Source organism: Nicotiana tabacum, chromosome 8 (genome assembly GCF_000715075.1).
Source record: "Nicotiana tabacum cultivar K326 chromosome 8, ASM71507v2, whole genome shotgun sequence".
Lineage (NCBI taxonomy): Eukaryota > Viridiplantae > Streptophyta > Magnoliopsida > Solanales > Solanaceae > Nicotiana > Nicotiana tabacum.
Window position 1 is genome coordinate 114,697,343 of NC_134087.1, and position 144,179 is coordinate 114,841,521.

The window sequence follows — 144,179 nt, forward strand, 5'->3', positions numbered from 1 at the left end:
TATCCTTTATTGAGGTTTTGATTACCTTTTGCTATTTACCCTTATTTGAATTGTTGTATCTCTTTCATAATTGTTCAACCTTAAAAGAAGTTTAGATATCCTATATCTTAGTTAACTTGTCCTTATTTGGAATTATTTGATTCGTGTACATTGTGTGATCGTTGTTACATATTATTTCTCCTTTGTTGAGATTTTCTTATCATGACCAGTATTATCTATTGTGTTTATTCTTTGCGAATTAGTTCTGCCATTTTGTTGTGATCAAAAGCTCTTGATTTGATTTACTTGCCATACTCTTGTGTTATTTTCATTATTGTTGTTGTTGTACTTGTTATTGTGATACACGAGGTTTATGCCATGCGGTTGTTATTTTGATGGACGAGGTTTCTACCGTGCAGTTGTGGTTGTGTTGCATGATGTTTCTGCCGTGCTATTATTACTTTTGATATATGCACATACGGCGTGACAAGGCGGTCTATATATATGTGGGTTGCGCATATGGCAAGACAAGGTGGAATATTATTATGCACGTGTGGCGAGACAAGGCGTGCATTTACTTTATTATTGCGCACGTAGCGAGACAAGGTGGGCTATGGCAAAGATTGATTTGTGATGACTTGTGATGGCTTGGGGGCATTCTTGTTGTTGATATTTGTGTATTGGCATACCTACCTATGTGAGTTTTATCTGGTGAAACATTGTGGGAAAAACATTCTTACGTGTTGTCCATTTTCTCTATACTTGTTAGCTGGTATGAACTATGTTAGAACACTTGCACAATCATACATGTAGTTAATCACCCCTATCGGCTTAAGAGGATGAGTCCTGATATTGTTGAGTATTGATGCACACCCTTGCTCACTTTCCTTCTATGTCAGAATGGTCTTATTGGCACGAGCGTCGTTCGTGTGGTGAGGGCTCAAGAGGCCAAGTGTTTATGGTTCATAAAGTATGACCCATGACTTGTGGCTATTCTAAGGTTTGGTACCTCGTGATGATTATTGGATAAAACCTGATATAAAAGTGGTTACCCTCATCTAGTTGCTACCTTTTCTTCTTTTAATTGTGATCACCGGATTTAGACTGTGTTCAGCTTACTTTACCGTGTTATTACTTGTTGGGTTCCACTGCTTGTTGTTATTTCTACTTGTCATTTCAAGTATTATATTAGCGTCGTCATTATGCATAGTTTCTTAGAGATATCATATTCTGTTAGTACTACACTTATATTTTGTTCAGGATATTTAGTCTAGTAGGTGTCTTGACTGCTCCTCGTCACTAATCCACTGAGGTTAGTCTTGATATTTATTGGGTACCGCTATTGTGTACTCATACTACGCTTCTACACAATATTTGTGCAGATCCAGGTATTTCAGAGTTAGTCAATCGTTAGCTGGATGTACGGATCATGCTGTGGAGACTCAAGGTAAACCTGTTGTTGCGTTCGCAGTCTTCAGAGTCACCTTCTGATTTTGTATTAGACTGTTTTTCTTATTTCAAAATAGTTGTATTTAGAAGTTCTAGCAAACTTTGTAGAGCTTATGACTTGTACTACCAGTTTTGGGATTGTAAATTTGTATAGAGACTTCAAATTTGAAATTGTTAGATGTTGATTATATATTGTTGTTATTTCAGTTAAATGTTAGGCTTACCTAGTCCCTAAGACTAGGTGCCATCAAGATACCCAACGGAGGGAAATTTGGGCAGTGACAAAAACCATGTAGGCTTTTTTTATATCTCATTATTATATAAATTTTCTGAAATAAGTTTAAGCGTCATTTAATATATTATGGTTTTAGGTCACTTGTTCCACTGAGAGCAGTGCCCCACAAATATTATATTCAACCAGCTTTATTCACATTTGGTAACTGAAGGACACATTCATTACCTATAATATTCTTTGTCATTGTTGTCTTCTCTTAATAGACTCTATAAAATTTGATAGAGAACATCACGAGTGGACAGATATATCAAGGGGGAGGCTAGTAACACCATGATTTGAGCCCTCAAAATTTTGAGACCCTAATTTTTATAGTGAATTTTACAATTTTATTTTAATTTATGTATATGGTGAAATCGGAGGGTCCAATTTCTCGTCATCGAGGTGCCTCAGAAGACCATCTCGAGGTGTCGAGGCTACAAGGTTATGGTCGAGTTTCCTCCCTCGAGGTTTGTCGATGCCCGATCTTGGGACAACGTTGACCGCGGCCACGGTAGAAATGGGGAGTTCCCAAGGCTCGTGGCTAGGACTGACAGGGCCTAGTGAGCTACTCTAAACCCGCATCAGGGTGTCATCTACTGGCTGATCTCCACTTCTTTGTCATTAATGTATTTTGTACTATGTTGGGATTTCCCTCCTATATAAAGGGGATCCTTGTCTTTTGTAACCTCCTGTTGCTTCAGTTGCTCCACACGAAATATACAAGAACATTGTCTTTGCTTTCTAACATATTCTCTTGATATTATTGCTTACATTTATTATCTTCATTGTTGTTAATCATTTATTGCTTATCATTGGCCATAAAGAAACTTCGTTGATTTATCTATAACTGTTAGTCATACTTCGACCCCCCTCGGTAGCTCCTAGTCGAGTTTCGGAATCGACCTCAAGGCCCCTAAATCGACAAGCTCGAGACCCCGATTATTGACCTATTAGTTCGATTATCCCCCTATCTTTAACTCTTATTTCATTCTTAAGTCTCACATACATATCATCAACTACTTAACAACTAGCATAAAAATAAACCACATTTCTTTAGAGTCGTATAATCAAATTTAATTGTTATTACCATTTTTATGGTAAACAATTTACACAATACTAAAGTTTACAGAAAGAATTTAAAAGTATAAAATTTGTGTAAAAAGAAACGAAAGAAAGAATGTCTTTTTTTTGAGCAAACATGAAATATATATATTAATAACTAAGTATCGTTTAGTACATGACTTTCATACTTGGTGTCACTAAGGACACTTTGATTGCCTAAGCTTGCTAGGGTATTGCCATCATCATAAGATAAAATTTCACAAAAACATAGTGTTCTTCTAGTTTACTTTCCACAAGACTTTTTACATAAGATGGTGGTTCAACAAAAAGTTTTTTTTCCTTTGTTATATCAACAACCTTCTTTTCCATTTGATGAGCTATATTATTCCATTGCCTGAATGCGTACTGGAGGGTTATCTCCTTATGCTGATGCATTAACAACTTGCATTCATTAACAATGTCATCATATAATCTGTTGCCTTGTTGGATTGACTGGATTACCTCAGTGGAGTTTGTCCATATTTCAAGAGGGAACATTCCCCATGCTTGTGCTGTTTTGAGTCCCTCTAGGAGTGCCTCGATTTCTGCTTGTATTGATCCGCTAGCATGAGATGATTTTGCAAAACCAACTACCCAATTTCCATTGGCATTTCTGAATACACCTCCCAGGCCATATTTTTGGTTATTACTATTAAAGCTAGCATCTATATTTAGCTTGAACCATCTTTTTGGTGGTTTATGCCATCTAATTTTAATGGGAATTTTTTGAGGAGTGTTTATACTTTTTTCAGTGAGAAGTTTGAATTTAGTAGCCCTTTCAATAATATGGTCACCATTAATAGGATTTTCAGTGTTTTTTTGATTGTTGTTATTCCTATTTAACCAAATGTACCATATAGCAAATGGAAAGAAAGAAATCCAATTTATAAAATTGTTCTTTATTGGGTAGTCAAAAGCTTTTAGTTGAATAAGCCAGTGTTTATCTTGAGCTTTATAGAAATTTTGCCACCCAAGACTGTCCCAAAATGGTTTAGTGGCTTTGCAGTTAAAGAAAATATGGGTTATGGATTCCTCTTTTTTACATTTGCCTATAGGGCAATTTGGATAAATGTTTAAACCAATTCTTGCCAGGTATTTCCTACATGGTATCATATTATGGAGACATTATCATAAAAAAAATTAATTTTATTTGGATAGGTGTTGACGCCCCCTTTTTCTCTAACCGCGAGGTCAGAAATCGGGTATACGACATTCGGAGGACAACTCTATTCCCTTTCGAGAATTGGTTTTAGAAGTTGAAGAGTCGTCACCTAATGATTATAGTGCATTAGGACACTTTAAGAAAGGTTTGAGATGAAGGGACCAGAGATTAGGGTAAGGTCTAGAAATTATCCTGAGGGGAAGGTGTTAGGCACCCCTCAAGATCCACTAGTGTAGTTCCTGGCCATGTTGCAATTGTGACTTTACAAGTAAACAATCAAGGCTCAAATAAGGATTCACACATAACATTGTGAACAAGTTGAAAATTTTCAAAGGTAAGTAGAGAGGGCAGAAATTTATGAAAAAGAGATTCGAATAGTTTTACAAGAAGAGAGGAAAGCAAATAAAGGGAGGGGAGTCCTAAGTTTATAATTAATATGGATCACTTCAATGCAATACCCAGCGATCACTCCTCAGAAGAGGGGTCGCACGTGATATTAGCGCATCGGTCATCATATCCATATTATACCCTTCCCACCCCGTTAAGGTATTTAAATGCGATCAGTCTCGTTTACTTATTGCATGCTAGTACCCGTCCCAACCTATCAGTCCCAGGGTATCAGGACTTCTAATCCTAAAGGAGAAGGAAGGGGATATAGGCATATATGGAGTTCAAAGGTTAAAATTATAATTGCGACATACAAAACAAGTGACAAATATAATGATGAACAAAACAAATAGGTAAGGCTCAAGTAAACCCCTTAATCAAACAAACACTTAGTTTAGCATGTCTTGACACATACTGATTTGGTCTTTAAATTAAACTTAAACAACGAACGGACTGGTTCAACTCATATGGTTAGATAGAAAGTCTTCATTAGGAAACTTGGATCCAATTGTCAGAAATTAAGGTATTTCAAGCGAGTGATTTAAAACGTACTGGTTTCAGGAAAAGTAGTCTAATGCAGAGGAATTTTGAAAATAATGTATAGACTGCAGTAAAAATAAAACACAGAAATGGTTGTGAAAGAGTTTTAGAGATAGAAATATCTAAGGAAAGGGTAAGTGGCAACTGTTTTGAAAGACAATTTCAGGGTCTGAGTAAAACGTTTAAGCAAAATGTTTAGAAAGAAACTATTTTAGAAAAGATGCCGATTTGAGGGATTCAAAAGCATACTGAGTCAAGAGAGTTTTGTCAAAGAATTAAGACATCTGAAATCGTTGTTGTATTAAGACGTTAAGGACCAGTTAATAGATCTTTATTACTTTAAGCGAATCAGACGAGTTTGATGCAAATCCTATAGGCATGATATCTACTTTGATTTTTAAAACCTGTTATTGAACTTGTAAAAGATGATTGTGTTAATTAAACCTACAGTTTGCCTAATGCATATGCATTCCTTATAGGCATGATCTCTATATGCATTGATTATATGAACGTTAAGTCCTATAGGCATGATTTCTATGTGATTTGTAAAACAATGAAGCGTTGACCCTATAAGCATAGTCTCTAGGTGATGTGGAACCAGAAACATTGAAAAACCCTATAGGCAGGATTTCTAAAAAATTAAAATTCTAAAGCATGGTTTCTACCCCTACTGATGCAAGAATGTAAAACCCCTCCCACACCCTTTTACTATATTCCCCAAATCCTTTATACAAATTATTACAGACCAAAAGAAAGAAAATAAATACATTAAAAACTAACAGCTAGATCCGAGCAGCCTAATTCAATCTTAATGTCCAATAACATGTGATTAACCAATTCCGAATTTCCAAAGCCTTCTCTTTATCCAAAGTGTTTTAAAGTTCCAAGGAATCTCAAGGATTCCCGACATTGCTTACACTCAGGATACCATTAAGAATTAGAATAGTGCTGTGCGGAATAGCCAGCCCTCAGGCATCCAAGTTTAGTGGGAGCTCAAGGGTCCCAAAGCATGGCTTGCAAGAGAGGGGCAGAACTTAGAGCTAGGAGTAAGTGCAAAGTGAAAAGGAATTGGGGAGCCATAACAAATGGTGGTCATACCCAGCCACAAGTGCAGACTGGTACACCCCTGACCATTTGTTTGGTCAAACAAGTTAAGAGCAGACCCTTGAGGGTCAAACATAGGTTTGGATGGTGATTAGGACACCACCAGCCACAGGTCCAGGCTCAAGCACATAAAGGGGAGAAGGGAGTGGGGATTGATTGAGTTAGGAGGTTCAAAGAACACGGTGCAGAGTCATATACAGCAATATCAAAGTGTTGTTATGGCTAGAACTATACTCACATACGAAGGGGAAAAGGGAAAGGGAATTCCCATAAGAAAAGCACAACAGGGTTGCAGAAACATAATAAAGAAGAACATAACAGACTAGGAAGTAAACACATAATGAAGAAGCATTATTCAACTAAGAATAACGTACCAGTTGCAAAGTAAGAACAAGCAGAACAACAGAGCAATCACGGCAAGCAAACACAGCAGGAGTAGACTTAAGTTCAGCAGAACAAAGCCTGTGTTTTTGTGCAGAAAATTCTGTGAAAGTATGGGTCAAAACCCTTTTTTTAGTGCAAAAGAGCAGTCCCTTTTATAGTGCATAAGGTAAGTAAAAAAAAGGTAAGAGAATAGTTTTGAAATCAATCACAAGCTGTTTCCCTTTGGTTAAGGGATTTGATTCAAACGGGCAAAATAAATAAGGAAAGGATTTGTTTTAAACAACCTTTTTTAAGGCAGTATAACAGGGGCAAATACACAGAAACCTATTTAAGGAAACAGTTTAGTAGTACACGGTTTAGGTCAAACAAGGAAAGACAATCAATCAACCAACCAGTAAAATCAGGATTCGAATCTTAGTGTGAATGAATCCAACCAGAAAAAGGTGAGAAGGGTTTAATTTAAAGAAGATCAACAACACACAATCAAACCCTTTTAAAAAGGAACTCGGAATCAATCACAAGCTAGCCAAAGGTCTTTTGAAAGAAGAGAATTTGTCATATATAAAAAGCATACAGACATGTGAGACAAGAGAGAGTTGTTGTAAAACTAGCAAGAAATCAGAGTACCCAAGAAGGTTAGGTTCATAGACTCAGAATGAGTCTGAAAGAGAGTCAGGGTTCTGAATGGAACCCTAGTCCAAACACAAAGTCAAGCTTGCCAAAAACCCCCAAATACTAGGGTTTCTGACTCGAATCAGATGCATAGATGAGAAAACAACAAATAGAACAAGCTCAGTAGTCTCTTTCAGAGACTTATGAGAAAAAACAGAGAGAGCAACAAGTTTGAAACACAGAGAATACATTTAGGCAAAGCTTGTCACTCAAACAAGTTCAGAAAAGAAAAAGCAATACAGGTTTAGGAAAATAGTAGATGAAACATGCTTAGGGTTCAAACAAAGTCCAGTAAAGGTAAGCAAGGATCAAAAGCTCAGTAAAAAAAATACAGTAGAGGAACATACGAGATAGACATGTAAAGCATGCTTATAGAACCCAGTAGAGGGAAGAACAGAACACAAAAATAGAAGAACATGCACCGTGTGGCAAACATAAGAACACAAGAGAAAACTTATAAGAACGTGGTACAGACAGATTCACACAAAGAAAAGAAGAAGAAGAGTCAGAAGTTATTTTGAGATTTTTTCGAAAACCCTAAATTGAAAGCGAACTAATTTTGAAAAGAAAATTGGGGAAAAGCTTTAAAACGTTGAATATAGCACGGATTCACCACAGATCTAAGTAAATAAAAGAGGAAGGAACCTCGAATAGCTTTAGGGTTTCTCTGAAACCCTAGAAATGAGAAGGCTTGGAAGAGGTCTGGTCTTGAGTTAGAGATGGCCATGGCTAGGCTTCTAAAGCTCGAATATGTCAGAGCGAGGCCAGGGAGGCCATATAACCACAGATCTGAGAAGATCTGAACGAACGCCGTTGAGGTCAAACCTCGAAATCTCGAACACCCATGGCTTAGGAGTGAAGGAAGGTGAGCACAGGTCGTCCATGGCCTGAAAAGCCATGGACTCCGGCGAGGTAATCGTCGGAGAAGATGAGGGAGGCGATTAGGGTTTCGGGTGCTTGAAAGCGTTTTGAGGGAGAAGAGGTTTCAGAGGCGGTTGTCTAAGAGAAATGAGGGTTAGGGTTGGGGGGTTGGTGGAATAAAAAAGGAAAGGGTCGTTTGTGGCTGTTGATCAAGGGGCTGGGTTTGAATGAATTGGGCTGGTCCAATTGAGTTCGAAATTGGGCCGATTTCAGGCTGAAATTGAAATGGAATTTGGGTTATAATTGAAATGAATTGAGGCTACGATTGATATAGCCAATTTTTCCTTTTATTATTTTATAAAAATAGTAAAAAATGTTTTAAAAGTAAATTAAAGGCACTGAGTAAACTAATAATATATAAATATTAATTCAAAAATATTGGTATCAATTTTGTAATTATAAAATGCTATTAAATCTTAAAGATGCTAGTATTGCAATTATATGCAATTTGGCTTAAAAAATACCAAACGAATTTGTAAAAATGTTCAAAAATAATGCTGAATATATTTTGGTGTAAATATGAGAATAAAATAAATTATTCTCCAAAATGGAAAGCTTTGGGAATAATTATTGGATTTTATGGTGTAAAAATAGGCCATAAATTGGTTTAAAAATCATTAAAATGCCAAAATCTTTTGGTGTGCTTATATATGCACATATGTGTTATTTTGGAAGTGTTTTGGGTATAAAAATACATAGGGAAAAATTGGATATCAACAGCTGCCCCTCTTTACCCGAGGAGGATGAAAGAGTTGTCGGGTAAAGACAGGATGGCCAATTTTGACCGGATCGGCGATTGAAAAGCGTTTTGACCAAGATCTGGATTCGGAGCCGCCTACATATCCCTAGTTTTATCGGAATCAGTCCATATGTAGTTCAGGAACCATTGACGGAGTGTGTCGAATGGGGGTTCAAAAAGAACGGACGTGATGATTAGATTTGGAGTCGGACAGACTGTGGAGAACCGGAGCGGGATCGCTCCTGCTGAGATGGCCGTTTGCTAGCCGGTGTACCTGCAAGTGAGCAATGTATCGTGTATTGTGCATAATTTAAACATGATGCAAGTTCCCATTGGACCATGAATGCTGTCTTTGGACGGTTACGATGACGTCCTCAGACTATGATGTCCTGGGCCGTGAAGAACATAAAAAATAAAAATTCGCAGGCCATGAAATGGTGTTCTCGGGCTATGCAGATGGAGCCTCCAAACTATGACGCCTTTGAATAAGTTGGCAATCTTTCAGCCCATGAAAAGGTGGTAATCTTTCAGCCAAATGAAAGCAAAGGGTGGCGGTCTTTCAGCCAGAGCGAAAATTTAAATGCAGATGGTGATATTGCACCATTCAAAATAAAGTGGCAATATTTCAGCCATGCAGGATGGAGACAGAGGTTAGTCTCGAAAGGCAGATATGTAGCCTTATGCATGATGGAGGTAGAGCTTAACCTCGGAAGGCAGATAGGTAGCCTTATGCAAAATGTAGATGGAGACAGTGCTTAGTCTCGAAAGGCAGATAAGTAGCCTTATGCAGGATGGAGGTAGAGTTTAACCTCGGAAGGCAGATAGGTAGCCTTATGCAAAATGTAGATGGAGACAGTGCTTAGTCTCGAAAGGCAGATAAGTAGCCTTATGCAGGATGGAGGTAGAGTTTAACCTCGGAAGGCAGATAGGTAGCCTTATGCAAAATGTAGATGGAGACAGTGCTTAGTCTCGAAAGGCAGATAAGTAGCCTTATGCAGGATGGAGGTAGAGTTTAACCTCGGAAGGCAAATAGGTAGCCTTATGCAAAATGCAGGTGGAGACAATGCTTAGTCTCGAAAGGCAGATAAGTAGCCTTATGCAGGATGGAGGTAGAGTTTAACCTCGGAAGAAAGATAGGTAGCCTTATGCAAAATGCAGGTGGAGGTAGAGCTTAACCTCGGAAGGCAGAAAAGTAGCCTTATGCATAATGGATGAAATGCGGATGGAGACAGAGCTTAGTCTTGGAAGGCAGAAAAGTAGCCTTATGCAGTGCAAGAATATAAAAGGATGATCAGTAGTAAGATCTCTTAGCTGATAGCTGATTACGACAATATGACTGCTGGGGAGATTGGGTACGGATAACAATTGCGGACAAGTGATGATTCTGAGAAGTTGCATTCTTGGGAAAGTATGTGTACATAAATATATCGGACGATATTGCAAGTCGAGTGCCTACATCCAAAGAAAATAGTGAGTTCTGTGAGGGGAAAGGTTAGTTCGTCTTCCCCGAGCTCTTGATGTTGTGTGTCATTGGGGTAACGTCGCTAAACAACAGCAATTCGGATAATAGTTATGCATGATTTAGTAAATATAACGTATATAATCGGAAATAGTTTTCTTTAGATGAACCAACAACTGCGACGTGGTTCAGGACATTACAACCTCTTTTCTCCGGAATTTTGAGGGTCCTCCTCAAAATTCTGCCCCAGTTTGCTGAGCGGACGTTTCTGACGGCTGTGCTAAATGACTAGAAAACATCTTTGGAATTTTGAGGGTTCTCCTCAAAATTCTGCCCCAGTTTGCTGGGCTGGCGCTTCTGGCGATGAAGAGACTGAAGAACTGACTTCAAAATTTTGAGGGTCCTCCTCAAAATTCTGCCCCAGTTCCAATAGCGGGGAAAATGGAATTTTTATTAAAATGTGAACGAACCCATAGGGCTGCCTACGTATCCCCTCTTAAATGGGAATCAGGTCAGGCGTAGTTCAAATCACATCATGAAGGAACATGCGATCAAATATAATATCGGTTCACTGCGTCTGAGTTGATTGGCTTCGGCCAGACTTCTCCATCCATTTCCGCAAGAATAAGGGCTCCTCCGGTTAGAACCCGGTGAACCATGTACGGACCCTGCCAGTTGGGAGAGAATTTCCCCTTGGCTTCATCTTGATGTGGAAATATTTTCTTCAACACCAGCTGCCCTGGTGCAAACTTCCTCGGCATGACTCTTTTGTTGAAGGCTCTAGACATTCCGTACTGATATAACTGACCGTGGCAAACCGCATTCATCCTATTCCCATCTATAAGGGCTAACTGCTCGTAGCGACCTTTTACCCATTCTGCATCATCCAATTCTACTTCTTGTATGATCCTTAAGGAGGGGATTTTTACCTCGGCGGGGATGACTGCCTCTGTACCATAAACCAGCATGTAGGGAGTTGCTCCGGTCAACGTGCGGATTGTAGTGCGGTATCCTAATAAGGCGAATGATAACTTCTCATGCCATTGTTTGTGCCTTTCGACCATCTTCCTTAGTATCTTCTTGATATTCTTGTTGGCTGCTTCCACAACTCCATTCATCTGAGGCCTGTAGGCTATAGAGTTCTTGTGTTTGATCTTGAAAGTTTCACACATTGCTTTCATCAAGTCGTTGTTGAGATTGGAACCATTATCGGTGATGATTGATTCCGGAACCCCGAACTGACAAACAATGCGGTCGCGAACAAAACCCGCCACAACCTTCTTAGTGACCGCCTTGTATGATGCTGCTTCGACCCATTTGGTAAAATAATCGATTGCCACTAGGATGAACCTGTACCCATTTGATGCGACAGGCTCGATAGGTCCGATAACATCCATTCCCCAAGCGGAGAATGGCCATGGTGAGCTTGTCGCAGTAAGCTCGTTTGGAGGTGCCTTTATCATATCTGCATGTATCTGACAGTGATGGCATTTGTGAAAATACTGGATACAGTCTATTTCCATAGTCATCCAAAAATACCCTGCTTGGAGTATCTTCTTTGCCAAAACAAAACCATTCATGTGCAGTCCGCAGGTCCCTGCGTGCATCTCATCCAATAGTTTGGTTGCTTCTTTTGCATCGACACACCGTAACAAGACCAAATCGGGAGTCCTCCTTTACAGGATTCCTCCGCTGTGAAAGAAGTTGTTGGATAACCTCCGAAGCGTGCACTTCTGAATAGTATTGGCAAGTCCCGGATATTCCCCTATTGTCAAGTACTCCTTAATGTCATGGAACCATGGTTTCCCATCCGCTTCTTCCTCAACGTGGGCACAATAAGATGGCTGATCATGAATCTTTACTGGGAATGGATTAATGAAATTTGTATCTGGATGCTGGATCATGGACGATAAAGTAGCTAATGCATCAGCAAACTCGTTCTGGACTCGGGGGACGTGCAAAAATTCTATCTGTGTGAACCTTTTCCTCAATTCCTGTATGTGATGCAGATAGGGAAGTATCTTAGAGTTCTTGGTTGCCCACTCTCCTCGAACCTGATGTATGAGCAAGTCTGGGTCTCCGATAACCAGTAACTCCTGAATGTTCATATCGATGGCCAATTTGAGCCCTAAGATGCAGGCTTCGTACTAGGCCATATTGTTGGTGCATGGGAATCTGAGCTTGGCGGATACCGGGTAGTGCTGGCCGGTTTCTGATACTAAGACTGCTCCTATGCCAACTCATTTGAAATTTGCAGCTCCGTCGAAAAACAACCTCCAACCAGCATAGGATTCTGCAATATCTTCTCCTATGAAAGATACCTCTTCATCGGGAAAATATGTTTTTAGGGGCTCGTATTCTCCGTCTACGGGATTCTCGGCGAGATGGTCCACCAAGGCTTGCCCTTTGATCACTTTCTGGGTCACGTAAACAATGTCGAATTCACTTAGCACGATCTACCACTTGGCGAGCTTGCCAGCAGGCATGGGCATCTGGAAGATATACTTCAGAGGGTCCATTCTGGATATGAGATAAGCAGTGTAAGCACAGAAGTAATGCCTCAACTTCTGCGTGACCCAAGTCAGAGCACAACAAGTGCGTTTTAAAAGAGAATACTGGGCCTCATACAGTGTGAACTTCTTACTGAGATAGTAAATGGCTTGCTCCCTTCTCCCTGTTTCATCATGTTGTCCTAAAACACAACCGAATGCTCTATCCGATACCGCAAGGTAAAGCAATAAGGGTCTTCCTGTCTCAGGCGAAACCAAGACCGACGGCATTGATAGGTATTCCTTGATTATATCAAAAGATTTCTGACAATCATCAGTCCATTTGGTAGCAGCGTCCTTCTTCAACATTTGGAAGATAGGTTCACAAATGACCGTGGATTGAGCTATGAACCGGCTGATATAGTTGAGTCTTCCCAGGAAACTCATCACGTCCTTCTTGTTCTTTGGCAGTGGCAATTCTTGGATAGCTTTGACCTTTGATGGATCCAATTCTATTCCTCGACGGCTCACGATGAAACTCAATAATTTTCCAGCAGGAACCCCGAATGCACACTTGGCAGGATTCAGTTTCAGATTGTACCTCCTCAGTCTGTTAAAGAACTTTCTTAGATCTGCCATGTGATCCCTGGCTTTCTTGGATTTGATGATGACGTCATCCACATATACCTCAATCTCCTTATGTATCATATCATGAAAGATGGTAGTCATGGCTCTCATGTAGGTGGCACCAGCGTTCTTCAAACCGAATGACATCATCTTGTAACAGTACATTCCCCACGGCGTGATGAAAGCCGTTTTCTCTGCATCTTCCTCATCCATCCATATCTGATGATACCCAGCGAAACAATAAACAAAAGACTGCAACTCATGCTTGGCGCAATTGTTGATAAGAATGTGTATGTTAGGCAAGGGGAAGTCGTCTTTGGGGCTGGCCCGATTAAAATACCGGTAGCCAACACAAACTCTAACTTTCCCATCCTTTTTTGGCACTAGCACGATGTTGGCTAACCATGTCGGATACTCTACTACCCTGAGAACCTTGTCTTTGACTTGCTTGGTAACCTCTTCTTTGATTTTTAAACTCATGTCGGGTTTGAATTTCCTGAGTTTCTGCTTTACCGGTGGGCATGTTGGATCTGTTGGCAGTTTGTGAGCTACAATGGATGTGCTGAGACTAGTCATATCATCATATGACTAGGCGAATATGTCTTCATATTGCTTTAGGAACTCCTTGTGCTCTTTCTTTTCTGATGGTGACAGGTGAACACTGATGCGAGTTTCTTTGACATTCTCTGCATCTCCCAGATTAACGACCTCAGTTTCTTCCAAGTTAGACTTAGGCCTATTTTCAAAATTCTCAACTCCTCTAAAGACCTCTTCTGGTATATCATCCTCTTCTGAGTCCGTATCCGTTTGTTGCGTTGTCTCGTTGCAAGTCACAATCGTTGGTTCATCATCAAGGCAAGTAATAGTAATGCTGTGTAAAACAAAGTGAATGATAGGGAAATAATAAGAGCGAGATATATAATAAACTGAAATACTTCCATTAGATTCATAATTGTTTTGAATATCAGAGCTTTTTTCAAAATTAAAGACAATGCGGAAATAAAATCAGCTAGTAAAAAGTACAAATGTGATGCATGGTGCTTTTGTTTAGCCTTGCTACCCCGAAGCTTTCCGGGCCCTGGTGGTTCTGATTGACCAATTACTGACTGAGCATTGGATCTATTACTGTATGATGATGGTGCCAGAATGCACGAACTAACCTTTGGGGAGGGGAATAAAAATAAAGAAAAACAAAAAGGTAACAAGTTAGTGCAGTTTATGAGAAGAAAATTGTTGCAATATTTAAACACATTGTGCAAGAATATAAATCACATCCTAATTTGGGTGCCTCGTTGTGCTTGAGGTAGGCCTAGCGACAAATTATCTTGGAGAACTTATAATGCTAAGAGCCTCATTTTATTGATAAAAATAAAACGAATCCCAAAACGACACTAAAATAGCAGAAAGTAAAAATGTCACTAATGGCTATTGGCCTTATTACATTAAAAGCGAAAAGAAAGACTCCTAACTACTTGGTCCCAGAAGGACCTTCTTCAGGTTGAATGTTCTCGTTGATCAAGTCCTCCAGCTCGCACAGATTTTCCAGTAAAAATGCTATCGCCAGACGTTCTCCTTTGCCTTCCTCAACATTTTGACAGTCGATGACTCTTTTCCTCACTTTCCCTTCCAATTCCAGCAAGCTGTACTCCAGGTATTCTAGCTTCTCACTAGCCTTGGTGACTCTCTCTTTCCATTCGTTGATTTGGTTGCTCGATGGAAGGTTTCTCCACCAAGTCTGCAAGAGTGAAGGTACATTTACCATACCGAAGTCAGGAACTTTGTCATTCATTTTCTGCAAAACAAAAGGGTTAAGACCTCACCCCCACCGGACTCGACTATTTAATACCAATAATCAGCATAAAAATCATTTAGTTCTCCAAATAAATGCACAGAACCTGTAGGTGTCCGTTTGGGTTTCAGGGAAACCCGATGGACTTTGGACAAGGCTATCTTAATGAGTCATTATGTGGACAACATGACTTATTCGGCTATGTTTGACCATGATGCATGCACAATTTGACAGAGTAAGGTTTCTATTTGGGTTTTAGACAGGTACCCTTGAGCGGACAACTCAAGAGGGAAAGGCACAGAACCGTCAACTGCACCGCTGATCGACCGGTTTTACCGCAAATACGCCTTTGCCTAATTTAAAGGGTGATAATATTGGAAGAGTGCAACCACTCATTATAAGCGTTGCTATGGTGTTTGTTTGGCACGGGTGGAATATGATGTTGAAGATGCAGTTTACAAGAATGAAACAAATTGACATGTATTTTCACGTTCATAAGATAAATGATTACAATAATTGCAGTAATTACAACAACATTGAAATAAAGTACTAAAGGAAAGCAGCTAAAGGAAAGAAAATACATGAAGAGCCAAGTCAGTTTCGTAGTGAAAGAATAAAAGATAGTAAATAAAGCAATTAATGAGATAATAAAGTCACAAACAACATGCAATGGTAAAAGCCTAAAGAAACTCCCCAGTAGAGTCGCCATGCTGTCAACGCCCCCTTTTTCTCTAACCGTGGGGTCAGAAATCGGGTATACGACATTGGGAGGACAACTCTATTCCCTTTCGAGAATTGGGTTTAGAAGTTGAAGAGTCGCCACCTAATGATTATAGTGCATTAGGACACTTTAAGAAGGGTTTGAGATGAAGGGACCAGAGATTAGGGTAAGGGCTAGAAATTATCCCGAGCGGAAGGTGTTAGGAACCCCTCAAGATCCACTAGTGTGGTTCCCGGCCATGTTGCAATTGTGACTTTACAAGTAAACAATCAAGGCTCAAATAAGGATTCGCACATAACATTGCGACCAAGTTGAAAATTTTCAAAAGTAAGTAGAGAGGGCAGAAATTTATGAAAAAGAGATTCGAACAGTTTTACAAGAAGAGATGAAAGCAAATAAAGGGAGGGGAGTCTTAAGTTTATAATTAATATGGATCACTTCAATGCAATACCCAGCGATCACTCCTCAGAAGAGGGGTCGCACGTGATATTAGCGCATCGGTCATCATATCCATATTCTACCCTTCCCACCCTGTTATGGTATTTAAACGCGATCAGTCTCGTTTACTTATTGCATGCTAGTACCCGTCCCAACCTATCAGTCCCGGGGTATCAGGACTTCTAATCTTAAAGGGGAAGGAAAGGGATATAGGCATATATGGAGTTCAAAGTTTAAAATTCTAATTGCGACATGCAAAATAAGTGACAAATATAAGGATGAACAAAACAAATAGGTAAGGCTCAAGTAAACCCCTTAATCAAACAAACACTTAGTTTAGCATGTCATGACACATACTGATTTGGTCTTTAAATTAAACTTAAACAGCGAACGGACTGGTTCAACCCATATGTTTAGATAGAAAGTCTGCATTAGGAAACTTGGATCCAATTGTCAGAAATTAAGGTATTTCAAGCGAGTGATTTAAAAGGTACTGGTTTCAGGAAAAGTAGTCTAATGCAGAGGAGTTTTGAAAAGAAAGTATAGACTGCAGTAAAAATAAAACACAGAAATGGTTGTGAAAGAGTTTTAGAGATAGAAATATCCAAGGAAAGGGTAAGTGGCAACTGTTTTGAAAGACAATTTCAGGGTCTGAGTCAAACGTTTAAGCAGAATGTTTAGAAAGAAACAGTTTCAGAAAAGATGCCGATTTGAGGGATTCAAAAGCATACTGAGTCAAGAGAGTTTTGCCAAAGAATTAAGACTTCTGAAATCGTTGTTGTACTAAGACGTTAAGGAACAGTTAATAGATCTTTATTACTTTAAGCGAATCAGACGAGTTTGATGCAAATCCTATAGGCATGATATCTACTTTGATTTTTAAAACCTGTTATTGAACTTGTAAAAGATGATTGTGTTAATTAACCCTACAGTTTGCCTAATGCATATGCATTCCTTATAGGCATGATCTCTATATGCATTGATTACATGAACGTTAAGTCCTATAGGCATGATTTCTATGTGATTTGTAAAACAATAAAGCGTTGACCCTATAGGCATGGTCTCTAAGTGATGTGGAACCAGAAACATTGAACAACCCTATAGGCAGGATTTCTAAAAAATTAAAATTCTAAAGCATGGTTTCTACCCCTACTGATGCAAGAATGTAAAACCTCTCCCACACCCTTTTACTATATTCCCCAAATCCTTTATACAAATTATTACAGACCAAAAGAAAGAAAATAAATATATTAAAAACTAACAGCTAGATCCGAGCAGCCTAATTCAATCTTAATGTCCAATAACATGTGATTAATCAATTTCGAATTTCCAAAGCCTTCTCTTTATCCAAAGTGTTTCAAAGTTCCAAGGAATCTCAAGGATTCCCGGCATTACTTACACTCAGGATACCATTTAGAATTAGAATAGTGCTATGCGGAATAGCCAGCCCTCAGGCATCCAAGTTCAGTGGGAGCTCAAGGGTCCCAAAGCATGGCTTGCAAGAGAGGGCAGAACTTAGAGCTAGGAGTAAGTGCAAAGTGAAAAGGAATTGGGGAGCCATAACAAATGGTGGTCATACCCAGCCACAGCTGCAGACTGGCACACCCCTGACCATTTGTTTGGTCAAACAAGTTAGGAGCAGACCCTTGAGGGTCAAACCTAGGTCTGGATGGTGATTAGGACACCACCAGCCACAGGTCCAGGCTCAAGCACATAAAGAGGAGAAGGGAGTGGGGATTGATTGAGTTAGGAGGTTCAAAGAACCCGGTTCAGAGTCATAGACAGCAATATCAAAGTGTTGTTATGGCTAGAACTATACTCACATACAAAGGGGAAAAGGGAAAGGGAGTTCCCATAAAAAAAGCACAACAGAGTTGCAGAAACATAGTAAAGAAGAACATAACAGACTAGGAAGTAAACACATAATAAAGAAGCATTATTCAACTAAGAGTAACGTACCAGTTGCAAAGTAAGAACAAGCAGAACAACAGAGCAATCACGGCAAACAAACACAGCAGGAGAAGACTTAAGTTCAGCAGAACAAAGCCTGTGTTTTTGTGCAGAAAAGTCTGTGAAAGCATGGGTCAAAACCCCCTTTTTTAGTGCAAAAGAGTAGTCCCTTTTATAGTGTAGAAGGTGAGTAAAACAAAAGGTAAGAGAATAGTTTTGAAATCAATCACAAGCTGTTTCCCTTTGGTTAAGGGATTTGATTCAAACGGGCAAAATAAATAAGGAAAGGATTTGTTTTAAACAACCTTTTCTAAGGCAGTATAACAAGGGAAAATACACAGAAACCTATTTAAGGAAACAGTTTAGTAGTACACGGTTTAGGTCAAACAAGGAAAGACAATCAATCAACCAGCCAGTAAAATCAGGATTCGAATCTTAGTGTGAATGAATCCAACCAGAAAAAGGTGAGAAGAGTTTAATTTAAAGAAGATCAATAACACACAATCAAACCCTTTTAAAAAGGAACTCGGAATCAATCACAAGCTGGCCAAAGGTCTTTTGAAAGAAGAGAATTTGTCATATACAAAAAGCATACAGACATGTGAGACAAGAGAGAGTTGTTGTAAAACTAGTAAGAAATCAGAGTACCCAAGAAGGTTAGGTTCATAGATTCAGAATGAGTCTGAAAGAGAGTTAGGGTTCTGAATGGAACCCTAGTCCAAACACAAAGTCAAGCTTGCCAAAACCCCCCAAATATTAGGGTTTCTGACTCGAATCAGATGCATAGATGAGAAAACAATAAATAGAATAGGCTCAGTAGTCTCTTTCAGAGACTTATGAGAAAAAAATAGAAAGAGCAACAAGTTTGAAACACAGGGAATACATTTAGGCAAAGCTTGTCACTCAAACAAGTTCAGAAAAGAAAAAGCGATACATGTTTAGGAAAATAGTAGATGAAACATGCTTAGGGTTCAAAAAAAAGTCCAGTAAAGGTAAGCAAGGATCAAAAGCTCAGTAAAAAAAATACAGTAGATGAACATACGAGATAGATATGTAAAGCATGCTTATAGAACCCAGTAGAGGGAAGAACAAAACACAAAATAGAAGAACATGCATCGTATGGCAAACATAAGAACACAAGAAAAAACTCATAAGAACGTGGTACAAACAGATTCACACAATGAAACGAAGAAGAAGAGTCAGAAGTTATTTTGAGATTTTTTCGAAAAACCTAAATTGAAAGCGAACTAATTTTGAAAAGAAAATTGGGGAAAAGCTTTAAAACATTGAATATAGCACGGATTCACCACAGATCTAAGTAAATAAAAGAGGAAGGAACCTCGAATAGCTTTAGGGTTTCTCTGAAACCCTAGAAATGAGAAGGCTTGGAAGAGGTCTGGTCTTGAGTTAGAGATGGCCATGGCTAGACTTCTAAAGCTCGAATACGTCGGAGCGAGGCCGGAGAGGCCATAGAACCACATATCTGAGAAGATCTGAACGAACGCCGTTGAGGTCAAACCTCGAAATCTCGAACACCCATGGCTTAGGAGTGAAAGAAGGTGAGCACAGGTCGTCCATGGCCTGAAAAGCCATGGACTCCGGCGAGGTAATGGTCGGAGAAGACGAGGGAGGCGATTAGGGTTTCGGGTGCTTGAGAGCGTTTTGAGAGAGAAGAGGGTTCAGAGGCGGCTGTCTAAGAGAAATGAGGGTTAGGGTTGGGGGGTTGGTGGAATAAAAAAGGAAAGGGTCGTTTGTGGCTGTTGATCAAAATGATCAACGGCCTGGATTAAAAGGATTTCCGGGTGAGTTCAATTAAATGGATCAAGGGGCTGGGTTTGAATGAATTGGGATGGTCCAATTGAGTTCGAAATTGGGTCGATTTCAGGATGAAATTGAAATGGAATTTGGGTTATAATTGAAATGAATTGAGGTTACGATTGAAATAGCCAATTTTTCCTTTTATTATTTTATAAAAATAGTAAAAAATGTTTTAAAAGTAAATTAAAGGCACTTAGTCAACTAATAATGTATAAATATTAATTCAAAAATATTGGGATCAATTTTGTAATTATAAAATGCTATTAAATCTTAAAGAGGCTAGTATTGCAATTATATGCAATTTGGCTTAAAAAATACCAAACGAATTTGTAAAAATGTGCAAAACTCATGCTAAATATATATTGGTGTAAATATAAGAATAAAATAAATTATTATTCCAAAATGGCAAGCTTTGGGAATAATTATTGGATTTTATGGTGTAAAAATAGGTCATAAATTGGTTTAAAAATCATTAAAATGCCAAAATCTTTTGGTGTGCTTATATATGCACATATGTGTTATTTTGGAAGTGTTTTGGGTATAAAAATACATAGGAAAAAGTTGGATATCAACAATAGGCTAGATACTAGTTTTATACAACTATATCAAAGGTAATATATTATAAGTACATGCCTAATATCTTAGTTATTTAAATTTCCCTTAGTAATATAAATAGTAATACTATGTGAAACTAAAGGCTTTATGTCATTTAAGAATATTATATGTGCTTTCTAACAAAAAGAAGTATAAGGCCTCTTATTAAAATTTGGATTTAGGACAAATATAAGTGTGAATTTTAACCACTTATTAGTATCTTCTTGCTTTAGATTTAGTCCGAAAGTAGTGATTTTTTCTCCAAATCTAATGAAATTATATGAATTGCAGAAATGTTTGAGGATTGGAGCTTAACGAAGAAATATAACTCAAAAAGGAGTATTCCAGCTCAACAAGGCAAAAAGAAGAAGTGCAAGCAGAAGTACGATCCACAGAAGCAATTATGTGGCCGCAGATGATCATGCGGACCGCACAAATAGAAGCGTGGCCGCAGATGAAGCCCTGAACCCTTGGAGGAGTTTTCAAGAAGCGCGGTTTGCACATCAAATTGTGCAGCTGCAAAAGATAGTCGCACTAACAATGTTTGACAAAGTTAAGAGAAGATGCAAGAGATTAAGTGTGAAGCCTTTTGAAAATGCGGTTCGCAACCAAATTGTGCGGCCACATAACCTGACGTGTAGCCACAGAGATAATTACACGGCCACAGATTTCCTCCTCATGCAAGAGTAGAAGAAGAGTGTGGTCCGCACATGGAATTGCGCTATTGTAGAAGCCCCCGAAGGGCATTTTGTAAGTGAATTTCTGGACACTATAAATAGGCGGGAAACACTTTTTAGGGCAAGTTTTGTACTGTAGCAGAAACTAGCGGTTATGTTTAGCTATTTTGGGATATTTGGAGAAACAATTAGAGAAGACCCATTAATATACACTTTAATACTAGTTTTTTATCATCAATTACTTCTTCTCATTATTCTTCTATGTCAATTAGTATCAGTAGCTAGATTTTATCTAGGATTGTGATCCAACCCTAGTGAGTAAAACTTACGGGTTGTTAAAACTAATGCTTGTTTATGATTGATTGTTTATTATTTAGCCTTGTTTATGCATTATATCTAGAATAATGGTTGCAAACATTGATTCATGCCTATTTGACTTAGTTCTTACTTGAGAAATAGGAACCCAATCTAGGAAAACATAGCTAATAAGAAATTGAGCTAGTTAAGGTTTTGACTAGTTTTGTTTACCGTGAAAATAGTAACAACAATTAAATTTATTGATGGGACTCTAAAAATATGTGATCTATTTTTATGCTAGTTATTAGGGCAGTTGATGCTAGATATGTGAAGTTTAATGACAAAATATGAATTAAAACAGAGTTATAATCAAACCGAGGGGCTTGCTATCTAGGCCTTGGACTGGCCGATGAAAGGCCTCGAGGTCGATGACGGGGTTCGAGCTCGAGATATCGGGGGTAACTGGTAAGGGAATAACAGTTAGGATATAATTAAAGAAGGCTCTTTATGGTCAATATCAAGCAATAAATGAAGAACAAGTATGAAGGCAATAAATGGAAGAGGTAGTCTCGAGCATATGAGCTAGAGAGAAGAGAGAAAATTGTTATTGATTATGTGTAGAGTGGTTGGCGCAACAACAGCCGATGGTTACAAAGTGATAAGGATCCTTTTATATAGGAGGGGAGTCCTGTTATAGTACAAAATGCATTAGACTTAAAGGTAGGGAGATGGGACGGCTAGACGTGATACCTTGATATAAGCTCCGGGTAGGTCAGTTTTGTTAGATTTAGCCGTAGGCCTTGGGAATTCCTCCGTCTCATACTATAGCCGTTAGTACGCAATGCCCCTCGGGACCGGTACCCGATGGTTCCCGTGGGTGGGTCCAGACCTTGGCTTCGAGCCTCGAGGAGTATAGCCGCAAGGCGACCTAATGAAGAGGAAATCGGGCCCCGGTTTTACCGCATACAGATAGCCTTCCCATTTCTTAGTGAAAGCGATAAGAAACGACCCTGAATTTCTTCTTTCTTCTTCCTTCGATGATCTTGCAATCGACGATGGCTATGAGGTACAAAGATGCAACACGCACGCTGCTCCTGCAGGTTTCCGCATTGACTGCGGCAGTTGGCTGCCTTTTGGCTTCCTTCATTGTGCACACAGTGCTTTTATAAATACTCCCCTTATTTCTTTATGTACCCCATTGCATGCCCAAACTCCTGATAAGGTTCGTTCTTCCTTTGCTCTTGTTCTCTTTCAGGAACGCAACTCTTTTTCTTCCTTCAGAATCTTCTAAAGATGGCAAAAATTTCCACTTCTACTTCCCTGGAGGTTGCGGGCTCATCCTCTTTGCTTCTATCTCAAGGAGAGGTGGCTACGCCTCCTCATGTTGAGGAATGTGTCCCAGGATCCTTTGGGATGACCAACAATTTCAAGGTTGAGAGACCTTCCTCTAAGCCAGAGCGCCGCGAGCCTGTAACTCGATATATCAGCTCGATAACAGACGTCGGGAGAGTGAGTACTGATTATCGCTGGGGGGATACCGTGCTTGTGGATATTCCTGCTCGGGAGGAAGATATTACGGCTCATAAAACCAACTTTCTAAGTGTATACACCTATCCATTTACCTTGGGGCTGGTGGGGCTATTCTCGCCCCCGATCGACTCCGTGATCCTCGACTTCTACCGATGTTATCAGGTTACTCTAGGCCAAATTCATCCTTCGTTCTGACACATTATTTATATGATCAACAATTAATCTAACATGATAAAGGAGGTTCCCTTCACCATCAACCACTTGATCCGGATGTATAGTCCTTGTCTCCTCCGAGGGGGTTTCATCAAGCTTTGCTGTTGAGCGGCACAATAATAAAAGAAGAGCAACTTGATGAAATGCCTCAAGCTCCATAAAAAAATCACCGAGGCCGTATTCAACTAGACAATGTGCCTCCACCCCCCTCCTCCACCACCACCACAACCAAAAGAGGCACGATATCAGATTTCTTCCAATGAAGGTTGTATACGGCTAAAATCAGAGAGCCCGATTTTATGATTATTATGATATCCCGCAGTCTGTTTTCAAAAGGCTCGAGTCCAGTTTGAGGTTCAAACCCAAGGGTCCCATTTTCTTGACCCCAGGGCAGAGTAAATCGATGGCTTTGATGAACAAGTGAAAGATTTTCAAGGCACATGATTAAAGCTGACCAAGTCTATTAGGCTAGTTCAAGCCCATACTGTGGAATTAAATGATTGTACCAGCCATATATCTCTATAATAAATGCACTTGTACTAGGTTAGGATTCCCCTTGATATATAAAGGGCATCCTTATCATTTTTGTAACTGGACATACTACTCACAACATCTAATACAAGAACATTCTCTACTCTCTAACTGAAACATATTCTCTTGGTTTCATTACTTATATTTATTGTTTATATTCATTGTGTTCTATTTATTGTTCTTTATTTGTTGCTCATTATTGGTCATAAAGAGCCTTTATCAAAGAACTCAAAACTGTTAGTCCTTTATCGGTCGTTCATAACTTAGCATCGAGCTCGACCTAGAGGCTCCCATAGTCAGGCTCGAGGCCCCGATTCTCAGCCGCTCAATTTGCCTAAATGCACCATTTTCAAGTTCTTATCTTATTTTCTAGTCTTACACTCGGCATCTACTGCCAAACAACTAGCATAAAAATAGATCACGTATTTTTAGAACCACAAAATCAAATTTAATTGTAATTATCATTTTCAAGGTAAACAGTTTGGCGCCCACCGTAGGGCTAAAAATAATAGTGATTGTTTTCTTGCTGGTTTACTACATAACGCAAGGTATCTTTCACGCTTTTCTTGTCCAAGAATATTTGATTTCAGGTCAAAATGTCTAACTCAGTGAATGCATATGAAAACAACGGTCTTGAGGACCATGGAGAGAATGGTATAGCTGTTCCAGGTATTGGTGCACCACCACTAAACCTTGAGTATGCGCCAGAGTCAATCCCCAAGGATGTGGTCTCACGCGATGCCCAATACGTCGATATAAGCTCCCACACTAATAGGAGCGTACGACAAGGAAACTAACAAGAAGCGCAGAAAACCCCAGCTCGGGGAGAACAAGAGGTTAGCCTTCACGTTATTTTTGAGATGTTGTAGGCACAACAGCTCGCATTTGCGCAACTGCAAAGTCACCAAAAAACCCCAATTACATCGGCCTCGAAAACGGCCCCTCGAACCAAACAGGTACCTGAAAGGTCGAGCAGCAACGGGTTAGAAGCCGACCCCGCTAGCATGAAGATGCTCGAGGACCTCACAAAGAGGATTGAGTCGGGCAAAAAGATGATAGAAGCCAATGACAAAAAGGTAGAGACCTACAACACGAGGATCGACCAGATCCCGGGCGCACCCCCGATTCTGAATGGTGTTGATTCAAAGAAGTTCGTACAAAAACCATTCCTGTCTGAAGCCACTCTAAAGACCATCTTGAAGAAATTTAGAATGCTCGATCTACAAAAGTACATCGGAGCCTCGGATCCTAACGAGCACGTCATAACTTAAACTTGTGCCGTAAAGGGAAACGTCCTGAAGGACGACGAGATCGAATCCGTCCTGTTGAAGAAGTTTAGAGAAACACTTTCAAAAGGGTCCATGATGTGGTATGAGAACCTAGCTCTGAATTCAATAGACTCATTTGCCATGCTGGCAGATTCTTCCATAAAGGCACATGTCGGTGCCATCAAGGTGGCTACAAGGAAATCCGATGTCTTCAAAATCAAAAAAGGGAAAACGAGATGCTGCGGGAGTTCGTATCTTGCTTTCAAATGGAATTACCACCAGTCTCCAATGATTGGGCAGTGTAGGCATTCACCCAAGGCTTGAATGAGCAAAGCTCGGTGGCGTCGAAGAAGCTCAAGTAGAATTTGGTTGAATATCCCGTCGTAACCTGGTCGGATGTCCATAACTGATACCAATCAAAGATCAGGGTCAAATATGACCAACTGGGAGCCCTCTTGGGCTCATTATATCCAAGAAAACTCCTAGCAAATGATCTAAAGACAAACAAGGAAAGATACCAACCGTACACCGAAGATAGGAGAAATGCCCCAAGGCGTAACATACCCCAAAATGATCGAAGAACAGACCGAGGTCAGAACCCTCAGAGACTCGTGAGCAGAGTCGAATTTAATAGGCACACAGGACCGACGGAGTCACCCCACCTGTTGGAATACAACTTTAACGTTGACGTTTCAGACATCGTATTTGCCATCAATATAATTAGAGATACCAGGTAGCCAAGACCTGTACTATCGGATCCGTTGTTGGGGAACCCCAAATTAGTGTGTGAATTTCATGGCACACACGGTTACAAGAACGAAAATTGCAGACAACTCCAAGAAGAAGTAGCACGGCTACTCAACAAAGGGCACCTCCAGGAGTTCCTTAGCGACCGGGCCAAAAATCAGTTCCGGGAAAAAGAGGCTAACAGGAAAAATGAAGCAGATGAGCCGCAACATGTCATCCACATGATCATGGGAGGAGTTGACATCCCACAGGAACCCGCTATCAGAAGAACAAAAATATCCATCACCAAGGAAAATCGAACTCGAGATTACATACCCGAGGACACTCTCACATTCAACAACGCGGACATCGAGACCTTGTCTCAGTCTTATAGCGACATATTGGTATTTTCTTTTCTTGTAAATGTATTTTAAATTAAAAGAGTACTTGTGGATCCAAGTAGCTCGGCCAATATTATCAGGTCAAGGGTCTTGGAGTAGCTTCAACCCTTCTTCATGGCCAATATTCGCCCGACCAAATTGTGCCTACCTCTCGAGTCCTCAATGGATTCAACATGGTGAATTAAATAGCGAAAGGGGAAATCACTCTCCTAGTCAACGTGGCCGGCACGACCCGAAATGTCATATTCCATGTCATCGAAGGAGACATGAGGTACAATGCCTTGTTCGGAAGGTCATGGATACATGACATGAGAGAAGTACCATCAACCCTTCATCAAATGATGAAGTTTCTGACAAAGGATGGAGTAAAAACCATGTACGGAGAACATCACGCAGCAAGAGAGATGTTTGTAGTACATGATATAACACCAGCATCGACGCCTTCAATATCGAATGAGCTACAGGATAAGCAAATAGTGAAATAGCACTAACATGACACATTCTCGGCTATACCCAAATAAAACAAGCAAATAACCGTGCCGCATCCCCCTAGCAAACATTAAAGGCATATCGAGGCTCAAAGCGCCATCGCTACTAAGGTATGACCATCTCCCTTTTAATTTTCATCTCATACTAACCTTTGCACATATGTCTGATCAAAACAGTCGAAGCACCCTCCAGCTCGAAGACCTTAAGGTTTCAAAAGCATACGTTGCACTCTTTTCCTTCGATCGGGTTTTATCCCAAGAAGGGTTTTACTGACAAAGTTTTTAACGAGGCAACACCTACATGCTACCTTAGGAGAACCTAACAAGTATTCAAGGCTTCTCTTCAATCAACCTCGAACAATGATGGGGCCTCATCCCCTTGGAAGATCGCCTTCTCGGAGAATTAAAGATGAGCCAAAAAAATGTATCAATAGGAAAACGATCTACCGAATGGTCAAATGAACCGTGTCCGCATAGAATAATTGAGCCCTTGAAGGCAAAAACATGTATACGTGTTCCAAGTAATAAAATAATATTTCCTCCCCCATCAAAATGCTTTATGCTTCAAAGAAGTCTGATGCTTTCAAATGGCTCCAAAGCCAAAAATTTCCCTAACACTCGGGGGCTGGCGTCAGGAACTCGACCTCCGGGTCAAGAAACTCGAATTCATAAGCCCTCAATGAGGCAACACCAAGTTTATAATAACCTGCTCCAGAGCCGGAAAACACTCAATATCTCGGGGACTGTCGCCCCTTCGATTTTAAAGTTGAGGCTATAAGACCCCATGCAGGCAACCCCGAGCTCATAAGGCCTTCATAAGGCAAAAGAAAATCTGTAATACCTCAAGAAAGGCATGAATCATACTTGTATTAAGTAACCAAATCTATAAGACCTCGAGAAAAGCATGAATCATACTTATACCAAGTAATCAAATCTGTAAGACCTCAAGCAAGGCATGTTAAAATTTATAAGACCGTACAAAAGACATAAATCCCGATCTTAAAGTTAAGGCTATATATCCGAACTTATAAGACCCTTAAAAAGGCATACCCTCGATATAGACATCGAAACTACTTCACTCGGGGACTGAAAGGCTCCGGCCAAACATAATGACTACGGTCACAAGGATGTACCAGCCAAACTAACGCGACTCAGGGACGATCGACCATCGCTATAAAATCACAAGCCTTCAATTACTTCAAGAAAACTTCGAAAAGAACTGGTTAATCAGGATACCCTCGACATAAGCGAAAGAGCTTCGATCATATCAACTCCAAACAACAAGTTTTGAAACAATTCAGCCGTTGAGCGAATCTTCCCGAGGTGCTCAATTACCTCTACCTAACGGCTCACAATCGAGGTTCTTATCGAACCGTTGTAGAGTCGGGCAAACACAAATACTTCAAAAAGTCTTTAGCGAGGGAAAATAAAGCCTATAGAAGAGGTCGTACCGACCTAACACGTAAGAGCCACTATCGCCATCTTAAAATTAAAGGTCGTATCGACCCAATGCGTAAGAGTCACTATTGCCAGCCTATACTAAGAGGTCGTACCGCCCCAACGCATAAGAGCCTAAAGGCCAGCTTAAAAACTTATTGGCCAATAAGCTCGAGTCGAAATCCGACTAGGAGACTGAGCCCGTACCAATTAAACTAAAAACGCCAAAGGGCAAATGTGTAAGAGCCACTACCGCCAGCCCACACTAAGATGTCGTACCGACCCGATGCGTAAAAGCCACTGTCATCAGCCTATATTAAGAGGTCATACTGACCCAACACATGAGAGCCTACGAGCCATCCCGACAAGCCTCGAGGCCGAGTTACAAACCCAAGAGTTTTTTCGCAAAAGCCAATTCATCTGGCCAATCATTGACAAAAAACGTCAAAACTCGAGACAAAGAAAGACATACACGAGCAAATAGAGATCCATGAAAGGACAAAACTGAAAGATTTCGTTACATATATGCATGTATAAAACAATGCAAGGCCACTTTTAAAAAGTTCTCAAAGAACACACTACAAAGAATCGAATAGAAAAAAGCCTAGTCTATTTTCCCCTCAGGGATTGCGGCCTCATCAGCCTCTTCTCCACTATCTTCGGCATCATAGAAGAGGAATTTGGCATCATATTCATTCGCCTTGGCCTGCAATATCTCTTCCGAGATATCGATCCCCTAGCGTGAATCTCTTCAAGGGTTTCCCTCCAAGATTTGCACCGGGAATACTCATTGCTTTTGCTCTCTCGATCGGAAGCATCTCTCAACTTTGCTCAAACATCAGTAGCGTCTTTTAAGTAAATGGCCACTTTCTTGTTGGCCTTAGCCCGAATCCCTTCAGCTTCAGCCTGAGCATCCACGACCTCGGCCATCATCTCCAAAAGGTCGGACTCGAGCCTTGCAATCCTACTCGTCTGAACCGAGTTGTTCTCACGAGCATTGTAGAGCTGCACCTCGAGTGCATAAACCTTGGTTAGAGCATTCTTCTTGGCTGCACCATAGGCATCTATCTGAGTCTTAGATTGCTACACTCGTGCTTGGCCTGGCCAACCTCCCCCCAAAGGCATTCCAAATCCTTTGTCTTGCTCTGCAACTGAGGGATCAAAACATAAATCCTTGAGGTTAGAAGAAAAAACATGCATTCCCTTGGAACAAAGGTTACCTGCTGCTCAAGGTGGCTTTCGTAGTTCAGGTTCTAGTTCGCCTCATACCGCAGACATACCAACTTATCTCCCCTTTTATCACAAAGAAGCTTGAGGGATTTCTCCCCATCCAAGGCTTTCCTCAACCTGGCTTAACGATAGAGCTTCTCGGACTTGAGCTTTTCAAAGGCCTACAAAAAAAAGGGAGCTCAATAAGAGAATGGGAGTGCAAAATTGAAAAACCAATACAATCGGCCAAACCTCACCACAGAACAAAGCCGTGGAGCCTCTTCAAAGGTCGAACGCGCATCTACCGTCCTGGTTTCATCGGCCCCAGCAGAACTGCTCCCAATCAGAATGTGATCATTAGAGACATTGCTTGAGCTATGCGCCCCCTGACCTCGAACACCCCTCGAAGTACCTTCGACGGGAAGAGAAGATGGCAGCAAAGAGTCCTTCTCCCTTGAAGTACCTTCGACGGGAAAAGAAGATGATGGCAAAGAAGGGACCTTTTTTCCAAGGCCGGACACTTAGGGTTTTGCAGGCTCGGCCGAGACATCTTCTCTGGGCCTCCGGGAAGGACTTGTCTCGCTATGAGGACCTTCGCCCTGTGAGGGTTCCTTCCGTTTGCTATTATTCCTCAGTACTGAAGCTGACGACCTCTCCGAGAGAGAACGATCTCACCTCAGGAAATTCTTCGATACCTGTGGTGACAAGGTTAGTACATACAAAGTGCCCTACAAAGAAAGCCAATCACACAGCACGTACCGTGGTGTTTTCGCTCCCATCTACTCTTTGATAGGTCTCACCATTTGCTCTCGTCATAGGTCGAATGGGCTGCCAGCTTCCAAGCCCAATCTGCCAAGTCGAGAACCTCGTATGGAATCCACGGTGCTGCTGCAAAAGGGAAAAAAGAAAGCGTCTTTACAGAATCCATCTCCATCACAAGAAGAAAACGACAAAACACAAGTGTACCACTTACGTGTGACATTCCATTCCTCAGGAAACGGCAGGAACTCCATAGGGATAACATCGACAGTCCTTACTCGGATGAATCGATTCATCCATCCTCCGTTCCCATTTTCTTATTCATCAACAATGAAGGGTCTGGTAGATCGGCATCGCAAAGCTATCAGGCACCGACAATGAAAGGGTCGGTACAATCTGATAAGATGGCTAAGGGTGAACTCGAGCCCGACTTCTTCTGCAAAGAACCTCATCATCAACACTATCCTCTAGAATGACGGGTGAACCTGTGCCAAGGTAGCCCGATATATTTGACAAAATTCAAGCACGACTCTGTCTATAGGACCTAATGTGAAGGGGTACATGTATACGTGTAGAAACCCCTCTGTGTAAGTCGTAATGTTCTTTTCCGGGGAGGGTACCTGCAGTACCACCTTTTCTCCCTATCCGCAGTCTCTCCTCACTGCCTCAAGGTGTTCCTCTCCTATTGATGAAGTAAACCTTGATGCATGATCCCAATGGCCCTCGACATTAGGAGGCCTCTTTAGCAAAAGGTTCCTACTTAAGACAAAACGTCTTGAGATTGGCTCACCAGACGCCGACGGTATACCATCGATGGAGTGGGAAGAAGAAGCGGACCCCTCATTTTCTTGGTGAATGGATTTAGTCATGGTAGCCATAGCTATAATAAAACAAGGGAAGGAAAATGAAAACTCAGGCGAAAAACTTTGAATTAAAATGATGGAAAAGCTGATGGGAGGGAGAAGAACTCTATGAAAAGGGATAATAGATCAAAATAGTGAAATCCTCAGAAACGTAGGAAATAAACTCATATATAGGGCAAGCGGCGACTGTCCGTCTACCCTACAAGGCCAATTAATTCCAACTAGGGCATTATCACTTTAGGGGAGATGTACCGGCAGGATCATCTCGGTCATTTCATACAATAAGCACTGATGTACAGCGTTCGAGGGATCAAAAATCCCCCACATCATTCTAAACCTCGAGATGGTGCCCGGTTTCGAGAATTTCTATAAAAATCCCCTACATCATTTTAAACCTCGAGATAGTGCCCGATCTCGAGGATTTTTGTCAGAATGAAAGTAGGCTCAAAGGAGCCATCAAAATCATTCTAAGCCTCGAGATGGTGCCCGAACTTGAGGATCTCTATCAAAATGAAAAATAAGATCTAAGGAGCTATCGGTATAAACCTAACCTCGAGGTGGTACCCTATCTCGAGGGTTTCTACTATTATAAGTGCGGGTCATTCACCCGATCCTTTGCCCCTTGAGCTACCTGAGCCCGATCCAGTTCTCACTCGATAATTACTAGTAAATCCTTAGAAATATTTTCGCCTTAAGATCAAGTTAAACACTCTCTCAATTACTTTAGTCCGGGGGCCACCCGATTCCAGGCATATCCTCGTCTGGGGTCTGTCAATAACTCCTTAGGGCTATCTTTACTCTAATTGCAAATCAAGTTTTTTAGGCCGCCCAAGCTCGAGCTAACTCTCACTCGGGGACTGTCCGTGACAGTCTTAGGACTGTCTTTATTCTCAGGCATTTGAGCAATTTCCCCTTCAAGGACTATCAACAAGGCCCAAAAGGCTATGTTTTGTTCTAAAATTCAAAGCCCCATTCTTACTCAATCCCAATTTGGGGGTCCCGGAGGCCTATGTTTGCATCAATTCAATCCGGGCTCAGTCTGTGGAACGGTAAAGGGTTTCAGGGAATATCATACTAATCAATCCAGAACCAAGGGAATACATTCGCCCAGGCCTGGTGTTCGGGCCGATTGGTGGAGTCATGTACTCAGATTCTTCACAAATGTAAATAAAGGGAAATTCATCACAAATTAGAGAAAAATTGAAGAAGCATTTTGTATTAATAAACGATGATTACAAAACCCCACAAAGGGTCCTCTTTACCGTGAAAATGGTAATAACAATTAAATTTGATTATGTGATTCTAAATATACGTGATCTATTTTTATGCTAGTTGTTAAGTAGTTGATGCTATGTATGTGAGACTTAGAACGAAATGAGAGTTAAGGATAGGGAGATAATCAACCCGATCGGCTAATTATCGGGGCCTTGAGCTTGTCGATTCGGGGGCCTCGAGGTCGATTCCAGAGCTTGGCTGGGAGCTATCGAGGGGGGCCAAAGTATGGCTAACAGTTATACTAAAATCAACGAAGGTTCTTTATGGCCAATGATAAGCAATAAATTATGAACAACAATGAATATAATAAATAAAAGCAATAATATCAAGAGAATATGTTAGAAAGCAAAAAGAATGTTCTTGTATATTTTGTGTGGAGCAACTGGAGCAACAAGATCTTACAAAATGATATGGATCCCCTTTTATATATGAGGGGAATCCCAACATAGTACAAAATGTATTAATTACAAAGATAAAGGGATGGGACAATAATACGACATCTTGATTCAGGGCTAGGGTACCACTAGGCTCTGTCAGTTCTTGCCGTGTACCTTGGGAACTCCCCATTTCTATCACAGTTGTGGTCAACATTGTCCTTAGGTCGAGCATCAACGAACCTCGAGGGAGGAAACTCGACCATAGCCTCGTAGCCTCGAGCCTTCGAGATGATCATACGAGGTGCCTCGATGATAAGGAATTGGACCCTCCGATTTCACTGTATACAGATAGTCCCCGCGTTTCTTAGAGATGAGCGATTAGAAATGATTTTGACATCCAACTCTTCGGACTTCTTGCAGTGATGTCACATTGATGATATCATACTTATGACGTAAGCCTTCACGATAACTGGGACATCCCATGGACTTGTCTTTTCAGCATCATTCAATGTGTTGCCGATTCCCATTCTTCAAAGCGAGAGTACCGCCGTTGATCCGGCTTCTAATAACACATTGATTACATATGTCGATCCTTCTGCCAAAGGTATTGATGGCGTTGTTGTCCATACTATCAACCCCTATAAATGGGGGCCTTCTGGTACTATCCTTTTATCTAAGTGCCTTTCAACATCGTTCCATCCTTTTATTCCAGTTATCCTCCTCCATTGCTACCCACCATGTTTGGGGTCCATAGCTTTTTGCCTGGGCTTTCCTTTGTCAAGTGAGATTATACTGTCTCATCGCTGTTGTTGTTGTTTTTATTGTTGTTATGGTTGTCACTGCTGTCGTCGTTAGTTAGATATGATGAGATAAGGAGGTTGGCCTCTTACAACTTAGGAGGACATTCGGACTCTACACCGCTGCTCGGGAGAGCGTTCGGACTATACACCGTTGCTCACTCTCCTACCCTGGCCTGGTGTGACACTTCATCCCTTCGGTTTTCCAAGGGATAAAATGGCACAGCCGACCGTTAAACTTGCATGGCTCAATGTCCCTGAAGGCGGACTCAGAGTGACCATGCAAATGGGGTTGATTCCCGCCAAATCTTCAACCTTTGGCTTCTGCGAGCTATGTCTCTTTTTTCTGCTTCTTCTGCGTCACTTTCCTCTTCTTCATCTTCCTACTTTCCTCTTCTTTATCTTCGCCTTTAGAGATATTATCATAGGGGACCGGGATGAAACCCTAGAGGAAGTGGTGGTCGAAGATGTTGCCGCCGAGGATGCATGCCCGAGGAGATGATGCTCGAAGATACTGCTGTCGAGGAAGAACCTTTGAGAATAAATTAGGCTCTTGTCTTTCAATATATATGTACCTTGTCATTTATTTATTTCTGTGTAAGAGCCCCTTGTGGGCTTTTGTAATCATATGTAAGGACCCCTTGTGGGCTTTTGTAATAAAAAGTTTTTTATGAATACAATGGAGTTTCTTCATTTTTGTCTTTGCTGCTTGCCGTATTCCCTTTCATTTAAATTCATGGAGATTCTAAGTGTATGACTCTACCGGTTGCTTCCCATAGATAGGGTCTACCTTTGTGCTTTCGAGGGTAGTCCTCAAGTGGTGGTCGGATCAAATCCGAACCACCTGAGGCTTGCTTTAAACTTAGTGTAGATAGCCTTAAGGCACTGTAGATAGATCTTGGAAGAGGGTTTGTCCGAACTCAGATGGTATTCCAGGGCCAAGCCCATACGGGTGGAGTTTAAAGTGCTTATTTCCTTAGAGCCTAACTCCTTTTTAACAAAGTCCCCGAGGTCGAGTACCACCTCGGGCCTTGTAATGATGTCATTGGCTTCCTGGATCCTAACCTTTTCTGATAGAGGTCCTCGAAGTCGGGTACCACCTCGGGACTGGTGATGATGCCGTTGGCATTTAAAGACTAACCTCTCCTTGCTGGAGGTCCTCGAGGTCGGGTACCATCTCGGGACTGGCAGTGATGTTACTGGATTCTTAGAGCCTAACCTCATTTTGGTTGAAGTCCTCGAGGTCGGGTACCTCCTCGGGACTGGCGATGATGTTATTGGCTTCTTAGAGCCTAACTTCTTTTTGGTGGAGGTCGTCGAGGTCGGGTACCACCTAGGGACTTGCGGCGACACAGGGATTTCCGTTCTCAAAACATTGCATGGCATCGCCTACTGTGCGATATGGTTGCCATGTCAGTGGTGCGATTTGGTGATATCAGCCAGTGTTTTTAATTGGCTTTGATCTAGGTGGATCGTCGTCGTTTTTTCCATATATAAGGGTGTTTTTGCTTTTTTGGAGATCCCACCATTTTAAGCAGTTGACTTTCTCTTTTCGCGTCAAACCTTTCATTATTTCAGTACTAACGTACTTGCACAGGTTCCCGCTTTCGTTCTCCAATTTTTCCATAGCCATTACTGCTGCATCGGGGTCTATCCCACATGGAGGGGAGAGCTCTACCTCTAGCATTCAGGACCAGTGAGAGTACACTTTGAAGACTACTTCTTCGATGGGAGAAGAGCATCTTGAGTTAGTGAGAAAAGAATGCGGGTGGAGGGAGAAAATGATGCTACAGACATTTCCCCCGGATAAGGGCATCACGGATCATGTCGATGGTGTTTACTGTGAAAATAGTAATAACAATTAAATTTGTTTATGGGACTCTAAAAATATGTGATCTATTTTTATGCTAGTTGTTAAGAAGTTGACGCTATGTGTGTGAGACTTAGAAACGAAATGAGAGTTAAGGATAGGGCGATAATCGAACCATTGGGTCAGTTATCGGGGCCTCGAGCTTGTTGATTCGGGGCCTCGAGGTCAATTTCGGAGCTCGGTAGAGAGCTATCGAAGGGCGCTGGAGTATGGCTAACAGTTATAGCAAAGTAACAGAGGCTCTTTATGGCCAATGATAAGCAATAAATGATGAAAAAGTATGAATATAATTAATAAAGACAATAAGATCAAGGGAGTATGTTAGAGAGTAAATAGAAGGTTCTTGTATATTTCGTGTGGAGCAACTGAAGCAACAACTATTATAAAATGATAAGGATCCCCTTTATATAAGAGGGGAATCCCAACATATTACAAATTACCTTAATGATAAAGAAACAGGGATGGGATAGCTAGAAGACATCTTGATTAAGGGCTTGGGTAGTCCTGTTAGTCCTAGCCACGTGCCTTGGGAACTCCCCATTTCTATTGTGGCCGAGGTCAACGTCGTCCCAAGATCGGGCATCGATGAACCTCGAGTAAGGAGACTCGATCATAACCTTGTAGCATGGAGACTTTGAGATGGTTCCTTGAGGTGCCTTGATGTCGAGAAGTTGGGCTCTCCGATTTTACCGTATACAGTTAGTCCCCACGTTTCTTAGAGAGGAGCAATGAGAAATGATTATGAATTTTTATCCCGAGGGCATCATCATTGTGACATCAGCCTATCAGAGCATTAAATGCCATACCCAAAACACTGCACAAGGGTCGCCGTCAGATGCGACTATCGAGAAGCCCACTAACCGCTACCAGTTCGTCCCTTCCACTTACCGCACGTCACCTATAAAGGCACCAATTGTTGGATAACTTTCACTTTCCCAACTACTTCAGATTTGCAAAGCCAGACCCATCCCTACTTACATCCTTTTTTCCTACTTTCTCAGAGAAATTTCACCATCATCATGGCTAGAATCTCGAAGACGGTTCCTCGAAAAGACGAGGCTTCCTCTTCATCTCGGAAATCTAAAGGGAAACTCAAAGCGATACCTACCTTGGAACAATGTACTCCCTCCAAGCTTGATATGTCAAAGGATTTTACCATCCATACCACTTCATACACACCGGGATGATGTGAACACGTGTCCCGATACATTAGTGTCGTGACCAATATAGAGATGGTGAAGACAGACTGCCGATGGGATGAGGCAGTGGAGGTGGAGATTCCCAGTCCTGATGAAAATATAACGGAGTACAAGGCTGGTTTCCTTCATGTGTGTACTTACCCGTTCACTTTGGGTCCTGTCAATTCCCTTGAATCCTCCCCTCTAGAGATAGATCCGGTTATCCTTGATTTTTGTGGCAAATATCAAGTGACGCTCGTTCAAATTTATTCTTCTTTCTGGAGGATAGTATTGATGCTCTGCCATTTCACCAAAGGGGTTATGAGCGAGACCTTTACTCTCAACCATTTGATTAGGTTGTACAACCCTTGATTTTATCGAGGTTTGATCAGGCTTCACCACTGATCCAAAAAATCATTTTTCTCGAGCACCGACGACGGGAAGGATCGAGGGTGGATGAGTAGGTTCATCCAGGTGAGAACCTAGACATAATTCCGGCCAGGAGGATACCATTCCCGGATAAGTGGAACACACATCATAAGAATTTTTTCCTTAGTCATGTTTTGTGATCTTCTTTCCTTTCTTCCGGAACAATGACCTCTTTGTGTTTCCTGTAGCCACCGCATGGTACCCCGAAGCAGTTTTGGATTTGGCGGGGTGGATCAAATGGTTGGACACCGCATTCCCATATCTTGTTCGATCTTGGATCGACCTAGATAAGAAGTTATAGGTGGCCTAGAATCATGGTAAAGCTTCCTTACCACTTATGCCTTAGATTTATGTTTCTCCCCATATTCTTTGTGCTGATAAATTACGGTTACTACACTCGTGCAAGTCTTGGTGAGAATATGCTGATGAGGCCGCCCCCTAGTGGCGAGACGGAGACTTCGAAGCCCGACAAGGGAAAGAAAAGAAAAGGTAGGGTGACTGCCGATCCTCCTGTGACAAAAAAAGCCTAAGTCACGCGAGCCTTGAGCCGTTACTAGGACCTCGACTTTATCTTCTGGAGCAAGTCCCGGTGCTGAGGATGAGGATGATGATGATGATGAGTGCCAGTTGGCACGGAGGACGAGGTCGAGCGCGGGAGCCTTGTAAGTGCCTCAACCAGAGGCTGCTGAATCGGAAACGACCGACTCAAGTCGGTCTGTAGGTCGAATACCCTCGAGGAGGGTGTCAAAGTGGTCTTGGATCCCATTTCCGGGTTTGGTACGGTTTCCGCTAGGGGGACCGCTGCTGCTGACCCTGAAGGGTCGAGACCCAAAGCTTTTCAAGAGTAGGAGTTGCCCCTCGGAAACATCAGTGACATAGATGATTTCATTTCAGGCTTTCAGTTCTCGTTAGGGGAACTAAGTGATGCTTAAGATACGACCTCCACCAAAGATGGGGTTCCACTCAATTGGGGAGGCACGCTTGGCAATATTCTTGATGATGTTAGTGAGAACGTCGATCTTGACACTCCTGGCTCTATCAAGGCGGTGGAGAGGTTCATGCAGCAGGTGATAACTACTTTAAGTATATTTCTTTTATTCTCGAGCATCTTCCTTCATTCTTCTAACTCTTCTGTTTTATTGTAGTGAAAGGAGATGTATGATCATGCCCTCTCCAGGCTTAACGAGGAGCTTTCATGCCGCAAGAAGGAGCTTGGGAAGCTATCTTTGAGACTGCAAGAGTTAGAGGCTCGTTTTGCCCGAAAGGAGAAAGAGTCAGGCGAGCTCCGAGCTACTTTGGAGGGAGCACTCTGAGAAAAGGCTTCCCTTGCCGAGCAGGTATTTTGTTATGCATGAGTCTTTTCTTCGCTCCAATAATTCGATACTGACTGGTTTAATTTTCTTTTTGTAGGTCGAGCAAAATAACTCGCAGATTGTGCGACTGAATGTGGAGATCCTCAGGCTAAGGAAACAAAATAAGGTAGTGACCTCGGAGTTGGCGTCGACCCATGATCTTCTCAAGGATGCTCGAAAGGAGATTGTTACGATGGTTGCGCCCAAGTCCGAGATCGAAGGAAATGTTGCTATTTACCTCAAGGACGCAACCACGGCTAATTAAATAGCCCGTGATGTATCGATAAAGGCTGAGCAAAAACTAGATCGGGCCATCGAACATGCTAGGGTGAAGGTGAGGAGAGAAACCTTGGAGGAGATCGATGTCGGATGCGTCGATCTGTCAGTTGTAATTGAGGAGGCTTGGGAGCTAGAGAGAAAGTTGGTGGTCTTGATCGCTCCAGATGAGGATCCTGGAGATGGTTCAGATGATAGTGGCAGTGAAGAGTAGGCCTTATGTCGCTTTTGCTTTTTTTAATTTTTTCTTTCTCTATATGTACTCCCGGGAAAGTGAGTCTTGTAAAGACGTCCCTTGTAAATATATTTTTGGCATGAAAAAAGGGTTTTTTCGTCCCCAAGTCTTTCCATTCTTTATATCTTGCTGCCCTTGCGGATCTAATCTTTGAATTGTAATATTAATCTTTTGGACCCTATTGCTAGAATAATCGGGACCCCTGAAATTGGGTCCTATGTCGAAGTTAGGTTGATAACTACTTTGGGCCGGTGCTTGTGATGGCAAGAAGCCCCGGAGGTCTCAAAACCTCTCGACTCAAGTAAGGTAGTAGTATTCATGCGATTTGATAAAACGGGGGGGGGGGGGTGATCCCGGGTGGTACCTCCAGTACATTTCCCAAGGAAAACGTTACGTTGCCATGGCCAGGATTAATTTGCCCTCTAGGTAAGCGAGCAGCCGCAACTTTGCCCCTATATATTCATTCACTTGTTTCCTTAGTGGAGATTCTACTACTTTGAGTAACCATTTCTCCCATAGAACTTGGTGCTTTGCGCTAGTTCTTTCGTTGCTTTAACACAAAATTTATTCCCAAATCTATATCCTCCTCCTCTTATTCTATCATAGCCATGACTGCTACATCGATATCCACCCATCAAAGAGAGGGGAGTTCTGCCTCTGTTCCGCATTCAGTCATGGTATACTGCCGGTGCTCGGTAGTGGGCCTCGAGGTGCTTTGTCTCGAGGAAGGACTTTACATTAGTGAGACCCCCCAACGTCCAAGGACATCGGGAGAAAGCATCGAGGTTCATCTTATTAGTAGGGGAGGAGAACATCGAAATAATCAGAAAAGACTGTGGATGGGGAGAAGGGGTGGTGCTATAAGTACCTTCCTCTGAGGAGAGCATCATGACCTATGTCGAGGGATTTTTGAGCGTGTGTACATACACTTTTGCATTGGTTCCACCCGACCGGGTCATGCTTGTGTTCTGTCGGAGATATCAGGTTACATTAGCGCAAGCTCACCCATCCCTTTGGAAGATAGTGCAGACAATAAGATACTTTGCAGAGAAGGCCGGGCTCGACTTTACCCTCAGTCATCTCATGAGGTTATATCGTCCGCTGCATTATCGAGGTTTGATTACTCTACAACATCGTTTTACCCGGTCTCCTACTGTTGATGGTGAAGAGAACGATGACCGAGGATGGATGAGCCGATTCATTCGAGCTCGCAGGATTGATATCATTCTTGGAGAGTTTCTACCCTTTCCTGAGAAATGGAATTTCACACGTATGTGCCATACAAGTATTTTTATCACTTTCTTTGGAGGCGCGCTCCATAAAGACATTTTTCTGCACATATATTTTTTGTAGCGACTCCTTGGTTGCCGAACGAGGCCTTGGATTTGCCCGAGTGGTCTCGAAAGCTGGCCGCTTCTTTAACCTATGATAAGCGTAGGTGGCGAGACCTGTCTTAGGGGAGATGGGAGGCAAAGCATCATGGCAGGCGCTTGGTGGCTTATTTCCCCAGAACGGTACTTTCTCTTTAGCGTACTAACTTAGCTGCCCCAGGTATTGGAGATTTTTCTTAGATGAAGCCATGTCCTCTGGGGAAGGAGGAGATACTGCCAACCTCGGGGTCGAGGGTAGATGATAAACAAAATAATCTCTTGGGTGTGAGGAGGCTCGCACCGGGGCGAGTCCTTCTCAGCGGTTTAAGAGAGGCGATTTGACCGATCATTCAGTTTCGGAGGCTTCCGTTCTTGAAAAAACATTCCTCGTTTTTGCTGACGGCGCTTCAAAGAGTAAAGAGCGTGTGGTGCCTTCTTCTTCTCCTGATAAAGGCTCTTCAGGGGATACTAAGCCATCAGACATTTGCTCGGCCTTTGGTGAGGATCAGCGGCTCGCTTTTATGGTAAGTTTGGTAATCGGCATAGGACCATTCCGGCTTCACACTCTTCCTTTTCTTATTGAATGTTCTTTCGCAGGCCTTTAACTTGCTCAAATCAGAACTACTTCTCTATGAGGCTCGGTTGCGGAAAGCTTTAGATAGGGAGAAATCCCTTAAGCTTCTTTGTATGAAAAAAGAAAGCGAGCTGGTATCCCTGTGTTGTGAGGTAGATCGAAGCTGGAGCTACGAGAGCTATTTTGAGAAACATGTATCTTGTATTCCATGTTGACGTATGCTCCTTCTTTCATTTTTGGAGGTTAATGTTTCAATATTTCAGTTGGAGAGCAAATCGGAGGAGCTGGAACGACTCTGGGGTGAAGTTGGCAGGGCCAAATATGAGTTCGACAAGCTACAGGCCCATGTAGATGCCCAAGTTGCGGCCAAGGAAAGTGCTTTGGCTAGAGTTTCCACTCTAGAGATGCAAATCTGGACCGCTCATGCAAGTGATTCTGCGCAGGCGAACATGATCACAAGGATCGAGTCTGAGCTCTCGAAGGCAAAAGCTGAGGTGGTGAATGCCCAGGTCGAGGCTGTGATGAGTAGCATTAGGGCGGATTAGAGAGTAGCGGCCTATTTGAAGAGTGCTTCCATTGCTAGAGCTGAGCTAAGGAGAACTCTTTGTCGTGCGAGCAGCAGTAAAAAGTACGCCAAGTGCAAATCTCGCAGGGAAACTCTCGAGGAAGTTCACTCCAGGGGTTTCGATCTTTCATAGGAGATCGAGCAAGCCAAGGGGAATGAGTATGATGCTAGGTTCCTTCTGTCCGATGCGGAAGATGACGAGGATGGGGCCGTCTGGCCGTAGTACCCAAGGGGGACGTCTATATTCTTTCTTTGTCTTTATATATAGTGCTTTCACAATACACTGTAAATGGAGCTTGTATTTTATTACATGTATGTACAAAGGGGAAACCCTGTGATTTTGTATCTTCTAGGTTTCTCTTGCCGAGATTCCGGCCAGATCAATAGACCTTTGAGTTGGTAGGAGTCCTTTGATTCATGATACGACCCTTGGGTTCATTGGTCTGGCCCATAGGCTCTTATGCGGATGGTCGATGTGACCTTTTATATGGGCTGGCGACAATAGTTCTTACGCCTTGGGCCGATGCGGTCTTTTTTAGTATGGGCTAGAAACAACGGCTCCTACGCCTTGCTCTTAGGCATATTTAGTCAACTATTTTGGGTTCAGTCTCTGAATTGTGTTACGACTCGAGCTCAATCGACCCTCAAGTTTTGTATTTGTGCGGCTGGCGATAGCGGCTCTTATGCCTTGAGTCGAAGCGACCTTTTATGTGTGTGGACCTGAGGCTCATTAGGCTGGCGACAATGACTCTTACAAGTTTGGCCGATTGTGACCATTTATGTGGGCTTTATTTTACCCTCGATAAGGATAAATAGTGTTTGCCTGACTCTTCGATAGCTTAATAAAAAGCTTCAATTGTGAGTCGTTATATGGTGATGATCGATCACCTCGGGAGGTTTGGCTCGGAGGCTAATTATCTCGAAGCCGATGTTTAGGAGCTGACATGGTCAAAGCTCTTTTTCCTGTATCAAGGGTAGCCTGTTTAACCAGTTCTTTTTGAATTATATTCGAAGTAATTGAACGCTTGTGATTTTGTAGCGATGGTCGGGCGTCCTCGAGTCTCGTTAGTTTGGCTGGTACAGACTTGTGATCGGAGTCATTAGTGTTTGGCCGGAGCCTTTGAGTCCCAAGTGATATAGTTCCGACATCTATATTGAGGGTATGCCTTTTTAGAGGTATTACAAGTTTGATATATAGCCTAAACTTTGAGATCGGGTTTATTCCTTTAGTAAGGTCTTACAAGTTTTTCATACCTTTGAGGTCTTATAGTTTTGGATACTTGGTACAAGTATTGTTCATGCCTTGCTTGAGGTCTTACAGATATTGTCACTTGGTACAAGTGTGGTTCATGCCTTGCTTGAGGTCTTACAGATATGGTTGTTGCCTTACGTAGGTCTTATGAGACCGAGTCTGGCGCTTGGGGTCTTACGACCTCAGTTTTTTTTAATGAATGGCGATTGGCGACAGTCCCCGAGTCATTGATGTTACTTAGGTTCAGAAGCAGTTACTTGTAAGTTTTGTATAGCCTCATTGAGATCTTATAATTTCAGAGATCACGACCCTGAGGTCGTGCTTTTTTTGAGATTTTGACGCCAGTCCCTGAGTATTTGGGGCACTTTCGGCCTTGGAGATGTTTCGTAATTTTCATGTTGCCTCATTGAGGTCTTATGAGCCTGGAGTCCCGAAATGGAGGTCATTCAGATGTTGAATTGTTGACGCTAGTCCCCGAGTGTTTGGGACGTTTTTGGCGGAGAAGTCATTTTTGTGGAGGTGCCGAGCTTCTTTTAGAGTGCGAGATGCTTTGATAAAAGATATTCTTCAATTGTTTGGTACAAGTGTACATGTTTTTGCAATTGGGGGCCCAGCTATACGGACACGATTCGTTTGACCGTTTGGCCCGGTACATCATTTTCCTGTTGGGACCCCATTTGGCATTTCTTGGCTTTTCAGAGCGGATGGCCTTCCGGGGGGATACCCCCTAGTGTTCGAGATTGATTGCAAAAGAAGCCTTGAACACATGTTGGATCTTCCTTAGGTGAGCAATGGATGCTTTAAAAGCTTAAGGTATTCGAGCTGAGTTAGCATTTTGGCTGCTTCGGTCGGGTGCCTGCATAAGGGTTAGTATAAAATATGAAATTAAAAGGGAGATGGTTATACCTTAGTGTGGGATGTGTCGGCGATGTTTTGAGGACCGATAAGTCCTAGTTACTCAAGATGGGGACGCGATATCGTCCTTTACTTTGTTTAATCAGGCTTAATCGAAGGTGTGGCTTGATTACCCTTCGTCTCTTTTGCGAGCGGAGGTTTTGGTGTCGGTGCCACATTGTGCACCACGAACATTTCCCTTGCCGTAGGATGTTCCCGTAGACGGTTATAATCCCATCCTTTGTTGGAAATTTCATCATTTGCTGTAGAGTGGACGGTACTGCTCTCATGCAGTGTATCCACAGCCGTTCGAACAAGGCGTTGTACCTCATGTCTCCTTCAATGACATGGAATTTAGCATTTTGGGTTGTGGCAGCCACGGTGACTGGGAGGGTGATTTCTCCTTTCGTTGTTTCACATGCCATGTTGAATCTGTTGAGGAATCGAGTGGCAGGCACGATTTGGTCAAGCAGTCTGAGCTGCTCTATCACCCTTGACCTGATAATGTTGGCCGAGCTACCTGGATCCACGAGTACATGATTTATTTGAAAAGAATTTACAAGGAAAGATATTACCAGTGAGTCATTGTGAGGTTGAGACAAGCTATCGGTGTCCTTTTTGCTGAATTTGAGGGCGTCTTCGGGTATATACCCTCGGGTTTGATTTTCTCTGGTGATGGATATTTTTGTCCTTCTCATTACGGGTTCCTGCGGGGCATGGACTCCTCCCAAGATCATGTGGATGACATGTTGTGGCTCATTTGTTTCATTCTTCTTATACCCCTCTTTTTCTCAGACTAATTTTTGGCTCGGTCGCTGAGAAATTCCCAGAGGTGACCTTTGTTAAGTAGTCAAGCTACCTCTTCTTGGGGTTGGTGGCAATCCTCGGTCCTGTGGCCGTGCGTGTTGTGAAACTCGCACATTAAGTTATGATTCCTTTGTGAATGATCCGATTGTACAGGCCTGCACCACTTGGCATTGCTGATTTTACTGATGGCGAACACGATGTCTGATACATCAATGTTGAAGTTGTATTCTGATAAATGAGGTCCCCCCTTGGCCCTGCATTCCTTTCGAATCTAGCTCTGTTGATGAGTCCCCGAGGATTCTGTCCTCGGTCTATCCTTCGATCATTGCGAGATGGGTTGTGCCTAGGGGCATTCCTTCTGTCTTCGGTATATGGTTGATATCTTTCTTTGTTTGGCTTTGGCTTCTTCGCCAAGAGCCTGCTTGGGTATACTGAGGCCTAGGGGTCTCCTAGATGGTCATCTTCGGCCCTAAGTTTCAACTGGTATTGGTTGTGGATGTCCGACCAAGTTACGACGGGATATTCGACTAGATTCTCTTTCAGCTGCCTCGAAGCCACCAAGCTTCGCTCATTCAGACATTGAGTGAAGGCCTACACCGCCCAGTCATTGGAGACTGGTGGTAGTTCCATTAGTTCCGTTTGAAAGCGAGATATGAATTCTCGCAGCATTTCGTTCTCCCTTTGCTTGATCTTGAAGACGTCAGATTTCCTTGTTGCTACTTTGATGGCTCCAGCGTGTGCTTTTATGAAGGAGTCTACCAGCATGGCAAATGAGTATGGAGTTGGGATCTAGGTTGTGATACCACATCATTGCCCCCTTAGAGAGTGTTTCCCCAAACTTCTTCAGTAAGACGGACGCAATCTCGACATCCATGATGTCGTTGCCCTTCACTGAGCAAGTGTAAGCAGTAACGTCCTCATTGGGGTCTGAGGTCCCATGATATTTTGGGAGTTCTGTCAGTCTAAACTTCTTTGGAATGGGTTTCGGAGCTGCTTCCTTCGGGAACGGCCTTTGCACGAACTTCTTTGAATCCACACCTTTCAGGACTTGGGGTGCGCCCAGGATATGGTCAACCCTGGATTTGTATGTCTCGACCTTCTTATCGTTGGCTTCTATCATGTTCTCACCCAATTCAATCCTCCTAGTGATGTCCGCAGGCATTTTTACGATGACATGATCGGTTATCGACCCGTTATTGCTCGATCTCTCCGGTACCTATTCTGCCTGGGGAGCTGTCCCCGGTGCTACTATTCTAGGAGTTTTTTGGTGAATTTGCAGCTGAGCAATAGCCGGTTGTTGTGTCTGCAACATTTCAAAAATAACTTCAAGGATAACATCACGGTTTTCCCTAGTTGGGGTTTTCTAAGCTTCTTGTGGATCTCCTTGACGCACGCTCCTGTCAGTGTGTGAGCTTATATCAATGTGTTGGGCGTCGTGCAAGACCGCATCCACGAGGATCGATTCTGGCATGTTTTTAGGGTTATGTGGTTGTATGACAGCACCTGGAACATCTACGCCATTTTCTTCGTGGTTCTCTAGATTGTTGTTTACTGAGTCGGACATTTTGACCTGAAATTGAAGATCTTTGGACAAGGAAAAGGGTGAAAGATAACTTGCGTTATGTAGCTAAACCAGCAAGAAAATAATCACTATTATTTTTAGCCCCACGGTGGGGGCCAAACTATTTACCGTGAAAATGGTAAGAACTATTAAATTTGTTTATAAGACTCTAAAAATATGTGATCTATTTTTATGCTAGTTGTTAAGCAGTTGACGCTATGTGTGTGAGACTTAGAAATGAAATGAGAGTTAAGGATAGGGAGATAACCGTACTGTTGGGTCAGTTATCGGGGCCTCGAGCTTGTCGATTCGGGGCCTCGAGGTCGATTCCGGATCTCGGCAGAGAGCTATCGAAGGGGCCTGGAGTATGGCTAACAATTATAATAAAATTAATGGAGGCTCTTTATGGCCAATGATAAGCAATAAATGATGAACAAGTATGAAGATAATAAATGAAGACAATAATATTAAGGGAGTATGTTAGAGAATTAATAGAATGTTTTTCTATATTTCGTGTGGAGCAACTGAAGCAATAACCCTTATAAAATGATAAGGATCCCCTTTATATAGGAGGGGAATCCCAATATAGTACAAAATACATTAATGATAAAGAAACGGATATGGGACAGCTAGAAGACATCCTGATTAAGGGCTAGGGTAGTCTTGTTAGTCCTAGCCATGTGCCTTGGGAACTCCCCATTTCTACCATGGTCGAGGTCAACGTCGTCCCAAGATAGGGCCTCGACGAACCTTGAGGAAAGAGACTCGATCATAACCATGTAGCCTCGAGACTTTGAGATGGTTCCTTGAGGTGCCTCGATGTCGAGAAATTGGGCTCTCCGATTTCACCATATACAGGTGGATTTTTAAATGTGTACACGTATCCTTTCACACTGGTCCCCCTTGATAGGGTTACAATTGACTTCTATTTAAAGTATAGGGTTACCTTGGTGCAGATTCACCCATCTTTTTGGCAAACAGTGTTGATGATGAGATTTTTTGCGGAGAATGTGGGGCTTGAACTTATGCTCAGTCATTTCATTAGGCTGTACCGACCCTTTTACCACCGAGTTATGCTAACCTTGCGTTGTCGATTGACCACGCCCTTCATTGTTGATAATGAGGAAGATAGAGATTAGGAGTGGGTGAGTCGCTTTGTCCAAGTGTGGACCGCTGAAACCCCGTAGAGCTTATGCCATTCCCTGAGGAATGGAACTATACACATAAGTGGTGCACCCCGTGCCTTCTCAGTTTTGTTTATGGCAAAAACTGGTTTCATAATCGTTCCTTCTTTTCTTTTTCTTCAGAGGTTTCATGGGCGTCGAGCAACGTTCCTGATATTCCGAATTGGGTTCGAAATTTGGCGACCCATTCAACCTGTGATGAGCGCAAGTGGCGGGCTTTGTCTCGGGGCAGAAGGGAGGAAAAACATCATGGTGCATGTTGCGCTATTTCTTCCTTTCCCTTCCTTTATTTGGAGAGGCACTTTCCCTTTATGCGTACTAATATTGCTATCATAGGAATCGGAGAGCCTTTCGAGGCGAGCCTGCACTCCTCTGGAGAGGGGAAAGGGTTGCCAACTTCCGCGCTAAAGAACGACAACAATAAGAGAGAGGTGGTTTTATAGGGCGATGGCACTCAAAGCAAGGCAAAACGAGACCGTGGCCTTCGAGCGGAAGCATCATCCGAGCCTACCGCATCCATGGTTCCTGGTTCTGGAAAGAAGGTTTCTCCATTGCTGTCGCCTTCTTTTTCCGTCGGCAGTACTTCAAGAGATACTAGAAACCATGGGTCGCATACACTGAGCGATCGTGCCTTCACCAAAGTCGACCCTTTTAGAGCTGAGGGAACTGGATTGGCAGGTGTGCGCTCGGACTTCGAGGAAGCCCGACGGCTCCACTTCGTGGTGAGTTTTGGCACAGGCCTTTCGAGCTTCGGGCCTTCCCTTCCTTCTTGGGTTTTCTTTAGCAGGCCTTTGACAAGCTTAAGTTCGGGCTGCTTCATCATGAAGCAAGGCTGTGAAAAGATCTGGATGAGGAGAGATTCCTTAGGTTCCTTTGCGATGAAAAGAAGGTCGAGTTGGTATACTTTCGGTATGAGGTGGGTCGGAACTTGAATTATGAGAGCGACTTGAAGGAGCAGGTAATTTTCTGTTCCGAGTAAGCATGCATTCTGCCTTCTAGTTTTTGAGGCTAACACTTCGTTTCTTTTAGTTGCAGAAAAAGACGGAGGCCTTAGAGCGCCTTCGAGATGAAGCTGGCCAGGCCAGGCATGAGCATGATGAGCTAAAAGCTCGTGCGGAGGCTCAGGCTTTGGAGGGGAAGGATGCTCTAGCTAAAGTTCTTGCTTTTGAAGTTCAACTTTGCATAGCTCGTGATAACTCTTCGATTCAGACAGAAATGATTACGAAGCTCGAGTCCGAGCTTTCGAAGGTCAAAGCTTAGATCATTGGTGCCCGGGTTGAAGCTGTAATGAGCCGAACTAAGGTTGACCAGGAGATGGCGATCTTATTCAAAGGATGCTGCTGATGCTCAAGCTGAGCTAAGAAGGGTCCTCGACCGCGAAGAGAGGATTGAAGAGTACGCTCACTGCAAATCTCAAAGAAAGAACCTCGAGGAGATCCGTGCTAGAGGTTTCACCCTCTCGGAAGAGTTGGTGCGAGCAAGGGCGGATGAGCATGATGCTCGGTTACTTTTGCCTGATGCTGAAGAAAGCGAACATGAGGCCGGCATGTTGTAGCCCCGGGGGGGAGGGTTATAGATTTTTCCATCTGCTTGTAGCATTTCAAATCATGTTTGTAGATGGAGATTTCGTTTTTTTGCATATGTGTATAAAAGAAAACCTTACGGCATTATTTCTTATATCTCTTTCTGCCTTGAATTTGGCCAAGTGAACTGGTGTTTGAGTTGGCAGGAATTCTTAGAGTCGTGATATGGCCCTGGGGCTCATTAGGCTAGCCCGTAGGCTCTTACGCGCTTAGTCAATGCGACCTTTTATATAGGCTGGCGACAATGGCTCTTACGCCTTGGGCCGATGTGGGCTTTTAGTGTGGGCTGGCGACAATGGCTCTTACGCTTTGCTCTCAGGCATATTTAGTTAACTATTTTGGGTTCAGTCTCCGAATCGGGTTACGACTCGAGCTCATTTGACCCTCAAGTTTTGTATTTGTGCGGGCAGGTGGCAATAGCTCTTACGCCTTCCTCTTAGGCATATTTAGTTAACTATTTGTGTTCAGTCTCCGAATCAATTACGATTGGATCTCATTCGCCCCTCAAGTTTCGTATTTGTGCGGGCTGGTGGCAATGGCTCTTACCCCTTGCTCTTAGGCATATTTAGTTAACTATTTTGGGTTCAGTCTCCGAATCAGGCTAAGACTTGGGATCATTCGACCTTTAAGTTTTGTATCTGTGCGGGCTGACGACGAAGGCTCTTATGCCTCAGGCCAATGCAGCCTTTTATATATGTGGGCTAGCGATAATGTCTCTTACTCCTTAGGTCGAAGCGACCTTTTATGTGTATGTCCCTAAGGCTCATTAGACTGGTGACAATGGCTCTTACGCTTTGGGTCAAAGCGACTTTTATGTGTGCTTTATTTTTCCCTCGATAAGGATTTTTTGAAATAGTGTTTGCCTAACTTTTCGACGGCTTAATAAAAAGCCTCGATTGTGAGTCGTTATGTGGTGATCTTCGAGCACCTCGGGAGGTTTGGCTCAGAGATTGAGTATCTTGAAGCCGATGTTTAGGAGCTGACATGGTCGAAGCTCTTTTGCCTGTATCGATGGTAGCCTATTTAACTGGTCCTTTTTGAAGTAGACTCAAAGTAATTGAAGGCCTGTGATTTTGTAGCGACGGTCGGGCATCATTTGTGTTCAGATGGAGCCTTCGAGTCCCGAGTGAAGTAGCTTCGGCATCTATATCAAGGTTATGCCTTTATACGGGTCTTACAAGTTCGATATATAGCCAAAACCTTGAGATCGAGTTTATGCCTTTAGGAAGGTCTTACAAGATTTACAAGCCTTTAGGTCATACAGTTTTTGATATTTGGTACAAGTATTGTTCATGCCTTGCTTGAGTCTTACAATTTTGTATACTTGGTGCAAGTATTGTTCATGCCTTTCCTGGGGTCTTACAGTTTTGAATACTTAATACAAGTATTATTTATGCCTTGCTTGAGGTCTTACAGTTTAGTTGTTGCCTTATGTAGGTCTTACAAGACCGAGTCTGCACCCTCAAGGTCTTATGGCCTAGGGTTTCTTAATGAATGGCGATTGGTGACAGTCCCCGAGTCATCGAGGGTATCTTGGCTCGGAAGTCGTTACTTGTAAACTTTGTATTGCCTTATTGAGGGCTTACGATTTCGGAGATCTCGAACCTGATGTCGTGTATTTTTTGAGATTTTGACGCCAGTCCCTGAGCATTCGGGGCACTTTCAGCTTTGGATACCTTTCGTTATTTTCATGTTACCTCATCGAGGGCTTTTGAGCTTGGAGTCCAAACCCGGAGGTTGTTCAAGTGTTGAATTGTTGATGCTAGTCCCCGAGTGTTCAGGGCATTTTTGGCGGAGAAGTCATTTTTGCAGAGGTGCCGAGCTTCTTTTGGAGTGTGAGATGTAAGATATTCTTCAATCATTTGGTACAAGTGTACATGTTTTTGTTGTAGATGGCCCGACTATACAGACTCAATTTGTTCGACTGTTTGGCCCGGTACATTATTTTCTTATTGGGACCCCATTTGGCGTTTCTTGGCTTTTCCGAGAGAATGGCCTTCCGAGGATGCCCTGCCAGCGTTCGGGGTTGATTGCAAGAGAAGCCTCGAATACTTGTTGAGTCTTCCTTAGGTAGGTGTCGCGCCCCCTTTTTCTCATGAAATCGGGTTTATGACATTTGGGAGACAACTCATTCCCGTTTGGGAATTGGGTTTTGAATTGAAGAGTCGCCACCTAATGATTTAAGTGCATTAGGACACTAAGAAAGGTTTGGTTTGAACAACCAGAGATTGGGTAAGGGCTTGAAATTATCCCAAGGGGAAGGTGTTAGGCACCCCTCAGGATCCACTAGTGTGGTTCCCAGCCAAGCTATTTGTTGTGACTTAAGTGCAAGTAACACATAGGCAAATAAAGGCTTCAAATAAGAGGGGATTTTCACGTAATGGATACAAATAAACAAAAGTAATAAAAAGGAACTAAAAGAGTTGATTTTCTTAAAAGTAATGGCTTTAAAAGATTTAAAAGAAACAAAGAAAACAAAGGGAAGGGGGGGGGGGGGTCCTAGGTTTATTAATAATATGGATCACCCCACACAACATCCGGTAATCACTCCTCAATGAGGGGTTACACGTGATGTTATCGCGTGGTCATCATATCCATGTCTACCCTTTCCCACCGTGTTAAGGTATTAAAGCGCGGAATGGTCTCGTTTACTTATTGCATGCTATTACCCGCCCCAATCCTATCAACCCTGGAGGCACTTGGGACTACTAATCCTAGAGGGAGGAGGTATTGGGTTTATTTGTGGTTTCAAAAGGTAAAATACTAAGGCGACAAACAAAACACATATAACAAGTTTGGGGAAGCATATAAACAAATAAAAGGGCTCAAACAGACCTCCTTTAAACCAAATAAAGCACATAATATAGCATGACTTGCATGTACTGTTTAGGGTCTGATTAAAACTTAAACGGTGGAGACAGATTGATTTATTACATAGTTCAGATAAGAAGCCCGAATCAGGCCTGCCTGCTGGTTGTATCTGATAAAAAGTCTGATTCAGTTTATAAACTTTCACCCTATGGCTTGCCTAGGTGTTAGACGAAGACCCTTATAGGCATGATATATACTGATTCTAGAAAGAATGAAACAAATATGAATACATACTGATTTAAGAAAATCGTATGTTATTAAAGAAAGGCGTTTTTTAGCAAAAGAGCATGTGTCATTTTTACTTGTTTTAGACCTATAAGCAAGTGAAACGATTCATATTCGATTAAGGCTCCTATAGGCATGCTTTCTATGTGTTGTCGATTTTGGACACTTTTACAGACATAGCGAGAGTGCAGAAATCCTATAGGCATGACATCTAAATATTGTACTTCGCTTAAGCCTATGAACATGATATCTAGATGGAGTTAGTTATTTAAGCCCTATAAACAGGTTTGCCAAGTGACAGATGCGTATGCAGGATTCGGATTTCCAGTTAACTACGAGCATGGTATCTATATGAGAGATGCAAAAATTTAACTATAGGCAGGATATCCATATGAATGCAGAATTTCAGAAAACTATAGGCAGGATATCTATATGGGTGTAGAATTCCTTATAGGCAAAGTATCTACATATGAAAGTGTAGAATTCCTATAGGCTGGATATCTATGTGATATACAAAGATCAAATAGACATGGTATCTATATGAGAATGGAGAAATTCATAAACTTCTATAGGCAGGTTATCTATCCCTTTTACATACATAGTTATTCTCCCTCTTCACTGACCATCCCCGAGAGTCTTATTACAAAATTATTACAACACACAAAAAATAAAGTAAAGGAAAAATACATCAGAAATTAAAAAGTACGACCAAGGAGAGCCTGATTCAGACTTCCTGTCTGAAGTATGAAGTAAACCAACTCCAAAGATCATGTTTCAAAGCCTTTCTACCACTTGGGTATGTCAGAGTTCCCTAAGAGTTTCATAAGAACTACGGGCAGTGCTTACACCCAAATGTATCACTGATTAAGCCATAGTGCAGTGGAAGGGCCAACCCTCAGGTGTTCAAGTTCAGAGGGAACTCGAGGTCGCAAGGCAAGGCTCACAAGAGGGGGGCAGAACTTATGAACTAAGAGAGAGTGCAAGTGCAGAATTCTGAAAGGGGGAAAGGGGAAGGGAAACAATACACATAGGGATATAGGGAATGGGGAGTTGCAAGAGGTAAAAAGCATGCTAGTGGGCATAACCCAACAATGGGAGATGCTGGCACACCCTTAAGCCTACTGGAACACATTGTTTTGAGGTTAGAATCCCCTAAGGGATCAAGTTCAAACCATAGACAATAACTTGCATATTGCCATGTTTTAAACTGTAACTCAAAGCACATAAAGGGAAATAGTGAATAGGGATTCATAGCAGAAACAAGCAAAAGGAAATCAACATGCTAGTTTAAGTATTTAACTCTGCAGAAGTAGTAAAGTAGACATAGATGCAGAAAACTGTAAGTAAACACATTGTGGTGACGCTGAAGTTAAATTAGGACATACCAGTTTCAAAGAAATAAACAAGGAAAAGTAGTAGTCTTGTGAATGTCAGAATACAAACAAGAAGGAAGAATTCTATTATGTGAGAGTTAGAATTCAGAAGAGATTGTGAATTGTGAAGTCTCCGTTTGTGAAAAAAGGTCGTGCCTTTTATAGTGTGAAAGTCATGAGGAAACAAGGTAAGAAAATATTTGAAGAACTGATTGTCAATCAATTGTACAAGACCTCCCTTAATTAAGGGATTTAGATTCAAATGGGTATAAACCAATTAAGGAAAGAAATTAATCAAATATTTTGTGCAAAGTATGCAATTAGGGGTGAATACATAAAAGTTATTTAAGGAAAGGGTTTTAAAATACACGGTTTGTGCAAATAAGGTAAGAAGATCACATAACAACCAGTAAATCAAAAGGGTCTGAGATTTTGTATGAATGAACCAAGTCAGAAAAGATGAAGAAGGATTTCACTTAGGTCGCATCACAGAGAAAATCAGTAAACAATGGAAATAAATCAATCAGGCTATATTCAGAAGGAAGCTTGATCTAATTGCAAATTTGAAAACCATTTAGAGGGAAATTCATCATATATAAAGAGCATGTGAGCATGTTAAGTATGAAAGAAAACTTTCATGTCACTGTAAAATCAATAGGAAAAACCAGTGTAGAAGAGTTTTAGTAAAAATGTCAGAATCATATGAAAACAAAGAAGTCCAAACTCAATTCAAAGACTCGAAGAGTTAGGGGTTCTAAAATAAAACCCTAGTTCAATCAAATATATGATCAAACCTGGCAGAACCCCCAAATTTTAGGGTTTCCGCCTTGAATCAAGTATAAAGATGAGAAGATAAGTGGTCGAAGCAGGCTCAGAGGTTTCAGAGAAGAACTGAAACCACTTGCATGCTTCTATCAACAGCAAAACTCATGAGAAAGCATGATATCAAGGTTATAGGCAGAACACAGTAGAAGCACTCAAACAAAAAATAGAGGAGAAACACTGATAGGAACAGTGAACATGCTTAAGAAGTTTTTCAGAAGAAACTTAAACAGGGCTTAGTAGAAGGAAAGTAAGGAAGCTTAAGAACTTAGCAGGAAAGTACAGTAGGAGAAACATACTAGAACATAGTAGAAGAAAAATACAATAACATAATAGAAAAGCATATGAGAACACAGTACGGAAAACATGGTAGAAGAACATACACGCATGGAGTATATAAAACATAATAAAAAGAACATACAAGAACGAATTATAAAATCTCAGTAGAAGAACATACAAGAGCAGAACACATTAGGAGAACATACGAGAACGTGGTAGATAAAAAACATAGGAGCACAGTAGAGGCAAATACACAAAAGAAAAGGGAAAGAAAGTCAGAGAAACACTTAAACATTTTTTCATAAAACCCTAGATCGGAAAGAAATATTTTTTTAAAAAAGTAATTTTCGAAAGAAAAGTTAGGGAAATCGTTTGAATACTCAAGGAGAGCACAAATACATAATAGATCTAAAGAAATCGGAGAAAAACCTTGAAGGGATAGGGCTTCAAAAGAACCCTAGAAATGAGAAAGGCTTTGAAAGGCCACCGATCTGAGTCGGAGAGGTCAGAAACATGCTCAGATAAACTTGGTACACCGGAGCAAGGCCGGAGATGACCCTGGAACCTCGAATCGATAGAGGTATATGTTCAACCCTTCATGGTTAGGCCTCGAATCTTCAGGTATCAGGCGTGTGGGAGCAAGAGGAGGTGGGTATAAGACTTCCATAGCTTGAGATGCCATGGATCCCGATGGGTTTCAAGGTAGAAGTGATGGGAGGCGGTTAGGGTTAGAGAAGGTTCGAAAGTGTTTTGAGAGAGGGGAGGGTTTCAGAGGCATTTGGTTAGGTGAAATGATTTAGAGTTAAGGGGTGTTGGTGGATTAAAAAAGGAAATGAGGGATTGTGGTCATTGATCATTTTGATCAACGGCCTGGATTTAATGGGGGGCTGGGCGGGTTGAACTTAATTGGATCAGGGACGGGTAGTTTAGGAATTGGGCCGGTCCATTTGAAATTGAAATTGGGGTTAATTGGGGGGTCGATTTGGGCTAAAATTTAAATAGGTAGGGCTAGTATTAAATAGCCACTTTTCCCTCTTTATTTTTATAAAAAATAGCAAGATGATTTCTGGAAATAAATTGAAGGTACTGAATTAATTAATGATTCAGAAATACTAAATTAAAAATACTGGGATCAATTTTGTAATTATAAACAATTAAATCTTAAAATAGGCTAAAATTGCAATTATGTGCAATTTAATTTTAAAATACTCAATAAATTTGTAAAAAATGTGAAAAAATTACTTTAGCTATATTTTGGTATAAATGTGATAATACAATAAAGGAGTTACCAAAAAATGATAATTTGGGAAATAATTATTGGTTGTTTTCTGATAAAATAAGGAGATAAATTGATTTAAAAATCTTTAAAAATTGGAAATGCTTATATATACTTACATATGCTATTTTGAAAGTATTTTGCATATGAAAAATATATAGGGAAAAATTGGGTATCAACAGCTGCCCCTCTTTACCCGGGAAGGATGAAAGAGTTGTCGGGTAAAGATATGATGGCCAATTTTGACCAAATGAAATGGTATGAAAAGGTTGACCGTGCCCTGGTTCCTGAGTTGCCTACATATCCCTAGTATTACAGGAATCATGCCATATGTAGTTCAGGATCCGTCGGCGGAGTATGCCGATGAAGGTTTTCCAAGAACGGACGCAATGTTTAGGTTGGGCGGGATAGTCAAGGCCTAATGGGGCTGAGGGAACTGGAGTAGGATCGCTCCTGATGAGACGGTTGTTGCTCACCGGTTTACCTGCAAATAAACAATTTATTGTGCGGAAATTTAAACATGATGCAAGTTCCTGTCGGACCCTGAATGTTGTCTTCGGACGGTTAGGATGACGTCCTGGGCCATGAAGCGTATAGTAAAGGGTTTGCAGGCCATGAAATTATTCTCTCGGGCTATGAGAATGATGTCTCCGAACTATGACACCTTTGAATAATGATATGCAAAAGATAAAAGGGATCCTCAGGCCATGGCATGGTGTTCTCGGGCTATGAAAATGGTGCCTCCGAACAATGACGCCTTTGGACAAATTGGCAATTTTCAGCCCATGATGCAGTAGGTGGCGATCTTTCAGCTAGTGCAATTGAAAATAAGGTGGAGATCTTTCACTAGTGCAAATGTAAATAAGGTGGCGATCTTTCAGCCAATGCAAATGTAAATAAGGTGGCGATCTTCCAGTCATGCAAGATGTAAATAAAGTGACGATCTTTCAGCCGATGCAATGTATAAATGTCGTGGTGATCTTTCAGCCGATGCAAGATGTAAATAAAGTGGCGATCTTTCAGCCGATGCAAGATGTAAATGAAGTGGCGATCTTTCAGCCATGCAAGATGGAGGTAGAGCTTAACCTCGGAAGGCAGAATGGTAGCCTTATGCAATGCAGAGAATGCAGATGGAGGTAAATCTTAACCTCGGAAGGCAGAATGGTAACCTTATGCAATGCAAAAAATGCAAATGAAGGTAGAGCTTAACCTCGGAAGGCATAATGGTAGCCTTATGCAATGTAGAGATTGCAGATGAAGGCAGAGCTTAGTCTTGGAAGGAAGAATGGTAGCCTTATGCAATGCAGAGAATGCAGATGGAGACAGAGCTTAGTCTCGGAAGGCAGAATGGTAGCCTTATGCAATACAAAGAATGCAGATGGAGACAGAGCTTAGTCTCGGAAGGCAGAATGGTAGCCTTATGTAGGAAGTAAAAATGGCAAATGGCAATAGAGTTTTCTTAGCTGATAGCGGATTGTGGTATCGCAATTGCTGGGGATATTGTGCTTGTTGGGGATACTGTTGTGCGGATAGCAGTTGCGAGCAAGTGCAACGGTTTGGAGAGTTATATTCCTGAACTTTGTGAGTGAGTGTATAGTATATTTGATGATTTTGCAACTTAAGTGCCTGCATTCAAAGAAAAATCATGAGTTTGTAAAGGGGGAAAGGTTAGTTCGTATCCCCGCTAGCTTTGCTTGACCTGCTCGGCTTTGATCCAGCTATACCGTATATATCACTGGGGTAGCGTTGCTAAATAAGGCAATTTTAGTGATAAACATGCATGATTTAGTAAAAGCATATCATAACTACATAATTAAGAATAGTTTTATTTTAGATGAACCGACGACTGCGACGTGATTCAAGATATTGCAACTTCTCTTGCTCCGAAATTTTGAGGGTCCTCCTCAAAATTCTGCCCCAGTTTACTGGGCTATTGCTTCTGACAGCTGTTAATGATAAATGGCTGGAATCGACTTCGGAATTTTGAGGGTTTCTGCCCCAGTTTCTAATAGCGGAGGAAATGGAAATTTTATTGAATTGTGACCGAACCCATAGGGTTGCCTACGTATCCCCTCTTAAATGTGAATCAGGTTAGGCATAGTTCAAATTACATCATAAAAGAAAGCATAAAGGTTACACATAGTATCGCTTGACTGCATTGGAATTGATCGGCTTTGGCCAGACTTCTCCGTCCATTTCTACAAGTATGAGGGCTCCTCCTGTCAGAACCCGATGAACCATGTACGGATCCTACTAGTTGGGAGAGAATTTCCCTTTGGCTTCATCTTGGTGTGGAAAGATTTTCTTTAACACCAGCTGCCCCAGTGTGAACTATCTCGGCTTGACTCTTTTGTTGAAGGCTCTGGACATCCTGTTCTAATAAAGTTGACCATAGCAAACTGCATTCATTCTATTCCATCTGTAAGAGCTAGCTGCTCGTAACGATTCTTCACCCATTCTGCATCGTCTAGCTTTGCTTACCGTACGATTCTTAATGAGGGAATTTCCACCTCAGCGGGAATGACTACCTCTGTACTGTAGACCAGCATATAGGGGGTTGCTCCTGTTGATGTGCGGACTGTGGTGCGGTATCCCAATAAAGAAAATGATAGCTTTTCATGCCACTGCTTATGCTTCTCTATTATTTTCCTTAGTATCTTCTTGATATTCTTGTTGGCGTCCACTACGGCTCCATTCATCTGAGGTCTGTAGGCTGTAGAATTCTCGTGTTCGATCTTGAAGGTTTCGCACATGGATTTCATCAAATCGCTGTTGAGGTTGGAGCCATTATCAGTAATGATTGAATCTGGAATTCCGAACCGACACACGATACGGTCGCGAACAAAATTCGCCATGACTTTCTTAGTCAATGCCTTGTAAGATGCTGCTTCAACCCATTTGGTGAAATAATCAATCGCTACTAGGATAAACTTGTGCCCTTTTGATGCGGCAGGTTCGATTAGTCCGATAACATCCATTCCCCAGGTGGAGAATGGCCACAACAAGCTTGTTGCATTAAGCTCATTTGGAGGCACCTTTATCATGTCTGCATGTATCTGGCAGCGGTGATACTTTCAGACATACTGGATGCAGTCTGTTTCTATAGATATCCAAAAGTAACCAGCTCAGAGTATTTTCTTTGCTAAAACAAAGCCATTCATATATGGACCATAGGTCCTTGCATGAATTTCCTCTAATAGCCTGGATGCTTCCTTTGCGTCAACACACCTTAATAATCCCAAATCAGGAGTCCACCTGTACAGGATTCCTCCCTGTGAAATAAATTGTTGGATAACCTCCAAAGTGTGCGCTTCTAAATAGCGTTTGTGAACTCTGAGTATTCTCCTTTTGCCAAGTATTACTTGATATAATGAAACCAAGGCTATCCGTCTGCTTCTTCTTCGATATGAGCATAGTAAGCGGGCTGATCATAAATCTTTACCGGAATGGGATCAATGAAATTCTTGTCTGGATGTTGTATCATGGATGATAGGGTAGCCAGTGCATCGGCGAATCCATTCTAGACCGTAGGAACATGCTGGAATTATGTCTTTGTGAACCTCTTTCTCAACTCCTGCATATGATGCAGATAAGGGAGTATCTTAGAGTTCTTGGTCGCCGATTCTTCTCGGACCTGATGTATAAGCAAGTCTGAATCCCCAATTACTAGCAACTCTTGGATGTTCATGTCAATGGCCATTTTGAGTCGTAAGATGCAGGCTTCGTACTCGGCCATGTTGTTGGTGCACGAGAACCTGAGTTTGGTAGATACCGGATAATGCTGACCGGTTTCTGATACTAGGACTGCTCCTATGCCAACTCCTTTGAAATTTGCTTCTCCATCGAAAAACATTCTCCAACCGTCACAGTATTCTGCAATGTCTTCTCCTATGAATGATACCTATTCATCAGGAAAATATGTTTTCAGGGGTTTGTATTCTCCGTCCACGGGATTTTCAGCAAGGTGATCTGCTAGTGCATGTCCTTTGATTGCTTTCTGAGTCACGTAGACAATGTCAAATTCACTCAACAGGATTTGCCACTTGGCCAGCTTGCTAGTGGGCATGGGCTTCTGAAAGATGTACTTCAAGGGATCCATTCTTGATATGAGATATGTAGTATAGGCATAGAAGTAGTGCCTCAACTTCTGAGCTACCCTAGTCAAAGCACAACAGGTGCATTCTAATAGAAAATACCGAGCCTCGTACGGGGTGAACTTCTTACTGAGGTAATAGATGGCCTGCTCCTTCCTCCCCATTTCATCATGCTGCCCCAGAACATAACCGAACCCTCCATCCAATACTGCAAGGTAGAGTAATAGAGGTCTACCCGGCTCAGGCGAAATTAAGACTGCTGGTGTTGATAGGTATTCCTTGATTCTGTCGAAAGCTTTGTGGCAATCATCAGTCCATCTGGTAGCGGCGTTCTTCTTCAATATCTTAAAGATATACTCACAGATGACCGTAGATTGTGATATGAATCGGCTGATGTAGTTAAGTCTTCCCGAGAAGCTCATTACGTCCTTCTTGTTATTTGGCGGTAGCAGTTCTTGAATATCTTTGACCTTAGATGGATCCAATTCTATCCCTCGGTGACTCATAATGAACCCAAGTAGTTTTTCGATAGGAACCCCAAAAGCACATTTCGTGGGATTCAGTTTTAGGTTGTATCTTCTCAGTCTGTTGAAGAACTTCCTCAAATCTTCAATGTGGTCAGTGGCTTTCTTGGACTTTATGATGACATTATCTACATACACCTCAATCTCCTTGTGTATCATATCATGGAAGATAGTATTCATGGCCCTCATGTAGGTGGCCCCTGCATTCTTTAACCCGAATGGCATCATCTTGTAGCAGTACATCCCCCACGGCGTAATGAAAGCTGTTTTCTCAGCATCTTCTTCGTCCATCCAGATATGATGATATCCAGCGAAGCAATCTACAAATGATTGCAACTCATGCTTGGCGCAATTGTCGATCAGGATGTGTATGTTTGGCAAGGGAAAGTCGTCCTTTGGACTGGCCCGATTGAGATCTCGGTAGTCGACACAAACTTTGACCTTCCCATCCTTCTTCGGCACCGGAACAATATTAGCTAACCATGTCAGATATTCTACTACCCTGAGGACCATAGCTTTGACGTGCTTAGTGACTTCTTCCTTGATTTTCAGACTCATGTCGGGTTTAAACTTTCTAAGCTTATGTTTTACCGGTGGACATGTCGGATCAGTTGGCAGTTTGTGGGCCACAATAGATGTGCTCAAACAAGTCATGGCATCATATGACCAGGCGAATATGTCCTCATATTCCTTCAGAAATTCTGTGTATTCTTCCTTTTCTGATGGTGACAAATGAACGCTGATCCGAGTTTCTTTGATATTTTCTGCATCTCCCAGGTTAATAATCTCGGTATCGTCCAGGTTGGACTTAGGTCTGTTCTCAAAAAATTTCAACCTCCTTAACAATATCTTCCAGTATATCATCTTCCTCTGGATCTATGTCTATTTGTTGCGTTGTCTCGTTGCATGTCACATCCATTAGTTCATCAAGATAGGTAATAGTAATGCTGTGTAAGTAAAGTAGTGAGAAAAAATAATAAGAGTAAGATTTGTAAGGAAACCAAAATGCTTTGATAAATTTCATAACTGTTTTGAACATTGGAAGATCTTATTGCGAAAATTCAAAATGCGAAAGGAAAATCAACTAGTAAAAACAAATGATAGTGCATGATGCTTTGTTCAGCCTTGCTACCCCGAGGCTTTTCGGGCTCCGGTGGTTTTGATGGTCCAATTGTTGAGGCATGCTCCTCGGCTTACGGCCTGTATTGAAGGGCCTTCCTCCCCCTCCTCCTCAAAAATGACACAACAATCCATGTCATCTTCTTCTAGGAACAAATTGCTCATTGCTGCCAGTGCTTCCTCTTCTTCCGACCCATAGATAACATCGGCCGGTTGGAAAGTCTGCTCCAAATGTGGTATTGGCTGCTCCAGCGGTTAGTATGAACCGCGCCATGGTGGTGACCATTTGTTGAATTCCTCCCAAGTATACTCATATCCCAGACCGAAAGTGGTGCCATGTTTCATCAGTTTGATCGGCTTGGTGATTCCTTAGAGGTTCTTGCCAAGTCCCTTTCCATGCTCACATCCGCTCCAGTTCAATATGCTTTCAATTTTGTTGTCCCACCATTTGTCTTTCTCAACGACATTGACTCGCTCGATGTAGTGATAGGTTTCCCCGCCTATCTTTCTCCTTCCTCCAATCGCTGGGATGGTTTGGCGATTGTATATTGGACTGCTACCGTTGCCGTGAATGATCACCTCTTGGTGGTTCCATTCAAATTTCACTACCTGATGCAGTGTCGATGCTACGGCCCCAGCGGCATGAATCCATAGCTGTCCCACCAGCGAGTTGTAAGATGACGGCACGTCTATAACTTAAAAATCAACGTCGAACCAAGTAGGACCCATTTGCAAACACAGACTGATTTCCCCAATGGTGGATCTTTGGGAACCGTCGAAAGCTCTGATGTTGGTGGCCCCATCCTTGATCTCATGCAAACCCTTTCCCAATGTTCTGAGTATTACCAAAGAAAAAATATTGAGGCTGGACCCTCCATCAATCAGGACCCTAGTGATAAAATAATCTTCGCATTGCACGGTGATGTGCAACATTTTGTTGTGACTCAACCCTTCTGGTGGCAGCTCATCATCATGAAAAGTGATCTTATGACTTTACAATACCTGCCTTACCATGTTTGCCATTTCTCCTCCGGTGATGTTTCTTGGTACATATGCCTCACTCAACATCTTGAACAAGGCATTCTTATGTACGTCGAAACTTTGTAGCAAAGCTAGGATAGAAATCTGTGCCGGTGTTTTGTTCAGCTGATCAATAACTGAGTACTCCTTGGCTTGTATCTTTCTCCAGAGATCATCGGGCCCGGTTTCAGTGATGGTCAGTCGACCAGAGGCCTGCTTACTTGACTCACCCAAATGCTCCGAAGTACAAACCCTGCTGGTTCTTGTCATACCCTATGCCGCAATTGTTTCCCCGAATTTATCTTTCCCTTTCCTTCTCGTCTCGGTTGTGTAATCCCAAGGTATGGCATTTGTATGGAACGGTGTTACGGACAACATTGCTACTGGAATGGTCACTTTTACTCCAAACGGAGCACGTGTTTTGGAGGGTAAAACCGCAACTTCAAACGGTCGGGTGCGTTTACTGGAGACCCAAACTCAACCTCAATTGGTGTTGACGTCTTTGGTAGGGGGTGGTGCTTCAAACTCAAGTGGTACAGACATGTTTACCTTAGTATCCCTAGAAGGCTGAGTTTGGACTACAATCGGATTGAGGGTGACTATTGGCTTCTTTGGTTCATCACCTTCTGTGATTAAATCGATCGATCCTTTGGGATCCCAATCATCCTTTATTTCAATCATGTGAACACATCCACCCTTATGGTCCGACAGAGGGTTGTTGCGGACGTTCGGAGTAGGCTCCTTTGCTACAATGATCTTGTTATCGATCAAAGTCTGGATCTTATCTTTCAAAGAGCGGCATTCATCAATGGTATGTCCCTTCATACCGGAATGGTATGCACGAGATTTATTTGGATTGACCCGAAAATAGTTTTCAGGGGTTATAGCAGGGATAGGGGTGACATAACCAGCAGCTTTGAGCCTTTCGTGCAGCTGGTCAATTGGTTTAGCAATGACAGTATACTATTTGGGGGGTTTACGATCAAAATTTAGTCGAGGTCTAGGAAAGTTTTGACGTGTGGGAGGTGATTGATAGTGGGATGGCTGAGCATTGTAGGCTTGGTAGACATGTGCGGGTTGGCAATATTTGGGTGAAGTAGGTTGATATGTAGGAGGTGGCGGTGATTGGTAAGTAGGTGATAGAGCTTGGTAAGAGCGTGAGGGTGCTTGGTAATTCGTGTTAGGTTGATATGTGAGTGGAGGTATCATATAGGCTTGGTATTTGATAGGGGATTTGGCTCTTTGTGCAACCATTATGGCACCTACGTCCCTTTTCTTGGATGTACCACCAGACTATAAAGCCTTATTGGTAGCTTGCAAGGCTTCAAAGTTCATAACCATACAACTTTGATGCCATCTTCAATCCTTTCACCCAGCTTGATAATGTCGGAAAATTTCTGGCTCTCAATCAACAACAGCCTTTCATAGTACTGTGGGTCTTGAGCCCGGACAAAAAACTTGTCAATTTGTTCTTCTTCTAAAGCAGGTCTGACCTTAGCAGCTTTTGATCTCCAGCGAGTGGCATACTCGCGGAATGTTTCCGCGGGCTTCTTCTTTAAGTTCTGAATGTAGAACACATCTGGTGCATTTTTTGTGTTGAATCTGAACCTGTCCATAAAGTTGAACGCCATACTCACCCAGTTCGGCCATTTTTTCGGGTCTTGGCTAATGTACCAAGACAGAGCATCTCCCTTCAGACTCCTCATGAAAGCTTCATGCGAATCCTTTCGTCTTTACCTACTCAAACCAGCTTGTCACAGTATGTTCTCAAGTGGACAATTGGATCCCTTGTACCATCAAACATTTCAAACTTAGGAGGTTTGTACCCCTCGGGCAGTTCGACATCTGGTTGTATGCAAAGATCTTCGTAGTTCAACCTTTCAATCCCCTTGCTTCATTCGACACCCTAAATTCGACTAGTCAATTTCTTGAGTTTCGCAGCCAAGTTCTAGATGAGTGAGTCTTTATCATCAGACTCGGGTGTGCTTGAGACAGGTTGGGTAGAGTGTGGCATGGTTTCCACATAGATGGGGGTATTATGGTGAAAATGGTCATTCATGGAATTCAGAGGTTCTGGGATGAGCAGTGGAGTATTGCGGGATGTGTGGCATGTATTGTAGTAGTGTTGAGGAGCGGGATGATTTTGTGGTTTTGGGATGTTTTGTGGAGGCGTGTGGTTCTGAGCGTTTGGAAAATTGATATCTGGAGTGGTGAGGGAAAATGACAAGTTTGCCAGATTCCTAACCTGATCAAGTTCCTCCTGAAATTTCAACAGTTTCTACTCGAGTTGGGACGCACTTTCTTTGGACACCTGAGCACCATGAGTGACCTCTACCCATTCAGTTGAGTTTTCCTTTATGGTGTTGTTCAAATCTTCCATCTTTCCTTTGTTCCAGCTTCTGATAGGACTAGGAGGAGGAGTGGGTGGAGGGCCCTTTGATCTTGTGGAATATGATAACGATGCCTGAGTGCACGAACTAACCTTTGGGGAGGGGAGTAAATAAGCAAAAAGTAAAAACAAAAAGGTAACAAGTTAGTGAGGATTATAAGGAAAAGATGTTGCGATATTTAAACACATAATGCAAGAATGTAAATCGTGTCCTAATTTGGGAGCCTTGTTGTGCCCGAGGTAGGCCTAGCGACAAATTGATTTGGAGAACTTAGAATGCTAAATGCCTCATTTTATTGATAAAAGTAGACGAATCCTAAAACGACACTAAATAACAAGGAATAAAATGTCACTAGTGGCCATTAGCCTTATTACATTTCTTAAAGCAAAAAGAAAAGATTCCTATCTATTTGGTCACCACAGGACCTTCCTCAGGTTGAATGCTCTCGTTAATCAAATCCTCTAGCTCGCATAGGTTCACCTGTAGAAATGCCTTTGCCATGAGTTCTCCTTCGTTTCCTTCAGCGTTCTGGCAGTCGGTGACTCTCTTCCTCACTTTCCCTTCCAATTACAGTAGATTGTACTCCAGATATTCCAACTTTTTGCTAGCTTTGGTGGCCCTCTCTTTCCACTCGTTAATTTGGTCATTTGATGGAAGACTCCTCTACCAGTCTAGCAAGAGTGAGGGTATGCTCACCATACCAAAGTTGGGGACCTCGTTCTTCTTTTTCTGCAAGACAAAAGGGTTAGGCCCTTACCCCCTACCAGACTCGACTACTTAATACCAAAAATTAGCATAAGTCATTTAGTTTTCCAAATAAATGCACAGAACGTGATAGTGTCCGTTTGGGTTTTGGAAAACCCAGTGGACTTTGGACAAGGCTATATTAAAGAGTCATTATGCGGACAACATAACTGACTCGGCTAGGTTTGACCATGATGCATGCACAGTTTAAACAGAGTAAGGTTTCTAGGGGTTTTAGACTGGTACCCTTGAGCGTACAAATCAAGAGGGAAAGGCACGAAACCGTCGACTACACCATTGATCGACTTGTTTTACCGCAAATACACCTTTGCCGGATTTAAAGGGTGATAATATCGGAAGAGCGCAACCACTCATTATAAACATTCCTATGGTATTTGTTTGGCACGAGTGGATTATGATGTTGAAAACATGCTTATGCAATAATTAAAACAAGTTGTCATGTATTTGCACGTTCATAAAGTAATAATTACAATAATTTAAAACATTAATAAAGGAGTGCAGTAAAAGAAAGCAATGAAAGAAACAAGGGAAAGAAACAAGGGAAAGAAACAAGAGAAAAGTTAGTTTTTGCAGTAGAAGAGGGAATTACTTAAATGTATTAAACAAATAAGGCACATAAGAAATGTAAAGTCACAGTAATAGCTTGAAATGGTAGAAGCCTAAAAGATATCCTCAGCAGAGTCGCCACGCTGTCGCGCCCCCTTTTTCTCGCGAAATCGGGTTTATGACATTTGGGAGACAACTCGTTCCCCTTCGGGAATTGGGTTTTGAATTGAAGAGTCGCCACCTAATGATTTAAGTGCATTAGGACACTAAGAAAGGTTTGGTTTGAACAACCAGAGATAGAGTAAGGGCTTGAAATTATCCCAAGGGGAAGGTGTTAGGCACCCCTCAGGATCCACTAGTGTGGTTTCCGACCAAACTATTGTTGTGACTTAAGTGCAAATAACACATAGGCAAATAAAGGCTTCAAATAAGAGGGGATTTTTACGTAATGGTTACAAATAAACAAAAGTAAGAAAAAGGAACTAAAAGAGTTGATTTTCTTAAATGAAATGGTTTTAAAAGATTTAAAAGAAACAAAGAAAACAAAGGGAAGGGGGGTCCTAGGTTTATTAATAATATGGATCACTCCACACAACATCCGGTAATCACTCCTCAGTGAGGAGCTACACGCAATGTTATCGCGAGGTCATCATATTCATGTCTACCCTTTCCCACCCTGTTAAGGTATTAAAGTGTGGAAAGGTCTCGTTTACTTATTGCATGCTATTAACCGCCCCAATCCTATCAGCCTCGGAGGCACTTGGGACTACTAATCCTAGAGGGAGGAGGAATTGGGTTTATTTGTGGTTTCAAAAGGTAAAATACTAAGGCGACAAACAAAACACATATAACAAGTTTGGGGAAGCATATAAACAAATAAAAAGTCTCAAACAAATCTCCTTTAAACCAAAGAAAACACATAATATAGCATGACTTGCATGTACTATTTAGGGTCTGATTAAAACTTAAACGGTGGAGGTAGATTGATTTATTACACAGTTCAGATAAGAAGCCCGAATCAGGCCTGCCTGCTGGTTGTATCTAATAAAAAGTCTGATTCAGTTTATAAACTTTCACCCTATGGCTTGCCTAGGTGTTAGACGAAGACCCCTATAGGCATGATATCTACTGATTCCAGAAATAATGAAACAAACATGAATACATACTGATTTAAGAATCGTCTGTTATTAAAGAAAGGCGAGTTTTAGCAAAAGAGCATGCGTCATTGTTACTGGTTTTAGACCTATAAGCGAGTGAAACGATTCAGATTCAATTAAGGCTCCTATAGGCATGCTTTCTATGTGTTGCCGATTTTGGACACTTTTACAAACATAGCGAGAGTGCAGAAATCCTATAGGCATGGCATCTAAATGATGTACTTCGTTTTTGCCTATGAACATGATATCTAGATGTAGTTAGCTATTTAAGCCCTATAAAAAGGTTTGCCTAGTGACAGATGCATATGCAGGATTCGGATTTCCAGTTAACTACGAGCATGGTATCTATATGAGAGATGCAGAAATTTAACTATAGGTAGGATATCCATAAGAATGCAGAATTTCAGAAAACTATAGGCAGGATATCTATATGGGTGCAGAATTCCTTATAGGCATAGTATCTACATATGAAAGTGCAGAATTCCTATAGTCATGGTATCTATATGAGAATGCAGAAATTCTTATAGACATGGTATCTATATGAGAATGCAGAAATTCATAAACTCCTATAGGCAGGTTATCTATCCCTTTTACATACATAGTTATTCTCGCTCTTCACTGACCATCCCCGAGAGTTTTATTACAAAATTATTACAACTCAGAAAAAATAAAGTAAAGGAAAAATACATCAGAAATTAAAAAGTACAACCAAGTAGAGCCTGATTCAGACTTCCTATTTGAAGTATGAAGTAAACCAACTCCAAAGATCATGTTTCAAAGCCTTTCTACCACTTGGGTATGTCAGAGTTCCCTAAGAGTTTCATAAGAACTCCGGGCAGTGTTTACACCCAAATGTATCACTGATTAAGCCATAGTGCAGTGGAAGGGCCAGCCCTCAGGTGTTCAAGTTCAGAGGGAACTCGAGGTCGCAAGGCAAGGCTCACAAGAGGGGGGCAGAACTTATGAACTAAGAGAGAGTGCAAGTGCAAAATTCTGAAAGGGGGAAAGGGGAAGGGAAACAATACACATAGGGATATAGGGAATGGGGAGTTGCAAGAGGTAAAAAGCATGCTAGTGGGCATAACCCAACAATGGGAGATGCTGGCACACCCTTAACCCTACTAGAACACATTGTTTAGAGGTTAGGATCCCCTAAGGGATCAAGTTCAAACCATAGAAAATAACTTGCATATTGCCATGTTTTAAACTATAACTCAAAGCACATAAAGGGAAATGGGAATAGGGATTCATAGTAGAAACAAGCAAAAAGAAATCAACATGCTAGTTTAAGTATTTAACTCTGTAGAAGTAGTAAAGTAGACATAGATGCAGAAAGCTGTAAGTAAACACATTGGGGTGACGCTGGAGTTAAATTAGGACATACCAGTTTCAAAGAAACAAACAGGGAAAAGCAGTAGTCTTGTGAAAGTCAGAATGCAAACAAGAAGGAAGAATTATATTATGTGAGAGTGAGCATTCAAAAAAGATTGTGAATTGTGAAGTCTCAGATTGTCAATCAATTACACAAGACCTCCCTTAATTAAGAGATTCAGATTCAAATGGGTATAAACCAATTAAGGAAAGAAATTAATCAAACACTTTGTGCAAAGTAGGCAATTAGGGGTGGATACATAAAAGTTATTTAAGGACAGGGTTTTAAAATACACGGTTTGTGAAAATAAGGTAAGAAGATCAGTTAACAACTAGTAAATCAAAAGGGTCTGAGATTTTGTATGAATGAACCAAGTCAGAAAAGATGAAGAAGGGTTTCACTTAGGTCGCGTCACAGAGAAAATCAGTAAACAATGGAAAGAAATCAATCAGGTTATATTCAGAAGGAAGCTTGAAATAATTGAAAATTTGAAAACCATTTAGAGGGAAATTCATCATATATAAAGAGCATGTGAGCATGTTAAGTATGAAAGAAAACTTTCATGTCACTGTAAAATCAATAGGAAAAACCAGTGTAGAAGAGTTTTAGTAAAAAGGTCAGAATCATATGAAAACAAAGAAGTCCAAACTTAATTCAAAGAATCGAAGAGTTAGGGGTTCTAAAATAAAACCCTAGTTCAATCAAATATATGATCAAACCTGGCAGAACCCCCAAATTTTAGGGTTTCCGCCTTGAATCAAGTATAAAGATGAGAAGATAAGTGGTCGAAGCAGGCTCAGAGGTTTCAGAGAAGAACTGAAACCGCTTGCATGCTTCTATCAACAGCAAAACTCATGAGAAAGCATGATATTAAGGTTATAGGCAGAACACAGTAGAAGCACTCAAACAAAAAATAGAGGAGAAACACTGATAGGAACAGTGAACATGCTTAAGAAGTTTTTCAGAAGAAACTTAAACAGGGCTTAGTAGAAGGAAAGTAAGGAAGCTTAAGAACTTAGCAGGAAAGTACAGTAGGAGAAACATACTAGAACATAGTAGAAGAAAAATACAATAACATAATAGAAAAGCATATGAGAACACAGTACGGAAAACATGGTAGAAGAACATACAAGCATGGAGTATATAAAACACAGTCAAAAAAACATACAAGAACGGAGTATAAAAACTCAGTAGAAGAACATACAAAAACAGAATATAGTACGAGAATATACGACAACATGGTAGATAAAAAACATTGGAGCACAATAGAGGCAAATACACAAAAGAAAAAGGAAAGAAAGTCAGAGAAACACTTAAACATTTTTTCAGAAAACCCTAGATTGAAAAGAAAGATTTAAAAAAAAAAGTAATTTTCGAAAGAAAAGTTATGGAAATCATTTGAAAACTCAAGGAGAGCACATATACACAATAGATCTAAAGAAATCGGAGATAAACCTTGAAGGTTTAGGGCTTCAGAAGAACCCTAGAAATGAGAAAGGCTTTGAAAGGCCACCGATCTGAGTCAGAGAGGTCAGAAACAGGCTCAGATAACCTTGGTAGGCCGGAGCAAGGTCGGAGATGACCTTGGAACCTTGAAACGACAGAGGTCTGTATTCAACCCTTCATGGTTAGGCCTCGAATTTTCAGGTATCGGGCGTGTAGGAGCAAGAAGAGGTGGGTATAAGACTTCCATAACATGAGAAGCCATGGATCCCAGTGGGTTTCAAGGTAGAAGTGATGGGAGGCGGCTAGGGTTAGAGAAGGTTCGAGAGTGTTTTGAGAGAGGGGAGGGTTTCAGAGGCGGCTGGTTAGGTGAAATGATTTAGGGTTAAGGGGTGTTGGTGGATTAAAAAGGAAAGGAGAGATTGTGGTCGTTGATCATTTTGATCAACGGCATAAATTTAATGGGGGGTCGGGCGGGTTGAACTTAATTGGATCAGGGGCGGGTAGTTTAGGAATCGGGCTGGTCCATTTGAAATTGAAATTGGGGTTAATTGGGGGGTCGATTTGGGCTAAAATTTAAATAGGTAAGGCTAGTATTAAATAGCCACTTTTTCCCTCTTTATTTTTATAAAATATAGCAAAATGATTTCTGGAAACAAATTGAAGGTACTAAGTTAATTAATGATTCAGAAATACTAAATTAAAAATACTGGGATCAATTTTGTAATTATAAACACAATCAAATCTTAAAATAGGCTAAAATTGCAATTATGTGCAATTTAATTTTAAAATACTCAATAAATTTGTAAAAACTATGCAAAAATTACCATAGCTATATTTTGGTATAAAAAGGAGAATACAATAAAGGAGTTACCAAAAAAATGATAATTTGGGAAATAATTATTGTTTTTTTTTTTGATAAAATAAGGCGATAAATTGATTTAAAAATCTTTTAAAAATTGGAAAAATAATGAAATGCTTGGACATGCTTATATATGCATACACATGCTATTTTGAAAGTATTTTGCATATGAAAAGTATATAGAGAAAAATTGGGTATCAATAGTAGCATGCAAATATTGCCTCGTTAAAAACAGTATCGGTAAAACCCTTTTCGGGATAAAAATTTGGTCGAAGGAAAAGAGTGCAACAAATTCTTTAAATCCTTAAGGTCTTCGGGTTGGGTTAGCGCTTTGGATGCTTTGATCGGGTGCCTGTATCAGGGTTAATGCAAAATATAAAATGAAAAGGGAGATGTATATACCTTAGTGTGGGATGTGCCGGCGATGTTTCGAGGTCCGATATGTCCTAGTCGCTTGTGATGAGGACGCGGTACGGTCCTCTACTTTGTTTAATCGGGTTTAACCGAAGATGTAGTTTGATTACCCTTTGGCCCCTTTGCGGGTGGAGGTATTGGTGCCGGTGCCACATCGTGTACCGCGAACATTTCTCTTGCCGCATGTTGTTCCCCTTAGATAGTTTTAATTCCATCCTTTGTCGGGAATTTCATTATTTGATGTAGGATTGATGGTACTGCTCTCATGTAGTGTATCCACGGCCTCCTGAACAAGGCGTTGTACCTCATGTCTCTTTCGATGACATGGAATTTAACGTTTTAGGTTGTACACGCCACGTTGACTAGGAGAGTAATTTCTTCTTTCGTTGTTTCACTTGCCATGTTGAATCTATTGAGGACTCGAGTGGAGGGCAAGATTCGTCAAGTAGTCCGAGTTTCTCTATTATCCTCGACCCGATAATGTTGGCCGAGCTTCCTGGATCCACAAGTACACATTTTATTTGAAAAGTATTTACAAGGAAAGATAGTACCGGTGCGTCATTGTGGGGTTGAGACAAGGTCCCGGTGTCCTCTCGAGCATGGCGAATGTAAGGGAATCCTCATGTATATACCCCTAAGTTCGTTTTTCTCTGGTGATGGATATTTTTGTCCTTCTCATTATGGGTTCCTGTGGGGCATTGATGCCTCCCAAGATCATATGGATGACATGTTGTGGATCATTTGTTTCGTTCTTCTTGGTCGCCTCTCTTTCTAGGAACTGATTTTTGGCTCGGTCACTGAGGAATTCCCGGAGGTGACCTTTGTTAAGCAGTCGGGATACCTCTTCTCAGAGTTGGTGGAAATCCTCGGTCCTATGGTCGTGTGTGTTGTGAAACTCACACACTAAGTTATGATTTCTTTGTGAAGGATTTGATTGTACAGACCTGGGCCACCTATCATCTCTGATTTTACTGATGGCGAACACAATGTCAGATACATCGACGTTGAAGTTGTGTTCCCATAAGTGGGGTGCCTCCGTTGGCCCTGCGTTCCTATTGAATCCGGCTCTGTTGATGAGTCCCCGAGGATTCTGTCCTCGGTCTATCCTCCGATTAATGCAAGGTGGGTTATGCCTTGGGGCGTTCCTTCTATCTTCGGTGTATGGCTGATATATTTCTTTGTTTGGCTTTGGTTCCTTCGCCAGAAGTTAGTTTGGGTATACTGAGCCCGAGGGAGCTCCTAGCTGGTCGTCTTCGGCCTTGATCTTCTACTGGTATCGGTTGTGGACATCCGACCAGTCATAGTGGGATGCTCGACCAAATTCTGTTTCAACTGCTTTGAAGCCATCGAGCTTCGTTCATTCATACCTTAAGTGAAGGCTTGCACTTCCCAGTCTTCGGAGACCGGTGTTAGATCCATTCGTTCCATTTGGAAGCAAGATACGGACTCTCGTTGCATTTTTTCCTCCCTCTACTTGATTTTGAACACGTTAGATTTCCTTGTTGTTACTTTGATGGCACCGGCCTGTGCCTTTATGAAGGAGTCTTCTAGCACGGCAAATGAGTCTATGGATTTAGGAGCTAGGTTTTGATACCACATCATGGCCCCTTTCGAGAGCGTTTCCCCGAAATTCTTTAGTAAGACAGACTCGATATTGTCGTCCTTTATATTGTTGCCCTTCACTACGCAAGTGTAAGTAGTAACGTGCTCATTGGGGTCTGAGGTCCCTTTGTATTTTGGGAGGTCTGGCATTCTTAACTTCTTCGGAATGGGCTTTGGAGCGGCTTCCTCTGGGAATGGCCTTTGTATGAACTTCTTCGAATCCACACCTTTCAGGACCGGGGGTGCGCCTGGAAATTGGTCGACCCTAGAGTTGTAGGTGTCGACCTTTTTGTCATTGGCTTCTATCATTTTCTCGCTCGATTCGATCCTCCTGGTGAGGTCCTCGAGCATTTTTATGATGACAGGGTCGGCTATCGAACCGTTATTGCTCGATCTTTCCGGTACCTGTTTGGCTAGGGGAGCTGTCCCCGATGCTACCATGCTAGGAGTCTTTTGGTGACTTTGCAGCTAAGCAATAGCTAGCTGTTGTGCCTACAACATTTCAGAAATAACATGAAGGCTAACCTCACGTTCTTCCCTAGTTGGGGTTTTCTGAGCTTCTTGTAGATCTCCTTGACGCATGCTCCTGTCAGTGTGCGAGCTTATATCGACCTATTAGGCATCGCGCGACACCGCGTCCACAAGGATCGATTCTGGTTTGTTCTAAGGTTTTCGTGGTGGAAGGCCAGCACCTATATATCTATGCCATTTTCTCTGTGGTTCTCCTGATTGTTGTTCACTGAATCGGACATTCTGACCTGAAATCGAAGATCTTGGACAAGATAAAGCGTGAAGGATAACTTGCATTAAGTAGTAAAACCAGCAAGAAAATAATCACTATTATTTTTAGCCACACGGTGGGTGCCAAACTCTTTACCATGAAAATGGTAATAACAATTAAATTTGATTATGGGATTCTAAAAATATGTGATCTATTTTTATGCTAGTTGTTAAGCAGTTGATGCTATGTATGTGAGACTTAGAAACGAAATGAGAGTTAAGGATAAGGAGATAATCAAACTGATAGGCTAATTATCGGGGCCTCGAGCTTGTCGATTTGGGGGCCTCGAGGTCAATTACGGAGCTCAGCTGGGAGCTATCGAGGGGGGCCGAAGTATGGCTAACAGTTATATTAAAATCGACGAAGGCTCTTTATCGCCAATGATAAGCAATAAATGATGAACAACAATGAATATAATAAATGAAAGCAATAATATTAAGAGAATATGTTAGAAAGCAAACAGAATGTTCTTGTATATTTCGTATGGAGCAACTGGAGCAACAGGACCTTACAAAATAATAAGGATCCCCTTTATATATGAGGGGAATCCCAACATAGTACAAAATGTATTAATTACAAAGATAAAGGGATGTGACAACTATATGACATCCTAATTCAGGGCTAGGGTACCACTAGGCCTTGTCGGTCCTAGCCGTGTACCTTGGGAACTCCCCATTTCTATCATAGTCGTTGTCAACATTGTCCTTAGGTCAAGCATCGACAAACCTCGAGGGAGGAAACTCAACCATAGCCTCGCAACCTCGAGCCTTCGAGATGATCATCTGAGGTTCCTCGATTATGAGGAATTGGACCCTCCGATTTAACCGTATACAGGTCCTTACACATGATTACAAAAGCACATGGAGGGTCCTTACACAAAAACAAAGAAGTAGAAAAAGATAAAGAAGAAGAAGAAAAAGATGAAGATGAAGAAGTAGAAAAAGATGAAAAGATGAAGAAAAGGTTGGGTGAATGATTTGGCGAGTATGGGTCTCGCCAGCGCTACTATTGGGGAACCACTTCCTGATACATTGAACGGGTGTGAGATGCAATATTTAATAGATGGCTCCACCTCACTCCATGGAAAGCAAAAGGAGTGAAGCGCCACACCAGGTGGAAGTTAAGAGAGATGAGCAGCAGTTTACGGTCCACATATCCTCTGATACAAAGATAATTTGAATTCCTCTCTCATTATTTTGGGCTAACAACAACAACAACAACAACAAACCAGTGTGATCCTACTCAGTAGGAGAAAGCTCTGATAAATAGCCATAGCCTAACTTGCGAAGGCACTGCCACATGACCTTTCGGCCACGTGCTTTAAACATGGGAAATATAGTAGGATAAGGATGAAGAAAAGAAAGGAGTTGAAGGCTATTGAATAATGACCGAATGAAGTTTGAGTCAAGAAAGCTTCGACTTATATGAAGGTGGAAGCGTAACCGATGGAGTAATCAATGCATTTGGGAAATGTATCGGCAGTCGCAATCAATGCTTTTTTGGGAGACGGATCGGCAACGACATTATCGCTTTGAGAGAATAAACTGGTGCTACATTGAATTCTTCTGGAAATATGTACCGATGGGAAATCTCGGTTGTCACAAAGGCTTACATCATAAGTATGATGTCATCACTAGAGGCTCGAGGGGATTGGTGTCAAAACTATTTCTTGTCATTTTCATTCTAAGAAATGCGGGGACTATCTGTATACAGCTAAAATCAGAGATCCTGATTTTAAGATTATTATGATATCCCGCAACCTGTTTTCAAAAGGCTCGAGTCCAGGTCGAGGTTCGAACATGAGGGTCCTATATATGCTCGACCCCAGGGCAGAGTAAATCGACGGCTATGATGAACGAGTGAGAGATTCCCAAGGCACATGATTAAAGCTGACCAAGTCTATTAGGCTAGTTCAAGCCCGTACCATGGCATTAAATGGTTGTACCAACCATATATCTTTGTAATAAATGCACTTGTACTAGGTTGGAATTCCCCCTGATATATAAAAGGGATCCTTGTCATTTTTGTAATAGGACATACTACTCACAATATCCAATACAAGAACATTCTCTACTCTCTAACTTAAACATATTCTCTTGGTTTCATTACATACATTTATTACTTATATTCATTGTTAGTCCTTCTCTTGGTTTCATTACTTACATTTATTGCTCAAAATTGTTAGTCCTTCATCGGTCGTTCATAGCTTAGCATCAAGCTCGACCTAGAGGCCCCGTATAGTCAGGCTCGAGGTCCCAATTCTCAACCGCCCGATTTACCTAAACACACCATTTTCAAGTTCTTATCTTATTTTCTAATCTTACACTTAGCATCAACTGCTTAACAACTAGCATAAACACAGATCACATATTTTTAGAACCACAAAATCAAATTTAATTATAATTACCATTTTCAAGGTAAACAAAGGTTATTCAAGTGTCATAGTCCCCCCTTGCATTAGGTCGAGAAATTTTTTAATTACCAATATGATGCTCACTTTGCTTGAGCAACAAGGTTATTTCACCGGGGTGCCGAGTCAAAATACCTATAAACATTTTAAAGGCTTTGTGGATACATGTTTGGGGAGAAAACAAATAAATATTTATGAAGATGCTTTAAGGCTAAGGCTTATTCCCTTCTTTCTAAAGGGTAAAGCTTTGGATTGATTGGAACGTTTGCCTAATCATTCTATCCATTCTTAGAATGTTATGGCGGCAAAGTTAATTGCTAAGTTTTTCTCTCCCGGACACATGACTACTCGTTGGGATGAAATATTGACTTTCAAGCAAGATATCAGTAAACCTTTGCATGAAATTTGGGAGCAGTATCGGACAATGGTGAAGGAGTGCCCAAACAATGATATGACCGACGACATGATCCAATAAACTTTCTGCCATGGTATTAATACCACGAACCAATGTGTGGTTAATCAATTGGTTGGAGGCAACTTTATGACAACACCTTATGTAGAGGCATGCGAAATTCTTGATGAGATGGCAGAAACTACTTTAGCTTGGCAATCCCGAGCTAATGTTCCCCAAGAAGATCCCAACATGATTCATCTTCATAAAGAGTTTCAAGACCATGGGCAAGCCATTGCCAAATTGACAACAACTATGACCCAACTTGCTAAGGCCCAACTTAATCAAGTGCAAGCTCCTAAGCAAGTCATGCTATGGAAAACGGGTCAATGTGTTGGTAAACAAGAAGAGGACAAAGGGTCCAATTTCAGTCCTGGGTGGAAAATTATGCACAAGATGATGGTAGTTGTGATCAAGATGATTCTTATTATAATCAAGAAAAAGAGGTACAATTTGTGAACAATTATTAAGAGCAAGAGAGTAATTTCTAAGGCTCCAATCAACAAAAATGCGTTCTCAAAATAACCAAGGCAATTGGGGTCCTAGCAATCAAGAAAATTGGCACAACAATAACAACCAAGGAAATTTGGGTGGCAACAATCAAGGAAGTTGGGGAAACAACAACAATCATGGAAATCGGGGATCGGGTTCACAAAGGCTCTAAATGTATCAACAACCTATCAACACACCCCTTTATTATTCCCATGGTTCAAGTTCTTCAAACAATGAAATGGGTCATATTGAGAACAAGTTTAAGCAAATGATGGAGAAGAATGCGGATTCGGATGCCCAACGTGCCTCACATACCACCTCAATCTGTAATCTTGAAGTTCAAATGGGGAAAATATCTCAAGCTCTTAATACTCATCCTAAGGGTGCACTACCAAGTGACACGGTGGTAAACTTAAAGGGTTGTAACAACATGGGGCATCTCATGGAGGTTATCACAAGAAGTGGAAGAGGCGTGAATGTACCCACCCCATATTAAAGGCCACTTGTGGATGATGACCAAGCGATCCAAGAGGAGAAAATCCCCAATGATGATGTTCAAGCAAGTGACAAGGTTTGAATTGAAACGGATGATAGTGTGGACGAGACTCAAGAAGAGGTGAACCCGTCTAGGGAGTACATTATTGACACACCGAAATCAGTAGTGCAAAAGGCTAAGGCAACCTTGCCTAAGCCCCCACCTTCTTATCCTCAAATACTTGCCAAGCAAAATGGTGAGAACGAATTCAAAAAGTTTATTCAAATGATGAAAAGTCTTTCTATTAATGTGTCTTTGGTAGAAGCTTTGGAACAAATGCACGGTTATGCCAAGTTTATGAAATGTTTTGTGACCAAGAAGAGATCGATAAATTTTGAAACTATCAAAGTTACTGATCAAGTGAGTTCAAATGTTTATTCCATGGCTCCTAAGTTGGAAGATCCTGATGCTTTCACGATTCCTTATACTACTGGGAGTGACGATTTTGCTAAAGCTCTTTGTGATCTTGGGGAGAGTAACAATTTGATGCCCTATTTGGTGTTTAAAAATTCAGGTATTGGGAACCCAAGACCCACATCTATGAGTTTGCAAATGGTCAGTCATACCATGAAGAAGCCATTGGGAGTGATTGAGGATGTTTTGGTGCGAGTTGATAAGTTCATTCTTCCGGTGGAATTTGTTATTATATATTGTGAGGTTGATTATGAAATTCCTATTATTCTTGAAAGATATTTCTTTGCAATGGGTAAGGCTCTTTGTGATGCGGAAGCCTAAGAACTCACTTTTTGGGTTGGTGATGAAAAAGTGGTATTCTATGTGTGCAAGTCTATACGTCAACCAAATAGCAATGAACTGTGTTCTTTTGTGGACTTGGTGACCGATGTAATTATTGATGATACAAGTGCTATAATCAATGTTGGTGATAAATTGGAAGCCGTTTTGCTAAACTTTGATGATGAGGAGATGGATGGTTTCATGGAATGTGTGAACACTTTACAAGGAATGGGCTCGTACATCTATGCACCCCAGAAATTATTTTTGGATCTTGAGAATAGGAAGATTGCTCCTACAAAGCCTTCTATTAAAGAGCCACCTACTTTAGAGTTGAAACCATTGCCACCACACATTCGATATGAATTTCATGGCCCTTGATTTACTTTACCGGTTGTTCTTTCCTCTTGTTTGACTAACCTGTAGGCTGATTCCACATTGACGGTATTGCAAAAAAGAAAGAAAGTTATTGGGTAGACTTTGGCGGACATTTGGGGGTATAAGCCCCGTATTTTGAATTCATAAGATAAAGTTGGAGAATGACGCTAAACCGTCCATTGAACATCAAAGAAGACTCAATGAAGCTATGCAAGAAGTGGTCAAGAAGGAGATTATCAAGTGGTTGGATGCCGGGGTTGTCTACCATATTTTTGATAGTTCATGGGTCTCTTCGGTTCAATGTGTCCTAAAGAAGGGGGGACATGACGGTTGTTACCAATGAGAAGAATGAGTTGATTTCCACAAGAACGGTCACTGGGTGGAGAGTTTGCATGAATTATCTTAAGCTCAACAAAGTCAAAAGGAAGGATCACATTCCTCTTCCTTTTAAGGATCAAATACTCGATAGATTGGCCAGCCGTGATTTATATTGTTTCCTTGATGGTTATTCGTGCTACAATCAAATTTTTATTCCTCTGGAGGATCAAGAGAAAACCACCTTTACACATCTTTATGGTACTTTTTCTTTTAAGCAGATGCCTTTTGGTTTGTGCAATGTACAAATGACTTTTTAGTGGTGTATGATGGCTATTTTCATGAACATGGTGGATAACTACCTTGAGGCCTTCATGGATGACTTCTCGGTTGTCAAGACCCAAACTAATGGGCCGTGACGGGCACCCAGTACTTTACTCAACTGAGTACCAACGTAATATATCTTTCGTATCATGTTATCATAGGTAAATGAACCAGAAAGGCTGTAATGAGATGAATAGAATAAAGCATGAGGGAAAGGACCCCGCCATATCAATCAATACATGTCCAAATCAAACTGACCAATAAGAAACTCCGGAGCAAATGGAGCGCACTAACATCTTCCGCTAAGCTGGTAGCTTACTTGAAGGGCTCTCAACCTATCTATCGAGACCTGCGGGCATGAAACGCAGTGTCCCCAAGAAAAAGGGACATCAATACAAATAATGTACCGAGTATTTAAGTAACGAAAATCAGTGAACAATAGAAATGAGAGAAACATGGAGTAAAAGACTCTACATGTAAGTCTGCATAGCTCTATGAATCATTTAATATTTATAATATCATGCATATGCATATAAATTTCCTATGATTCATAGGTGTATGCGTACATCACATCATCAAGCCTTTGAGGGCATCCCATCATATCATATCAGCCATTGAAGGCGAAATCATCAACATATTCCAGCTGATCAGGTGGTGGTGCGTATATAATGCCATATCCTTTCCCACATACCCCATATATATATATATATATATATATATATATATATATATATATATATATATATATATATGTTTACCAAGAAAATGGTAATAACAATTGAATTTGATTATGGGACTCTAAAAATACGTGATCTATTTTTATGTTAGTTGTTAAGCAGTTGATGCTATGTATGTGAGACTTACAAACGAAATGAGAGTCAAGGATAAGGTGATAACCAAACCGCTAAATTAATAATCAGGGCCTCGAGCTTGTCTATTTGGGGGCCTCCAGGTAGATTCCGTAGCTCGACTACGAGCTTTCGAGGGCAGTCAAAGTGTGGCTAACAGCTATGATAAAATCAATGAAGGATCCTTAAAGACAATGATAAGCAATAAATTAAGAACAATAATGAAGATAATAAATGAAAGCAATAATATTAAGAGAATATGTTAGAGAGCAAAGAGATTGTTCTTGTATATTTCGTTTGGAGCAACTAAAGCAACAGAGGTTTACAAAATGGCAAGGATCCCCTTTATATAGGAGGGGAATACCAACGTAGTACAAAATACATTAATGACAAAGAAGAGGAGATGGGACAGCTAGATGACACTCTGATTAAGGGTTAGGGTAGTCCACTAGGCTCCGTCAGTCCTAGCCATGGCCCTTGGGAACTCCCTATTTCTACTATAGCCGAGCTCATTACTACCCTGAGGTAAAGCGTCGACGACCCCCTAGGGAGGATACTCGGCTGCGGCCTCGAGCCATCGAGGTGACTTCCCAAAGTGCCTTAATGACGAGAAATTAGACCCTCCGATTTTACCGTATTCAGATAGTCCCTGCGTTTTCTAGAACAAATCGATAGGAAACAATTTTGAGCTTCATTTCGAAGGCATCATTGTCATGACGTCAGCCTATCAGAGCATTAAATGCTATGCCCACCGCGCAAGGGTCGCCGTCAAATGTGACTATTGAGAAACCCACGAACAGCTTATTAGTTCGTCCCTTCGGCTGCCCATTCGGCTCCTATAAATGCATCAATCGTTTGACAATTCTTACTTTCTCAACATCTTCAAATTCGCAAAACTAGATCCATCCCCTTTCGCATCCTTTCTCCTTACTTTCTTAGAGAAATGTCATCATTATCATGGCTATAACCTCCAAGAAGGTTCCTCGAAAAGACGAGGCTGCTTCTTCATCTCGAACATCTAAAGGGAAACCCAAAGTGATACCCACCTTGGAAAAATGTACTCCCATCGAGCTTGACATGTTGAAGGACTTTACCATCGATAACACTTCATCCGCACCCGGTTGATGTGAGAACGTGTTCCAATATATTAGTGTCGTGACCAACATAGGGACGGTGAAGAAACCTAAGTCACTCGAGCCGTTACAAGGACCTCGGCTTCAACTTCTGGATCAAGCCCTAACGCTGAGGATGATGATGATGATGATGATTAGGGTGAGTGCCAGTTGGCACGGAAGATGAGGTTTGGTGCGGAAGCCTCGCAGGTGCCTCCACTGGAGGCTATTGAATTAGGAACAGTCGACTTAGGTCGGTCCCGTTGATTGAAAACCCTCGAGGAGGGTATCAATGTGGCCTCGGATCCCATTACCATATTTGGTGCAGTTTCCACGGAGGGGGGGGGGGCATTGCTGCTGATCCTAAAAGGTCCGGACTTGAAGCTTTTAAGTGGAAGGAGTTTCCAATCGGAGACATCGATGACATAGATGATTTTAGTTTAGGCCCTTAGTTCTTGTCAAGGGAGATAAGGGATGCTCAAGATGCGAACGCCGCCAAAGCCGGGGATCCTCTCAAGGGGGAAGTACGCTTGAAAACATTCTTGACGATGTTAGCGAGAACGTCTATCTTGACGCTCCAAGCTCTGTTAAGGTGGCAGAGAGGTTCATGCAGTAGGTGATAGCCGTTTTATGTATATTTCCTTTTGTCTCGAGCATTTTTCTTCGTTCTTCTAACTCTTCTATTTTGCTGTAGTTTAAGGAGATGTATGATCATGCCCTCTCCAGGCTTAATGAGGATCTTTCATGCCATGAAAAGGTGCTTGAGAGGCTGACCTTGGGACTGCGAGAGTCAGAGGCTTACTCTGCCCGAAAGGAGAAAGAGTTAGGCGAGCTCTGGGCTGCTTTGGAGGGAGCACTTCGAGAAAAAATTGCTCTTGCTGAGCAGGTATTTTGTTATGCGTGATTCCATCCTTCGCTCCCATAATTTGATACTAACTGGATTACCTTTCCCTTCGTAGATCGGTTAAAGGGATTTGCTTATCAGGTAATGGAGATCCTCAAGCCGAAGGAACAAAATGAGGTAGCTGCCTCGGAGTTGCCATCGGCCCATGGTCTTTTCCAAAATGCTCGAAAGGAGGTAACTGCGCTGACTGCGGCCAAGTCCCAGATCGAAGAAAAAGTTGCTACTTATTTGCATGACGCAGCCACGGCGAATCAAATAGCCCGTAAGATGTCGATAGAGGTCGAGTTGAAACTGGCCCGAGCTATCGAGCATGGTAGAGCGAAGGCGAGGAGGGTAGCCTTGGAGGGGATCAAAACCAGAGGTGTCGATCTTTCAGTTGATATTGAGGAGGCCCGAGAATTGGAGAGAAAGTCGGCGCTTTTGATTGCTCTAGATGAGGATCCTGGAGATGGTTCGGAGGATAGTGGCAATGAAGAGTGGCGTTGTGTCGCTTTTGCTTTTTTCCTTTTTTCTTTCTATGCATGTCCTCCCGGGGGAATGAGTCTTATAAAAACGTCCCTTGTAAATATATTTTTGGCAATGCAAAAGGGTTTTTCTGCCCCAAGTCTTTCCATTCTTTATATCTCCTGCTCTTGTAGAGTTAATCTTTGAATTGTAATATTAACTCTTTGGAGCCCATTGTTGAAGTAATTGGGACCCCTAAAATTGGATCCTATATTGAAGTTAGGTTGATAGCTTCTTTGGGGTCGATGCTTATGATAGCATGAAGCCCCCGAGGTCTCGATACATCTCGACTTTCATGGAGTAGTAGCATTCATGCGATTTGATAAAGGGGGCCCCAGGGTGATCCCGGGTGGTCCCGCCAGTACATTTCCCAAGGAAAAAGTGACGTTACCATGGCCATAATTAATTGGCCCTCTGGGTAGGCGAGAAGCCGCTGCTTTGCCCCTATATATTCACTCACTTGCTTATTCAGTGGAGATTCTGCTACTCTAAGTAACCATTTCTTCCATAGAACTTGGTGCTTTGTTCTAGTTCTCCCGCCGTCTTAACTTAAAATCTTTGCCCAAATATATATCCTCCTCCTCTTATTATATCGTAGCCATGACTGCTACATCAACATCTGCCCATCAAGGAGAAGGGGGTTCTACCTTTGTTTCGCATCCGGTCGGTGGTACACCACCGGTGTCCAGTGTGGACCTCGAGGTGCTTTGTCTCGAGGAGAGACTTTACGTTGGGCAGACCTCCTAATTTTCAAGGACATCGGGAGCACACGTCGAGTTACATATCACCAGTAGGGGAGGAACACCTCGAAATGATCATAAAAGACTGTGGATGGGGAGAAGGAGTGGTGCTACAAGTACCTTCCTGGGATTTTTGAGCGTGTATACGCGTCCTTTTACATCGGGTCCCCCCGACTAGGTCGTGCTTGAGTTCTGTCGGAGATACCAGGTTACTTTGGCATAGTCTCACCCATCCCTTTGGAAGATAGCACAGACGATAAGGTACTTTATAGATAAAGTCAGGCTCGACTTTACCTTTAATCATCTCGTGAGGTTATATTGGCCACTGCATTATCGGGGCTTGATTACTCTACGGCATCGATCTACCCGGTCTCCTACCGTTGACAGCGAAGAGAATGAAGATGAGGATGGATGAGCCGATTCTGCCCTTTCCTGAGAAATGGAATTTCACACGTAAGTGTCGTACCTGTATTTTTATCACTTCGTCTGGAGGCGGGCTACGTAACGACATTTTCTATTTCATTTTTGTAGCGACTCCTTGGTTGCCAGACGAGGTCCCGAATTTGGCCGAGTGGTCTCATAAGCTGGCCACTTGTTCGACCTATGATAAGTGCAGGTGGCGAGACCTGTCCAAGGGGAGATGGAAGGCAAAACATCATGGCAGGCGCTTGGTGGCTTATTTCCCTAGAATGGTACTTTAATTTTTAGCGTACTAACTTAGCCGCCGTAGGTATTGGAGATTTTTCTGAGATGAGGCCATGCCTTCTGGGGAGGAGGAGATAATGCTGACCTCAGGGTCGAGGGCCGATGATAAACGAAAAGGGTCTCCAGGGTGAGAGGAGGCTCGTAGCGGGGAGAGTCATTCTTAGCGGTTCAAAAGAGGCGATTCAACCGATCATCCGATTTCGGAGGCCTTCATTCTCGGGAGACCATTCCCCGTTTCCGCTGAGGGCACTTAAAAGAGCGAGGAGCATATGGAGCCTTCTTCTTTTCCTACCAAAGGTGCTTCGGGGGACACTAAGCCATCGCACATTTTCTCGAACTTTCGTGAGGCTCAGCGGCTCAGATTTATGGTAAGCTTTGTTAGCTGGCATAGGATTATTCCGGTTTAACACCCTTCCTTTTTTATTGAATTTTCTTTTGCAGGACTTTGACAAGCTTAAATCCAAAAGCTTTACATAGGGAGAAATCCCTTAAGCTTCTTTGTGTGAGAAAGGAAAGCGAGCTGGTATCCCTGCGGTGTGAGGCAGATCGACGTCGGAGCCATGAGAGCTGCCTAGAGAGACAGGTATCTCGTATTTCATGTTGACGTATGCTCCTTCTTTCATTTTTGAAGATTAATGTTTCGATATTTTAGTTAGAGGGCAAAACGGAGGAGCTAGAACAACTTTGGGGCGAAGTTGGCTGGGCCAAGTGTGAGTTTAACGAGCTGCAAACCCATGTAGATGCCTAAGTTGCGGCCAAAGAGAGTGCTTTGGACAAAGCTTCCACCTTTGAGATGCAAATCTGGACCGCTCCTGCGAATGATTCTGCACGATCGAACATGATCGCAAGGCTTGAGTCCGAGCTTTTGAAGGTGAAGGCTAAGGTGGTGAATGCCCGGGCTGAAGCCGTGATGAGTAGCACTAGGGAGGACCAGAAAGCGGCGGCCTATTTGAAGAGTGTTGTCACTGCTAGAGCTGAGCTGAGGAGAACCCTTTGTCGTGCGAACAGTTGTAGAGAGTACGCGAAGTGCAAATCTCGGAGGGAAACTCTCTAGGAAATTCACGCCAGGGGATTCGATCTTTCAAAAGAGATCGAGCAAGCAACCGCGGAGGAATATGACGCCAAGTTCCTTCTGTATGATACTAAAGATGGCGAGGACGGGGCCGTTGGGCCATAGCCCCCAAGGGGGACATTTAATTTCTTTCTCTTTTTATATAGTGCTTTCATAGTATGCTGTGAATGAGCTTGTATTTTATTACATGAATGTACAAGGGGGAAACCTCAATTTCGTATCTTCCGGGTTTCTGTTTGCCGAGATTTTAGCTAGATCAATTGGCCTTTGAGTTTGTAGAGTCGTTAGATTGATGATATGGCCCTGGGGCTCATTAGACTAGCCCGTAGTCTCTTACGCGCTTGGTTGATGCGACCTTTTTAGTTAACTATTTTGGGTTCAGTCTCCGAGTCAGGTTTTGGCTCGAGCTTATTCGACCCTCAAGTTTTGTATTTGTGCGGGCTAGCAACAACGGCTCTTATGTCTTGGGTCGAAACAACCTTTTATGCGTGTGGCCCTGAAGCTCATTAGGCTGGCGACAATGGCTCTCACGCTTCGCTCTTAGGCGTATTTAGTTAACTATTTTGGGCTCAATGTCCGAGTCAGGTTTTGACTCGAGCTCATTTGACCCTCAAATTTTGGATTTGTGTGGGTTGGCAAAAATGGCTCTTACGCCTTGGGTCAAAGTGACCTTTTATGTGTATGGCCCAGGGGCTCATTAGGCTGGCGACAATGGCTCTTATGTTTTGGGTCAAAGCGACCTTTAATGTGGGCTTTATTTTCCCTCGATAAGGATTTTTTGAAGTAGTGTTTGCCTGACTCTTCGACGGCTTAATAAAAAGCCTCGATTGTGAGTTGTTATATGGCAATGATCGAGCACCTCGGGAGATTTTGGCTTGGAGGCCGAGTATATCGAAGCTTGTGTTTAGGAGCTGACATGGTCGAAGCACGTTTGCCTGTATCGAGGGTAGCCTATTTAACCAGTTCTTTTCAAAGTAGATTCGAAGTAATTGAAGGCCTATAATTTTGTAGCGATGGTAAGGAGTCCCCGAGTCACGTTAGTTCAGCTGGTACAGCCTTGTGACCGGAGTCATTTGTGTTTGGCCGGAGCCTTTAAGTCTCGAGTGAAGTAGGTTCGACATCTATATCGAGGGTATGCCTTTTTAAGGGTCTTACAAGTTCGATATATAGCCGAATCTTTGAAATCGGGTTTATGCCTTTAGTAAGGTCTTACAAGTTTTACATGCCTTTGAGGTCTCACAATTTTGGATACTTGGTACAATTATTATTCATGCCTTGCTTGAGGTCTTACAAATATTGTTGTTGCCTGATGTAAGTCTTAAGAGACCAAGTTTGCCCGCTGGGGGTCTTATGGCCTTGGGTTTCTTAATGAATGGTGGCTGGCGATAGTCCCCAAGTCATCGAGGGTATCTTGGCTTGGGAGCCGTTACTTGTAAACTTTGTATTGCCTTATTTAGGGCTTATGATTTCGGAGATTCCGACCCTGAGATCGTGCATATTTTGAGGTTTTGACGCTAGTCCCCGAGTGTTCAGGGCACTTTCGGCCTTGGAGACGTTTTGTGATTTTCATGTTACCTCGTTGAGGGCTTGTGAGTTTGGAGTCACGACCCAGAGGTCATTCAGGTGTTGAATTGTTGATGCCAGTTCCCGAGTTTTCGGGACATTTTTCGGTGGAGAGGTCATTTTTGCGAAGGTATCGAGCTTCTTTTGGGGTGTGAGATGATTTGATAAAAGATATTCTTCAATTACTTGGTACAAGTGTACATGTTTTCGCCTTCGGGGGCCCGGCTATACTGACATGGTTCGTTCGACCGTTTGGCCCGGACATCACTTTCCTATTGGGACCCCATATGGCGTTTCTTGGCTTTTCAAGAAGATGGCCTTCCGGGGGGATGCCCCCCCAGTGTTCGAAGTTGATTGCGAAAGAAGCCTTAAATACTTGTTGAGTGGTCCTTAGGTAGCATGTGAAGGTTGCCTCATTAAAAACCTTGCCGGTAAACCCTTTTCGGGATAAAAATTCGGTCGAAGGAAAAGAGTGCAACAGATTCTTTAAAACCTTAAGGTCTTCGGGTTGGGTTAACACTTTGACTGCTTCGGTCGGGCACCTGCATAAGGGTTAGCGTTAGATATAAAACGGAAAGGGAGATGGTTATACCTTAGTGGTGATGGTGCTTTTGAACCTTGGTATTTATTTGGAGGATGCAGTACAGTCCTTTATTCAAATATAGCCGAGGGCGTGTCTCGTGATTGCTATCTTATCGCCGGTTTATTTCTTAGTCGCTCCGTTTGAGGAGACTTTGGTGTTTTGGCTAGTGGTAGCTATCTCAAAAGATCGTGTGGATGACATGTTGCGGCTCATCTACTTTATCCTTTTTGGTTGTTTCCCTCTCTCGAAACTGATTTTTGGCTCGGTCGCTGAGGAATTCCCGAAGGTGACAATTGTGGAGTAACCGGGCCACTTCCTCATGGAGTTGTCGGCAATCCTCGGTCCTGTGTCCATGCGTGTTGTGAAATTCACACACTAAGTTATGGTTCCTTTGTGAAGGATGCGATTGTACAGGCCTGGGCCATCTGGCGTCTCTGATTTTACTGATGGCAAACACGATGTCTGATACATCGACATTGAAGTTGTATTTTGATAGGAGAGATGCCTCTGTTGGCCTCGCGTTCCTATCGAATTCGGCTCTATTGAGGAGTCACGAGGATTTTGTCCTCGGTCTATCCTTCGATCGTTGCGAGGTGGGTTGCGCCTCGGGGCGTTCCTTCTATCTTCGGTGTATGGCTGATATCTTTATTTGTTTGACTTTGGCTCCTTCGCCAAAAGCCTGCTCGGGTATACTGAGCCTGAGGGGGCTCCCAGCTGGTCATCTTCGACCCTGATTTTTGACTAGTATCGGTTGTGGACATCCGGCCAGGTCACGACGGGATATTCGACCAGATTCTCTTTAAACTGCTTCGAAGCCATCGAGCTTCGCTCATTCAGACCTTGAGTGAAAGCCTGCACCGCCCAATCGTCAGATACTGGTGGTAGTTCCATTTGTTCTGTTTGGAAGCGAAATATGAACTCTCGTAGCATTTCATTCTCCCTCTACTTGATGTTGAACATGTCAGATTTCCTCGTTGCTACATTTATGGCACCAGCATGTGATTTTATGAAGGAGTCTGTTAGCATGGAAAATGAGTCTATGGAGTTAGGAGCTAGGTTGTGATACCACATCATGGCCCCCTTAGATAGTGTTTCCCCGAACTTCTTTAGTAAGACGGACTCGATCTCGTCATCCCTTATGTCGTTTCCCGTCACTACGCAAGTGTAAGCAATAACGTGCTCATTGGGGTCTGAGGTCCCGTTGTATTTTGGGAAGTCTAGCATTCTAAACTTCTTCATAATGTGTTTTGGAGCCGCTTCTTCTGGGAACGGCCTATGTATGAACTTCTTCGAATTGACGCCTTTCAGGATCGGGGGAGCGCCCGGAATTTGGTCGACCCTGGAGTTTTAGGTCTCTGCTTTTTTGTCGTTGGCTTCTATCATTTTCTCACCCGATTTGATCCTTCTGGTGAGATCCTCGAGCATTTTTATGATGACGGGATCGACCATCAATCCGTTATTGCTCGGTCTCTCCGGTACCTGTTCGGCCAGAGGAGCTATCCCCGGTGCTACCGTGCTAGGCGTTTTCTGGAGACTTTGCAGCTGAGCAATAGATAGCTATTGTGCCTGCAACATTTCAAAAATAACATGAAGGCTAATCTCTTGTCATTCCCTAGTTGAGGTTTTCTAAGTTTCTTGTGGATCTCCTTGATGCACGCTCCTGTCAGTGTGCGAGCTTATATCGACCTGTTGGGCGTCATGCGAGACCGCGTCCACGGGGATCGGTTTTGGCACATTCTCAGGGTTTCGCGGTGGTACGCCAACACCTGGAACATCTAAACCATTTTCTCCATGGTTCTCCAGATTGTTGTTTACTAAGTCGGACATTTTGACCGGAAATCGAGGATCTTTAGACAAGAAAAAGCGTGAAAGATAATTTGCGTTGTGTAGATAAACCAGCAAGAAAATAATCACTATTATTTTTAGCCCCACGGTGGGCGCCAAACTGTTTGTCGTAAAAATGGTAATAACAATTGAATTTGATTATGGGACTCTAAAAATACGTGATCTATTTTTATGCTAGTTGTTAAGAAGTTGAGCTATGTATGTGAGACTTAGAAACGAAATGAGAGTCAAGGATAAGGTGATAACCAAACCGATAAGTTAACAAACAGGGCCTCGAGCTTGTCGATTCGGGGGCCTCGAGGTCGATTCCAGAGCTCGACTACGAGCTTTCGAGGGCAGTCAAAATGTGGCTAACAACTATAATAAAAACAACGAAGGCTCTTTATGGCCAATGATGAGCAATAAATGAAGAACAATAATGAAGATAATAAATGAAAGCAGTAATATCAAGAGAATGTGTTAGAGAGCAAAGAGAATGTTCTTGTATATTTTGTTTGGAGCAACTGAAGCAACAGAAGTTTTCAAAATGGCAAGGATCCCCTTTATATATAAGGGGAATCCCAACATAGTACAAAATACATTAATGGCAAAGAAGCGGAGATGAGATACCTTGATGACACTCTGATTAAGGGTTAGGGTAGTCCACTAGGCTCTGTCAGTCCTAGCCATGTCCCTTGGGAACTTTCTATTTCTACTGTAGCCGAGATCATTACTACCCTGAGGTTGAGTGTTAACGACCCCCGAGGGAGGATACTCGGCCGCAGCCTCGAGCCTTTGAGGTGATCTTTTGAAGTACCTTAATGATGAGAAATTGGACCCTCCAATTTCACTGTATACATGAATGCAATGCATGAGCCATCTAGTCATGGGCCAATGTGCATGTATAACTAAATGCAATGCATAAGAAGTGAGTTAATAAGATTTCTTGGTATCTCATAAGATCATTACGCCTTTGATTAATATCATGAAATAAACTTTATTAACTTACGTATTTTGTGAAACACATGAACAGATGATAGAATGATAGGACACATGGGAAATCAAGAACATAGTCACTTCTATAAATAGAGTCATCTATAAAAGTTGTGCATTTGCTCGTTTCGTTTGTATCGGATGGATCTTGCCAAAAAAAAGGGATAGCCTTAACATACCTAAGCCGATTCTCTTGACAATCCCTCTTACACATGTCAATCGCGACAAAACACGTAACGACGAGGTCGAAGTAGGGAAAAATCCGTATGATATTCTTGAGAAAGATTGTATCGAGCTCCCTTAGAATTTGCAATTCACGCTGCTATAGCATTGTAAAGGTTCATATGACTTCCTTTTTGATATTTCCATTTGTTACTTAGCAAGCTATATATCTTACTTTAATGTCTTTATCAAAGTGGGTGTGGGACCCACTTAGGTGCTACTTAGCCACAATTTCCTCTAATTATGCCATCTAGAGTCACTTATTACCTAATCCCTTGGCTACCACATTGAGGTCCATTAGGCTTATCCAAAGATACTAATTAATTAGTTAATCTTCCACTAAAAATTAATAATTACCTAAATATCCACATAATTAAGAATTATCTCAAATTACTTAAAATACTAATCACTTTTAACACACTTTATATACCTCACTATCATGGCCATATGGTACCTTGCATGACACTAGTCAATAAATATGGGGTATTATAGCTTGGACCGTATTTTACCTCAAAATATCAAACTTCGGCGAAACTCATTTTCCTCCACTCGTTTACCCTCAGACCTTCACGACTTTACTTATCACTTGTTATAAATAGCATAATACTTATAACCTTAAAATTTTCTTGTCATTGAACTGATGTCAATTACCTAACGATAGATCTAACATACTATACTATGTGGTGTAACATCATCGTAATACTGTGGAGTGTAACATCAGTGGTTGGAGATTCTTTTGATGATTGTCTTGCAAAGTTAGACAAAGTTGGTGCTAGATGTGAGGAAACAAATTTGGTGCTCAATTGGGCTAAATGTCATTTCATGGTTGAGGAAGGCATTGTCCCTGGACATAAGATCTCAAAGAATGGTATTGAAGTTGACAAGGCAAATATTGAGGTTATTTCTTAGCTTCCACTCCTACCTCCGTAAAGGGTGTGCAGAGTTTCTTAGGCCATGCGAGTTTCTACCGCGCTTTATCAAAGATTTCTCTAAAGTGGTGAACCCATTGTGTAAGCTCTTTGAGAAGGATGCTAAGTTTCATTTCAATGATGATTGTATGAGAGATTTTGATCAATTGAAGCTCAAGTTGACAACTACTCTTATCATTACCTCTCCAAATTAGAGTTTGTTATTTGAGCTCATGTATGATGAAAATAATATAGTTGTTGGGGCTGTTTTGGGGAAACGTATTAACAAATTTTTTCATCCGGTTTATTATGCTAGTAATACCATGAATAGTGCCCAAGTCAAGTATACCATTACGGAGAAAGAGCTCATTGCTATTGTATTTGCAATTTAGAAGTTCCGCCAGTACTTAATATGTGCCTAAGTTATTGTCCATACGGATCATGCGGCACTTCATTAAAGTGGTCCGCAGACCACTTGTTTTATTTGAAGGAGTAGAGGAGGCCTCATGATGGCCTTGAAATCAATGACTCCTTCCCCGACGAATAGCTTTTGGCACTATCAATTAAAGAGGTACCGTATTTGGGGACTTAGCAAATTTTCTTGTGAGTTGTATCATTCTCGATGAGTTCTCTTCAAACCAAAGGAAAAAGGGATTGTCAAGGCTGATGTTGGGATGAATCATACCTTTTTTCGGATTTGCACGGATGGGGTGATTAGGAGGTATGTTCCTGAAGAAGAGCAAGGTGATATTCTTGGAGCTTGTCATTGTTCTCTATATGGTGGTCATCACGGTGGAGCAAGAATGGTGGCTAAAGTTCTAAGTTATGGTTTTTATTGGCCTACTCTCTACAAAGATACAAATGACTTGGTGAAAAGATGTGATGAATGTCAATAGGCCAGTGGAATTTCAAAGAAATATGAGATGCCTCTTACTACCATCTATGAGATTGATATCTTTGATGTTTGGAGCATTGACTTTATAGGCCTTTTGTGAGTTCTTTTGGAAACACTTATATTTTGGTCATGGTGGATTATGTGTCCAAATAGGTTTAGGTTGTTGCCTTTGCCAAACAATGAGGCTAGAAGTGTTGTGGCTTTCTTGAAGAAGAATATTTTTACAAGATTTGGTACTCCACATGCAATCATAAGCGATGGGGGTCACACTTTTGCAACAATCCTTTCGACACTTTACTTAACAAGTATGGTGTTACTCACAAAGTCACGACTCCCTAATACTCATAAGTTAGTGGTCAAGTAGAAGTCTCCAACCAGGAGGTAAAAAGTATCTTGTCTAAAACGGTGAATGCAAATTGGACGGAATGTTCCATGAAGCTTGATGATGCACTATGGGCATATCGAACGGCTTACAAAACACCTATCAGAATGTCTCTATACCGATTAGTGTTCGGGAAAGTTTGTCATCTTCCAGTGGAACTAGAGCACAAGGCAATGCGGGCCTTAAAGAAATTGAATCTTGAATTGGATGTAGCCGCTAACTTGTGAGTTACACACCTGAATGAATTGGATGAGTTCCGGTATCATGCTTATGAGAGTTCGTCTTTGTACACAAAAAAATTAAATATCTTCATGACAAGTACATTTGGAACAAAGAGTTCAAGTTCGATGATCTAGTATTGTTGTTTAACTAAAGGTTGAGGATGTTTCTCGAGAAGCTTAAGTCCAAGTGGAGTGGTCGGTTTGAAATTGTTGGTGTGACTCCCTTAGGTGCATTGGATTTGAAGAACAAGAACAATAAAATATTTTGAGTCAATGCTCACCGAGTGAAGAACTACTTGGTTAAAGTTGGAGAGAGCCACATGGTCGTGGTTATTTATTTCACTTGAGGATGTTATGACATTATGTCGTGCCACGACATTAAATAAGGCGCTTCTTGGGAGGCAACCCAAGTTCTTTTGCTTTTTCTCTTTTCAGTTAGATATTATTTGTTATTTTGTAGCTGGATTTGAAGTGTGTTGCATGGATGAGTGTTAGATGAAAAATGATAGACAAGGTTGTGTCATCAAAACAGGAAATACAGGCCGCACTTTTTCCTTTATGTGGCCACAGAAAAAAGAGTTCTATCGTAGAAGACTTTGTGTTGCCACAGATTTCATCTGCGGGCCGCACTTGCCAAAGCAAACTCAGATGCCAAATTATAGGTCCTGTAAGCTTTTCAGCTATCAATGCGGGATAAAAGTGCGGACTTCTGAAGAATTGAGCGGCCAAGAGACTTTGTCCACTAAAGGCTAGGTAGTAGAGTGCGACCCAAACTTGAAATTATGCGACCGCACTCGCCTCTTTAATCTTCCCATTTCTCTGAGTATAAATAGAATTGAAGGCCTCATTTTACACTTTTCACCCTCTTGAAATTTACTGTTGCTCTAAGAGTTCATCGGAGGAGTTTGCACTTTCAATCACACACCACCATTTGCATTCACTAGGATCATTACACATATATACCATTTGGTATGCTTCATTTCATGTTAAATTTTATTTTATTTTAGTTTTGAATATATTTTTCCTTTTTAGATTCTTTTTACGCTATATGTTATTACATTCCATCAATGTCTCCATGTGGGATAGTTTTGTACTGGGTAAGTTGATAAAACATGCTAGATTGGGTTGGGTTAAATTATTTCTATGTCTATACCATGTTGCCAAGTAGATTTGATCAAATTTTTACATAACCTAGGTAAAGTTACACCTGCCCATTTGTGTTCTTGAATGTACGGGCCGCACTTGAAATTGTACGACCCACCATTTGCTAGTTAAGGAAACTTGTTGGATGGTGTTTATGCGGTCGCACTTTAAATTGTGTGGACTGCAGAATTTCTTGAGAGGTTGCAGAATATTACGCAGTATCAATTAGAGGCTTGCCCTCTGAGCTTCTAAAGTGCAGATTGCACTTATAATTGTGTAGTGAAAATAAATTATGCACTGTAATTCAAAGAGGAAACATTTGAGCCCCTTGCACATCAATGAAGAAGTGCGGCCGCAGTTGGAATTGTGCGGTTCACACTTCCACTTCTGTGGGCCGCACTCCAAATTGTGCGGACCACACTTCCCTCCTTCTGCATGTTCTCTAACTGATACCTCACTGCTTCTATGTTGTTCTCACTCACATACATGAGTCCTAATTTAAATCATGAATTTCAACTAACAAGACTCTTTGTTCTCATATAGACGATGTATGATCACGAGGTCGAGGTGAATCTACCTAAGGAAGAGAAAAATCTTCAAGGGGAAGACCAAGAGGTACCTTGCCCCCAAGTGTGCAGAAAACTATATCCAAGAAAGCGACAACATGCCGAGGGAGAGAGGCCTGTCAAAGTCTAGCTCATATGCCCCATCTAGGAAAGCCTCCGAGAGGAACTCTTTATCAATTCCGAAGGAGCACAATGAAGAGCAATCCAGGGCACAGAGGTAGCCTGAGCCTCTGGATGTGCCTTCTACATCCTACAACAATTTCACAAGGTTCGGAGAGTTCCAGTCAAGAGTCTAATGCTGCTGTTGCGGGCTCTGATTCTGATGATACCCCAGATGATGGGAGAGCGGGTGCAGGTGCAGAGGCAGGTTTTTTAGGTCAAAGAAGAAAGAGGTCTGGGAGGATATATTTGTGAGTTGCTGGGAATTTCTGGTTTTTAGATGTGGTGGCATGTTAGGTTCTTGACTCATGAGTGACACTTCTAACTCAAAGATCTTTGACAAATACAACATCATAGTCTTAGAGCAGTGTACTAAAAGAAAGGGGTGGATGTTGTTTACTGAGAAACTAGTGGATGCAAAAGAGCATCTTGTCCAGGAATTCTATGCCAACATAGTGCATATTCTTAAAAGGACAAAGGTCACCAAGGTGCGCAACTTGAAGGTGAAATTTGATCAGCATACTCTGATGCGTACATATGATTTGATGATATACAGCCAAAAGAGTATTTAGAGAAGTAGGCTCTGAAAAAAGAGGCTAGGTTGTGGCTTGCAGAGATTCTAGCACCGGGACCCACTTCTTCTTGGATTGCTACTGGGGTGCCTATCCTCCGGAACACTCTGAGTTTCAATTCTAAAGGGTGGTAGACCTTTGCATGCATAGGCTTGACCCGTTCATGAATGAGAGCAACTTGTCTATCCCTCGAGCTATTCTGGTGGCTTCTATTATGGACGAGTACGATCAATGTGGGTGTCCTAATATCGGCTAATATCTCTATTGTGGTTCAGCAGAGTAACACCTCTTACCCCTATCCCATCACTATTATTCAGTATCTAACAGATGCCAAGGTGGAGCCCAGACCATTTGAGACCAAAGTCAAGCCGACAAGGCCGTTTGAGTGGTGCAAGCTGCAGGATTCGAGGAACCCAAAGAAGAGTACTCAACCCTCTACTGCTGGCCAATCTGATGAGCTGGTAGTGGTAGTTTTTGTTCCATCTGATATTGCACCCACATTAGCTGAGCCTTCTACTAGTGCAGCAACTACTATGCCCGAGCCACTATCATGCGCTCCTACTACAACTCCTACTGCATTTCTTACTCTAGCTCTGAGGTTGGTACTCATGCCTACATGGCCATTATCTACTTTGCGAGTCTCCCACACATTGGCGAGTCTCGACTACTGGATGTAGGCAGCTACTTCAAAGCTATCTGAAATCTCTAGTATTATTGCAGGGAAGACATCTACATGGGCACCCCTGGAACCCTCTTACATTGATGAGAAGCTTAGCAAAGTCTTGGATAACCAGAAGGTCATCATGGATACATTGATACAATATGGTGCTATGATTGAGCAGTTGAGCAAGCAAGTGAAGAAAATAAGAAAGTCGCAGGCTAGTAAGAAGTAGGTTGATGAGCTTTGAGTTGAGGTGACCCGAATAGCTGAGGTCAGAGATTTGCCATTTGACATGTTACTTGACCCCTCCCAGCCCCACCACGCTCCATATTCATAGGATGCTCCCGCTGCTCTGACTGAGGAGTCATACCTTGCTGCCGACACTGCTGAGGCAGTGCGTGCTATGTTCATTTCTCTGGGCACTCCTAGACTTGACATTGATATTCAGTTGGCTCGGCCAGCTAGGGCTGATGTTGCTGGTGATACAGTGATGACTGAGGACACTTAGGGAGTTTTTTCGCCCTCTCTACTTTTGCTCTTATTTTGTTAAGCATTGGGTACAATGCTTATTTTTATTCGGGGGAGGGGGGGAGGGGGAGGGGTGGAGCATATTTGATATGTTTGGAAACTTTGGAATGTAATAATTTGATGTTTCTACTTTGTTTTTATCTATTTCTAGTAGTTGTTATTTTATTATCTTTTTTATTTGTTTACCTTTGATTTTGTTTATGTTAGTAGCTTTTATGTTTTTCTTAGTAGTGTGGATAATAAGCCTTTGATTTTCGTAATGCCACGATTTTTTCCAAAGGTGGTCTTTTGTGTGAACTAGGTGACTCTTCCTGAGGATGGATGGTGTGACAACTTTCTTAAGGGACTGAGTCAGTTTTGTGTTTAGGTAAGAATAGTAGTAAGTAATAATGAATAAAAGCCCTAATTAAGTCATTCTCTAAAAATAGTTATTCATGTGTCATTTGTCACCAATACACTTAACTGCATGCTTATGGTTTGAAACAATATTTTTGGAAGAAAATAGCTCTAGTTAGTGACTTTGAGGTTCTTGAGTTGACTTTGATAACCATTAGGTGGTTGATTAGACTATAGTGATGTTTAACTTGATTGTGATCGTTGTAGGATTTAGATTCTATCCTCTTTTATGGTCTAGTTGCATGAGAGGTGAGGTGATTTTTATTACCAGTCCAAGTACTTGAGTGGATAGTCTAGAACTTGCCCCAATTGTTTTTCAAGACGAAATTCTAAGTTTTCTTGTTTTGGAAGATGATTGTAGGTTTTTCTTTGTTTGTTTGACCTTTACATTGCCACCCTATGTTTCTTATCCATAGTCACCCCTTTTGAGCCTTTAGCCTTTCTTTTTTGGTAAATACTTTACCCGTTTTGATTGTAATTCTCTCTTGGCACCTGAACCTTCCTTAACACTCTTATATAATAAGTGGCTCAAGGCATAAGTTTTTTTTGGAGGGGGGGTGGGGGTTGAGGGAATTCAAAGAGGTATCAAGGCACCAAAAAAAGAGAAAAGAAATAATCTCCATGAAACGAGAAGGCATGAAAATAAAGAACAAAAAAAAGGCCAAAAATAAAAATAAAAAGAGAAATTGATGAAAGCAAAAAGAAGCAACTATATCTAGTATGAGCATCAAGGGAGAAAAATAATGAAATAAACAATAAATAGTGATGGCAAGTCTCTCTACCCCCCGTGAAAAATAAATGCCTCTAATGATTTGGTAAATGTGAGCAAAGAAATGAAAAGTGAAGTGCTTAAGGAAGGGTGTAACCATTTATCACATATGGTATTGTACTCCAATCCAAAAGTCTTCATTACAACCCGAAAAAAGTCCTACTTGATTTTGTACTGAGTGAGCTGACATTAGTGGAGAGATACATGATGGGCAAGCCTATGGTACTTGAAATCTTTACTTGTGACATGCCTTTGTGAGAGAAGAGTGAATCAGTTATTGCTCTAGAACCTGAGTATTGATTCTTGAACTGAGCATGGAAAATAGAAGGTAGAGGAGCAAGAGTTTGGAGTCACCATGATTTGCATGATAGAACAAGAGTGCTTTATGAGTGAAGTCAATTCTTGAAGCTCAAATATTACACTATAGTTATATGCACGTAACATATGTTTTATCACCTTATTGAAAATACACGAGTATTGTGAGTAATTGTTGGTCTTAAATGAGTATGAATGACTTACAATAGACTCTTTGAAATAACCTTTCACTTAGAGTAGGTGGGACCTACTCTATATTCTTGAGTACAAACAAAGACATATGTTTGGGAGAGTTGATAAATGTGGATTATAACCGCTTATTAGTACTTTATTGCTTTAGTTTTAGTCCGAAATTAGTTATTTTTGTTTCCAAATCTAATGATGAATTGCAGACATGTTATAGGATTGGATCTTAATGAAGAAATCTAACTCATAAAGAAGTATTCTAGCTCAACAAGGAAAAAAGGAGAAGTGCAAGCAGAAGTGCGACCCGCATAAGTAATTATGCGACCGCAGATCATGCAGACCGCATAAATAGAAGTGAGGCCGCAGATGAAGCCCTGAAGCCTCTGAGGAGTTTTGAAGAAATGTGGTCTGCACATCAAATTGTGCGGCCACAAAGGCTGGTCGCACTGAAAAAGTTAAGAGAATGTGCAAAAGACCAAGTGTGAAGCCTCCTGAAAATGCGGTCTGCAACAAAATTGTGCGACCGCAGAAGCTGAAGAACAATGCGGTCCAAACATGGAATTGTACGGCCGCAGAACCTCCTGAAGGGCATTTTTATCAGCAAATATTTGGACATTATAAATAGACGGGAAACACTTTGGGAAAGTTTTGTACTGTAGCAGCAGCTAGAAGTTATATTTAGCTAGTTTTATGTCTTCAATTACTTCTTATGATTATTCTTCTATGTCAATTAGTATGAGTATCTAGATTTTATCTAGGGTTGTGACCTTACCCTTGTGATGACCCGATAGGTCATTTATAGTTTTAGAACCTAATTTTGTATTCCGAAATCTCAAATACCTCATTTTAGCCTTCCTTGATTTGTATGTGCAGTCCGAGTGTTTTTCTAGATGTCTTTTAAGTTAAAAGCTGATAAAATATGAAAAAATCGAAATTCATTTGAGTTGACTTTGGTCAACATTTTGCGTAAACGGACCTAGATCCGTATTTTGATTGTTCTGGTGGGTCTGTATCGTGATTTGGGACCTGGGCATACGTTCGAAATCGAATTCGGAGGTCCCTAGATCAAGTTATTGTATTTTGTTGATAAATTGAAGTTTGAAGGCATAATAAATCTAAAAGTTTGACCAATGTTTGACTTTATTCATATCGGGTCTGTATTTTAGTTTCAAAATGTGGTATATGTCCATTACTATATTTATGACTTGTCTGTCAAATTTGGTGACAAATGGAGTCGGTTTGACGTGATTCAGACGTCCGGTTGTTAAAATAGCAATTCTAAAGTTTTCTTAAAAATTCATTCAATTTTGGTATTTGATTCATAGTTCTAGGTGTTATTTTGGCAATTTGATTATGCAAGCAAGTCCGTAAGATATTTTTGGACTTGTGTGCATTTTTGGTTTGGATCCCCGAGGGCTCGGGTGAGTTTCGAATAGGTGGCGTAGTGAGTTGGACTTAGAAACATAGATGAAGCATTTAGTTTCTGGTGTCTCCTTGCGAGATCTGGCTCGATTTGCGAAGAAACCATCGCATTTGCGAACCTGGGCATGGTAAGGGGTACTCGCATTTGCGAGGTAAAATTCACATTTGCGAACTTGCCATTTCCGCTTTTGCGACGGCAGAGTCACATTTGCGATTCAACACCTTTTGTGATGATCTTCGCATTTGCAAAGAAAGGTCTGTATTTGCGAGGGCATTAGGGTTCGCATTGCGACCATTTTATAGCAAATGCGATTATTGGGATTATGAGAGGAGTTCGTAATTGTGACCTCTTTCTCGCAATTATGACAACTGCGAACAAGGTATTGCAATTGCTACAACTCCAACTATGTAAAAGTTGAGTTAGATAGGATTTTTGTTCATTCTTCAAATTTTCAAAACTACAAAACCCTAGAGGAAATTGTTTCCAAGAACTCTTCTTCCCCAATTCATTGGTATGTGATTCTAACCTTTTTCTTTCAATCTTCCATTATATTTCATATGTTTTCAACCTAAAATCTACGATTTTCATGGTGGAAATTGGGGGTTTGGGTAGAATTAGGGGTTTTTGTAAAATTGGAATTTAGACCTCAAATTGAGGTTGGGTTTCGAAAAAAATTACATAATCGGGCTCGGGGGTGAACGGGTAATCGGGTTTTTGTCCAAAATTCGGGTTTGGACCAAGCAGGCTCGACGTTGATTTTTGAATTTTTGGGGGATAGTTTGGAAATTCTAAATTTATGCATTATAATTGATTCCTTTAGCAATATTTGATATTATGAGTCAATAGTGGTTAGATACGAGTAGTTTGGAGGCGGATTCTAGGGGAAAGGCCCAGGTAGAGCTGTGAATTGACTGTAGAGTGAGGTAAGTGTTGTTGATACCTAATTTTTACCTGTATATTTTTAATATTAAAATATTTTCAAAATATCATATGTATGCATATATAAGTATGTCCAATTGTTTTACTATTTTTTTCTTAATTTTTAAAGATTATTAAACCAATTTATTCCTCTATTTTATTCATAAAAAACCAATAATATTTCCAAAAATATCATTTTTGTAATTCATTTATTGGATTCTCATATTTATGCCAAAATATAGCTAAAATAATTTTTATACATTTTTACAAACTTATTTAGTATTTTTAAAGCAAAATTGCACATAATTACAATATTAACCTCTTTTAGATTTAATTGTGTTTATATCTATAAAACATTAAGTCCAGGATTTTTAATTTGATAATTATATGTTATAAATTATTTTAGTACTTTTAATTTATTTTCAATATTTAATTTGCTATTTTTTATAAAATAAATGGGGAAAATTGGCTATTTAAAAACTAGCCCAATTACCTTTTAATTATAGCCTAATTTGAACCCCAATTGGAACCCAATTTTACCCCGACCCAATTTCCTTCAAATCAGACCCTTTACCCATTTAAATGACCCACCTAGATTCCCACCTAATCCCAGCCTTTGATCGTGTTGATCAACGGCTCCCATTACTCCCTTCCTTTTTTAACCCAAACGACCCCTTCACCCTAATCCATTTCTCACAATACACCTACTATGAATCCCCCTCCTCTCTCAAATCCTCTCTACAACAACATCGAACCTTAGCCGCCGCCACCTTAATCTACCCTAATCCATGGCTCAGCAAGATCATCTAAGACCTGTATCAGCCTCTCATGGCTTCTACATGTTCGTTTCTGTGGTCTCATGACCAGATTCTGAAGGGGCTTGGTCCAGTCTTTGCTCGATGACTGTTCTCCGGTTGTCTCTAACCTTTCTTCGGCCATCCATGGCCATTCGAGTTAGACCCTTGACTCTCCTGTTTAGATCGATGGCTTTCAAGGCCTTTCTCGTCATTTGGGGTTTTTCTGAAACCCTAATCTCTAAGAGCTTCTTGACTTCTTTCAGGTTCACTTTAGATATATGCTTGCTATGAGTTTTTAAATGCCTTCTCGAAGCTTCTTTAATTTTGCTTTCAGAAAAAAGAAGACTCTCCATCTTTTTCCGATTAGGGTTTTCCTTCAAGTTCTTCTTTTCAAAATCTTTTCTGAGTTTAGCATGATAAAAACCGTAATTTCTTTTGGGATTTCTGAGACTATTTGTTAAGGGTTTGTTTGATTTACTTTTTTATCATCTCTAGACTTGATGGGTGATAAAAACCCTAATTTCTTTGGGTTCGTTCGAAATTCTAATACTATTTGCTAAATATTGCCTGATATATTTGTTCATCATCCTTAAACTCGATCGATGATGAAAACCCTAATTTCTTTTGGGGTCTATTCGAGTTTTTGAAACTGCTTGTGCGATTTATTTTCTTATCATCTTCTAAGCTTGAATGTCATTAAGGAAAAACCTATGTCTTTGGGTTTGAAATTGCTCGTTGGAATACCTGACTTGATTTGAAGTTCCTTTGTTTCAACATCTCTTTTCTTTATGTGATTCCTTTGATTCTGGGTTCTTACTATCTTTGAAACTTGATTATGCTTTTCAGAAGGGTTTTCGCACTTGACCCTTTGCGTGCTTCTGATACTCTATCCTTTTTTTTCTTTTCTATATACTACTGATTCAATGAAACTTGACCTACATGACTATCATGCTTCGAATGTTTGTTGTCTACTAATTTTGTGCTACTATTGCATGTTGTTTCTTTTGCCAATAGTTTGGCCTCACATGTCCATCGTTTGTGCACTCTTTTATATGTAGAGTCCCCTTCTTTGGTTAATTCTCAATTTTGGGACTGATTTCAAAACTTCTCTTTTTGTTAACTCTAATTTTACTCGCTTGTTAAAGTGATGGATCCCTTTCCTTGCTTATTGCTTTGCTGAATCTTTTCCCCAAAACAAGTGTATCTCTGTACTTGGACTCTATTGTGTACTCAAGTTTTACTACTTCCTTTTATGGTAATAACCAGTCGGCCTACAAACTGATTTTCTTTCCTTCTTTTAAACCTGTTAGCCCCATTAAAAGAGTGATTCCTCAATTAAAGGGGAATCACTTGGTTGATTGATTCTGATTGCTGATTACTTCCATATGTGCATTTATTGCCTTATTTCTTACATGCTTTCAAAACTATAAATACCCACCTTCTCTTCTTTCAAACACACGAACACAAGGCAAAAACACTTGAGTTCAAACACACACTCCACTAAAATCTCTCTCTTTTCTCTGTTGCTACTTGTATTGCTGCCTTACTTAGCTGGCTGAAAGCCAAGGCTAGGTTGTGGGAAGCTTGCTTATTTTTCTCTGTATTTGCATCTTACTTGTATGTTCTAATTAAGCTTCTGCACCAACAACAACATGTTTCTTTACTGTATCTTCCATCCTTGTTTGTCTCCTATTTGTATTTAACCAAGTTCTATTATTAAACATGTTGTAATCTACCCCTTCCTGTTCTGAGTTAATGCTTCTGTCCATTACTTATTATGACTTGCGAATCCTAAATCCCCATCCCCAAGGTGTTTAGTATATATGGTTGGTTTGGGGCATGACAGCAATGGACATTGCTATGCATGACCCAAACATGATCCCCCTTGGATCATAACCTCCATGTCTCCTCTAGATGTTGTATGTTCTGATTGGTTTATAGGCATGTCAGCACCTTCTATTGTTGTGCATGCCCAAAGCTTATCCATGCCTAAGTAAATGGGCTCCTTGCAATGGATTTCCAGCCTCGGACCCCCTTTTTATGAAGTTGTTAACTCTGTGTGTTACTAATTACTGTCTCCCTAACACCCTCTACCCCTCTCCTTTATCCATTCAGTTTTAAGACTCTATTCCTGCACTTTCACTATATTCTTAGACTTAGGTTCTGCCCTTCTTTTGTGAGCCTTGCCTTGGGACCCATGAGATCCCTTTGATCTTGGAAACATAAGGGCTGGCACTTCCACACTGCACTCATCCCAATCTGGTTCTATGAACTTGGGTGTAAGCACTGCTCGGGGTCCTTTGAGACCCTTAGGGAACTTTGGCACACCCAGGTCTGAGAAAGGCATTGAATCAATGGCATTTGAGGTGGTTTATTCTATAATTTAGAGAGGAAGTCAAGAATCAGGCTTCCTCTGGTTGTAACTTTTCTTTTGTACTTTTCTGATGTAATTCATTATCCAGTCTGTAATAATTTTTAATAAACATTGGAGTTGACTAGTGAAAAAGGTTGGGCAATTATGCATAATTAAGGGGAGAAATCATGCCTATAGGATCTGTTGTTTAAATTCTTCATGTTTTGAGTTCTGCATTTTAGAAATCATGCCTATAGGATCCGTTTGTTTAAATTATGCATTTGTAATTCTGCACGTTAGATACCATGTCTATAAGACCTGCTTTCATTCAATTTCTGCATGTTCTACATCTAGAGAGTATGCCTATAGGACTTGCTTAAATTTTGCATATTATGGTCACATTTAGATACCATGTTCCTAGGATCTAAATGGTTAAAATCAGATATTGTGTTCATAAGGTTAAGAATCAGTACCCCTTTTAGAAATCATGTCTATAGAAATAAAATGAGCAATATTTGACATCCTGCCTATAGGATCTGCAATCAATTTAAAATTCAGTCTATTCTTAACCAGTTTTAAACAACCTTCCTTCTTTATCTAACGAGGTTTAGAAAGCATGCCTATAGGATTTCAATTATTCATTTTGAAACTGTTACTATTTTTCCACTTTCTGAATCAGTAATAGATATCATTTCACCCAAACGCTTAGGCAAGCCTTAGGTGATGATAACAATAAAAATTGAATCTGCTTTTGTTAATTGCTACAACTAGCAGACAGGCTTGATTCGGACTTCTTATTTGAGTTATGTAATAAACTAATCTGCTTCAATAATTAACTACCCTCATCTTTAGTATTTTAATTAGACCTTAAAAGTATGTGCAAGTCATGCTATTTATGTGTTTTGGTTTGAGGAGGTATGCATGAGCCTTTATCTGTTTACATGCTTCCCCCAACATGCATTATTATATGTTTTGTATGTCGCCTTAGATTTTTACCTTTTGAAACCAAAATTAGCCTATTATCTCTCACCTTTAGGAATAGTAGTCATAAACTCCTCCGGGACTGATAAGAATGGGACGGGTAATAGCATGCAATAGTGATCGAGACCAATCAGCGCTTTAATACTTTAACGGGGCGGGAAGGGTAGATATGGATATGATGATCAGCGCGCTAATACCATGTGTATACCCTCTTTTAAGGAGTGTCATATCGGGTATCGCATTGATGTGATCCATATTAAATATATACCTAGGACCCCCTTTCCCTTTATTTACAAACTTCTTTTCAAAAACTCTTCATTTAATTGTTCTTTCTCTTATGTGTTTAAATTCAAATCCCCTAATATTTGAGCCCATACTTGTCTATTTACTAAATTGCACAAATTCACAATCAACTGTCTGGCCGGGAACCACACTAGTGGATCCTGAGGGGTGCCTAATACCTTCCCCTTAGAATAATTTCAAACCCTTACCCTATCTCTGGTTGTTGAAATAACTTAAAATTGAACCCTATAGGTGTCCTAATGCACCTTAAATCATTAGGTGGCGACTCTTCAAATGCAAACCCAGTTCCCAAAAGGAACAAGTTGTCCCATACCAAATGTCATAAACCCGATTTCATGAGAAAAAGGGGGCGCAACAGCATGGCGACTCTGCTGGGGATCTTAGGCTTTTACCACTTCAGATCGTTCTTGTGAATTTGTACATCTTTATGTGCAATTACTTGTTTAATTCCTTTAAGCATTTAATATCCTTTTCAACTGCAAAACTGACATGTTTTCTTGTTTTTTCCTTTATTGTTGCTTTAAATTATGAAACTATTGTATTTACCGCTTCTTAACGTGCAAATACGTACCGACATGTTTTAATTATTGCATAATCATGCTCAACATCATACTCCACTCGTGCCAAACAAATATCATAGCAACGCTTATAATGAGTGGTTCTGCTCTTCCTAAATCATTACCCCCTAAATTCGAAAAGGCATATTTGTGGTAAAACTAGTCGTTCAGCGGTGCAGTCGACGGTTCCGTGCCTTCCCCCTTGAGTTGTCCGCTCAAGGGTACCAGTCTAAAACCCCATAGAAACCATTACTCTGTTCACATTGTGCATGAATCATGGTCAAACCTAGCCGGGTCAGTTATGTTGTCCACATAATGATCCTTTAAGATAGCCTTTCCAATGTCCACCGAGTTTCCCTGAACCCAAACGGACGTTACCACGTTCTGTGCATTTATTTGGAGAACTAAATGCTTCATGCTAATTGTTGGTATTAAATAGTCGAGCCCGGTGGGAGTATGGTCTTAACCCTTTTGTTTTGCAGAAAATGGAGAATGAGGTCCCCAGCTTCAGTATGGTTAGAACACCCTCACTCTTGCTAAACTGATGGAAGAGTTTTCCATCGAATGACCAAATCAATGAGTGGAAGGAGAGGGCCGCCAAAGCTAGCGAAAAGTTGGAATATCTGGAATACAGTCTGCCGGAATTGGAAGGAATACAGTCTGCCCCAAAGGTTAGTTCGTTCACTTTGGCAACATCATCCTATTCCACAAGATCCAAGGGCCCTCCACCCATTCCTCCTCTTAGTCCTATAAAAAAAAGAACAAAGGGGGGATGGAAGATTAGAACAACGTCAGAAAGGAGAACTCAACTAAATGGGTAGAGGTCACTCATGGTCATGGTACTCAAGTTTCTAAGGAAAATGCATCCCAACTCGAACAAAAGTTGTTGAAATTCCAAGAAGAACTTGATTAGGTTCGGAAATCTGGCAAGTCTGTCATTTTCCCTCACCACTCCAGATATCAATTTCCCAAATGCTTAGAACCCTATACCTCCATAGAATATCCCAAAGCAATAGAACCATCCCGCTCCTCACCATCACTGCAACACCTGCCATACCTCAAACAACACCCCGTTACTCGTCCCAAAACTCCAAAACTCCACAAATGACCACTTTCACACCCACTATAACACCCCTATCTACGTGGAGACCGTTCCACACTCTACCCAACCCATCTCAAGCACACCCAAGTCTGATGATAAGGACTTGCTCATCAGGAACCTGACCGAAGAACTTAAGAAATTGACTAGTTGGATTCAAGGCATCGAAGGAAGCAAGGGAATTGAAGGGCTGAACTATGAAGATATTTGCATACAGCCCAACGTCGAACTGTACGAAGGGTACAAACCTCCGAAGTTCAAAATGTTTGATGGTACAGGGGATCCAAGGGTCCATTTGAGAACGTACTGTGACAAACTGGTTGGAGTAGGGAAATATGAGCGAATCCGCATAAAGCTTTTCATGAGGAGTTTGAAGGGAGATACTTTGTCTTGGTACATTAGCCAAGATCCAAAGAAGTGGTCAAACTGGATAGGCATAGCATCCGACTTTATGGACAGGTTCAGGTTTAACACAGAAAATGCTCCGAACGTGTTCAATATTCAGAATCTAAAGAAGAAGCCCACAGAAACATTTCGCAAGTATGCTACTCGCTGGAGTTCTGAAGCTACTAAGGTCAGACCTACCTTAGAAGAGGAACAGATGAACAAATTCTTTGTCCGGGCTCAGGACCCGCAGTATTATGAAAGATTATTGATGATTGAGAGCCATAAATTTTTTGATATTATCAAGATGGGTGAAAGGATTGAAGAGGGTATCAAAAGTGGTATGGTTACAAACTTGGAGGCCTTGCAAGCTACAAATAAGGCCTTACAGTCCGGTGGTGTGTCACAAAAAGGGAAGTGGGGGCTGTAATGGTTGCACAAGGAACCAAATATCCTATCAAATACCAAACTTACCCAATACCTCCACTCACATATCAACCAACTCCGAACTACCATGCACCATCACCCGCATACCAAGCTCCACCACCCGCTTATCAATCACATACGCCTCCCACATACCAGCCCACTTTGCCCAAATATTCCCAACCTGCACATGTCTACCAAACTTACAATACTCAACCATCCCACCATCAATCACCTCCTGCATGCCAAAATTTCCCTAAACCTTGACCAAATTTTGATCGCAGACCCCCAAAACAATATACAGCCATTGACAAGTTGTACGAGAGACTCCAAGTTGCTGGTTATGTTACCTCTATACCTGCTGCAACACTTGAGAACCCTTCCCAGTAGGTTAACCCAAACAAATCATGTGCCTGCCACTCCGACACAAAGGGGCATACCATCGATGAATGTCGTTCTTTGAAAGATAAGATCCAGTCTTTGATCGATAACAAGATTATTGGGGCAAAAGAACCCGCTCCAAATGTCCGCAATAACCCCCTACCAGACCACAAGGTTGGAGGCATTCACATGATTGAAAAAGAGGATGATTGGGATCCCGAGGGATCAATTGGGTTGATCGCGGAAGGAGATGGCCCAAAGAAGCCAATAGTTAATCTTAATCCGATCATAGTCCAGATTCAGCCATCTGGGGACGCTGAGGTGAATATGTCTGTGCCACTTGAATTTGAAGCAACGTCATCCACAAAGACACCAGTGCCAATTGAGGTTGAATTCATGTCTCCGACAAATGCACCCACACCATTTGAAGTTGCAGTCTTGCCGCCCAAGGAACATGCTCCGTTCGGAGTAAGGATAGCCACGCCGATCCCAGTGGTGATGTCGACCATGACACCATTCCATACAAAGGCTGTACCCTAGGACTATACAACCGAGGCAAGGAGGAAAGGCAAGGTCAGGTTCGAAGAGACCGTTGCCGCATAGGGCATGACGAGAACTGGTAGGGTTTATACCCTGAAACACCTATCCGAGTCAAGCAAGCAGGACTCTAACCGGCCACCCATTATTCTTAAAGGTCCAGACTATCTTTGGAGAAAGATACAAGCCAAGGAATACTCGATCATCAACCAGTTGAACAAAACACCAGCGCAAATCTCTATTTTTGCTTTACTACAAAACTCTGAGGCCCACAAAAATGCTCTGCTAAAGGTACTAAGTGAGGCATACATACCAAGCAACATCACTGGCGGAGAAATGGCTAACATGGTAGGACAAGTGTTGGAGAGCCATAAGATGTCTTTTCATGAGGACGAGCTACCACTTGAAGGGTTAGGACACAACAAAGCACTGCACATCACTGTGCAATGCAAGGACTACTTCATCACCAGGATCCTGATCGATGGGGGTTCTAGTCTCAACATTTGTCCACTGGTAACACTCAAGAAGTTGGGTAAGGGACTGCATGAGATAAAGGATGGAGCCATCAATGTGAAAGCATTCGATGGTTCTCAAAGGTCCACCATTGGTGAGATTAGTCTATGCTTAGAAATGGGGCCAATATGGTTCGATGTTGATTTCCAGGTGATAGACGTGTCAGCATCTTACAATCTGATGTTGGGTCGGCCATGGATCCATGCCGCTAGGGCCGTAGCATCGACACTGCATCAGGCAGTAAAATTCGAATGGAATCATCAAGAGATGATCATTCACGGCGATGGGATCAACCCTATATACAGTCGCCAGACCATTCCGACGATTGAGGGAAGAAGGAAGCTGGGTGGATAAACTTACCACCACATTGAGCGGGTCAATGCGATCGACAAAAACAATTGGTGGGATAGCAAAATTGAGAGTATATTAAGTTGGAGTGGGTACGAACCTGGCAAAGGGCTCGGCAAGAACCTCCAATTAATTTTTAAACCCATAAAACTCAAGAAACATGGTACTACCTTCGGGTTGGGATATGAATACACCTGGGAAGAATTCAATAACTGGTCGCCACCATGGTGCGGTCCTTACTATCCACTAGAACAGCCAATACCGCATTTAGAGCAGACCTTCCAATAGGCTGACATTATTTATGGGTCAGATGAAGAAGAAGAACTTGCAGTAGTGAAGAACTTGTTTCTAGAGGACAATGATATGAACTGTTGCGTTATTCTCGAGGAGGAGGGGAGGAAGGCCCTTCCATACAGGCCGTAAGCAGAGGGGCACACATCAATAACTGGACCATCAAGACAACTAGAGCCCGACGAGCCTCGGGGTAGCAAGGCTAAAACAAGCATCATGCACAGTTTTATTTACTAAATGATTTTCCTTTTGCATTTTGATTCCCACAATAAGATCTCCAATGTTCAAAACAATTTTGCAATTTATCAAAGCATTTTGACTTTTCTTATGAATCAACACTCATTAATTTACTTATATAGCATTACTATTACTTATCTTGATGAACCAATCACTGTGACATACAATGAGACAACACAACAAACGGACACTGATTTAGAGGAAGATGACATACCAGAGGAGGCTGTCAAAGAAGTTGAGAACTTTGAGAACATACCTAAGTCCAACCTAGACGAGACAAGAATTGTTAACCTGAGAGATGTAGAGAAATTCAAAGAAACGCGAATCAGTGTTCACTTATCCCCGTCAGAAAAGAAGGAATACACAGAATTTCTAAGGGAATACCAGGACATATTCACCTGGTCGTATGATGACATGACTGGTCTAAGTACGTCTATTGTGGCTCATAAACTATCAACCGATCCGACATGTCCACCGGTAAAGCAAAAGCTTAGAAAGTTCAAGCCTGAAATGAGTTTGAAAATCAAGGAAGAAATCATTAAGCAAGTCAAAACTAAGGTTCTCAAGGTAGTAGAATACCCGACATGGTTAGCCAACATCGTGCCAGTGCCAAAGAAGGATGGGAAGGTCAGAGTCTGTGTCGACTACCAGAATCTCAACCAGGCTAGTCCGAAAGACAATTTCCCTTTGTCGAATATACACATCCTGATTGACAATTACGCCAAGCATGAGCTGTAGTCATTTGTAGATTGTTTCGTTGGTTATCATCTGATCTGGATGGATAAAGAAGATTCTGAGAAAACGTCTTTCATTATGCCGTGGGGAATGTACTGTTACAAGATGATGTCGTTTGGGTTAAAGAATGCAAGGGCCACCTACATGAGGGCCATGACTACTATTTTCCATGATATGATACACAAGGAGATCGAGGTGTATGTAGATGATGTCATAATCAAGTCCAAGAAGGCCATTAATCATATGGAAGATTTGAGGAAGTTCTTTAATAGATTGCGAAGGTACAACCTGAAACTGAATCTCGTGAACTGCTCATTTGGGGTTCCTGCTAGAAAATTGCTTGGGTTTATTATGAGTCGCCAAGGAATAGAACTGGATACATCAAAAGTCAAAGCCATCCAAGAACTACCACCACAAACGAACAAGAAGGATGTGATGAGTTTCTTGGGAAGACTTAATTACATCAGCCGGTTTATAGCACAGTCCACAGTTATCTGTGAGCCAATCTTTAAGATGTTGAAGAAGGACGCCACAACCAAATATACCGATGATTGCCAAAAAGCCTTCGACAGAATTGAGGAGTACTTGTCAACACCACCAGTCTTGGTCCCGTCTGAGCCAGGTAGACCCTTATTACTCTACCTTGCAGTATTGGATGGAGCTTTTGGTTGCGTTCTGGTGTAGCATGATGAAACAGGAAAGAAGGAGCAGGCTATCTATTACCTCCGTAAGAAGTTCACCCCGTACGAGGCCCGGTGTTCTCTATTAGGGCGCACCCGTTGTGCTTTAACTTGGGTAGCTCAGAAACTAAGGCATTATTTTTGTGCCTATACCACATATCTGATATCAAGGATGGATCCTTTGAAGTACATCTTCTAGAAGCCCATGCCCACTGGCAAGCTAGCCAAGTGGCAAATCCTGTTGAGTGAATTTGACATTGTCTACGTGACTCAGAATGCAATCAAAGGATAGGCACTAGCAGATCACCTTGCTGAAAATCCCGTGGATAGAGAATACGAATCCCTGAAAACATATTTTCCTGACGAAGAGGTGTCATTCATCGGTGAAGACATTGCAGAATCCAATGATAGTTAGAGAATGTTTTTTGATGGAGCGGCAAACTTCAAAGGAATTGATCTACACCTGACCTGATTCCAGTTTACGAGGGGATGCATAGGTAGCCCGATGGGTTCGGTCACAATTCAATAAAAAGTTCATTCCCCCCCCCCCCCAATTGGAAACTAGGGCAGAATTTTGAGGGGCCCCTCAAAATTCCGAAGCGATTTCAGCCGATCATCGCAAGCAACCGTCAGAAGCGTCAACTCATCAAACTGGGGCAAAATTTTGAGGAGGACCCTCAAAATTCCGTAGCAGGAGAGATTGCAATGTCCTAAACTACATCGCAGTCATTGGTTCATCTAAAAATTATTTTAATTATACACTTATGTCATACTTTCACAAAATAATGCCTGTTTATTATTGAAATTTCTTTATTTAGCAATGATACCCCAACAATACATGCAGTATCACCAGATCAAAGCCGAGTAGGTCAAGCAGAGCCAGCGGGGATACGAACTAACCTCCCCCCCCCCCCCAACTTTTTGCAAAACTCACGATTTTTCTTCGGATGCAAGCACTTGGATTGCAAAACCATCAAACATACTATACACTCACGAGATAAATGATGTTTAGGAATATAATTCTAAGAACCATTGCATTTATTCACATTTGCTATCCACACACAACAGTATCCCCAGCAGGCACAATATCGCAATCTGCTATGAGCTAAAAAAGCTTATTACCATTTGCCATTTTACTTCTTGCATAAGGCTACTATTCTGCCTTCCGAGACTAAATGCTATCTCCATTTGCATTTTTGCATTGCATAAGGCTACTATTCTACCTTCCGAGTCTAAACGCTGTCTCCGTCTGCATTTTCGCATTGCATAAGGCTACTATTCTACCTTTCAAGACTAAACGTTGTCTCTATCTGCATTTTTGCATTGCATAAGGCTATTATTCTGTCTTCCGAGACAAAATGATGTCTCCATCTGCATTTCCGCATTGCATAAGGCTACTATTCTGCCTTCCGAGACTAAATGTTGTCTCCATCTGCATTTTCGCATTATATAAGGCTATTATTCTGCCTTTCAAGGTTAAGCTCTACCTCCATCTGCATCTACATGGCTGAAAGATTGCCACCTACTGCATTGCATGGCTGAAAGATCGCCACATCTACATCTCATGGGCTGAAAGATCGCCACCTACCGCATTGCATGGCTGAAAGATCGCCGCATAGCTGAAAGATCGCCACTTATTGCATCTCATGGGCTGAAAGATTGCCACACACTGGATTTTGTAGGCTGAAAAGATCGCCAAATTATCCAAAGGTGTCATCGTTCGGAGGCACCATTTTCATAGCCCGAGAACACCATGTCATGGCCTGAGGATCCCTTTTAATCTTTTGCATATCATTATTCAAAGGCATCATGGTTCGGAGGCACCATCCTCATAGCCCGAGAGCATCATTTCGTGGCCTGCGAATCCTTTATTATACGCTTCATAGCCCAGGATGTCATGGTCTAAAGGACGTCATCCTAACCGTCCGAAAGACAACGTTCATAGTCCGACGAGAATTTGCATCATGTTTAAATTTACGCACAATATATGCTTGTATTGCTTATTTGCAGGTAAACCAGCGAGCAATGTCCATCTCGGCAGGAGCGATCCCGCTCCGTTTCCGCATCCCTACCAAACCTAAAACATTCCCGCAAACCTACCACACATTGCGTCCGTTCTTGAAAAGTCTCCATCGGCATACTCCGCCGACGGATCCTGAACTACATATGGACTAATTCTTGTAAGACCATGGATATGTAGGTAGCTCAGAAGCCAGGGCATGACCTAAACCTCTTCGAACTGTTCCGCTTGGTCAAAATTGGACATCACATCTTACCGACAACTCTTTCATCCTTCCCGAGTAAAGAGGGGCAGCTGTTAATACCCAATTTTCCCTGTATATTTTTCATATGCAAAATACTTTCAAAATAGCATATGTATGCATATATAAGTATGTTCAATTGTTTTATTATTTTTTTCTTAATTTTTAAACCAATTTATTCCCCTATTTTATTCATAAAAAATCAATAATATTTCCAAAATTATCATTTTGGTAATTCATTTATTGGATTCTTATATTTATGCCAAAATATAGCTAAAACAATTTTTGTACATTTTTACAAATTTATTAAGTATTTTTAAAGCTAAATTGTATATAATTGCAATATTAGCCTCTTTTAGATTTAATTGCGTTTATATCTATAAAAAATTAAGTCCAGTATGTTTAATTTGATAAGTATATGTTATAAATCATTTTTGTACTTTTAATTTTTTATTTGCTATATTTTATAAAATAAATGGGGAAATAGGCTTTTTAAAAACTAGCCCAATTACCTTTCAATTGTAGCCTAATTTGAACCCCAATTGGAACCCAATTTTACCCCGACCCAATTCCCTTCAAATCCGACCCTTTACCCGTTTAAATGACCCACTCGGACTCCCACCCAAACCCAACCGTTGATCGAGTTGATCAACGGCTCTCATTACTCCCTTCCTTTTTTAACCCAAACGACCCCTTCACCCTAATCCATTTCTTACAATACGCCGCCTCTAAATCCCCCTCCTCTTTCAAATCCTCTCTAAAACAACATCAAAACCTAGCAGCCGCCACCTTAATCTACCCTAATCCATGGCTCTTCAGGATCATCTAAGACCTGTATCAGCTTCCTATGGCTTCTACGTGTTCGTTTCTGTGGTCTCATGACTAGATTCTGAAGGGGCTTGGTCCAGTCTTTGTTCGATGACTGTTCTCCGGTCGTCTCTAACCTTTCTCCGACCAGCCATGGCCATTCGAGTCAGACCGTTGACTCCCCTGTTTAGATCGATGGTTTTCAAGGCCTTTCTCGTCACTTGGGGTTCTTCTGAAACCCTAATCTCTAAGAGCTTCTCGATTTCTTTCAGGTTCACTTTAGATCTATGCTTGCTATGAGTTTTTAAATGCCTTCTAAAAGCTTCTTTAATTTTGCTTTCAGAAAAAAAGACTCTTCATCTTTTTTCGATTAGGGTTTTCCGTCAAGTTCTTCTTTTCAAAATCTTTTCTGAGTTTAGCATGATAAAAACCCTAATTTCTTTTGGGGTTTCTGAGACTATTTGTTAAGTGTTTGTTTGATTTACTTGTTTATCATCTCTAAACTCGATGGGTGATAAAAACCCTAATTTCTTTGGGTTCGTTCGAGTTTCTGAGACTATTTGCTAAATATTGTCTGATATATTTGTTCATCATCTTTAAACTCAATCGATGTTGAAAACCCTAATTTCTTTTTGGGTCTATTCGAGTTTCTGAAACTGCTTGTGCGATTTATTTTGTTTATCATCTTCTAAGCTTGAATGTTATTAAGGAAAAACCTATGTCTTTGGGTTTGAAATTGCTCGTTGGAATACCTAACTTGATTTGAAGTTCCTTTGTTTCAGCATCTCTTTCTTTATATGATTCCTTTGATTCTAGGTTCTTACTATCTTTGCAACTCGACTATGCTTTTCAGAAGGGTTTTCGCACTTGACCCTTTGCATGTTTCTGATACTCAATCCTTTTTTTTCTTTTCTCGATACTACTGAGTCAATGAAATTTGATCTACATGACTATCATGCTTCAAATGTTTGCTGTCTACTAACTTTGTGCTACTATTGCATGCTGTTTCTTTTGCCAATAGTTTGGCCTAGCATGTCCATCGTTTGTGCACTCTATTTATATGCAGAGGCCCCTTCTTTGATTGATTCTTAATTTTGGGACTGATTTCAAAACTTCTCATTTTGGTAACTCTAATTTTACTCGCCTGTTAAAGTGATGGATCCCTTTCCTTGCTTATTGCTTTGCTGAATCTTTTCCCCAAAACAAGTGTATCTCTATTTATATGTTTTGGTTTGAGGAGGTATGCATGAGCCTTTATCTGTTTACATGCTTCCCCAAACATGCAGTATTATATGTTTTGTATGTCTCCTTAGATTTTTACCTTTTGAAACCAAAATCAGCCTAATATCTCTCCCCTTTAGGAATAATAGTCCTAAACTCCTCCGGGACTGATAGGAATAGGATGGGTAATATCATGCAATAGAGGTCGAGACCAATCCGCGTTTTAATACCTTAATGGGGTGGGAATGGTAGATATGGATATGATGACCAGTGCGCTAATACCACGTGTATCCCCTCTTTTGAGGAGTGTCATACCGGGTATCACATTGATGTGATCCATATTAAATATAAACCTAGGACCCCTTTTCCCTTTATTTGCAAACTTCTTTTCAAAAACTCTTCTTTTAATTGTTCTTTCTCTTATGTGTTTAAATTTAAATCCCCTAATATTTGATCCCATACTTGTCTATTACTAAATTGCACATATTCACAATCAACTGTCTGGCCGGGAACCACACTAGTGGATCCTGAGGGGTGCCTAACACCTTCCCCTTAGGATAATTTCAAGCTCTTACCCTATCTCTGGCTGTTCAAATAACTTAGAATTGAACCTTATAGGTGTCCCAATGCACCTTAAATCATTAGGTGGCGATTCTTCAAATGCAAACCCAGTTCCCAAAAGGAACGAGTTGTCCCATACCAAATGTCATAAACCCGATTTTGCGAGGAAAAGGGGGCGCGACAAGTGTTTAGTTTAACCTTGACTTGAGGGAATTAGGAACCCTTGGACTATGTGCTACGTGCATTTCATGTGTTGCGGCGTATGTGCGAGGTGATGAGTGTTTATACACCGCTAAATTACCTTTTTCCCCTGATTTTTCGTTTTTTCTTAATTGTCTTATTCCCTGTCATAAATGTTATATGCTCTAAATACCTTCCATGCTTATTTTCTACCTTTTAATCAATGTTTTCCTCTGTTAATAATGTTAGATCCTTTCATTTTTTCATGATTCGCTACTACTTTCCTTAACTGACTTATTTGCACCTTCTAACTGTCATTTACTAGACTTGACTTATTGTGTATTATTACCTATGTTAACTCCCATGTTGTACAAGGTTTCCTTTCTGGTTCATCTTGGTATTTATTGCTCGTAAATGTTTTTGTGACTTGAATTATTGAATTAACTGTGCATATTGAGTTTTGGTACTGATACGGTGGGATCGAGTTGCATGCCACAACATGTGGAATAAGGGTAGATTGATATGGTGGAATAAGGGTGAATTTGTACTGATACAGTGAGATCGGGTTGCACACCGCAACAGGTGGAATAAGGGTGGAATGATATGGTTAAATAAGCGTGAATTGTAATATTGATATTGTTATTTGGCGGGATCGGGTTGTGCGCTGCAACATATATAAATAAGAGAGGATTCTATGTTGTACGGTGGAATCAGGTTGCATGCCGCAACAACCTATGTGTTTCTATTTCTTGAGTTGTGTTGGCTTTCGGTATTTTCACTTGAAACTCTAAGGATTGGTAATTATGTTCGTCACTGGCTTATTTCTTGAGGCTGTAGCTATTATTTTCAGTTGACTGTCTTATTTTGTTTCGTATTTCTTTTTTTTGTCATTATTATATACTGCGTACAGATTATAGTGTGAGTGACCTACCCTAGCCTCATCACTACTTCGTCGAGGTTACGCTCGACACTTACAAAGTACATTGGGTCAGTTGTACTCATACTACACTCTGCACTTCTTGTGGAGATTTTGGAGTCGTCCCTAGCGGCAGTTATTAGCGTGCTCGGATTGGATAGTTTGTGGAGACATGAGGAACAGCTTCTCAGTGGCCGCAGCTCCTAGAGTCCTCTTCCCTTTTTATTTGGTTGTGTACTTCCTTTTCAGACAGCTTTAAGTTATTTCAGACCCTTATTTATACAATTCTAGTAGGTCGTGCACTTGTGACACAGGGTCCAGGGTTGTATTAGAAGTTTGGCTGTTTTAGCTTCCGCATTTTTACTTTGGATTATTTCAGACATTTCGGTTCTTTCACATTATTTAATTTGAACTATTAAAATTGATAAACTATTCTAACATTGGCTTGCCTAGCAAGTGAAATGTAAGGCGCCATCACGGTCCCGATGGTGGGAATTCCGGATCATGACAACCCTAGTGTGTAAAACTTATGGGTTGTTAGAACTAATGCTTGTTTATGATTGGGTGTTTAGTATATAGCCTTGATTATGTATTATATCTGGAATTAATGATTGCGAATAATCATGCCTATTTGACTTAGTTCTTACTTGAGAAAGAGGAATCTAGTCTAGGAAAACTTGGCTAACAATAAATTGAACTAGTTAAAGTTTTGGACAGTTTGATTAAAGGGTTTGAACTAGAGATAGGGAGAACCCTACTTGGATTCATATAAATTTCTTAGATTGGTACCCATTTAGCCTTAAGAAATCCAATTTGGGCATAACCACTTTGTGATCGAGAGGTATTGAGTAGGTACTTGAGAATTTAGAGTCATAATACACCTCGATCTACAAAAAAACATTAACTTATCATACCCATTAGGTTTACACCTAGGTGGGTATTACATCCCTAGGCTTTTCCTAAATTGATAAAAGCACCCAAAAAATAATTTACTCTCTAATTGTTTTTACTTAGTCTAAATTCTTACTGTCAAAATTAGTTAACAATCATCCCTCTTATTTGAAAGTACAATTAGGTTATTTCATGTACTCTTATCAAGTATTTACCTTATTGTAAACTCATGAGAAATTCGACCCCGACTCAAGTTGGATATTATTATTGCAATGATCGTTTCCCACTTAATAATGAGTGCGGATTTGGGCGTGATCAGCCATTAATTTTATTGAGCCGCCCTTAATTTGCGTTTTCTCGTTCCCGGCTCGCTTGAACAATAATTGTTTCACTGGTTTACATTCCCTCTAAATAACAGAAAGATTTTAGTTTTCATACTTTATATTATTATGTCAGCTAAAAAATAATTCTAAATAACCATTAATGAACATTGAATTATATTAACTGATAAGAAGAAAATATTATGCATAATATATATTGATCCTTGAGGAGGCTTATTGTCACAACCCAAATCCTAACCTGTTGTGATGGAGCCTATCAATGATACTAGGCAAGCCAACTTTTTCAAAATACTTCCAATATTTCATAGAAAGATAAATTCAAGAGTTTTTAAATAAACAGAGTTTTTGTAAACAAGGGATTAACCCAAAAATATAAGTGAGGAAAATAGCCCCAATATCGGGGTGTCACTAAATCATGAGAATCTAAACATAACCATCCTGGAAATAAAATGATTATCGCAGTCTGAATAAAATACAATGAAAGAAAAGATACAAAAGAGGAAAAAAAGGTCGGGGGAACGCTAGGCAGCTACCTCGCTATCTCCAACGGTCAGCTACGAGAACTATCCTGACACTCCGCGTCCAGAAACTCCTGGATCTGCACGCGGAGTGTAGGGTGTAGTGTGAGTACAACCAACTCAGTAAGTAACAATAATAAATAATAAATAAAAGGTAGTGAAGAGCTACACTGTTATATATCATTTTCAGTAGTCTCAACAAGAAAAAAATTGACATACTTCCCAAATTCGGTAAATCAAGTCAAATCAGTTTGTTTATGCCAAGTTTAAGTAAAAACAAATAAAGATATCCTTTCAAAAGTTTTCAAAACAGTGATTTAAGGCAACTATGTGCAACAATAATGAAATCATATACACCCCCTCAGGGCAACAGTCACCCAGTGCTCCCATTCACTCCAACCTCACAATCACTCATTCCTCATAGTCCCTTAGCACTCTACCCTCGGCACTTGCACTCAGTAGGTACCTGTACTCACTGGGGGAGTGTACAGACTCTGGAGGGGCTCCTACAGCCCAAGTGGTATATGAAGCCAATCATGGCATAAATCAGTGAAACATGTTATGGCGTGCGGCACGATCCCATAAATATCTTTACAATCAGGCCCTTGTCCTCACTCAGTCATCAATCTGTCCAGTTTCTCGAGCTCTCAGAAATCAGGAAATCCAGCCCAAACAACAATAATATGATGTATCAACGAGAATAACAGAGACTGAGATATGATATACGAGTAAAAACTAAGACTGAGTACAAATAGCATTTAGCAGGTAATTCAACATGTAACACGACCTCTGTGGATACTCACAGTACCAACACATAGCCTAAACATGGTTTCTAACATGATTCATAGTCAAATTTCTATAACACATGGAGAACATATAGCTAACAACAGGTTTATTGAACTTTTCAGTTTCACGGAATGGACCAAGTCATAATTCCCACGGTACATGCACACACGCATATCACCTAGCATATGTGTCACCTCCAAAATATTCAATAACACAAATTTCTGGGTTTCATACCCTCAGGACCAGATTAGAACTGTTACTTACCTCAGTCCGAGAAAAACTCTACTCCAAAATGCCTTTGCCTTGCGAGTCGGTCTCTAAATTCCCCAAATCTAGCCACAACAAATAAAATATAATCAATATAGGCTAAAGGAATCAATTCAACAATAAAAATATGAATCATAGCTCAAAACCCGAATTGAACTGAAACTCGGACTCCGGACCCACGTCCCGAAATTCGACAAAAGTTATAAAACCCGAAAGCCCATTCACTCACGAGTCCAACCATACTAAATTTACCAAAATCTAACACCAGTTGGTCATCCAAATCCCTAAAATTCATTCTCCAAATCCCTAACTTCAAACCCCTAAAATTCACCTCAAAAATACACCAACTAGGTGGGAAATCGGTGGGGAAACATCATTATTGAAGAAAAACAAACATAGGGAGCTTGCCTCAGTAATCTCTTCAAAAACCCTCTAAAAACCACCAAAGTCCGAGCTCAAAATGATTAAAATGGTAAAACATCTCGAAGTCTCGTATTTATATATTCTTCCCAGGTCATCCGCACCTGCGGCTAAAAATCCACTTCAGTGGTAAAAGTTCCTCTTTGGCAAAAGTCACTTAACCAACTACCTCCACTTCTGTGAGCCCTAGACCGCATCTGCACATATTGCAACTGCGGCAAATGCCACCGCACTTGTGGAACCAACCACAACTGCGCCCTCCTGCCCGATTCTGTGACCACGCAGGTGCAGGAAAATCTTCGCACCTGCGACCTCTTCTCATCTCTACCTTGTCTGCTTTTGTGGCTCTTTCCTGCTTCTGTGGGCTTGCACCTGCAGTTTCCACTCCGCATGTGCGGTTAAACCAGAAGAGAACAGTCTTCAGCAATCTCTAAACTTCAAAACTTGGTGCGTTAATCACTCGAATTCAACCCGAGGCCCCCGAGACCTCAAAAAACATACTAACAGGTCTTATAACTCCATACAAACTTAGTTGAATCCTCAAATCATCTCAAACAACATCAAAAACACGAATTACACATGGATTCAAGCCTAATGAACTTTGAAATTTCCAAATTCTACAAACGATGCCAAAACCTATCAATTCACGTCCGACTGACCTCAAATGTTGCACACAAGTCATTAGTGATGCCACAAACCTACTCCAACTTCCAGAATTGAAATCTGACCCCGATATCAAAAAGTCCACCCCTGTCAAACTTTTTAAAATTTCAACTTTCACTAATTCAAGTCAAATTCTACTACGGACCTCCAATTCATAATCCGGACACACTCCTAAGTCCAAAATTACCTATTAGAGTTAATGGAACCATCAAAATTCAAATTCGAGGTCATTTACACATAAGTCAACATCTAGTCAACTTTTCCAACTTAAGCTTTCAATTAAGAGTTTAAGTGTCTTAATTCACTCTGAAATCTCTTTGGACTTGAACCGACCAACCCGGTAAGTCATATAATAGACATGGAACACAAAAGGAATAGTAAATAGTGGAACGAGGCTACAACTCTCAAAATGACTGGTCGGGTCGTTACATCCATAGCTCACGATGTTCTATTCATCATGCGTCACAAAGATGTATCGTGACTTGAATCAACATTACTGATGGTGGAAGATAAAAAAATACATTGTTGGGCATGTTTCATGGTTCTTGAATTGCAAGTAGGTCAAGTATTAGCATTAGAAACTAGGTGGTTAGACTTAGAGGTTAGTGATACCGATATAGAAGTGGGAGCGTATTACGATGGACTTTGTGGTAGGATTATTAGGGACTTTGAAGAAGTTTGATGCTATTTGGGTCATTATGGATAGATTGACCAAATCTGCATATTTCATTCGGGTGATGACTTCATACACTTCGAAGAGGTTGGCTCGGATCTACATCAGAGAGATTGTTCATTTGCATAGTTTTCCCATTTCCATCATTTAAGACCGTGGCACGGTTCTCTTTGCACTTTTGGAGGCTGTTTAGTGAAAGTTGGCCACGCAGTTGGAGTAGAGAATCGCATTTCACCTATAGATGGATGATCAGTTCGAGCGGACTATCCATATCCTTGAGGATATGTGGAGAGTATGTGTTGTCGATTTTAGAGACTAGTTGAACCAGTTTCTATCATTGGCGGAGTTCGCCTAAAATAATAACTACTAGTCTAATATTCAGATGGTGTCGTATGAAGGTTTATATGGTAGGTGGTGCCATTCTCCTATTGGTCGATTTGAGCCTGGTGAGGCTAGGATGTTGGGTATGGACTTAGTTCATGATGCCTTAGATAAGATAAGTTTATTTAGGATCATCTTCATACACAATCCGTGATGTGGCTTATATGGAAGGGCCAGTTGAGAATAAAGGCAAATGTCATATAATGTACTTTCTCTATGAAAGGCGTTATGAAATTTAGGAAAAGGCTGAAGCTGAGAGTAAGGTTCATGGGCCTATTTGAGATCTTAGAGAGAGTTGAAGAGGTTGCTTATAGGCCTGCACTGCTTCCCAGCCTAGCAGGGGTACATCAAGTATTTTATATTTGTTTGATTCAAAAGTATCATAAAGATAAGTCGCATGTATTGAACTTCAGCACAGTACAACTTGATGAGAATCTGACTTATGAAGAAGAGCTACTAGCCATTATAGATCAGCAGGTTCGAATGTTGATATCTAAGGAAATTTCCTCCAAGAAAGTGCTTTGTAATGACCCAGCTGGTTGTTTTAAGAATTAATGCCCCGATCCCCTATTAACTGTTTTCCCCGTGTTTGTTTCTGCTATTGTGAGCTGTCGGGAGGATTTATTTGGAGTTTCGAAGAGTTTTGGGATACTTAGTCCCTAAATGAGAGTTTAAGCTTTAGAATTTGGACCGTAGTTGGAGCAGTATGAAGATGGCCTCGGAATGGAATTCCGTCAGTTCCGTTAGCTCCGTTAGGTGATTTCGGGCTAAGAGGCGTATTCGGATTGTGTTTTGGAGGTTCGTAGCTTATTTAGGCTTGAAATGCCGAAAGTTGAATTTTTGAAATTTTCGGTTCGATAGTGAGATTTTCATATCGGGGTCGGAATGGAATTTTAAAAGTTGGAGTAGCTCCATAGTGTTGAATGTGACGTGTTTGCAAAATTTCAGGTCATTCGAACGAGGTTAGGTACACCTTTTGATCGAAAGCGTAATTTGAGAGTTTTTGGAGTTCTTAGGCTTAAATCCGATGTTTAATTGGTGTTTTGATGTTGTTTTGAGTGTTCTGAAGGTTGGAACAAGTTTGAACGATGTTTTAGGATTGGTTGGCAGGTTTAGTTGAGGTCCTGGGGGCTTCTGGTGAGTTTCGGGTGCTTAACGAAAATAGAATTGGATTTGGGAAAATTTGATGTTGGATGAACTTGTCATAACTGTACCTGCGTGAATGGGACAGCAGGTGCGGCGCCGCAGGAGAGGCTAATGGACCATAGAAGCGGGATTAGCGTATGCCCCAAAAGTCGCATGTGCGAGGGATTTGACGCACCTGCAAGACCGCAGGTGCGCTAAGTGAGTCGTAGAAGCGGAAGCTGAGTTTTAATGAAATGTTACATATGCGACTTGGTCTTCACAGAAGCGGGACCGCAGGTATTGTCCTAGAGCTGCAGATGCGGTTTCACTGGTCAGAAAAGGGGCAGAATCAAGGGTTAGTTCCAAAAACTTTAGAAAATGATTTGGGATCTCGGGATTTTCGATTTTGAGAGATATTTTCACTTGGGTATTTTGGGTATGTAATTCTTACTCGGTTTTGATTAATTTCCATGAATCTATGCTTAAATTCTCCCTTTAAATTCGAATTTGGGGTGAAACAATTGGAGAAAAATTGGAAAAGTTCTTGCACCTAATTTTGGAGTTTTGATCAAGATTTTGATGTCGGATTGGAGTAATTTCTGTATATATGAACTCGTGAGAGTGTGAGGATCCCGAATTTAAATATTTTACCCAGTTCCGAGATGTGGGCCCGGGGGACATTTTGGTCATTTTACCTAATTTTCCGTATTAGCTTGGAATTTATTTTGTGGAATCAGTTACTTGAAGTTATATTTACATTATGCAATTAAATTGAATAGATTTGAGCCATTTGGAGTCGAGTACTCGTACAAGAACGTGGTTTCGGGTTGATTTTGAGCCGGTTCGAGGTAAGTGGCTTGCCTAACCTTGTGTGGGGGAACTCCCCTTAGGATTTGGTATTGTTGATATTTGAAATTCCTTGTACATGAGGTGACGAGTGCGTACTTGTGCTACTTATTGAAAGTCCTATTTTAATTAAGTAACTACAATTGTGTTTCCTTTCCTGTTTATAATACTTGCAATTTAAGCCTGCTGTTAGCTTAAGGAAGCATGTCTAATTGACTTAATTGCTTTACTTGCTCAAACTGCCTTATTAAGATTATGTGAAGCATGCTAGGTTAGAAATACCTATTTTACCTTTGTATGAAATTTGAATTGAATTGAGTATTCTTCGTGTTGCTGCTATGGGTTTACTTTGGAACTACAAGACGGTATCCTAGGAGACCCCCTACCTGTTTACTTTGGGACTACAGATTTGTATTACGGGAGATCCCCTGCACATATATTGATTTGGACTGTAATGCGGGATACCGAGAGATCCCCAACACGCATATTGAGGATACTAAGAGATTCTTGGGATACCGAGAGATCCCTAGCACATATATTGACGATGCTAAGAGATTGTCGGTATACCGAGAGATCCGTAACACATATTGAGGATACCAAGAGATGCTCGGGATACTTAGAGATCCCCAGTTGTTATCTCTATGTGGAGCTATATTCCTTCTGTAATTATTTTGTCTCTGTTATAGTCGTTGTTATTCTTATTATCCTGTGTTACTTCATACTGTTAGCATTTAATTATATTGTCATATTCTATATAGTTTTACCTCATTTTCAGCTATAATCAGTAGGGCCCTGACCTTCCTCGTCACTACTCAACCGAGGTTAGGCTTGGCACTTACTGAGTACCGCTATGGTGTACTCATGCCCTTTTTGCGCATGTTTTTCATATGCACATCCAGGTACTTCGACTCAGTCCTACTACCCTTGAGGCGAGGCGATCCTCCATAGACTTCAAGGTATATCTGCCGCGTCCGCGGACCGAGGAGTCCTTTTCCACTTTGTCTTATAGTTTTTAGCCCTTCTGTATTTATCTTAATTTAGACATTCTGGAATAGAGCACAATGTAGTATTCATAGCTTGTGATTTCATGAGATTCCGGGTTTTGGGAATTGTTCAGTTTTGAGATCTTGTATTGGTATATGCCGAGAGGCATCTTAAACACTTCTATATTTGTTTATCTTCAGATTTTATTAGTTTTTCTTCATTTTGGTTCTTTTTTGCAATTGTTAGGATTACCTAGTCGTAGAGACTAGGTGACGTCATGATAGTTCACGGAGGGGGAACTTGGGTCGTGACAAGTTGGTATCAGAGCTCTAGGTTCATAGGAGTCATGAATCACAAGCCAATTTATTAGAGTCTCGCAGATCAGTACGGAGACGTTTGTACTTATCTACGAGAGGCTATGTAACTGTTAGGAAAATTTCCACTTCATTTGATTTCCTTGTCGTGCGAGACTTTTGATATCACAATTCTAAACTTTTGTCTTCTATTATCTCACAGATGGTGAGGACACGTGATGCCAGAGATGATTAGGCATCCGGGCCCCCTACTGCAGCCGTCAAAGGTCAGGGCCGGGGTAGAGGCCAAGGACGCACACGTGGTGCAGCCAGAGCACCCGCACAAGTTGCCACCGAGGTTCCAATAGTAGTTCCAGTCGTGGTCCAGGCACCTGATACGCCTACTGCTACTACTACTCCAGCTCTCTAGGAGGCTCTTACGCAGTTCATGAGCATGTACACCACTCTGTCTTAGGCAGGGTTGCTTCCCCTTACTGCAGCTACATCTCAGGCCGAGGGAGGAACACAAACTCTCGCCGCCCATACTCCTGAGCAGTGAGTGCATGTTGATTAGGTCCCAGAGATTATTCCTGTACAACCTGCAGTCCCAGATCAGCTCGAGGACATGGCAGTGGCTTCCGAGGATGAGCAGCTGAGGCTTGAGAGGTTCAAGAAGTACAAGCCTCCTGTATTCAGTGGTCTAACATCAGATGATGTTCTAGGATTTTTAGATGAGTGCTACCATATCCTCCGTACCATGGGTATATCTGGATCGAGCTGGGTTTCCTTCAATATCTTCCAGCTTCGAGGAGCCGCCTATGAGTGGTGGCGTACCTATGAGTTAGACAATCCAGATGAGGCAGCTTTCCTAAATTGGACTTGTCACACCTCCTCTTTTCACTACACCCCCGGGAAGGAGTGTATAAGGGAGTTTTTCCAATTAAAGGACAATCGAAACGGGATTCGTTTATTTAAAGATTCAGAGTCGCCACTTGGGATAATTTATGGTGTCTCACATCACCGATTTGAATCCCAAATCGAGGAAAAGATTGACTCTGTATTGTAGCCTGCGAACCGGAAATCCGGGTAAGGAATTTTATTAACCCGGGAGAAGGTGTTAGGCACTCCCGAATTCCGTGGTTCTAGCACGGTCGCTTAACAATTTATACTTGGCCTAATTATCTGACTTATTACACGTTTTAAACTTGTTGTGTATTTTTAGCTTTTATCACCGCTTTTAGCTTGATTATTTGTAATTATAGAAGTGTCTTGAAACGAATCACACGTACGTATATTAGTTTTAGTTTTGCATTGTACATAATTAATAACACTTTTGGCGCGTCAAAATCATGTCATGCGAACGTGTCCTTGATTAATAACGCTTTTGTCGATTTATTAAGAAGTATTTGGTTGAAGTTGCGTGAACGCATCCCTCAAGTCACTTTTTAGAATCAAATTTTGCCATCATGTTACGCGAAACGTATACGTAATTACAACACTAGTCTAAATCGAGCCTAAAGCAATCTACGAGTGTTCATTTTTTTAGAAATTGTTATCGTGTCGTGCGAACGTGTACACAATTGAATTAATAACATTTTATTATAAAAATGAATTTGGCCAAAGTTGCGCGTGCTTAAAACAAACTACGAACATTTGTCATTTTTGTATGATTAAATGGTAGGCGGCGCGCCTCGGACTATATGAGCTAATTTAATTTAATAACCTCCGAAAACCCATTTTTATTGAGAAGATTTGTTCAAAGTTGCGCGAACACATACTCCAAATTGTCTTTAGAATTGTAATTATGTCACGCGAACGTGTCCACAACCACGACAATATATTAAACGTGCCTAAAGCAACTAACGCATTATCAACTTTGCGAGAGCCCTGAAAATTAGCTAAATGGCACGCCTCAAATTTTAAGTATTTTTTAAAAGAAATAATTATATGAGGGTCACGCATTTGTCATTTTTATTTGGCACGGCGCATCCCGTCTTTAATTAAAAGGACGTGACTAGTTCATCAAAGAACGTAAGGGGATTCCTACTTATGTTATGCCAAAGCTTAAACTAATAATTTAATAAAAAAATGAACTGGTAGCAGACCACCCACATTTGATTGTGGAAAGGCCGAGTTAGTCAAAAACCCACGTCTGGTTGCCCATTACTGCAGGCTCAGCGTGTGAAATAACTGGGCTCAACTTGAAGCCCAGTTTGGCAGCCTGATTGTGGAAGGGGAAGACCATCGAAATTAGGCCAATGATGGCAGCCCAATACACGACCCAACAAATATGTTTGAAGCAAATTGCATCATTCAAGAAATTCTGGGATTAAACAAATACTGATAATCTTTGAATCAAATGCAAAGAATATTTTTATGCTAACATAGGTTCCAAAATGAAGATACAATCCTAGTTGCAACAACACACTTTTACACAAATTATTCACCAATTAACAAAACTCAAAGGTCCCTTCCCCCCTAGTTTATATTAAATTCTGATTCAAGCATAACATATTTAAAACATACCACATGTCATGGAAACTTGCCAAAGAAAAACTAAATATGAAAGGTTAATCTGAATCTGAAAATTTCAAGTCAAAAACCAAGCTCAAACCCCATTCAAAAATCATTTTAAGATAAAAAAGTGGTCATACACGAGCAACAATAGAACTGAAGGACAACTCTAAAACCATTGTGTTGTATTTCAAGCTATATAGGAACAGATCTAAAATGGACAGTAGGAAATAAATCCAATCTAAGCTTACTAGACCAACCACATGAAGGGTCTAAACTTGTAATTTGAACCACAACCATGAAACGTACATTTAAATCATCCAATCTTAACTAATTAATTAAGGATCATTATCTTCAATTAACACATGATTATACAAGGTTTACAACATTCCTGAATCACCTATATTCAAACAATGTTCACCCAATATTTAAATCAAATATACATCTAGGAATGAAATATCCAAAATAAACTAGACTGAAAGCATGAACAATAAAATGATAGCATCGAGCAGAAATTACAACAAGAACTTAATGTTTTTCCTTTAAACTCTAGCTCGGTTCACAGATCTTTACACAAACTTAATCAGGCTTCATTTCCAACATAGTTTCAAGAGAATACCTGGTATGTAGAACAGAAAAATGGGGTAAGCAATCAGCAACAGCAAACCACAAAATACAGCAGCAGAAAGCCCAACACAGTAGCTTCAACACCTCAATCCAGAAATCCCAGCAACACGGAGAAAACCAGTAAAAATGCAGAAGAAAAATAGTCCGGAAATCTCTCTTTGTTTTCTCTTTCTAGATTTGAACTCTCTCTGGTGTTCTTCCGCTCTCAATATTTCAGAAAATTTGGTTTTATCTTTTTTACTCTCTCCAAAATGAATTCTGCCCCTGTATATCCAATGTATCCAGAGTGTATATCGAGTGTATACTGCTCTCTCCGCCACCCTTCCTTTTTTGATTTTCAGCTCCCTTAAATGGGCATTCAATTAGTGCATTTTCCACAAAATACTTAACTTTTCATTTCTTTAATCCTCCACTCCATTGTCCATTCAATTATCCACTTAATTATTTAATCCATTAGTGCAATCCTAACCCTACTATCCACTAGAAACTTCTTAAGTAGGTAAACCCTTGAATTAATTATATTAATCAGTTCTTATTGACGCAATTAAACAAGAACTTAATACCAAACTTATTGAACTAATCCTAATTATTTTGACTGAGTGATTAACGAGATACAATTTCACAACCTTACAACAAGCTGATATCCTAATTATACTAAACAAATCTATAAAACCAAATCTTAAAGAAACAACAGTGAACAGAGATAATTCATACCAAAGAACTGATCGAATTTCAAATGAAATTGACCAGAAAAAGAAAAAGAGACGAGGAAGACGAATATTACAATAACACTAATGAAAATAAACAAAAACTAGGAAAGAACTCACTGGATAGGCTCGAACTTGGATTTGGCACTCTGAATCAGCCCAAAATAATACCAAACATTTGTTCCTGATGCAGAACAAACGAGCGTTATTATTTTGTGATGAAACGAGTTTGAATAAGCCCAGAAATCCAACCAAACGATATTTCGTGCACTGGTCGGAATTTTAAGGTTCTAAGGCTTGAACGCAGATTCGATATTCGAGGAGTTCTGGATACATTCGAGGGAAACTAATGATATATTGGGCCTAAGGGGGTTGTGGAGGTTGTGTGGCGTTAATTTAGGAGGGATTGGAGTCGGCGCCGCCACCGGAGAAAGTTAGGGCGGCGCTAGGGTTCATCCTTTTGAATCGATATTCGAAGGGATTCAGGCATGTTCGAAGGTAAAGGGTTACGGATCCAGGAAGAGGGGATCGAGGGGGTTCTGGGGTGTATTTTTGGCAGTTATTGGAGTCGGCGCCGCCACCGGAAGGCGATGGGGAATGGTGGCGGCTGGTCTCTAGGGTTTGGGTGAGGAAGATGAGATGGGGGGTTATGAGAGGGGTGTGGTCTGTTTGGTCAAATATATACTGGGGTGAAATTGGATCCAGGCCGTTCGATCAAACGAGATCAACGGCTTGGATCATCTGACTAATTGGAACGACGTCATTTGAGTGATTTAAAGACCGGATCGGTCTCAGATGAAATGGGTCAGGGTCGGGTAACGGGCAAAGCTTTGGGGCTGTTCGATCAAATGAAATTGATGGCCCTGATCAAAACGTGTCCAAACGACGTCGTTTGGTTCTGGTAGGGGTAGACCGGGTATGGCAAACAAGTCTGGGCTGGTTTGGGGTGGGTTTGGACGGGTTTTGTTTGGGCTTGGGGATCTTTTGGCCCAATTTGATTTCCTCTCTTTTATTAACTCTTTTTCTTTTCTTTTCTTCTTTTTCTTTCAAAAAAAAAATTAAAACTAAAATCCTAATTAAATTATAAAACACCAAATTAACTTAAAAATACTAATTAATTCTAACTAATAATTATCACAAATAATTAAATGCCAAATTAAAAGAAAATCACACAATTTGACTAAAATTATAAAAATATGTTATTATTTTTTTTGAATTTTTATATTTGTAAAACACCTAATTATTAATTAATTCCAAAAAATGTAAAATCAAATCTTAAATGCCAATGCTATATTTTTGTATTTTTAATGCATTAATAAAATTAAACATGCCCACAAATATATGCAAACAATCAGGAAAATCACATATAATTAAAGACAAGACCTAATTTTGGGAATTATTTTGGAGTAATTCGTATGAGGCAAAAATCACGTGCTCACAACTGCCCCTCTTTGTCCGGAAACACGAAGAGTTTTTGTGCAAAGATAAAGTGAGTGGATACGAGCGATTTTTGTCTGTTTGAACACTCTGTGGGAAGCATTTTTTGAAAGATTTGATCGAACCTCTGCTTCAAAGGTTTCCTACATATCCTTGGCTATAAAGGAATCAGGTCAATGTAGTTCGGGAAGTTTTGGTAGCTGGGACTACCATGAAGCTGCGGTTTTGCTGTTACTGCTGCTGCTGCTGTTGGTACTGCCTACTGACCTCCTTATTACACCATGACAAAAATGAAGAAGCTATACTAAGCTATAATCTACGCTTTACAAAGGTTTATTTCCAAACTTGATCTTGTGACTGATGTTGCCTTGTTGACTTGTATCTTCCTCATAAGTTCCTTTGTGGCTGACTTGAATGGTATTCTTTAAAATGCCTTTCCTTCTTCTCCAGGCGGGCACCTGATCGCTGACCCTTTAAATATCTTCCTTTGACTATTGTTTCCTTTCCTCTGTTCTCCAGGCGGGCTCCTGATTATTTGAAATTTGAATTGCTTCTTCCCTTCGTTCTCTAGGCGGGCTCCTGACTACTTGAAATTTGAATTGTATTCCCTTCGTTCTCCAGGCGGGCTCCTGACTACTTGAAATTTGAATTGTATTCCCTTGTTCTCCAGGTGGGCTCCTGATTGCTGAGACTCGAAATGTATTCCCTTGTTCTCCAGGTGTGCTCCTGATTGCTGAAACTTGAGTTGTATTCCCTTGTTCTCCAGGTGGGCTCCTGATTACTGAAACTTGAACTGTATTCCCTTGTTCTCCAGGTGGGCTCCTGATTTCAACAAAATAGACAAAAGCAAAGACAATTTCTGCCCCAGTTTGGTAGCTGGGTATATATAAGAGTGTAAACTAAATCATGTTACCAAACATCAGTAAGAACTTGAAAGTGGAAACTTGAATTGTACTCCCTTGTTCTCCAGGTGGGCGCCTGATTGCTAAAACTTGAATTGTTGTTCCTTGTTCTCTAGGTGGACGCCTGATTGCTGAAACTTTAACTGTTGTTCCTTGTTCTCCAGGTGGACACCTAATTTCAACATAAATAGACAAAATAAAAGAAAATTTTTTGCCCCAGTTTGGTAGCTGGGCATATATGTGTGTGTTAAACTGAATCATATTACCAAATATTATTAAGAATTTGAAAGCTATGTCCCATTATCCAGGGGGGTCCTGACAACTCTTAACTAAACGATAATATTAAATCTAAGCTATATCTTTTAAAGGCATGACTTCTGCTAAATCTTGTTATCTAAACCAGTTTTAAACTATGTCCCATTATACAGGAGGGTCCTGATAACTTACGCGAACTTTGAAGCCAACTTATATTCCTTTTGGTGCACATTTGTCCTATGTTTACTACTTATGATTGATTTAGGGTTTAACCTAGGTCCCATTTTCCAGGAGGGTTCTGAAAACTTCAAATTAAATCCTATCCTAGCAATAAAAGCTTTAAAGACAACTTATATTCTTTTGGGGGTACATTTATACTAGATCTTGCTACTCATGATTGTTTTAAAATTTAAACTGGGTCCCATTTTCTAGGAGGGTCCTGATCAAACTTGCATGGTACTTGCTTTCCTCACAGGGTGCTTCCTAAAACAAATGCCATCTTTGCCCCTGTTTCAAACCAAAGAAAATCTTGTCAGTTCAAAACGTGGTGGTTAGTTGTGGCATCCTTGCTGGGGAGGGTTTTCTCTTTGCTCTGCTTTGTTTCAACAGACTACCTTGAACTCGTCGAAAGGACTGTTTTGACCTTATGACTAATCTTCAACTGCAGGATCCCCAACTGTTGTTTTCACTTCTGACCCTTCTGTCTGAACTTGTATATGCCCCATGACATTACTGAACCATTCCACCAATTCCACTTTTGCTTACACCCATTGTCTCATTTTCATCATATTATCTCCAGCATGTCCTAGCCGTATTTTGCTTTGTGCAATTTTGAATCTTGGTAGTATACTTCGACATTCCTTCTTATTTGTCGGAATGTTAACCTTGGAAGAGCTTTAGGGGAGTAAAAATTAACAGCAATGAACTGCGACAATTTTGAGAATTAAGAATAAAGAAGAAAATCAAGATTTGGATGACTGTTAGAGATAGGAAAAAGGAACTTATCTGAGTGGAGTCACTGGCACCAATGATCATGGTATGCATTTTAGATTAATCAGCCCAGTCTATTTAACCAATCTCCTTTCCAATTGTTTTACTTTGTTCTCCAAGATTTCCACAACCCAATTTTACTTTCCTTGTTCGACTTGCAGTGCCCTGAAGTGTTTTCACCGACAAACCTCTCTCATTCGTTTGTTTATCAATTCCTTGTCACCTTGTGGTGCTCGTGAAGGTTTTCACTAATAAGACTCTCTCATTTTTACTTTCTCTCAACTTTCGTCGCCTCATGGTGCCCGTGAGGGTTTTCACCATTAAGACTCTTTCATTTTCATTACTTTTCCTGCTTGGACCAGAGTGTTATCCTGATATGAATCACCTCTATTTGCTCAAATTGGCATCTCTCGAAGACTGATCGGAAGGTCTTTATTTGGACCGTAATGTGGGCTTTTGGATGGGGTTAGAAAGAAAAGGGTATAGAAGGCTCAAAACAATTTGACATGGGTTTAAAATTACAACTCTTGGAATCACATTTCTTATTACAAGTACAACTTCTGCCCCAGTTTCTTGCTTGGGGATCTTTTGATATTTTATTTTACTATGACCGAGCCGTGAGTCTGCCTACGTATCATTAACAGGAATCAGGTCAAACGTAGTTAAAACCTGAATTTCCTTGTTGTTATGCTTTCTTTCTTTCTTTTTTTCACTTCTTTTCTTTTCTCTTTTATCTTTCTTTTCCTTTCTCTTTTTCTTTCCTTTTCTTTTCTTTTTGTTATTGATTCCAAAAGAGGGGTATGAAAGAAACAAATGCGGCTCAAAAGGGGGAACAAAGGGTAAAGTATTTAGATAGCAGAACAGATTGCCTTCGTCATTTCAATCTTCGAAACAATGCCCAATACAAACAATCAACAATTATAACAAAGAAATCATACATAATATCTCTTGACTGCATCGGAATTGATAGCCATGTCTATGCATTTTCCTTCAATATCTGTTAAACATAAAGCACCATTGGACAATACTCTGGTCACAATGAATGGCCCTTGCCAATTCGGGGCGAACTTGCCTTTTGCTTCAACCTAATGTGGAAGAATACGTTTCAGCACTTGCTGACCCACTTCAAACTTTCGGGGACGCACCCTTTTGTTGTATGCTCTTGCCATTCTTTTTTGATATAACTGACCATGACATACTGCTGCCAATCTTTTTTCATCAATCACTTCAACTATTCCAAACGGGTTTTGACCCACTCATCCTCATCAATCTTATCCTCAGCGACAATCCGAAGGGAAGGGATTTCAACTTCTACAAGTATTACTACTTCAGTGCCATATACCAACAAATAAGGAGTTGCACCTACCGAAGTACGAACAGTAGTGCGATATCCCAACAACACAAATGGTAATTTTTTGTGCCATTGCCTCGAACCTTCTACCATTTTCCGAAGTATCTTCTTTATGTTTTTGTTGGCTGCCTCGACTGCTCCATTCGCCTTGGGACGATATGGGTTAGAATTGCGATGTGTAATCTTGAACTGTTGACATACCTCTTCCATCAGTTGCTGTTAAGATTAGTACCATTATCTGTGATGATCACCTTTGGGATTCCGAATCGATAGATGATATTTGAGTGGACAAAATCGACCACTGCTTTCTTGGTTACTGATTTGAATGTTTTGGCCTCAACCCACTTGGTGAAATAATCAATGGCTACCAGAATGAACCTGTGCCCGTTGGATGCTGCTGGCTCAATTAGTCCAATGACATCCATGCCCCAAGCAACGAAGGGCCATGGTGCCGACATTGTGTGTAATTCCGATGGTGGAGAATGGATCAAATCTCCGTGTATCTGGCACTGATGACATTTGCGCACAAAATTGATACAATCTCGCTCCATGGTAAGCCAATAATAGCCTGCTCGGAGAATTTTCTTTGCCAACACATATCCGCTCATATGTGGTCCGCAGACTCCCGAATGTACTTCGGACATGATAGTCGTAGCTTGTCTAGCATCTATGCATCTTAATAATCCAAGGTTTGGTGTTCTCTTATACAAAACTCCTCCACTTAAGAAGAATCCATTTGCCAACCATCGAATTGTTCTCTTTTGATCCCCTGTGGCTTGCACTGGATATATCCCCATTCTGATGTATTCCTTGATATCGTGGAACCATGGTTCGCCATCAAGTTCTTCTTCAATCATGTTACAGTAAGCATGCTGATCTCGGACTTAAATATGCAGAGGATCGACATAAGCTTTGTCCGGATGGTGCAACATTGATGCCAGGGTAGCCAAAGCATCGGCGACCTCATTATGGACCCTTGGAATATGCCTGAATTCCACTGATCGAAACCGTTGACAAAGATCATGTAAACATCGTCAGTACGGTATGAGCTTCAAGTCTCGCGTTTCCCATTCTCCTTGAATTTGATGTACCAGAAGATCCGAGTCTCCCAAGACCAAAATTTCCTGGATATCCATGTCTGCAGCTAGCCTTAGACCCAAAATACAGGCTTTATATTCAGCCATATTGTTGGTGCAATAAAACCGAAGCTGAGCTGTAACAGGATAGTGATACCCTATTTCATAAATAAGCACAGCTCATATTCCGACTCCTTTCATGTTGGCAGCCCCATCAAAGAAAAGTTTCCAACCTGGTTTTTCAATTTGCTCCAGTTCATCGATATGCATCACTTCTTCATTGGGAAAATAAGTTCTCAATGGCTCATAATCTTCATCGACCGGGTTTTCAGCCAAATGAACGGCCAATGCTTGGGCTTTCATCGCAGTCCGAGTCACATAGATGATGTCAAACTCTGTGAGCAATATCTGCCACTTCGCAAGTCTCCCAGTCGGCATAGGCTTTTGAAAGATATACTTCAACGGATCCAATCGCGAAATGAGGTAAGTAGTGTAGGACGACAAATAATGTTTCAATTTCTGTGCCTCCCAAGTTAGGGCACAACATGTCCTTTCCAGCTGAGTGTACTTAACCTCATAAGCCGTGAACTTCTTGCTAAGATAATAGATGGCCTGTTCCTTTCTGCCGGTGATGTCATGCTGCCCCAGTACACAACCAAATGAATTTTCCAAGACTGTCAAGTAAAGAATCAAGGGTCTTCCTGGTTCTGGCGGAACCAGCACGGGGTGGGTTTGACAAGTATCCTTTTATATTATCAAATGATTCTTGACACTCATTAGTCCACCTGACCGCAACATCCTTCTTCAGCAATTTGAAAATAGGCTCACAAGTTGTCGTGAGCTGAGCAATAAACCTGCTGATGTAGTTCAACCTCCCTAATAGACTCATCACTTCAGTCTTGTTCCTCGGAGTTGGAAATTCTTGGACGGCTTTGATCTTTGATGGCTCCAACTCGATGCCTCGCCGACTGACTATGAATCCCAACAACTTTCAGGATGGAACACCAAATGCGCACTTGGCAGGGTTAAGATTGAGGTTGTACTTGCGAAGTCTCAGGAAGAATTTCCTCAAATCCCCAACGTGGTTGGCTTGATGCTTTGACTTTATGATCACATCATCCACGTATACCTCAATCTCATTATGTATCGTATTATGAAACATCGTAGTCATCGCTCTCATGTAAGTTGCCCCGACGTTCTTAAAAAAAATGGCATTACCCGGTAGCAATAAGTTCCCCATGGTGTGATGAATGCCGTCTTTTCTGCATCTTCTTCATCCATTAGAATCTGATGATACCCGACATCGCAATCCACAAAAGATCCTATCTCATGCTTGGCACAATTATCGATCAAAATGTGGATATTGGGTAGTGGGAAGTTATCCTTCGGACTTGCTTTGTTGAGATTGCGGTAATCGACGCATACTCTGATCTTGCTGTCTTTCTTTGGCACAGGCACGACATTAACCAACCAAACAGGATATCGAGTGACCCGAATGACCTTTGCATCCAACTGTTTGGTAATTTCTTCTTTAATTTTCACACTCATATCAGTTTTGAATTTCCTCAACTTTTGCTTGATGGGAGGAAACACTGGATCGGTGGGCAATTTGTGGACCACTAAATCAGTGCTCAAGCCTGGCATGTCGTCATATGACCATGCAAAAACATCTTTGAATTCGATGAGTGCTTTGATTAACTCATCCCGGATCTTTGGCTCGAGGTGGACACTTATTTTAGTTTCTCGGATATTATCTATGTCTCCTAGATTGACGGCTTTTGTATCATTCAGGTTGGGTTTGGGTTTTTCTTTGAAGTGAATTAACTCCTTACTAATCTCTTCGAAGGCCTCATCCTCATCGTATTCTGATTCGTAATCACAACCTACTTCTTGAACTATTATTTCGGAATCAGATTGATTTTTAAGACTGGGCTAAGGATTCCTTATGCATGCCATATCACTAGAGCCAGCGTAAAAAGAACTATACAGAAAAGAAAAACAAAAGAAACACTATCAGGAATGATAAAGAAAGGGAAATTGCATTTCATTGAATGATGAAAAGATAACAAGGTTTGCACACTTCACATAGACTGAAAGATAAAAATCTGGATTACAATCCTGGAATGATCCAGACAATCTGAAGGAAAATCAAAATAAATTACCAAGACTCCTTTCGAGTAGGGAGAGGAGTGGCTTTCCAATTATTAAGCTTTGTTTCTGGCCCAATGAATTGAATTTCTGCATTGCTAGGACCTTCACCACTTTCCACCATGTTCACACCGTCAAACAACCGTTCAAATCTTTCAATTAACTCCTCGTCAAGATTAATTATAGAACTGGGAATTGTTGTTACCGGGCGACTTCTGGTATCGGACTTGACAAATGATTTTGAAAGACGTGGTACTGGCTTTGGAAGGACCCATGCTTTCTGTTTTAGCTTTCTGGCCTTTCTTATGTCTGTGGCAGTGGGCTTGAATCCCAAACCAACTGTTCCCAAGTTTTCGGGAAGAGACATCGGCAGTATGATGCCTTGCAAAGACGAGCCCAAACCTTTACCTAGTACAAAACTATTATTTAACATCTCATAGGCTACCATGACTGATGTGACAGTTATCTTTTGATTTGGAATGTATTTCCCCTCCGGAACTTTCTCTACCAACATCGTGTCCAAAACCTGATAGACCCATGGTCCCTGGTCATCTTCCACTTCAATGACTGGTACAATGGCAGTGCTGCGATCACATAAGCTGTCTTCCCCATGCACAACTATTTCTTGTCTATCCCATTCAAATTTGACTACCTGGTGTAGTTTTGATGGGACTGCTTTAGCGGCATGGATCCATGGTCGACCCAACAGTAAGTTATAGGAAACAGCTATATCCAGCACCTGAAACTCCATTGTGAACTCGACTGGCCCTATCGTCAGTTCCAGCACTATGTCCCTAACTGAATCTTTACCTCCGTCGTCAAATCCCTGTACGCAAATACTGTTCTTATTGATCCTCTCCTCTTCTATTTTCAACTTGCTTAGAGTGGAGAGAGGACAGATGTTTGCGCTTGACCTATTGTCAACCAATACCCGGGTCACCACAGAGTTTTCACATTTTAACGTGAGGTAAAGAGCTTTGTTGTGCTCAGTACCTTCTACAGGCAATGCATCATCAGAAAACGTGATTCTGTTTTCTTCGAAGATTTTGTTGGCTATTTTTTCCAAGTGATTCACGGAGATCTTATTGGGAACGTGTGCCTCATTCAAGATCTTCATTAAAGCATGACGGTGCTCGTCCGAATGGATCAATAATGACAATAGGGAAATTTGAGTGGGCGTCTTTCTTAATAGTTCCATGATAGAGTAGTCATGCAGCTTCATCTTCCTCAAGAATTCTTCTGCTTCTTCTTCAGTTACGACTTTCTTCATTGGTGCCGGATTATTTTTAGCTCTTCTTAACTCCTCGGGAGTAAAACACCTTCCTGAGCGAGTCAAACCCTGTACTTCACAGATTTCTTCCTTGACTTCCTTCCCTTTGTACATCACCATTACCCGTTCGTAATTCCATGGAATAGCCTTGCTGTTGATTACTGGTAACTAGGTTACTGGCTTGATAATAACCCGATCTGCATGGGCTCCTTCCACAATTATGATGGGTTTGTTGGCCCCTCCCGGTACAATCACCTTTACCCCTTCCTATTTCGTTGCAACTTTTCTTAAAGACCCCTTCTCTACTTCCATAGATGGCTCAACACTCTTTTTGCTCTATTTGATCACCAACTTCTCATCTGCTGATTGTTTATGTGTCTTGACTCCACTGGACCAAATCATCATGACGGTCTGTGATGGCTTCTTCGGTTCCCCCTCCGCATGCATTATTTCGATAATATTTGCCTCCTGATGGGCTGGCATCGGATTCCTGTTGATATTGGGTGCTTCGGGAGCTTGAACTTCAATTCTATTGGTATCAATCAGCTCCTGTATCGCACTTTTCAAGTACCAGCACTTTTCTGTATCATGACCCGGGGTACCAGAACAATACTCATAGCTGACAGTATAGTCATGATTCTTTGGAGGAGGATTTGGCAGTTTGGACTGTATCGGCCTTAGCATATCTAGCTGTTTTAGCATGTGGAATAGACTAGTGTAGGATTCTCCCAACGGAGTAAAGGTTTTCTTTTTCTGCAACCTTTCACCCTTGAGTGCTTGACTCGGCCTGAAACTTGGTCCGGGAGTGTTTTGGTAGGCTCGCGAATGTGAATAAGTATTTGGTAGGACAGGAGCACGCCATTGAGCGTGGGCAGGAGGTTGGTTGTATACTTTTGCATGGTGGACGGAAAAATGAGGTTCTGGTGGGGGATAGTAGTGTTGGGGTGGATTGTGGTGATACGTTTGTTGGTGGGGTCGAGGTTGATTGTAGTGGTAAGGTGAACCTCTAGATCCGGACCAAGTTCCTGAATCAACCATTGTCGCTTCCTCTCTTTTCTTCTTCCCAATCCCTCCTATGCCGCCTTGAATAGCCTGAGTAGTCGCTTTGATAGCCGAATAGCTCATGATTTTATTCGACTTGAGGCCTTCTTCTACCATGCCCCCCATCTTTACTACTTTGTTGAATGACTTTCCCACAGCTGAGACCAAATGGCCATAGTAAGTAGGTTCCAAAGCTTGTAGGAAATAATCTACCATCTCACTCTCCTTCATTGGGGGATCTAACTTTGCTGCTTGTTCCCTCCACCGGAAACCATATTCTCTAAAGCTTTCAATGTGCTTCTTCTCAAGTTTATTCAAGGATAGTCGATCTGGAATGATCTCAAGATTGTATTGGAAATGACAAGCAAATGCTTGCGCCAGATCATCCCATGTGTACCATCTCCCATGGTCTTGGCGGGTGTACCATTCCAATGCTGATCCACTCAAACTCTGACTGAAGTAAGCCATTAACAATTCATCTTTTCTTCCAGCTCCCCTCATATTGCTGCAAAAACCCCTCAAGTGGGCTACTGGATAGCCGTGCCCATTATATAGATCGAACTTGGGCATCTTGAAACCTGCTGGTAATTGCACATTTGGGAACAGACATAGGTCCTTGTAGGCCACGCTGACTTGCCCTCCTAACCCCCGCATGTCTCGGAACGATTGTTCTAAGCTTTTAACTTTCCTGAACATCTCCTCATGTTCGGTATTTTTGACTGGTTTATCAGCTTCTATTGGGAGGTCAAAGCAAGGAGTATATGAATGGGTTTCTGAAGCTTTGAAAGTGGGCTCCGAAGGGAAGTATTGGTTGTCCTGGACCTGGAACATAGGCTCGCTAGGAAACTTGTGGAGTGTAGCTGGTGGAGGTGCTACGAAGACAGGAATTACTGGTGGAGGAGGGTATGAAATTGGTTTGGGGGTGGCGATTGTGGTGTATGAGAAGTGGTGCCCCGGTAGTGCTGGTAAATGGGAAAGCTCGGGGATAAATCGGTGGTAGGATGATCCTAAGTTTGAGCTGGTGGTGGGGTGGAAGCAGGGTTAGTAGGGTAAGCTGGGGGTGATTGTCCTTTAGACCAGGCCTGATACATTTCGGCTATTTGTTGCTTAAGTTTGAGCATCTCCTCTTTCATTTTACTGACGTCCAACTCCTCTACCTCAGCACTTGTGTCGACATCCGGGATAGACATGATTTCCGGTATTGGTCCTTTTGATCTGGTTTGGTAATGATAATGTGCCAGTATACTCTAGATAAACTAACTGCTTGAATTCTCTAGAAAACAACAAACTTGTTAGTTTTTAGAGTTTAACACATATGCAATTACACGTTGGGATGCAATGCACCTAGGCAATTAACCATTTTCTATCATGTATTTGCTCGGTTGCTTGTGTCATCCCAGCTTTTCCTGATCTTTCCTTTTATTGTCACTCACGCCTATCTTTATTTCCCTCCCCTTTCTTTCATTTTATTCTTTTCTTTTGGTTGTGGTCAAATATTATGAAGATTGCCTACGTATCATGACCCTGCATGAATCAGACATTTGCGTAGTTCTTGCGGGTACAATTATATATTATTTTTAACAAGCGCAACAGTACAAAGATAGAAATGACATTACATTTGGACAACACTTTAAGAAAATGGTTTAAAAGACTCATCATGGACTTAAACTAAAACATGACTATTATATGAAAAGTTCCAACAACTATAACTACGCTTCGCTTCCACAATCTTCTGCTTTTAATCACTGGAACATCTGCTCACGGTGGGGCTTGACCCGGATGACCTCCTAGTGTACGGTACATCCTCTCTAACTCCATTGCAAGATGACGGGCAAAAGTAGGTGCATGCTCTAGAAACCTTTCATAATCCATCCCTTGGCAGTTCACGTAACTTTGAGAAGTATAAACGGCCAAATCATGGATTTGTGGTCTGAAATCTTGGAGATTTTGGTCTTTGTTTTGCAATTGTTGTTGGCGAGTGGTGGCTCTATCTCTTATGTGGTCTTCGCAATCTAAAGCTGACTCCAATTGAGCTCGAAGTCTGGCTTGATCGAGTCTTGCCTGTGCTCTCTCCCTATCAATATCTGCGTGCTGATGTTCTCTATTGTACCTTCTCATTTCTTCCAATTGTGCATGGAGTTGAGCTTCTGAATGTATCCAATGATCCTTCTCTCTCTTGAATTGAGCCATTTCTTCCTCGAATCTCATTACTTGGTTCTTCTTACTAGATTTGGCTTCCTCATTTAACTGTATGATTTTTTCCTTAGCTTTGTCTAAGGCCTTTTCAGTTTTTGTCAAGATGGAGTCATAATCTTGCATTTTTTTCATCAGATTGGCAATGATTTTCTGATCTTTCCAACCTCTCACTGGCGCTTCAGAGGCTTTCTTCATCTGTTGAAACTGAGCACGGAGAGTTTTATTCTGGCTAATCGGACTCTTTTTTTCCCCTTCTGCTTCTTGTGCTTGTAAGTCTCTCTCCAAATGGAGGCTCCTCAGGCTGGCTTTCTTCTAAGGCACGAATAGTTGCTTTGTACCCCTTCTCCTTTTCACCCCAAGCCAAACTTTTTTGGATTTTGTCATCAAAGGCTTGAACATGCGGTCTTTTCATGGGCCTTCTAGGATCAGGTTCTGGTGCATCATCCACACGGGATCTTTTCTCAAACCACCTAGCATAACCCGGATTTATCTCGCCTTTCGCAGGATCTGGAACTTGGGTATCATCTTTCAAGTATCGACAACCATTCCAAATCTGCTGGATTAAAGCCTCAGGGATAGTGGCTTCGGGGTGTAGTTCGATCACTTGCACACTTAAATCTTCATCATCAGGCACCACTTGGTATCTTCCTAGCTGTCTTAGAACTCTCTGTGGCGCATACGGCTGGACACTTCTTAAACCCAACAATAGCAAATAACTCTTTGAGGTTGACATGTGTATCACCTCTCTTACCGGGAGCCACCCCAAAGTCCACTCAATTTGACTCGCCATTAAAGATCTTAAGTGGGATATCCAGGCTTCCACCCCTTCTGGAGATTTATAATCTTTTATTCATTCTTCTTAACTCTCGATGAAATTGTCCTTGCTTGGACCATACTGCATGAACTTGGGATGATGTCGAAGATGTTCAGTCAACCACATTTGCAACAAAATATTGCAACCTTCGAAGAATTTTGCCCCGGATTTACACAAAGTCAACGCCCGATAAATGTCTGAGAGAATGATCGGGGCAAGAGTGTGATGTTCTTTGGTAGTAATGACTTGTATGACTCTGGCTATGCGAATATCAATCGTCCTCTCTTTGTTTGGGAAAACCATGATTCCCAAAAAAACCACCATGAAAGCGAAGCGTCGGTGAATCTTCCAGGTTTCCTTGTTTTGTTTGTTAGTAAGGCCCTTTTCATGAATTTCAAACCCATCCCGCTTTTCGAACCCTGAATATAGGAAGTTGAAAAAACAACACCCTTTGACAACGTTGCTTTTTTTGATTTGATTACTGATATTCAGAAGACAAAAAAATCGGTGCACAGAAAGAGCCTTTGGGAATATAAGATTTTGGTTTCTCAATTCTCCGTCAAAACCGGAATATCCAGCTATTTCTTCTAATGTGGGAGTAAGCTCGAAATCAGAGAAGCGAAAGACATTGTGAACAAGGTCCCAAAAAGTCACTAGGGTCGTAATCAAATCATTGCGCGGTTTAACTTTCATAATATCTGTGAGAGATCCCAAATACTTAATGACCCATTTCTGACCATCTTCTCCTAACTCATGCCACCACATCTGAAGCTGAAATAGAAACTCATTTGTATCTGTGAACGGTGAGTTTTGGATGGTGCTCATTTTGTACCTGTGAGCGATGTTAATTTTAAAAACCCAAAATCAAGACTCATTTTGAAAAAATCATTAATATTAAAAAAATTCATATATATAAAAAAACACTTCGATGAAGAAGGTTTAAAGTCTGTGTTTGCTAACCGGCAAAATAAATTTTTTTTTTGAAGAAAAACGACCAAAGGCGGGTTGTTCTTGCAAAAACAGCCTTCTGGCGCCCTTTTGGGGACATTCGGCATATTTTGGACAAGAATGACATCGCCTTACTTATGACAACACAATGACATTTATGTACCCACATTTTTAATTATTTATTATCTATTTATTTTTTTTCTTTTTAAATAGTTGGGCCCGATGTGGGTTGCCTATGTATCTCACATCCGGCGAGAATCAAACTTACGTAGTTCGAAATAATAAAACCATTTTTTAAAAGAAAAACGACATTTCCTTTCCTTTTCAGGATTTCAAAATATTTTGGAAATTATTATTATATTTTTTTTTCTAGAACAGCCAATTTTCTTTCTCGGTTCTCACATTGATTTTCCTTTTCTAACTTTTTCCTATAAGCTGGTCAACATGCAAATCCGAAACAAATGAATGTACAAGTAGCAAGTAAGATGCATCAGGATTGTCTTTTCATTTCGGGTACACCTGTCCTAGACAGACCCAACCCCTGTGTTGAGTCTCCAAAGTCAAATGCACATGAGCGTTCCTACTAGGGATCCGGCATGAAGTTGAGTTATTCTAAGTGTAAAACCTGGGGTATATTGTTCTAGACCTGGCTTACCCAAGCGGACAGCTCGAGCCGAAGTGGGGGCAACGTACCGGGAGCACGAAAGTCTACCCGGCCTAGTTACTTGGACCATCTTCGTTCTATTTGGTATGACTTTTAACAGAAAGGTGGGCCACGCGCACGTGTGCACCATAAATTCAGAAGACTCAGAAAGAAGAAGGGTTTCGTAGCAGTTTAATATATAGTTCAGATATTATCAAAGCAGTAAAACGCAACATTTAGCACATTAG